The sequence below is a fragment of the Zeugodacus cucurbitae genome, chromosome 4 (genome assembly GCF_028554725.1).
Source record: "Zeugodacus cucurbitae isolate PBARC_wt_2022May chromosome 4, idZeuCucr1.2, whole genome shotgun sequence".
Lineage (NCBI taxonomy): Eukaryota > Metazoa > Arthropoda > Insecta > Diptera > Tephritidae > Zeugodacus > Zeugodacus cucurbitae.
In genome coordinates this window covers 4,475,848-4,620,026 of record NC_071669.1, presented here as the reverse complement: position 1 = coordinate 4,620,026, position 144,179 = coordinate 4,475,848, and the positions used below count along the sequence as shown (strand labels likewise).

Here is a 144,179-nt window from a genome sequence, read left to right as displayed (position 1 = left end):
GTATGTTGCATTGAAGCTCACACATATATAAAAATATAAAAGCATTAACAGCCTCCATCCTGCATTCCATTACAGTTTAAATTAAAAGTTTTTTGGGCATTTTGTTGCGAAAACCTGTGTGTCGCTGGACAAATGCAGTTTTCAAGGATTTATTTTATCTATTTTTTATACAAATATATCTACATAAATACATATAGATGTATATGTGCGTGTAATATTGCGTATAAAATGCTTGTGTACATATGTAAAGTTCAATTTTTTCCGCTATTACATGCGTAATGCTCTCTCGCTCACACTCTTACACACACCTATACATATGCACACACACCATTTTCGCACCTATGGCATGTGTATGGCAAATACATGTACGTATAACATATAATATTGCGGAATATTTAGTTTTTTTGTTTGTTTGTTTTTTATTTTAAAACAGGCATAAATTCTGCTACGAAAAAAATAGTCAAAATAAAAATTATAATCGAGTGATTTTTTTTTTTAAATACAACATTTTCATTTAACTGGCTTTCTACATATGTATATATACATATTTACATGGTATTTATATGTTATATTTATGGGAAAAAATCGGTGGCCAAATAAAATTAAAACTCAATGACAATGCGTACACTTTCATATGTAACTTTTGGGCAGGGCATCATGGAAGAGTTTGGAGATCGCATGAAAGAATATGTAAATATTAAATATATATATATGTACCTTGGCTGTTGTTGAGTGCAAAAGTAACATATGGGACTGTATTTATATACCTATGAATGTATATAATATATAGTATATGTATGTTGAAAGACATTTTTCAACCTAGCTTTGGTTTGACCACTTTATATGAAATCAGTGAATATCTAGAGTATAGATTCTAGACATCTATAAATTTCCAAAATACCCAATTTTAGATTACTTTTCTCAGTTATGACTGTAGTATTCATACTAGTATTCAGTAGAAAATACTGACAAACAACAGTGCTCCACTAAAAGTCCCATATTGTCTAGTGGTTAGGATATCCGGCTCTCACCCGGAAGGCCCGGGTTCGATTCCCGGTATGGGAAGAATTACTTTTAATCGAATTTGAGCTTGAATCTAATAATAAACTTAAAAACTAAACTCTCTTAATATGAAATCGAAGAAATCAACGGAAATTATACTGCGTTAATAAAAATCCTGAATGAAGAGTGTATATTTTACTTTCGTATTTCAATGGTGGGGGGTTCTGAATGAAGACTGTATATTTCACTTTCGTATTTCAATGGTGGGGGATTCTAAATAATCAATATAACATATTTTTTAGACTTTTTTTTAGCAAATATCTATTTTAGTTTTCACTATAGTAGCTATCGAGAATAAAACCTAATTTTTAGCGATTTTCCAAAAATATATGTAAATAATGCTTTCGACAAAATATTTGTAGTATTTTCATCAAAATAATTATTAGTATCGGTGATTATCAAATTACTGTTTCTAAATTTCTTCTCCGTGAAGATTTTATTCAGTTTTGTAAACAAGAAGCAGTCGCTGGGACCAGATTGAAAGGATACAGTGGATGTGGTAGCGATTCGAAGCTATTTTTGCCTTAGTCTTTAAAGACAAATTACTTTTTTGTCGAAAAATTCTAATAAAAAACATCAATTTCAAAATACTCATCAGATGCTCAAGACGACTTTTCAAAATCCCATATTGTCTAGTGGTTAGGATATCCGGCTCTCACCCGGAAGGCCCGGGTTCGATTCCCGGTATGGGAAGATACGCTTTTTAATCAAATCTGAGTTGGAATCTAATGTTCGTTTTTCTGTCTAAATATTAATACGACTGAAAATTATCGGAAAACAAACTGGATGAAATCTTGAATGAATTTGTATTTACTTTGGTAGTACATTGGACCAAAAACGTAAAGTGTTTGAGAATATCTGCTATTTTGTCAGTGAAATTTCAAGCCTTGTTTTTATAGTAGCAGAAATATCCTTAATAATTTCTGAAAATATTGCTGAAGTGTGAATTATTAGACCGTTTACATTTCGGGAACCGTGACGGGACTCCAACTGGTATCGCTAAGGAACATAACTGGTCTATACGCGGCCTGTTGTCCCACCAGACCAACCTAACCTAACCTACATTTCGGTTATGGAGACCCGATTGTCGGAAAACAATCACTGAACTCGCCGTTGGTGTAGTAGTATGATGCTCTGTTAAGAATTCCACCTTAAAGTTGGAACCATCAAATACGTAAATCCGCATCCTTACTAGTTTGAATTTGAATTTAATTCTTATCCTATTAGCTCATATCCGCCTCTTTAATTACTTATGGTGGTCCAATCTTACATCTTTCTTGGGGCTTACAATGTTCCAACTCTCTTTACAGAAATCTAAACCTTACTACTAGACTTTACATAGTCTTGTTCTATTCTGATTCACCATCTTGACGCCCGAACCGAATATACGGTTTTATTCCACGTTTCACTTGTTCTTTTTTTTCAGTTAATCGTATACTTAGTGTCTTTTTGCATAGCTTTCATTGTAGTTCATAATAACTCTTTTCTATTAGTCAGATTTTGAAGAGTGGCGAATAAAACAGACTGGTATAAATGCTATAAACTGGTATAATGTATAATGGAGGTAAACTAACAAGCGATTATACCAGTTTAATGAGATATCCATTATACTAGTTTAATGAGATATCAGTTATACCAGTTTAATGAATTATCTATTATACCAGTTTAATAAAATATCAGTTATACCAGTTTAATGAAATATATATTATACCAGTTTAGTTGTATCCATTATACCAGTTTAATTAAATAACTATTATACCAGTTTAATGAAATGTCTATTATACCAGTTTAATTAGATATCCATTATACCAGTTTAATTAAATATCTATTATACCAGTTTAATGAGATGACTTACATATTGAATAATTCAGAGAAACACCTTTTTTGGTTTTTGTTTTCATAAGTATATTTTTTGATAAAGAAGCTTATGTTTAGCGAGCGGGAATATAGTGAATCGAATATGACTACAACTGTATATACACTGCTTACCAAAAAAGTGTTTATTTACTCGGATTAAAATATTTTCATTATAAAAATATTTGGTATCTTATATACGTATATATTCATATTAACATTTCACCGCAGAATTTATTCAGCTAAATAGCATAAATACATAATGTACCCATTATGCCATTAAATAGTATGTACTTCAAGTGACATATGTACATATACTCACAATTATCCTCATAAATAGAGCTACGCATATAATTATGCCTACTTACATATCCATTTTTTATTTTTTCCATATATCATTGCACTCACAATTCTTTATTTTGTTTTGAAATTTATACCAAATTTTCGCATTTGCACATTTTTTCTCTCATTTGCCATTCGCGTGTTGACTCTGCATCAATAGCCTTTATGTACAGAACCATTATCGGCGAATGCAAACACGATACAGCTACATAAAGGCATATAAATAAATAAATAAATATTTCTGTGCATCCATTTGTACTGGCCATGCATCGAAATATATGCAAGTTTTTGTATTTTATTTTTAATTGAATAGCTTCCTGCCGCACCAATCAGACGTTGCATACTGTTTGGGCGCGTTGCTGGTTTGGGTACTAATTAAAAATCGCTTTGTTGTTAATAATTTCATTTGCCAACCTTTCTCAAATATTAATGAAATTATGCGGCGAATTATTATTTTTTTTTTATCAGAAAGCAAACTAGTCATTAAATATTAATAAGCCATTATGCGGCATAAAAAATTTAATTGAAATATGTTTTTTGCGCAAACTGTACTTTTGGAATATCTGCAAATTTTAGTACAATAATATCATAAATATTGTATGTGCTTTATTGAATAAGTACTTTTCATGTTTAATGTTTTAATGTTTTGCAATTATTAGAGCTAAAAAATATTTTTTTTAACTAGTGACCTTTGACCTGTCGGCGATAATTGTAAGCGCTCAACAAATATTTTTTATTTATGCTCCTTTTTCATTAAAGTTTCCCGTAAAACGATATTTTGCGACATTTTAAACAGAGAGCTAATATGTTTCCAAGTAATAGTGAGAAATTAGTAGATGTTTTCTGAAGAGTCTGGATTTTGTTCGATAATTGCAGGCCTTGAAACATGCTACAGAAATATTAAGCAAAATTTTTAATATCGAAAATGAATCACGAAGAATCGAACACACATTCTGGCCGATGAATGACATGCGCTGAAGAAACCCAAGAAAATTATTTTTGTAAGTTTGAAAACATGGAAGACATACACTCGGTATGAGATCTCCTTGCTGAGAACATTTTACAATGTAGCCTCTAAGTTGTGTAACAATTAAATACCGTTAAAAGATAAATTAGATCCCTCTAGGTCTCTGATCTTTCTATACCGACTACTAATAGCGCTCTAACTTCGTTCGTTACAATTATCAGATCTTTGGGATTCCTTTAAATCTTTCTTATGAGTTTCGTTGTTTATTTTGTACTCTAAACTTATTCAGTCGATATACATGTAATCATATGAACTACCAAACTGCTCAAAAATCTGACTTTCATCGCAAGCAAATCCCTCGGGTAATTGCTTAGAAACGATCTTGTTAACATCAAATCATTCATTATCCCCCGGGAGTACTTAATACTGATCTCTGTGACTGATATCTGTGAAATGTGTAATTAAAAACAAGATATATGAGGGTGTTCTATCATGGGATCGTAAAATATTTTTAAAACAATAATCTAAAATATGGGTTTATAGAGATACATTTGCCGAATACTCTAATTTCTGTGATCGCCATTTATATATAAATGGATTTAGTCTTCCTTTAATTTTCCCCTCGATCTTTGAATGTATGTGTGCTTTTATTCCAATATATTTAACCTAAAAAATGCTTTAAAATTGGTTTATACTGTGGTGTGTTCAAAAAATAACGGTAATTTTCGTTTTTTTGAAACAAATATTTATCCATTCGTTTACATTAACGTTGTCGCCTTCAAAATAGTTCCCATTCGGGAATGCCAGTGGTTTTTTCAATCGTCGAAACATTGCTCAAACTGAATTTTTGGGATTGCCTTTGGTTCTTTCAGAAATTTCTCGAATGAGTTTGAAACTACTGTCCTTTAATGTTCTCTTTTTCATTTGGAAATAGGAAAAAGTCACAGAAAGGCATGCCTGGCTAGTATGCATGGCATGCTAGACTAGTAAGTGTTCAACGAGCGGCTCTCGTAAGTATGAGTGGCGCGCTCCGAACGACACCAACCTTGGCACTTAACGCCTTACTGAATATAGTACCCTTGGATATAGCTGGACGGTGCTTGGCTGCGAAAACGGCTGTTAGACTTGGGGAATCCGAGTTTTCAGACGAGTGCGTGCCTGGGCACTCAAGTATCCTCACACACTTCAGCTTCATTCCGAGGTCTTTGGACCTCCATGCCGCCGAGCTCAGCCCGGGCAACAATTTCACTGCTTTTATTCCCTCAAGGGACGTTTGGGCGGGAAGGAGTAGCTGGAGGCGAGGCGCGGTGAGCTTCTTCACGGATGGGTCGAAGTTGGCGGGAAAGGTTGGCGGGGGAGTTTACTGTCGTGAGCTCCGCATCAACCTTAGTTTCAGGCTTCCCAATTACTGCAGCGTTTTTCAAGCGGAAGTGGCTGCTATTAAAGCAGCGACGGATATATTACTTCGAAGCGCAACAACCTTTAGGGAGGTGGTGATCCACTCGGATAGTAGAGCGGCGATACTAGCTCTGAGTTCATTGAACATGCGCTCAGGGTTGGTTAAGGAATGCCTGTCGGTGGCATCGTTATACTTTCCAATTAGACTAGTCTGGGTTTCTGGCCACTGCGGAATCGCGGGGAATTGTAAGACTGATGAGCTTGCAAGGTCAGGGACGACGGACGCATTATTAGAAGCATGGAAGCATGTAGGAGCACCATTGTCCTACTGCGGTCTGCTATTGGACAGATGGGCTTCGGCTGAGCTTGGTAGGCGCTGGTCAGTTACCAACACATGCTTAGTCGCAAGATCCTTCTGGCCTAAGGTTAACCGCGGTAGGTCTACTGAACTTTTCGCCCTAAGTAAACCTCACCTCTCCTTAGTCGTAGGGGTTCTTACTGGCCATTGCCCCATTGGGATCCACGCTATAAAGTTAAAAATCTTACTGAATGCTAGCTGTAGAAGCTGCATGGAGGAGGATGAGATGGAATCGTCTCATCACTTTCTTCCGGAATATCCCGCCTTTGCGAGATCAAGAAAGAGATTTCTTGGATCTCACTTTTTAGAACAGGCTCGCGAATATAGAGGTTAAGAATCTCTGCAGATTTGTAGTAGGTTCAGGGCGCTTTGTCGACTCCTAATTTATTAATCTAAGGGGGATCCAGGCTTCACAAAGGACTATATTTTAAAGTCTACGTGTGCTTTCCCTTTGGGAAATAGCCTTACAACCTAACCTAACCTAACCTATGTTTTCATATCACTCCTGTTGAGTACTGCAGAAATGAAGTAAGTCTTTTATTATTTTGAAAGAGTTTATTTGAGGGCCAGTAGCTTGCGTCTACCGCCCATTAATGTATATATATATATATATGTATATATATATTTTCATTATGCGCTTCATCAAAGTGATAGCAATAAACATATATAAGTATGTATTTAATTTAAAATGGCGCATTTCTGCCGCTTCATTAGCCACATTTAATTAATAAAATAATGCATTTTTTTAGAGACGATGTAACATTTTCATACTTCAAAGCACATCAACAACAACAACAACAACACCCACAATACGCAATTAAATTTAATAAAAACTGTAGAGAGTCATTTCGTTATCAGTCTGCAATCGAATCAAGGCGTTGACTGCGCGCCACCAATAAGTAGTTATTTAGTATGCAATACTCATTATGGGCAAAAAGTTGAAAGCTATGACAGAGCAGAGCGGCGCGTGTGTGTGTGATATTTGTTAAACAACGACAGCAATTGGCAAACAATAATAATGACAATAATGACAATATTTTCATATGATAATGAGTGGCTCGCGTATTTTCATAAATTTTTTAAAAAGCAAAGCAACCCTTTGCACGGCATGCAACTCCACCTTTTTTGTGTTTTTTTGAGTCTTTTTTTCTGATTTTTGTTCGACTGTGTGTGTGTGATGTGACATTTAATAAAGGCCGGAGTGGCAGCAACAACGCGCTAAGGTGGCGGTAATGTAGAATGACCATAATGAAATATGTGAAAATAATAATAATAATTAAAAAGGCTTCAAGCATACGCATAAATGAGCAGAGCGTCAACCAGATATTGTATATATTGTCACATTGACAGTTGGATAAACACAAAAGGCAGCAAAAAAAATACAACAAAAATGTATATGACTATATATGTGTGTATGTGGGAAAGTGCTGGGCGATAGCTTTTATGCGTACAATCACACATATGGTTGCTGCTGCTGCTGCAGTGAAACACAGAATAAATAAAATAAAATAATGAAATGTATTAATTTGCATTTTTTACAAAATAAAATAAAATAAATGTTAAAAAAAAATTCAAATTTTTTACTCCTTTTTATTGCACACACACATAACAAACAATCACGTATAACGCCTGCTGGTTGGCTGCTCTGCTCTGCTTTTGTGTGTGTGTGTGTTTTTCGCATGCATTTTGTTGTTGTCCTCGCAGCATTCGTTGCTATGGCACATGGTAAAACCATCGTTCGGCCGGTGGGGTTGTTAATGATGATAACAATAATAATAAAAAAGTATGTTTGGCATCCAAAAAAAGAGGTTATTGAAATGCCGCAAATAATTGGCGGCTGTGGCGTTAGCGGCGTATATTAAAAACGTAAGTTTGGTGGTTGGATTTACTATATGTACAGGACATTCGAGTGTTTTGTTGGTGAGTATACATGCTTGATGTGCTGAAGCTGTTGCTTACAGGGTGTTTTAAGGTAAGAAAAATATTTAAAGACCTTCCTTAGAGATGTTATCATCTTTTTTTTAAAGTTCGAACTATTAAAACTTTAATTAGTATTCTAAATTAATTGATTACTCTAAGTACTTAATTTGGTGGAGACTACTCATATACAATTTCTGAGTACTAATGTACTATGAAATAAAAATTCTCTAGTCTATATTTTATCATTACAAAATATTACCTAGAACTGTGCATAAAAACTAAATGACATCAGTATCAATTCAGATCACTCTAAAGTACTCAAAAGTATTGATTTTATTTATTTATTTACAAGAATATTGAAACTATAATTACATTATAGAACAAGCTATGGCATCTGGGGCCTTAAGGTAATATGAATGTGAGGATATACAGTAATACAGTTGATTTAGGTGATATTGAAAATGTTAGAGTGAGTGAAAGATGCAAATGAATAGTATTTCATATTTCATTAAATAGATTACAAAACTTTAAATAATTTATTAGTGTTATAAAGTTATTAGTTGAAGGGTTTTTGAGTAGGTCTGAGGGTGTTAAGTCTGGAAGTGACAGTCTGTGGGTGTCGAAGAATTTGCATGAATCAAAAGTAGTTAAGAGTATTTAAGGGGCTATACCAGTGTGACATTTTCAAAAAAATCGTTTTTTTTTTATTTTTTTTCTTATTTGATAGTTTATACTTTCAAAAATATCTTGTGAAAGCGGTAAGATCGTATCTTGAATAGTTTTTGAATGGCAGCTTTCTAAAGAGTGACCGCTCGCAGTTATAAGCCGTCATAGTCTCGAAACGACTTCTCTCAAAATTGCTGCCATTATAACTCAACGATATATTGACCGATCGACTTCAAATTGAAACTGAGTATTCTTGAATATATTTACTATACAATGACCTACGATCTTTTTGATTGGTTGAAAATTCTCAATTTAGCATTCAAAAAAAATACCATTTTATTACCTAAAAAACCGAAATTTTTTTTTCAGAACTACGCCATTTTGTCAATTTTTGATACTTTTCAAATATCGTAGGCCATTGTATAGGAAATATATTTAACATTAATAGTCTTTTAGTTTTTTTTTTTGTTTCAGCAACTCATTCGGCCGGAATCATGTCAGCAGTTAGGGAACTTTTTTTCGGCACCACCGAATGCAGCATATAACTCCGTTATTTTCCAATATTTTTGTAAAAAAAAATGTTGAAATGTAGCTGAAAATCTACCTTATTATATGTAAAAAACTTCGAAACAATCAAATGAGTACTTTCTTTGAAAAGAATTCACGAAAATCGCCTAATTTTTCATGCGTTACACTGGTATAGCCCCTTAAGATTTAGTATTTAATGTTTAGAGTATTTAATATTTAGTAAAAAGTTCGAATTTCTGCTAATACGTTCACCATTTTACCAGTTTGAAGCATGGCAGTATTCATTCGAAATACTCATTATGATACATAATACTCATAGTAACCATTTAAAGTGAATAAGAGTGAATAAGTAAGTGAGTATATATAATATATGAATTTGAGTATTCATAATTGATTGTAAGTAGTCAAGTCTGTAACAATTTTAATTTAAGTTAATGAGTGTTGGAAGAAATACTCATTATCAATTTTACTTACTCAAAACTATTTAACTACTCAATTGGCTATATAAAGCAAGGTAGTGAATATAAATACTCAGTTTGATTTATTAGTAGTAGTAAGGGAAAATTAAAAAAAAAATAATACAAATATCCATTTAGAGTACTGAGTATGATTCAAAAATACAGTGAAACTTTTCTTACTCGAATCACCGTAATCCAAAAAAAAAAACTATGAGTTAGAGAGACTTCCGAGTTACAGAAGGTAATTTGTATGAATTTTGACTTCTATTGCCAATTTAAAAGTTCGAATTATGGAAGTTCAACTGTACTAAGAAATGATATTTAGTATTAATACATACAAAAAAAAAAAACTCGAAAAGATCAGAGCTAGTATGTGATTCGAAGTTATAGTTCAACTTTCAGTGAGTATTTGTGGTATTGGTTCTACGTGGTGTGTTCAATAAATAACGGGAGATAACAAATTTCCTTGGTTTTGGTTCACACTTTTTGACGTGTTTTTATGAGCTTGGCGATTTTCGTTTGTTAAAATCTCACACTCCCTCGCTTGTTTGTGAATTCTTGGCCAAAAACAATATTGAATCGAAGAAACAAAAACTATCCTAAAAATCGTGTTTGAGAAATGATTCGACGATTTCTAAGAAGTGCTCGCATAAGTGCATAATATCAAATGGTGACTATTTTGAAGGCGACAACATTTATATAGGCGAAAGAATATATATTAAAAAAATCGAAAATTTCCGTTATTTTTGGAAAACACTCTCTACTTACTATAAATCTGAAGTCTCCACTTGAGTTAATATTTTCAAGGAGTATTTATAGCTAGTATTGGTTTTTTACTGTCAGCTTCCACTTTATTAGCAATGTTTTGGAATTAATAAATCTTGAAAAAGCTGACAAAACTGAAAATCCGTAATAAAGGCTACAAATAATGGCATCAGGGAGAACAGAAATTAAAGAAAAAAACCAGAAAAAACGTTAACTTCGGCTGTACCGAAGCTACTATACCCTTCACAGGTGTATTTCTTTTAGTTACTATGTGTTTATGCAAATCTAAAGACGTAAGAAAAAGTAAGTAAAAAAAATGTACTAATTCTTTTTTCCAGGGTTATTTGCTAGAAACATTAAGGTTATATAGTTAACCGATCTGAACAATTTTAAGCAGTAATCCATGCCAAATTTCGTGAAGATACCACGTCAAATGCGAAAATTTTCCATACAAGCAATTGATTCCGATCGTTCAGTTTGTATGGCAGCTATATGCTATAGTGAACCGATCTGAACAAGTTTTTCGGAGATTAAATTATTTCTATGAACAATAACTCACACCAAATTTCGTGAAGATGTGTAGTAAAATGCGGAAGTTTTCCATACAAGCTCTTGATTCCGATCGTTCAGTTTGTATGGCAGCTATGTGCTATAGTGAACCGATCTGAACAATTTTTTCGGAGATTAAATTATTTCTATGAGCAATACCTCACACCAAATTTCGTGAAGATGTGTAGTAAAATGCGGAAGTTTTCCATACAAGCTCTTGATTCCGATCGTTCAGTTTGTATGGCAGCTATATGCTATAGTGGTCCGATATCGGCAGTTCCGACAAATGAGCAGCTTCTTGAAGAGAAAATAACATCTGCAAAATTTTAAAACAATATCTTAAAAACTGAAAGACTAGTTCGTATATATACAGACAGACGGACATGGCTAAATCGACTCAGTTCAACACACTGATCATTTATATATATATAATTTATAGGGCCTCCGACGCTTCCTTCTGGGTGTTACAAACTTCGTGATATATATATATATACCCAGTTCAGGGTATAAAGGGCAGTCTATCAATAAAAGGATTATACACAATTTCAAAGACTGGGCCGCTCAAGTATGTCACAAATACTCAGCTTCCTCACGAAATTGAACTGCACCCTGTATATGCAGCATACGAAGATATATCATATAGGACTTTTATTGCTCTCATTTGCATATGTACCACAGCTCTGTACATAAATATAAAATGTACATTTGAGGCCTAGAATATGTGTGTGCGACCGTTGGGTGACCATGTTGCAACATTGACAGGTCAAGTTATACACATGACTACACACAGGCAGAGTGCAGACACACACATACACAAGTATATATATATATATTTTATATATACTAATTGACGCACGGTATATACTTAGTACGCTTATATACAAGCAGTATCTGTATATAAAAATATATTTTTTTTGTTTGCTCGCCAGCAACTCGGCTCTGCAGCCAATAACTGGTAGATAATGTTGCGGATGGGCGACTGATGCAAAAAAATGCATAATAAAAAGAGTTAACAAAATAATCGAAGTGGAAAAAATTAAACAAACCAAAATGTCGCGACAACAGTGCGAAAAAATAGTAGTAAAATGGCAGCAGCAACAACAACAACAACAATGGCAACAATTATGTGCGAGAGGTGGCGTGGTAGGCGATTGTAGGCTGCAGTGGAGGGTGCTGCGGCGCGGTAATGTGCACGTAAATTGCTTTTTTATTAATGCAGCAGCGGTAGCAACAACAACAACAACGGCAAGTGCAACAAAAAAATCTGAAAAATGCATTGAATGCAACAACAACAATTACAACAACGATTGCATTATCATGCAGCATCATTGGCGAGCAGTGATAGTAGCAGCGTCAGCGTCAGCGGCAGCGACGGCTAATTATGCACTTGCGGCATGAGGCCTGTGGCTCGTGATCTCACGCAATGAGACGCATGTTGCGGTGCATTGTTGAGCGAAGGGAGGGGATGGTTGGTGAAATTTGTGCAGCGAAGCATACACACAGGCGTCGCGGCATTATTGTTGTTGTTGCACGAGAATATTATTGTTGTTGCGTTGCCTTGTTGTTGTTGTTGCGCTCTTTGCGTATGCTGCTCATCTCCGCACTACTTTGCCGCTCAGCGCGCGGGTCCATTGTGGCGCTGGGACACGGCAAACTGACAGTTGGCGGCTGTCACGACCGTTAGCCGCAGGACAATATGTTTTTTTTTTGTTTCAGCATTTTGCCGTTGTTGTTGTTGTCTATTTTACTTTTTTTTCAAGCAATGTTGTAATTTTTATTTTGCCACACGCGCAATAATGCGCGCCACACCTTGACGCCACTCCACGCCGCGCCGCCGCCAACGCCAACCAACGCATACATTTGCTACACATAATGAGCTGTGATGATGATCAGCAAAATTATACTTTGGCGCGTTATGTTTTCATATTGTTGTTGTTGTTGTTGTTGTGATTATTGCAATGCATTAATGCCAACTTGCTGCGCGTTAATATGTATTTGCGCACCAAGTGTTGCATGCGGCATTTTTTATTATTCAGTTTCAAAAATGCAACGCCATCAGCAACACATTTCAAACGATTTTTGCTTTTCGTTCATACATTCCCAATTCACCGCCAATTTGGTTTTTCATTAGGTTCAGCATACAAATTTTCGGGCGAACTTTTTTCTGTTTCGGTTTCGGCTATCTAGTATGCGCTGGCGAAATTTTGTGTTCCAACACTTAGTAGACTTGTGAAGATGTGTTTGTGTGTGTAAGCGCGCGCGCTCGTGTGTTGTTGTTGTCGTGCGTTGCATGCCGCCGTTTTAGATACTCACACACACACACACACACACACATACTCGGATATACTCGGTTTTTCGTGCGTTTTTTGTTTTTGTGCTTTCTATGCGCGTCGACAAATGGTCTGTTTCGGTCAAACTACTACAAAACAAACAAACAAAAAATGAAATAAAAAACGTTAAAAATCACAAGTGCACAATCGAGCCGAAGCGAAAGTTAGCTAAAAAGAAATTTTAGACGCGCCATGGCAGCGCAATTTTGAATGGAAATTTTGCATGGGCGCATAAGGAAAAGTGAGTAACAAGTATGTGATGAATGTGATAAAAGTGAGAATGAATGACAGAAAAAAGGTGAAATCATAATTATAAATATACCAAAATTTGTTTTTCTTAAAGCTCAGCTCAAGGTGCTGCTTTTGAGCGTAGTGTCCTTCATGTATACCTCCCACACTCGAAGCTCCACAAGCTTTACATATAAGTAAACATATAAATTACCATTACATATATATTTCTTAGTGGTGGCGGTTCGTACAGCGTATGGATATCATTGGAGGCCTAAAGTACTTCGCTTGTGCCAACGTTACTGTAGTTGTGCCACTCATATAGAAAAAAACTCAAATGAGTAGTAGGTGTGTGCATCTTCCAAGTTGGATCGTTTTGAATTTCATTATGATATGTGACCTGTTGCTTCTATCGTGTTGAACCCTACTTGATATTGAATCAAAAGCATTGCTCAGAAAACGAAATCCTTTAGGCTATGATATGATCAACAAAATTGTATACATTCTTATATGAAGAGTTTTATATTTTTATGATTTATCTTAAGATTGTTTTGGTGTTGAGGTTTCTTCCTACACTCCTATGAAACGAAAATCAAGAATAATGACATGATTCAAAGATCATTAATAGTCGGGATCGTAAAATTTTGTTTTTGGGATCACTCTTATTTCGAAGATTTTTATTAAGTGATAAGGTCGAGCAATACAGAAGAAAATCTAAAAGAGACTAACAAATCAAAATATTTCACGAAAAATATTTATATTTTGAAGACTGCATGCTTTTCCTTGATTTCTAAACTATCTGAGAGACTTTTTTATAACGAAAGAAACAACGAATGAAGAACAAACGCAATAAAACGAAAGTTAGATGATAGAAAATGCAACAACAAAGCAAACATGAACAAATTGAGCACAAAACTGATTTGAAATATTGAAGGTGATAGGCAGTATGAGGTCTCTAACATGATGTTTATAGAAGGATATCCGAATACAAACTTCGGAAACTCTTTTATTGAATTCTAGTATTGAATTCCATATCGAATATGCTCACGATTTTGTGATTGTATTTTGAGTGTATTTGTGTTGTGGGGTAAATTTTTGATACACATTCCGGCTCAATATCAATTCTAACATTAGATCTTGTACTTTTCTGTATTTTTCATTATCATTATACAGTTGAATTTCCCCAACCAAAACACAAAGAGAGATTTCAAAGTTATGTAGGGTAATTTGTATGAAATTTGACTTCTATTGCCAATTCAAGAGTTGGGGTTATGGAGAACTTCGGTTATTGAAGTTCGAGTTATATAAGTTCAACTGTATTTCCAAACCTATAATTCTCAACCAATTTATTCACTTAGGGCTCCTCATTTAATTCTCAACTCATTGATTCATTAAGGTTCCTTATTATATAGTATCTATCATGCTTAGCTGGTTTCGTGGCCGAAAGGAAGACTACTGTAGTTTAGTAAAGATGTGGCTTTGGAGACTAAAAAAATTTAAAATAAGTAAAAAAATAATTGAAAATATAATCTTCTTAATTCAAAAATATATCTCATATTTTTATATTTTTAATTAGGAATAAGTTCATATCCAGAACTACTTAAGACCGGCTTATACTTAAAACTGATAAAAAATGCTCTAAAATAAAAGTGATACGATACTTTATTAATTTTATAAATTTTTTTATAAAAAAAAATCGTATATTTTTTATTAAAGAATTCAAAATTTTTGTTTAAAAAACTTATTAAAAATAATTAAATTTTTACATTTAATTGCATTAATTAATTTTAATAATAAATTTAATTTAATTTTTAAAATATTTTTATAACAAAATTTGTTTATTAAAAAATTTAAATTAAAAAAAATTAATAAAAACATTGGATAACCATTTGTAACAAAATCTCATAAAATTATTTATTAAAAAATTCATAATTAAAAAATAAATATTTTTTTAATAAAAATCTAACTTACATTAAATTGCTTAAATTAATTTTAATAATTAATTCCGCAATTTTTTTTAATATTTTTAGAACAAAATTTCATAGATTTTTTTTTTATCGAAATTGAAAATTTCGTTGAATAAAACATCTAACGAACATTTGTGTAATTAATTTTGCATATTTTTGAAATATTTTTACAACAAAAGCTCACAATTTTTTTTATTAAAAAATTCGAAATTTTTTTAAACATTTTTTTGAAAATATTTTTATTACCAAATCTCATAAAATGATTTATTAAAAAATTCAAAAATAAAAAATAAATATTTTTTTAATAAAAATCTAACGTAAATGTACTTGAATTAATTTTAATAATTAATTTGCATTTTTTTAAATATTTTTAGAACAAAAGCTCACAAATTGTTTTAAACATTTTTTTGAAAATATTTTTATAATCAAATCACATAAAATTATTTATTAAAAAATTCAAAAATAAAAATAAAATAATAAAAAAAAAATAAATATTCTTTTAATAAAAATCTAACTTACATTTAATTTCATAAATTAATTTTAATAATAAATTTAATTTAAATTTTTAAAATATTTTTACAACAAAAGTTGACAATTTTTTTTATTAAAAAATTCGAATTAAAAAAAAAAAAAATTGTAATATTTTTATAACCAAATTTTATAAAATTATTTATTAAAAAATTCTAAAATAAAAAATAAATATTCTTTTAATAAAAATCTAACTTACATTTAATTTCATAAATTCATTTTAATAATAAATTTATTTTAAATTTTTAAAATATGTTTACAACAAAAGCTCAACTTTTTATTAAAAAATTGGAAATTTTTTTTAAAATTCTTTTGAAATTTTTTTATAATCAAATTTCATAAAATGATTTATTAAAAAATTCAAAAATAAAAAATAAATATATTTTTAATAAATTTAATTAGTATTAACAAAATTTTTTAATTTTTTTAATATTTTTACAACAGTATCTCAAAATTTTTTTTTTTTAAATCAAAAAATAATAATTTTTTTTAATTAATTTAAAAAAAAATTTACTTAAACCTCAAACGTAAATTTAATTGCATAAATTAACTTTTAATTAAATGCAAATTTGTATATTAGAAATCATTTGCAAAGGATAGGCGTGGTTTATTACATTTTTTATTTTCAATGAAAATTTAATTTTCATTTAATTGAAATTATTAGTTGAAATTAATATGAGTGGGACAAAAACTAAGCTTTTCGCTCTAAATAAAAATCTCCTAAATAGCATTTAATTAAATTTTCACCACTAACGCATTTATACGCATTTACACGCCCAACTAACTAAGCAACATTATCAAGCGCATTAAACGCAATGCATTTTTCCTTTTCTAACAATTTCACCAAAAACAATAACAAAAACAACACAAAACACATGCGATTTGCAAAAAACAAGAAGAGCTGCGCTGTTATTTGCTAAAAGCCTGCCTATACACAAGCCAACAACAACTGCTTGTGTTTTTTGTTGTTTTTGCTATTTTCCGCCTTTTTCCGCGTCCTTCCCGCACAGCTTCGTGGTTACATATTTAGCGCGCCTGCAATTTGCCCTAATTGTTTTAGAGCTGTCACTTGCGCGAGTGTGTGTGTGCCTGTGTATTGGTGTTGCTGTTATTTTTGTCGCTACTAATTTCAGCCTTATTTGTTGTTGGTTAGAATGCAAAACAAAAAAAGCTAGAAATGAAATTCAAATAAAAGTGAAACAAAAAATTTGCAAAGCAACAATAATTGCGCTTAATTTCCAGCTATTTACCAGCTATTCATCCTTGTTTATTCAATTGCTGCTTTGAAATTGTTGACCACCAGTTAATTAACAGCAACAATGTAAAACCAATAATACAGCAATACAAAAAAAAAAAAAAATAGTGGACAATCACAAAAACAACAACAACAACACCTAATGCAACAACAACCACAAAGCGCCAACTAAACCCACAAATAAATAGTCTAACCAACGCGAGAGCGGGGGATGAGTATGAGTTTAAGCTGCAACGCAGCGGATTGCGCGTAATTGACAGTTAGGTGGCGGCAACGCAGTTGTTGCAAGCGCCACTGCTGCAGCTTTCACTGTCACACACACATGCGCTCGCTCTTTCGCTCTCTCAAAAGCTGCTATGTTGACTCAACCCACCAACGCTTGACGCGCATCGCCTGCCACCTGCCACCTGCTACCTGCTGAGCTGCCGAACCCGCGAGAGTTTACAATAATTTCGCCATTAACGCTAATTTACTGCAATTTATGCAAATGCGTTTATTGCGTGTGGCTTGCAGTTGCTGTTGTTGTTGTTGTTGATGCTTGGTATCGCCACAGCTGTGACCACAGTACGCCCGCCAACGCTGCAACAGCACAGAACAGCAACAAAAATGTGGAAAAAACTGCAATATTTGCTGATTACAGTGCAGCGCTTGTTGTTGTTGTTGTTGTTATTATTGTATGTGTGCTTGTTGTTGCCTTTAACATTGTTATTGTATTGTGCTGACTTGCCTCTCACTGCTGTGTTGCTGCTATTATCGTTATTTATATTATTAATGCATTATGACACTGTTATTGTTGTTGTTGTTGCTATCGTTGTTGTTGCTATTATTGCTTGGTTTTTGACTGTTTGCACCTACTTAGCCGCATCATTGGCATCCGTTTGATGCAGTTTAGTTTAGAAAACTCCGGCCGTGTTGACACATTCGTTCTCTTTTTTCAAATTGAAACGCTTTCGCATATTCCAAAATCAAAAACTAAAACAGCTAAATAGCAACAACAACCGAACGAAAATTTTTTGAAACAAATAAAACGAACTTTGAGCATAATTTCAAATAATTTACAAACGCCAAATAACAGTGATATCAGCGTATATCGAAATGTGTGTGCACGTGTGTGTGCTTCATTCACCAAAATTGTTCGAGAAATAAAATTAATAAAATTAATTTTTATTAAAAAGTTAAAAAGAAATAAGATGCCTATACTGTTATGGCTTTATGACTTTGTGTTTTTGTTAGTGTGCTGTGAAAATTTGTTATTCGTTTCAAGCGAAAATCACGTGAAGTGCATTTATGCTGCCCACATAGCGGTTCGTGTGTAGCTCTGGGCCCATGGTGCGTATACGTAACATGAAAGGTACTACTTTGCAACTAAGGGTGCATATGTATAAAGTTGATTATTGAAAAAAAGCGCAAAATTAAAGAAAATAGCATTAAGTATATTTAAAATTCAACAAATGTTGAAATTTTATAATTTTTTAATCTGTATATGCAATATGTATTATATATACAAAAAAAATATTTTTTACAGGTAGTCAATAAATATATATTCTAAGTCAAGAAATCATATGTTCAATGTTGGTGATAAACATATTTATATTATGGTCTAGTTCCAAAGTGTGTTTATTGTAAACCTGCGACTGTTAAAATGTTAAAAATTATACAAAAACTCGACTGTCTTATGCTGAAAGTCTTTAAGCTTTATAGTAAAGGTTTTATGGCTGTATTATAAGTATCTAAAGGCTTCATAAGGAGTACGAAAGTATTAAATAGGGACTTTAAAATCACAAATATGAAGGAGTTCGTACTGAAGCATGTACTCAATAATAAAATTTTTAACTCTAAAGTGGGGTTTGGGTTACATTCTGATGTAATGCCTAAGACAGGCATATGGTTTCTGTACTACGATGTATACTACAATAAAAGCTCAAGAAACCATATACCAGCATAGTGACACACATGTAGTAAATTGTACTATTTTTACATCCATCAGCTGATGCAAATAAATTCAAGCAAAATATAATTATGAATAACAGGCAGGAAAATTGATCCTGACTTAATTACAACTCCAAGCAATCTTAAAAAATTATTGTCCATTATAATTATTACATATTACATATGCTTCACATAATTTTTTCAAATTTTGTTTTTTTGATTTCAATTTATTTTCTGTATGTCAAAATGTCAGAAAACATATGATTGTGGCAGAAGAGCTTAAAGCTTTCGGTGTGTTCAATGCAATCCATTGTAGTACATTTCACAACACCACAAAATTTCAATGGTTTCTAGAACTCTATTGTAGTACGGAACACCATTTGCTTTCAAATTCGGAAAACCGGTGATACACATATGGTTTCTGAAGCATACTACAATATGTACTACATGTCTGTCTCAGGTATTAGGGTTACATTCAGAAGCCGTATGCGATAACTCTCTATCATATGAACTCACTAAGGTCACTAACACTACACACTACGAAACCAAGAAAAGTATCGAATTTCACAACACTACTTCCTTTAGCTTGTATATATTGTAGCTTTCTATCATGTTTCCAGCTGTTGTTTTCTAATATGGATAATAGAGCTGATAGGACCTAAATTATTTGGAAGATTAAATTATTGAAGTGTGAAAAATTTCTCGTTGGGTTTCCACAAAAAAAAATATAAAATAATTTAATATAATTATGCGAGTTGGTTTAAAGGAAAAATTATACAAATATTTTCTAAACTTATTTTAATCCGAGTTCCAATTGAAAAATAAAACGTATGTATATAAAAAATATTTTTTTTTTTTTTAATTTTCCAATTTCGGAAAATAATTAGTACTTGAATACACTATATTTTTGATACTAATTAAAATATAATATTAATAAATATTATTCTCACAGTATATAAAAATTAGCAAAATTTAGAAAATATTTTAAAAATATTTTTTTTTATCTTTTATAAATATTTTTATTAAAAAACCAAAACTATACCCCCCTATTGGGACTGGCAGTAGAATAGACTCCAATAGTTAATAATAGTTCTAAAACATATCATTGAGTCTATTATATTTGATATTTCAATTGAGTAACTTGGTTGGAAAAATTCAAATAGTTCTACTGATTGAAAAATTTTTGTCGATAAATGAGCGATAGAAAAGCATTCACAGTCGATGGTTAAGCAAACGACACTTATATTAGAACCTGCAGTCGATAATCGCTCAGTAGTTCGATAATAATAATTATCTACCGCCAGTCGATAATTGCAAGAGGGATGATAATCTCCATCTAAAAATATTTTACTTTGCCTAATTTTAAAAATTATATAAATTTTATGTTTGTATTAAAATTTATATAATATATTTGTTTAAAATTTCTAAAGATCTGCTTAGTTTTTTTTTTTAATTTTTTTGTACATTTTTTTCAGAAATTTTTTTCAAACCCATAATTTTTATTAAAATTTATGAAAATGGAATTTATATGTAAATAACAATTTTTCTTTGTTAAAATATGACCTTTTTATATGATACATTTTTTTATTAAAAAAAGTGTTGCTAAATATTTTTTTATAAAACATATTTTTTTTTTTAAATCTTAAATTTAAATTTTGAGACAGAAATATTGAATAAATATAATTATTTTTTTTTTTTATAAAAATAATGTCGAAAAAATAAAAAAAATTACGGTAAAAAATAGTGTTTCCCAAACAGCATTTTAAAAAATAAAACTTTTTAAAAAAAGTTTGCTTATATTTTTTTTTAATTTTTTCCAAATTTTTTTTTAAGAAAATTTTTCAAACCTATAATTATTTTTAAAATTTGTGAAAATGGAAATTACATGTAAATAATTTGTGAAGTCAAATTTCATATGCCAATTTTTTTTTATTTAATAAAGTTTTACTAAATATTATTTTAATAAATTGTAAATTTTAAAGATAAGATATTTTAAGATAAAAATTTTGAAAGAATATAATAATCTTTTCCGATAAAAATAATGTCGAGAAGAGAAAAAATTTGGGCAAAAAATAGTGTTTTAAAAAATAATATATTCAAACTAGTATAAAAAAAATAATTTCCAAAATTAAAAAAATTTAAAATTGACGTATTTGGTTACAATTTCTAAAGCTTAAATTTTTTTTTATTTTTTTTTTCAGAAAATTTTTTCAAGCTCATAATATTTACTAAAATTTATGAAAATAGAAATTAGATATAATTTTAATAAATTTATAATAAATAACTTTTTTTTTTTTAAATATGGCCTTTTTATATGGCAAAATGTTTTTATTTAAGAAATGTTAATAAATATTATTTTAATAAAATATATATATTTTTTTAAATTTTAATGTTAAATTTGAGACAAAAAATTTGAAAAAATATAATTGTTTTCGATAAAAATAATGTCGAAAAGATAAAAAAATAGCCTAAAAAATAGTATTTTTAAAAAATAGTATTAATAAATAATAATTTAGTAATAATTTCCATAAAAAAAAATTAAAATTTACGTATTTGGTTATAATTTCTAAAGATCTGCTTGGATGTTTTTAAACTTTGTTTTCAGAAAATTTGTTCAAAACTATAATTTTTAGAAAAAAATTATCGTAAACAATAATTTACTTTAAGAATTTATTTACTTTAAAATTCAATTTATTTATTCATTTAAAAAAAAATAGTAATTTTTTTTTCATCAGAAATTAGACCTCAAAACCATTTACAATATAAACAAAATCTATTTTGAGTAAAAAAAAATAATAATAAAAACAAAATAATGATAATAAAAATCGAATTCCAAATAATTTAATATCATTATAAAAAAAAAATATATTTTAAATATATTTCTTGCTTAATTATTACCCTAATCGTCTTGCATAAAAATTTCCCAGCATTTCCTATGCAACACCAATACCTAATACAATTGCAACAAAGTTTCGAGGCTAATGAACTTCTGTTGACTATGTACCGACATAGTTCTACAAACACACACACACATCCATACATAACCATAACCCATTTTTAATTTCCTTATATATGCCAGAAATCTTCCACGTCGAAAGCAGCGACCGCGCCAACTACCATACCATGGCGTACGTACTTTCACAGCATGCGGCGACCTTAACTCGCAGCAGAAAATAAGAAAAAGAAGAAGAAGCGGAAAAGAGGAAGAAAATATATATAGGAAATCACTGTTAGTTTTCATAGTTGCAAATTTCGCTTGCTCTTCGGCTGTTGGCTGTGCGCGCTTTTGGCGGGAAACACCGCCAATGTCTGTGGCGCTGTCTGGATTTTCATTAGAGTAACATGGGCTAGTTGTGCGCCATGCGGAGGTGTAGAGAAGCTCGCAGATTTTATACATGCCTTAGTCGCTAATGCTCAAACACAATTTGACTTTTTTGTGTTTTTCGTTTTGTTGTTGTCGTTGTTGCTCGCCGTCGCCTGCCTTTTCCTTTTTAATTTTCATTTTCTAATATTTAGTTTTATTTTCAATTCACTTTGCTGTGCTTTGTTTTAATTTCTCTTTGATTTTGCGAATTTTCATTGCTTTCTTATTGTCGCTGTCCGCAAGTGCGGCTGTTTGTATGTTTATACTCGGAATCTTCAACTTTTGTGTGAGTGTTGATTATGCAGTCGACGTCGCTGCTGGCGCTAATAGTTGTGTTGCCACTAACCTTATCGCGGCAGAGACAACGTAACTGGCAACGTCGTACGTTGTTGTTATTGTTATTGTTTTTGTTGTATTTATAATGTCGCCTCGTCGTCGTCGCCGCCAACGTCTTCAATGAAAGTCAAAGTAAAATCCTAAAAACGTCAAAACATAATGCGAGCAAATAATAAACGCAAAGCAAGCATGCAATAGCTCTACAAATTACAACAACAACAAAAATATTAGCAACAATTGCAGTCAACGCGCCAGTTATCTATCAATGCGCGCTAGAAGAGACAGCGTTGCTTTGGTTCATTTTCTTCACTTTCCACATTTCTTACCTCTTTGGTGTTGTTATTGTTGTTGGCGGCAAAACAAACTGCGCGAAGCAACAGCAGCAAAACTTTGATAAGCGCTCCTCCTGAAGTCGTCGCGTGTTTATTTTGCGCTTTTCCAATGCGCCTCCAAAGTAGAAGAGCAGTTGTTCGCGGTGTGTGCAGGGGCGCATGAGTAACTTTTTTTTTGTTTTATTCGCATTGCAACCGGCAGTTGGCTGCGGCAGACACAAATTGACTAATAAAAATTGAAAACAGCGAAAGATAAGAAAAACGACCTGCTGGCGTGCAGAAACAAAAGAAATTAAAGAAAATTTGTTTGCGAATACGGCGCGTGTGGTGGGTTGCGTGTGGTGTTGTTACGTTTGTTTGTCGGCTTTTAGCAAGTGTCATTGATTGTAGATGCTATTTAAAGTAAATGGTAAGGCGGAGCTTTGCATTTGCTGAGGTGATGATGTATAAAACGGCGTGGCGACAGCGATAAATGCTTGTGATAGATGTATATGTGTGGGAGGTGTGCCAATGCAACTAGATGTACAGTGGTACGCAGTTTAGGTAAGAGTTTTTAGATTCATACTGGGGTCTTTTTACGATTTGAAGGCCCTCTAATAAATTTAGAAGGGTATAATTGAGAGCTTTGTTCTTTATTATCGAGTTTTCGTATGAAGTTGGAAGAAAATTATAAATTTTATTAACTGATATAGATCCAAATAACACTGGAGCTTGGTTTTATTATGAGAATTAATGTAAGTAAGTAGCCTAGTTGATAAAATTAAGTTATTATTTTCAATATAATTTAAAGAAAATAGTTCCAATAAGTGGGTTCGTTTAAGTTGCTTGATATAAGGTCAGGTTTTAGGTTAGGTTAACTTAGAATAAGTAAGGTTAGGTTAAGTCAGATTAGGTTATGTTAATTTTCTGAGATCTAATCTTCTTTATTTTCAAAAGATGGTTAATTATTGCGAAATTTCATAAACGAAGTCACTTCAATGAGATTTAACTTTTTGAGGTTAGAAAAAATTGTTGGACAAGATTGCTACCATCCTATTTTTGAAGCTTAATTGGTCCAAAAATATAAATATATATATGGTTATATGCGTAAATTACATGCAACTCATGTGTTCCACAGTATGTGCGCACTTCTAATGACCTTTGACCTTGGCATCAAAACCACGACCACAAAGTAGAATAATAGCAAATCTCAGAAGAACGACTATATTCTGACGCAATCCAAAAAATTTCGAAATATAGATCATTGAAACTTCTTCTTCACTTCTAATGACCTTTGACCTTGACATCAAAACCACAACCACGAAGTATTATAGAATAATAGAAAATCTCATAAGAACGACTATATTCAGACGCAATCCAATAAACTTCGAAATATAGATCATTGAAACCCTAAGATTTAGTTCATTGAGTGAAAGAGAGAGAGTAAGAGCGTGCATTTGACCCAAAGAGTGACACTAACCTTATGTAAGCTTGATTATGGATTTTTTAACAGATTCTATAATAGATTATATTTCGTGAAGTTTCGAAGACATTGTAGATTATATATATTATGTTGAGAATTTCTACGATCTAAGAAACTCTTTACGATATAAGGTTAGGTTAGGTTAGGAGGTAGATCTACACGACTGCAGAGAATCTCACTTAGACAGCTTCAACGGTGCTTTATGGCACCGTAACACTCCTAACCGATCGAAAGATCCTCACGATTCAACAATGAGTTTGGACTCTATTAAAAAGTTCTTACGTCGGCCAATGTCGATTCCAGTCACTTCGCTGGATTCGTCGAAGGTGTGCCTACCGAGGTGTTTTAACTTTAGTCTGGCGAATGCTGGACATTGAAGAAGGAAGTACTTCGATTATTTTTCTTATCATTCCTCTAAGCAGCTTTGTGAACTTGCGTCGGGATCGATCTTTAATCTCTCCGCGTGTGTAACTATTAGACATTGAACAGTTAGTACCGATGATTGCGGCGAGATGAACCTTCCTAAGAGACAGCAGCTAGAAGTACCTTTAAGATAGAAGATACATCCTTGATAAAGGACCTTTAAGATGTAGATCGGGTCCAAAACCTCTCGAAATTAAGGCATCATATATTTTATATTGAACATACATTTGTATCGGATCTATCTTATCTTGTCTCGACCGTATTCTGTATAACCGAAATTTCAAATTTATACACCATTTCACTCAAAAAACCCCCGGATTTCGAAAGAACCCACTACAACTTTACGCCCAGCAAATAAATTGAATGGGTTTGGTGCCATTGCTGCCAAAAGTACCTCGTAAAGGTGGTGAGGTGCCATGGGTGAGATTGAGTGGCATGTGCGATAAAATGGAAGTACACACACACACACACACACAAATGCAGCAGCGCAAATACTAAAAATAAAATGAAAATTTGCAATAAAAACAACAAACAATGCTGAGAGTTATGCAGCTGTTGCAATGCGATGGTGATGGCGCTGATGTTGCCACAAACGCCGCTGAGAGGGCTGGCTGACCACATCCGAAGGTGGTGGTGGCCCGGGTGAATGCACTAAACGAACATACGAGCTATACACGAATTGAAACGAATGATAAAGCACGACAGGCAGATAGCGAATGACATGATATATATATATATATATATATACATAACTACATACATATATACATATATAGATACATATGCACATATATTGCGAAATACAGGCAAATTTTCACTTTTATGCATATAACTCTCTATGTGTGAGTGTGTGCAATGAAACTATGAATGTTTGTGAGTGTATATGTGTGCGTTTTGCTGAAAATAACTGAACATTTTTTTTTGGGTGCAACGCGTCGTCCATCGCTCACTGCACATGTCAAGTAGTTCGCTGTTGTTGTTGCTGTTTTATGTGGATGTTTATCTATGGCGGCCATTCCACACACACACACACGAAGTCAGCTCGGCTGCTGCTTTTAACTTTGGCGAAATGTTTCGGCAATGCAAACGACATTGGAGAGACTGAAATGCAAGCTGATAGCACTAGCGATTGAAGATTGAAGGAGAGGGGTAGGTCGGCGGTTTGTAGTGTGGAGCGCAGCAAGTCGGGGAATGAGTGCAATTTTGGGGCGCTGTGACGCTCAGCAAGCGCGTATGCAGGTGCATCAAGGTGAATGCGTATATGGACACATATGTATATATACATATATATATATATAGATATATATATACATACATACATATATACATATATAGAAAAGTTCATATGGGAATATGAGGCGCGCGTTAAATGAAAACCCATTTCCTTTGATCTATCATTTGGTCGTTTTTATGCAATCGTATGAGCTTGCATATAAGTGATATATAGATATATATATATATATATGTAACATGTATAGCTGGATATTTCACACACATATGCATACACATACATTCATATACATATGTGACTGCTTAACTGTGTGCGTATTCATATAAAGATGCGCTTATATTTGTAATCCATTTTGCATATCCATGCTCATACACTCAACTATATTTTTACATACACACATACACACTCATACATATATACATAAATATGTAGATATACATATTCACCATTTTTGCATTCCTCCGACTACTATATCATCCACAACTCCGCGCATACATCGCTGCTCGCCTGCACTGTTATAACTACAAGCAAAAGCGTTCAGCGCAAAACTTTGTAGCGGTACATTTGTTCGTGTTTGATTTGTTTTTAGATTTGCTAGACATGTGTTTGTTTTTATTTTTGTTTTCGATTTTTTATTTTTTTTCTTTATTATTATTTTTTTTTTTGTTAGACTGATTCAAAGACTTCACTTTCTATTTCACTGGTATTTGACATAGAAGTCTAGGCGAGCGAGCGGCAGGTAATTTGTAGAGTGCGCCAAGCAACACTACAGTGCAGAGAGAAGGGGTTACCAGAGGTTTTGGTGGCGTTGCGCGAATATTGCTTGCCATTCTGGGAGAGGGTGTTCAGGGAATGGGTTATTAGAACTAGTATATGTAAAGCGTTTAGAGAGGAAGCATTCAATAGTAACTGTTGAGGAAGCATAAAATGGTATGAATTGAGGTAGGAGTTAAAAATCTAAAGATTTGAAGTTGGCTTAAATTGTAGTTGGATGTACACTATTTTGGGTATTTTAAGTTTGAAATATTTTTCAAGCTTTTAATTTGTATTAGACTTCTTTGGAAGCTTTATTATTATGATTTCTACTGTAGGATTTTATTAATATTCCCAGCAATATTAACCTCCCAAAAGATTTATTTATAAGAAACTAATAATTTCCTAAAGTCTTAAAAATATATACGGTATCAGAAATATCTTTATACTGTCTACGATATGTGTTCAAAAAATAACGGGATTTTTTTTTTCTTTTTTGAAAAGAGAGATTTATAAGAAAATGTTAATTTCAGAAGTTTTAAAAAATTATCGATACGGTATCGGAAACCTCTGCTTATGGTATATAAGGTATGTTCAAAAAATAATGGGAATTTTTGACAAAAAAAAATATTCACTCGTCTACATTAATGTTGTCGCCGGATTTTCGGACTTTTGGAAAATTGGAAACTCCTCGACGAGGAGTTTTTAAGAAATAATATCTCTGTTGTAATTGTAGAGTTGCATACTGAAGCGATATCACCTTTGAGGGGTCATAAATTTTTGATATAGTCAAAATATGTATAGAAGGTCGGGTGGGCGTTAGAGATCAGAGACAGTTATTATTTTAAGGGGTTATATACAGTTAGGATGTCGAAAAAAGGCATTTTTCAAGAATGTTTTCTAAGCAAACTATTTGGTTTATTGATTTGAAACTTGGCAAGTATATTATGACAACCTTAATTATGACAACCTTCACAAATTTTTTATTGCCAAAAATAATTATCGGGAACGTTGATATTGCCAATTTTGCAGAGGTCTGCAAAAAAAAGGCCTCTTGCGGTGAGCACGATATCTCTGTACTGGAGCATCTAAAATGCAAAAACCAAATAAATTTCATTAATATAATAAATAATCTAGTGATTGATAGAATGAATTTGCTACAATTTTGTTTTTTTTTTTTACAAAATGGGGGCTACTCAAAGCAAAGGGTTCGATTTTCGATCAAAATTCGGGTCTTTAATTGTTTATAAAAATAAGAAATTTTCATCGGATGGGGAAATCTTTCGATTAATTACTAAAAAATATAGTTAAGAAGCTTGTGTAAAAATTTTAGACCGATCGGTTCAGCCGTTTCGGAGAAATCTTGCTCACCGACTTTGAAAACACCGTTTCGAGAAAAACGAGTTTAAAGTTTTGAAAGCACTTTACATGTAGTCGGCGCGCCTGCACTAATGTGTCTATAACTTCGAAAATATTCGTCGGATCGACTTGAAATTTTGTGTGTGTATACTCAGATATATATATATATATATTAAGAAAACGCAAAAAAACATCGATTTTTTGAAAATCCTAACTGTATATAACCCCTTAAATAATATTTATTATTATCTTTTTGTTGCACTCAAAGCTTATACCCTAACTTTATTTGCGTCTTCCGATTTTCAAGACATGTTTTAGAGAAAATCTACATAGGTCTGTAATCTTATTGCTATTATCTTACTTATGGTCTTCATTTCGACTAACGAAAATATTATGTTATAATGATGACAGGTCCATTACTTCGAAATCCCTAAATTCGACACTTGGACTACAATTATCCACTCATTTAGACAAAGCATACATACCGGGCCCCTAACTTCGAAATCCCTAAATTCGACACTTGGACTACAATTATCCACTCACAAAGACAAAGCGTACATACCGGGCCCCTAACTTCGAAATCACTAAATTTGACTCTTGGGCTCTAATTATCCACTCACTAAGACAAAGTGTACATACCGTCTCGAAAAAAATAATATTAGCAAATCCATTAGCAAATTGACTTCTTACCTACCTCCATACGAATTGTTAACCATGTAATCTTTACTTCGCCGAGGTCATACAAAAATTCTGTTCTTTGAAACATTTTCTTTCTTGAAATATACGATATTGGGTACGTTCGAAAGCTCAGTATGCAGCTTTGTTCTGGAAAACTGATATCCAAATGCTCAATGCAATATAGTAGATAATATAGTTAGATAACTGGTCACATCTGGCTTCCATTCCGACGCGTTTATTTGGGGAAAGAGTCAAAGAAGTCTCTGATCTGGGCATTCCCTATAATAAAGCTTTACTAAAATAAAAGCTAGAGGCTAGAGAACTGAAATGAAATTTGTTATTAAAGACCAATGGAACTTAATTCCAATAATATATATGGAAAGTAAATGCAATTTTAAGGCAGACGTCCCGCCAAAATATATCCATATGCTTCTTAATGCTACTAGTCAAAAGCTATGGAAAACTCTTCTTTACTCTTCTTAACTGTAAATAGTCTCATCTCAATTGTTTTTCTTACTGGCATGTGGCATGGCAAACAAAATAGACAAAATAGAAATATTTGTTGTAACGTCACGTACTATTGTTGTTCTGCATATATTGTATCTACTTAATTGTACTTTGACATCAGCACTTCGGCACAATTTCAAAAACAATGTGAAAGCGCGAAGCACCTTTCTAACTACATAAGAACCCATATATATTATATATATATATATATGTAGATACGTTTGTTTCTAGCAAAAAGAAGTATGCACTACCTTGAAAATTTCGCAGCAGGAAGAAATCTTCAAACAAAAGCCAAAAGTATAACAATTAAACTAAAAAGTAGCGAAGAAGAACACATGAAAAATAATGAAAGCGCAAATAAATAAAATGCAAGCGCACTGCGAATGCCTGATAGTATACAATTTAGCAGCAATAACAACAACAACAACAGCAACATTAAACTGCTATCGCAAGAGCCCTTTCACCACAACAGAAAAGACACCGCCTCCAACGCGCCTGCCTCCCGTCATGACAACCAACACAAGGCAGCGCGCTTCAAACCAAGCATACACCAACGCGTCGCTCTTTGTTGATGTGCAGGAAATTTGGCAACAATGCGCCCGAAAAAAATATGCCCGCCGCTCTCCCACCGCCAGCGCCGCCAGCGCCGCCATGCAGCAAGATCCCCCAATCCCAGCGCCAGCAAGTGGAGTCGAAAATTCGTGTGAGCACCAATTTGCTCAGCTCGCCGTAAAGACGACAGCAGCAGCAGCGAAGGTATTTTTGGACGTCAGAGAATTCGCAAACTGAAACACGAAATCTAAACAGAAACAGCAGTGAGCGAGATTTTAGTAGAAGCCGGTTGTGTAGAGCCGGCTGAATTTTGCACGAATTGTAGGAAATTTGCGAATTACACGAACACACACACACATATAGCTTCGTTTATAGTCGTACGCTACTCATTTTGGGCGCAGCAATCGCACTCCCACACACACATACATAACGGCACACAGAGCGCACGAAATGTGAGAGCAGTACGCGCCACTAAACACTATAGTATTAGTGAGTTAATACATTTTATTGGCGTTGCGCCGAGGGGAGACCGTCGTGTGACGAACGACTGGCGCTCACTACGGCGCTACAGCTGTTGTTAGTTAGTATTAGTGCTTGCTTTGTTTCTTTTACTATAGTGTTAGTATTTGTGTAATGACTTCGTGGTCGCTTTGAAAAAAAAACTCATTTTAAACACTTCGTGTTCGTTTTGTGACTTCGTGTGCGCACAACAACTCTTTTTTTCGTGAGTACGAACAACAAAAAAAAGCAAAACCGAAGTCGCCATGAACGCGCTCGACTTCGTCATCATCAGCAAATCATCAACAACAAAAGCGCAAATAAAAAACAACAACAACAATTCGTTGTTTGAAAGCGCGCACACGAAAAAGCGAAAATTTTGCAAAGTTTTGCGAATTTTTTGCCTTCGCTTTACTTCATTCGCTTTGCGCTTTGGTTACATACACTTTCGCACTTGGCACAAAACAACAATGGACAGCAACAACAACAACAATACAATCTGAAACTTTGTGTTTAGTGGTCGCGATAACAATCGTGCGTGGTATAGGTTAAGAACTAATTTCCCATTAAGCATTCTATTCATGCCAGCGCGTCGTCGACCGCGCGTCGCTCGCGCCTACTCGTGTGCGCGCTCCATTTGTGCCATGCTATCTATCATGCTATGGCATTGTTTCCTCGGCGTTTTTTCTTGTTGTTGTTTTTGCTTTTTCTTTTGTGTCCGCAAATTTGCGAATTGTTTGCCGCTTACTTACTTACTTACTTACTTATATCGCAATGTCGTATCTTCGCTTTGCGCTTCGTGCGCGTTTCGTATCGCATACAGGCGATAAAGCGCGTCTAATCGCCGCCAATATACTCGATGTGTGCGGTTAAAGCGTATCGCCGGCTTCTTGCTAATCGTATACACTCACATTATCATCATCGCTCGCAGCGGAATTGGCGCTTCTTTTGCTGGGCTTTGGGAGGGGGCGCGTTCGCTTTATTACTGACAAGCGAATTTTGTATGTCTTTCTTCATTTCATATGTATATTCTTCGCGTTTTTTTTGTTGCTCTGCATGCTGTAAATATGATTCGGGACTTCTTTGCATCTTTTTGCGCTCATCTGTTTTCATCTAATTCGTCCATATGCTCCATTATCTTTGCTTTTGTATTCACATTCCGTAAGTCTGTCAGGCTTTTGGTTCGGTTTTAGTCTATTTTCGCATGAATGCCAACTTGCGAAGTTCATTTCGTATGCTGTGCTCTGCTTTAAGGCTTGTAGGCATGCTGGGAGTGTAGTATATAAAACCGTAGGCGATAAATTCTAACCAAATTTAGAGACAGTAGGACAAAGTGAAAAAAATTAAAAATTATAAAATATGGCAGGAATTTAAGTTTAGGTTTTGAGCCCCAGTTCGTTATGTTTAGGTCAGATCTACGAATCTTAAAGTTGGATTAAATATATTTCCCTACAGTAATTTGTTATTATCTGTGACTAACTCCCGATACTTCATAGCACAATTGCGGGTAGGTTCTTGCAAACCTTCGAAATCTCAACCTATTTAAATTTGATCTTGACTTACGTGATAATAGAACCTATTCGGGAAGATGCTAACTACGCTAACCCTAATTGCTCAGAACTACTGTTATAGTAGACTATATTTTAACTTTGCCGAGTTAGCTCTCATTCTAGTTCTGGGTGTTTCTAAACTACCCCTATTGTCCAGAACCAATATATTTTAACCTTGTAAAACTCTCACTCTATATGTCAGTTCAGTAACAAGCTGTTTTGGGCTCTAAATATATTTATTCAAGTAGTCACTTAAAAAACAATAAACATAATAAGAATATCATGCGAAACAATAATGAGAAGGAAAACAAAGACGGGTGTTAATGGAATCTTGAAAGATACTTCTGTACATATATGAACATATGTAAGTATGGAAGAGAGGAATCCGAAATGGATACGTGCTAAATGCGAGTCTGGTGAATAAAACTGTGCTAGGTCTTTTTTGATTAGATTGTATTAGAATTACTTTTACATGTGAAGCAAACAGAAGATGGAGGAATAGACGGAAAGACAAAAGGAATGGGAGGAAATTGAAATATTTCGAAGATTATAAGGATAGTTATGCACAACTTTTAATCGTCACGACATCCGTGGAACATCTACTAACATTCTAAAATCTTATGTCGCTCAATATTTCTAGATTTGAGTTCTGTCGATCATCTATCATCTCGCCAGCATCGTGATATATCCAACTACTGATTTTTTGACTCATACAAATCTCTTTCAATAGCAAGAATTATGCTGTTACAAGACTCACTTAAGTTTGGAGTCGGTTTCTATCTAAAACTGGATGTTAGTAGGTTCAGGTTCCATTAAGAAGTTGGTTAAGTTCGGAGTCGGTCTCTATCTAAAACTGGATGATAGCGGGTTAAGGTTCCATTAAGAAAGTCGGTTAAGTTCGGAGTCGGTCTCTATCTAAAAGTGGATGTTAGTAGGTTCGGGTTCTATTAAGAAAGTCGGTTATGTTCGGTGTCGGTCTCCATCTGAAACTGAATGTTAGTGGGTTCAAGTTCCATTAAGAAAGTCGGTTAAGTTCGGAGTCGGTCTCTATCTAAAAGTGGATGTTAGTAGGTTCGGGTTCTATTAAGAAAGTCGGTTATGTTCGGTGTCGGTCTCCATCTGAAACTGAATGTTAGTAGGTTCAGGTTCCGTTAAGAAAGTCGGTTAAGTTCGGAGTCGGTCTCCATCTAAAACTGGATGTTAGTGGGTTAAGGTTCCATGAAGAAACCATGATTTCCTCGAAAATCATACTAGCTGCCACTCCCACTGAATTAACACAATTTTAGCCTATGAAACCATGATTTTAAGACTGTTCTCGGATCATCGGAGCTTACAAAATTTTCTATCGTGGCAATACTGATATAAAACTTAGAATTTCAAAAGGTGATGTGGTTTCACAAACGATATCTCTTCCAAATTATCGTATTGTGAAGCCCCCCAAATGGTGAAACCGTTGTCTTGACACTGCACGACAAGCACACAAGAGATGTTCCATTGCTTCTCTGCTACCTTGCTCTTGACATTTCCTGGAGACTTCGCGATATGTCAGTCCCATCTTGTAGGCGTGCGCCGCTACTAGACTGTTACCAGTGAGTATGCCGACCATGTTCCTACATTTCCTTCTATCGAGCGTCAGTAGAAACTTCGTATACTTCCGATCTACCGCTTTGCTCATAACTTTTGCGGTTTTGCTTCGTGGAAGATTCCTCCAGCGCGTTTTGAACTTTCTTACCAAGTTTTTGTCTAGATCATCATATAGGAGGTGAATCGGTTTATCTACGCCGATCACGCTTTCTTTTTTATGCCTCTCTTAGCAATCCTTCCACTACCTCGATGGTTTTTTTATTGTTTTGAACCAAAAATATGTCTCAATTGGTATTAAAAGAAGTGCTAAATCAATAATTATTGTAAATTCTACATATGCACTTGGTTCGAAAACCGTTGTAAGAAAGAATTTTGCTCGATGAGTTTGGACCAATATATTGTTAAGAGTTTCAGTAGACTAGGAAGGCCCTACGTTTTTCAGTGAATGAAAGGTGGAAACTATATGTTAAACAATACGATTTTATATTTCTTGCGGGAATAGCTCCGAAATTTAATATCTATCGAATCTATATGATATTTTAGAATGTCTTCTGCTCAACTGTATATATGAATGCGAGTGTATGTTCGGGTCTGTGGGAGTGCGAGCAAACTTTTAAACTCGCAAATTTTTGTACGTCTCTTTGAGCGCTTCGTACTTTGTATTTTTTTCGTATACTACTGTGTTTGGCACTTGAGCATTGTTTAGAGCGCGAACCCAATACAAATGTATACACGAAGCAATACAAATTTTATTAGTACGAGTATATGTAGAATAAAAATTAAATGTGTGTAAATACAAGCGCATAAAAAGCACTTATTTAACGCGCTCCACACAAGCTTAAAGCGATTGTGCACAACTACAAACGAGTATGTACATATGTGTGCGTGTGTATGGCACAAAGCGCTGTTGGCGTGTGTGTGTATTTGTTGTAGTTCGTGTATAATGGAAAAATACTACCCGCATCGCTTAATCAATTTTGTTTTATATATGTAGCGCGTTTGTGTTCTTTTTTTTGCGGATATTTCTTCGATTTTTGTTTGATAGGTACGTTTTTTGCTTTTTCTATTGTTGTTGCTTTTTATTATATTTTTTTTTGGTTTTTTTTATGTCTCCAGTGTATTGCTTTCGCCTCTCCCGCCCACTATTATCGCAAATTTGTTGCAAAACGCCAGCGCAATAAAAACTGTAATAATATATATGCACATACATACAGACACACAAGTGCTGTGCTCTCTAGCATACAAAGTTGTCTGCCAACAACAATAACAACAACAATTTTAGCAATTGCCGAAAAGTGAACTAATTTTTCTTTGCCGTGCAAAAACTGAAATTCGCAAACATTTTGGCAATGTTTTTCGGCTCGGTTTTTGCCGCGTGGCTTTCGCAGCCGCCAACAGTGAGTGGAGCGGGTTAATGGCACAACAAAAGACTTTAAATTTGTCGTTTTTTGCAGTGTTTTTTTGCGTTTTTGCTAACTTCACAACTTTTTGCTGGTTCGAATTTTTTTGTGTGCTTTGTCTCATGATTTGCTCGCATATAGCATCATCACTCCGAACAAAAAAAGCGCCAAACATTGTCGAAGCGAAGTGAAGTGGCGGCAAAGCGAAAGGCGGCAAACTTGGTGGAGTCAGGCACCATTTGGAGATACTAGAAATGTTGAATAGAATTTATTCATATATATATATTTGCTCAGTATATGTATATGTATGTATATTTTGTTGTTACCAGGTGAAGTGATTTCTAATGAATGTTCAAAATTTTGAAGTTCTAAAAGATTTTTGCTTTCAAAGAGCTCCACATCAGTTGAAGGATAGGTCCTGAAGTGAAAACTGCGCTTTAGCCTAAAAGTTTTTTATCATTTTATAGACCAGTGGCTTTTACTAAAAATATTTTTTCTACAATATTCAAATTTTTCTATTATTATTTTTTTAATTTTTCTGATATTTTTAAATATTTTTTTTTTTAATTTTTTTTTTTGAATTTTTCCAATATTTTTAAATATTTTTTTTTTTTTGAATTTTTCTGACTTTTTTTACTTTTTTTTTATAATTTTTTTTTTGATTTTTCTGAATTATAAAATAAATTTTATTAGTTTCTAAAATTTCATATAACCTCTAAAAAATCATACCATTTTCTCTAATATCCACATATACTAAACATCCTAGGCCTATATGCATTCTAACATACCAGTAGTCTATATGCCTAGCTGAATCCGTGTATGCCGGCATTTTGACGTCTCGTCTAAATACCGCGCGCATTCACCCAGCAAACGCTTCTATATTTGCTATTTTTACCGGCAAAATTGTCGCTGGTGGAGGTACATACATATAGCGCGGCTTGCTTAGAGTCAGTAGAGATGACAAACATTTCCAAAACGAACAAACAAAGAGGCACTCAATACTTGTGGAATACTGATATACATATATCGTATATACTCGTATAAGCAAAATTGTGATAACTAGTAGAAGATGAAATAAGAATACGAAAACATATGAAATGAATTAGTAATTGTAAGCAAATTTAAATTGTTTTAAATGCATATATGTATATTTGAGGGACTTATGAGGGTAGAGAGCGAATTATAAAAACATTTTTGAAATAAAAAAAAGTTTTTTAAAATTAAAAAAAAGCTAAAAAAATAAAAAAATAAATAAATTTTATTGAGCAAAACAATAAATATAAAATAAAATAAAATAAAATAAAAAAATAAAATAAAATAAAATAAAATAAAATAAAATAAAATAAAATAAAATAAAATAAAATAAAATAGAATAAAATAAAATAAAATAAAATAAAATAAAATAGAATAAAATAGAATAAAATAAAATAAAATAAAATAGAATAAAATAAAATAAAATAAAATAAAATAAAATAAAATAAAATAAAATAGAATAAAATAAAATAAAATAAAATAAAATAAAATAAAATAAAATAAAATAAAATGAAATGAAATGAAATGAAATGAAATGAAATAAAATAAAATAAAATAAAATAAAGTAAAATAAAATAAAATAAAATAAAATAAAATAAAATAATATAAAATAAAATAAAATAAAATAAAAATAAAATAAAATAAAATAATAAAAAAAAAAAAAAAATAAAATAAAATAAAATAAAATAAAATACAATAAAATCAAATAAAATAAAATATCAAAATTAAAATAAAACTAAAAAATATTTATTAAACAAAAAATAAATAAAAAAAAATAATTAAAATAAATTTTAAAAATTGTAAATTTTATAGAACAAAAAAAGCTAATAAACAAAGTAAAAAAAAAATTATATTATAAATTTTAAAGATCAAAAAAATAAATAAAAAAAATTTATTAAAGAAAAAATAATTTAAAAGAAATTAATATAAAACAAAAATAAAATAAAATTTGAAAAAAATGTAAAGCAAGTTTTATTGAAAAAAAATTAACTAAAACAACAAAAAGTTTCAATTGTTTGGGTTTTTTGTGCTCTTACAAATCACTTTTGAAATTTTTATTAGCGAATACATAATTATTCATTCAAACACACACACACATGCCAGCACAAGTAACTCATAGAGATATTAACATATATACATACATATATATATATAAACATGTATATATGTATATATGCCTGCCTTCTTCGCCTTCTACACATTTCACTTTAGTTAGTTCCACGCCTACTTCTACATACTTCCATACACATCAGATGATTGCCCTGCCATTTTCATTATTTGTGTCTTTTTGTTGCGACTTTCGCTTGTTGTGCTGCGGCGACAACAAAAACAACACAAGTGGCGTATGACGACGACTACGACGATTTTCTTCGTGTATGCCTTCGCTGTGAATTATTAGAAAAGGTCAGTATTTACTTACTAAACTGTATAAACATATGAATATGCCGGGTATTTTGCCGGTAACGCGGCGACACACAAGATTATATACAAATTTACACAATCTCACTTACATATATGTATATCGACATACAGGTGTGTGTGTGTGTGTGAACATATGTTATGTGACTTTGGGTTGTTTTGAAAAAGCGCGCATAAGGCACACACACACACAACGCTTAATAAGTAAATAAATATGTAAGACAACACAATATGTTGCCTCTACGCCGGTTTGCCGCCGTTTTGTCAGGCGCCTGCTCCCGCGACACGTTCTACCCCTCCTCCACTACTAATGGTTATTGCTTGTGCGTTGTTGTTTAGCTTTTGATTAGCTTTTGCTGTGTTGTTGTTGTTGTTGTCTTACGCATAAATATTTGAATAGAGATATTCATACACATATATGTTTGTCTGTAAGTAACTTTACTTTTGTTGTTATTTGCATGACGCACACCTTAAGTATTTACGCGTATTCTCTATTATTATATTAATCAAATTCAATTTCTTCATATTTGGCTTTAGGTGAATGTGACTTACATGATATTGAGAGTCTTCGATTCGCCATTTCTCTTCTCGGTAGGTTAAAGTTCTATTCTCTTGTAACAAAATTTACATTTGATTCCATTCAAAGAGAGTAAATACATTAGACTTTAGATCAATTTATACCAGTTTATACCAATTTATACCGGTTTAGACCAGTTTTATTCATTTATACTAGTTGGTTGTTCAGTTGGTGCATACTTAATTAACGTATACTTAAGAATTTAGACACATCTATACCATTTTAGACCAGTTTTATCCATTTATACCAGTTGCTTAATCGATCCGTTACTCTCCAAAGGTTGGGAAATCTAATTTACTACTTGTTCCTGAAAATTTCATCGAATAGCTCTTTTCGCCTTCGTTTTTTTATGACCTTGAGATTATATTATATACCAAATGATCTGATCTGGAACGAAAATTCAATATCATATGTATATTTTAGACCAGTTGTTCGATTCTCTGCATGTAATTGGGTATTCTGGAAGCTTTGTCACGGTCCTAGATGGCTTTTATCAGCATCGGCTAGCGTCAATGCTTACTGACGTTCTGTCCGATGGCTAAGCTCCCTGTCAAAAGAGGGGTTTCGCGAAGCTTTGTTACCAAATTAGTGTTTAGATCAATTAATACCAGTTTAGACCAGCTTGTTGACTTATTTTATAGACATATTAGATAGTATATTATACGAAATCATCAGTTGTGGAGCGAAAATTCGATATCATATATATAATTTAGACCATTTGTTCGATTCTCTGCCTGCAATTGGGTGTTCTGGACCCGTTTTTTCGCGGTTTGAGATGTCTTTTATCCTAATCGGCTAGCGGCATTGGTTTTTTATGTCCTTTCCTGTGGCTAAGCTTCGTGTCAAATGGGGTATTTCCAAAGCTTTGGTCTTAGAAAGTATTCGGTAACTCACAAGTGGTTAGACCTGCTAGAAAGAAATTTTTAACCTAATTTATAGGGTTCTTAAGTGTCCATATTGTTTTTTTTAGAAATTTCTGTTGTCTTTTAATCTTGGATATATAACTGATTCCTTTCCAACCATATAAGGTACAAAATTTTGACCTTGATTGCACGTCTGGATCTTATTTTCTGAAGATTTTCTTGATTTAATCATAATAAAATGTCACACTATTTTACTTTAGAAGACCAAATTTGGTTGAAGAAGTACTGTTCCCACGATAACCAGTTCTTCGTAAAAAAATGGACCCTGATTCTCATCTGCTCCAAGACTATCAAATCGGCAGCATTCCTCAGAATTATTTGAGGTATGTTTCATGACTTTACATCAAGAAAAACAACAAAGAAATATAGTTCATAACATAAGGTCCTATAAGATCCATACATATATTTTAAATATATCAGATTCCTTACTTATTTATCCATAAATCAGCTTTTCGGTCCACATCCTTAAAGTGCTCAACTGAAATAGAAAGAACCGCATTACACCCACTCAAAAAAAAGTTAACAGTTCTTACCACAACCAACACTAATCTAACCAAGGCACACAGGCTCCCAACTTTTTCTAACCTAACCTAAGAACAATTTCCTTTTTGCACAATGGCCTCAAATTAAGTGCGGCGCTAACTGCAAGAAAACAACAAAAAAAGTAAAGAAGAGAAGTACAGCGCAAAAAAGTGTAAGACAAAAACAGCATACACACAACCTACAACAACACAGCGCATTTTAATTATGGTGACAAAAATAAAATTGACTCGGCTGTTCGGCCACGAAGTGTGAACGCAGAAAGCTCGTTGCAACAAATGAAACGCAATGGCATAAGCGACAGCAACAACAAAATGTGCGTTGATGCGTTGCAATGAGGTGGAAGTGTGAGGCGAGTGTGGCAGATATACAAGTATATATATATTTATATATATATATAATATAAATAGCATGTGTATTGAGTGATTTGCTGGTGTGTGGGGAGTAAGAGGCGTGTTTTTTGTATAAATATAGGCGCAGATGCAGGAGGCGCTTCAACCATATGCAGAAATAAGAAACGCAGGCAGATTTTGTATTTATTCATATATTTATTTTTATTTTATATATAAGTATATATGCAGATGCTGATACGAAATGTAAATGCACGCACACACACAGAAGTCCTATAAGGTTTATATACTTGTCTACTTATTGCTGCAGCGACGCCGCGCGCAGTCTACCTGTGTGCCCCAACATTTGCGCTCTCTCTTGAGATAACCCCCGCGCACACTAACACGTTGTAAGAGAGTTCAATTTTCTATAAGTATCTGCTGCAGCGCGTCGCTCTGAGCAGCAAGCAAGCGGCCTCTCCAGCAGTTTAGCGTTGCGAGTGTATTTGTGTGTGTCCATGTGTATGATGTGGGTGTTGTTGGCGTTTTATTGCGCTCGTATATCCGAAATTTTTATCATCCCGCATTATTTTGTATATGTAAAAAGTGAAAAAGAAAAATTTCATTATTATTTATTTATTTTTAGAGTCTAAAATGGTGAAATAGTTTGAATATTGTTTAATTGCAAGTATATGCTAAGGTTTAGCATGGCTTTGTGTAGCTAAAAAGCGCTCCCGCCAAATTTTTCGATAGTTTCAACTTGGTACACTACAGCTACAGTGTTTAAAATTGCTCAAAAATTTATTAAATTTTATTTGATGAGTTCTCTGGGTTGGTTATGATGCATATTTTATAATTAAATTGAATAAAAACTTAATGGGATCTGGTGTCTGAAGATAATGTTCCTGAAATTATTCTCCATTCACTTTTAAAACAATAAACAATTGGAAGATTAATAAAGTAAAGAAATAAATACTAATGCCCGGTTTCACAGTTCGTACTTAAGTTGTGCCCAAATAAAATCTTAGCTAAGCATTGTTGTTGACTGAGTAGTCATTTGCGTGTCACAGTCGATGCTTATTTTCTATAAAATTCTATTATGATATATGGCAGCACAATGAAAAACATTTGTTTACAAATACCATCTGACAAATTGAAATTGTTGATGAAAAATAACTTTGCGACGAATAAATTTAGAATCTGGGAAATGGATGGAAACAATAAAAGGACACCGAATTTTGCCGCAAGCGAGTGGGGGTACCTATTGCAACTCGAAGGAAAGCATATAACCGTCATTGAATGCAAGAAATTCCAAACATTTTTTCAGCAAATAATTTTTATTTTATTTTTTTGACAAATAAGTCAATATTCGAAACAAAAATCAGCTGTTACTTAAGCATACTTAAGTCTCCCATTTCAGTACTTAAGCAGAACTTAAGTATGAACTGTAAAACACAATATTTCTGTTTTATCTTAAGCACAACCTAAGCACTGACTGTGAAGCCGGGCATCAGAATATGTTTTATTTTTATTTTAATATTTTTATTTATTCCTGTAGTAGTTCTTAAAGGATTAGGGGTAGTCAGGATTTCAAAAAAAATCAGTTTCTTTTTGCACTTTCGTGAAGTGTAATATCTTCAAACTATTCTCTCTATTCTTGAGGTTGATACCATATAGTTGAACTTCCATATTTCGAACTTCTATAAGTCGAAGTTCTCCATAACTCAAACTCTTGAATTGGCAATAGAAGTCAAGTTTCATACAAATTACCTTCCGTAAGTCGAAAGTCTCTCTAACTCGGAAGTTTTTTCTGGATTATGACGATTCAAAGAGCGCTCGGGGGCATGTAGTGTGAAACCTTACATTTGTTTTACTAAAAATTATCATTTTTGAACTGGTGGCAATTGTAAGTCGAAAACCGCTCAGTCGATTATAATGAAATTTATTTAGCTTTTAGAATACATAATAATCCTGGGCCTGATCGAAGCTTTTTTTTAATTTCCGATTTCTTAAGACCAATCAACTGTAGATTTTTCTCGAAAATTAAAAAAAAACTTACTGAGGCCACATTTTTTTTAATTTTTGAAAACAAAAAAGCTTCTATTAGGCCACCTTAATTAAATTTTTAAATAATAATCAATTAATAGATGGTATAAAGAATAGTATATAGAATTAAAAACAAAAAATAGTTTTAATATTTTTATAAAAAATATATATTTTGCATATCTGAATTTAATTTTAAAACAATTATTAATTAAAATATGGTTAAAGTAAAAATATATTCACAATATATTTTTATCAACAGATTTTTGTTTGTAAGTTTTTTTTTATACATTTTGGGTCTGAGAGTAATGTTACTAAATTATTCTCAATGCAGTTTGAAAATAATAATCAATTCATATATGGATAAAGTAAAAAAAAATATTCAAAATATGTTTTCTATGAATGGGTTTTTCACAATATTTTTATTTTAATAGAACTGGGGTCTGAAAATAAAATACCGAAAATATTCCCAATTCAATTTAAATAATATTCAATTAAACGAATGATGAAGTCAACAAAATATATTTTTATAAAAATATTGTTTTTTGTTAAAAACAAATTTGAGGTTTGCACTCTAATAATGAAAGAGAATAATAAAGAAGAAAAATTTCAATTATATATATATATTTAAAAAAAAATATTTTTTTTTATTATTTATATAATATTATATTTTTATTTATATAAAAAAAAAATATATTTTTTTAAGGTCTGCATTCTAACGGAACTCTAATTTATTTAAATTTCTGCCAAGGCCATTTATATGACTAACGGAGTTTTTCATAAAATATAATAATGTAAAAAACAAAATTTTCAAATATATTTTTATGAAAATATTTTTTTATTATTTAAAAAAAAACTTTCACCATGACACCGTGTATATGACTAACGAAGCTTTTCATAAACAAATTTCATTTATAAGCCTTAGAAACTTCAATTACACTCGATTGTTGTCTAAATTCGGAAGTATCCAAATATTTATATGAAAACTTCGAAAAATAATTTAAAAAGAGCTAGGTTCATATATTCAGTCTTCATTTTAAATCTTACAACATTTTTTTATTTTACAAAATTTTCAACTTTTACAATTAAAATTATAATTTTTTTATAAAATATATTTATTAAACATATTAATTACAAAATTGTTCTAATTTCATTTTTCATTCATTAAATCGAAACTAATACCACTGTACACCAGCGAAGTCAAATTTTTCGCAAATAAAGCCGAAAAAATATAAATGCTTAAGGGCACGAACGGGAGAGAAATTAACGAAAATGAGTGCATGCCCCGTTGTAAATGCGCTCACTGCAGCGAATATGCAGCAGTCAATACATTTTTTTTTTCGATTATACATATACCGGCAGCTTGCAATGAGCAACAGCAAATGATATGGAGGTTGTGACGGGAGCGCATTAAATGTAAGTAAAGCAATTGGGGAGCTTACGTGTGGAACGCGCGCGCGCATAAAAAGCAGAGCGGCAGTCAGCGCAAGGGGAAAGCGAGCGCGCATACCCATACCAAAGCGCAAACGAAATTTTTACATTTTTCTGGGCGAGCGCGATACATTTTTTCTACGCGCTAACATGTGTGTGTGTGTGTGTGTACTTTATTGACTCGGCTTTTTCTGTATCTTTTTTACGCACACACAAGTAGTTGCTGTTTTTATTTGTGAGCGCTGCACGCGCGTGTGTAGGTGTGTTGCATTGGCGGTTGCTTGCAGTCAGTGTTGCATGCATATATGCGTTGGGCGGCAGTTGCAAGTGAGAGCGTCTGCATGTCATGTGTGCTGTTGGTGGAGCAATGGAGCGCAAGCAGAAAAACAGCGCGCTACCATAGTAAGTGTCTGTGTGTGTGCGCGCCGAAGAGCAACCGGGAGAGTTCGGGAGCAATCCCACTTCAGCAGCTTTGCATGTGTGTGAATTGTACAAAGCTTAAAAAGCAAATTGCTCGTTTTGCTCTTTGACGACTGCCGACTGTCTCGCTAGCGCTTCCCATCATGCGCTGTACGTGCGCGCGCCCCGCGCTGCCGCACCGCTGCGTTCCCTAATGTGTCCACACTCAACACCAGCGCTCGTGTATTTGTATACATCACATCACACATTTTTATTGTTGTATTGTGTGTGTTTTTTTTTTTTGCTTAGCCATTGCCTGCTGCTCGCCTGCCTGTGTTTTTCGATTTTTGCCGCGCTCGTTCAGCTTCAGTACGTCGTTCACATTTAATCCGTTCGGTAGGGCTGACACGGTTCTCGTCATAGTTTACTGGCCACTGTGCTTTTTTATATATTTATTTTTTGATTTTTTCATTGTTGCTGTTGTTGTTTTTTGGTTTTTTAGCTTTTGCATTTAGCCAGTTTTTGCGTTTGTGCTTGCCTGGTTTTTGGTATATGTGTATCTGCGGCGGCTGCTTATTTTTTAGGGAATTTTTTGACGCGTTCGCGTTTTCGCGCATTCGGTGCGATTTGTTTTTCTTCGTTCGGTGCTCGGTGCTCGATGCTCGCTATTGCATTGACATTTGCGGTGTGCGTGTAGTTGCATTAAGTGTTGGAGGGCGCGCAGTAACGCGGTATTGCCAAATTGTAGTTGCCACCGCCACTAACGCGGTTGGGCGCTCCACTTGCTGCAGCTCATAATGCATATCAAAGTTAGCGCCGGCATTGAAGCGCTAGTTATTTGGTGGTGTATGAAGGCGTTTAATGCATAGTTTTGCTGTGAAATATTTTTTTTATATTTTTTGTGCCGCCTTCATATACTGCTGCGGTCAAGCGGCGGCGCGGTGCTTGTGGCTAGCGCGCGCTGGTTTGGTGGTTCGGCGTAGATAGTATGCAAAAAAGAAACGAAGAAATTATTTAGATTCTTCCCGCCTACTTCGATTGATAGTGACTTGGCGCTTCATCTTAGAAGAAAAAAATTTTGTTGTTGTTTTTAATAATGCTTACAAGGCGCCAGCGGCATGGTTATGAATATGAGTTTTTTTTATTTTTTTGGAACAACCGATGAAAGCTTACAATAATGTGTCTAGAACTTGCCATAATTTGAGCGCGCGTTCTATGTGATCCTTTTTTTATTGGAAAAAATAATCTCATCAACTCTGGCATAAAATTTAGTTAGCGCGTTGAGTTACTAATTCGAGCGCTGGGTTTGATTTGCTGGCCGCTTTTCGTAGGCGGCATATGCCGCGCGGTTTTCCAAATCACTGTAGCCCAACGCGCTTAAAATTTTTACCTAGAACTTGCCGCGCATTTCAAGTGTAACTTTTCTTATTGAAAAAAGAATAATCTCATCAACTCTGGCATAAAATTTAGTTAGCGCGTTTAGTTACTAATTCAAGCGCTTGAATTTGTTTGCCGCTTTGGGTAGGCGGTAAACACCGCGCGCTTTTCCTACTTACTGTGGCCCAACGCGCTCAATATTTCTAACATTACCTCCATAAGTACTGCCACTATTCGACCTCAAACTACTTCCTTTAGAGCGCCACCCATAAGAACCGCCCGCGCCACATCAACGCGCATACATATGCAGCTCAAGCGCTCTATTTTGATATAGTTTATATATAAAAAAAAACCCAGCGCTCCACAATATTAAATGCTACTGTCCCTTAGCAATTGTCATACAAAAACAAAAGCAACAACAACGAATTGGTTATCCCAAAAAACGACACGAAACTCTATATGTAGCCACCAACTTCGCATATCTATATATCTTTTTTGTATCTCCAATACGTCCAAAGCGCCGCTGAGCGCTCTTACCCGCTTGTATCCAACAATTTCTTTTGCATACAAACGCTCAATCCCCCATCACACACACACACTCATACCCAGAGATATAAGCGCGCGCCACGCTCTCACCACTCACACTCAAAAGTGAACAAAAATTCGGGCGCTGTCGTTACTTTTGCACCGCACCGCTGCCATAGTCGCTCCACAACATTGCACAATATTGCTTTGCCGCACCAGCGCCGCTGCCATGGTTGGAGTCTCCCCATTGTACCTACCGACAATGTTAACTTCATGCTTTTTCTACAAATGTTTGTTGTTGTTGTTGCGCTCATGTATTTTTGCTCTTGGTCGTGTTGGTTTCGTTGCCTTTGCCCGTCGCTTTTTCGTTGCTGCTGCTGCTGTGCCGCTGTCGTCGTTGTGGTCGTCATCAACACCAGCACCAGCACCATCGTTCGCTGTCGCTGTTGTCTCTGTCGTCGTTGTCGCTGTTGCCGTCGTCATCATCGACTGCGTCGTCTTTTTGTTGCTCGCAGTTTTTTTGCTGCCTTCTCGCTTGCCTGACTTGCCTTGCCGCGCTTGCTATTGCCCAGTTGCTCGTACGAGTACTTTTTGCAGCGACGTCCGTTTTCGTGTATGCGAATTGCGCTGGAGTTTTCTTTTTCTTTTTTGCTGGCGTTTTTTCTTCAGCGCTTTTTTGTGCCCCAACCAGCGCTGAGCGCACGTCTTTGTTGTTTTGTGTGTTCGGTGTGCTGTTGTTGCCACTTGTAAGTGTGTGGTGCTCGGCGTGCTGCGTTTGCGCCAACCGTCGCATGTCTGCCGCTGCCAGCAAGTAAGCGTCCAATTTCTGTCTGCCGGCGAGCCGTTCGCTGTTCGTCGACGTTGTGGCCGCCGTAGTCGTTGCGGGTTCTTGAGTGTATGCAAAAGATTTTTGCACATATTCATCTTTTTGGCCGTTTTCGGTGCGTTTCGTTGGGCGCGCTTCTTCGCGCAAAAATTTTTATATTTTCCATCTCTCAAGAAAAGATACACTACAAAAGCATACACAAGACATGCTATTTTTTTTCCGTTCTTCTTATGGTGAATTTATTTTCACTTATTTTTTGACTTTGCCAAAAAAGCCACAAAAAATCCGATATTTTCACGACAACGACGACGACGATTACGATGATGGCGGTGTTGTGTTTGTGCGATTTGTTGTTGCAGTCGGCACGATTCTTCCTTGGCGCGTTTCTTTGCGTTGCTCGCGTTAACCGGCAGGCAGTATCTCGACTTTTGTACTGACTTTTGGTTTGGTCCGGAGTAGAATGCGAGACAATTTTCGGTGAACTTAGAAATTTTCAAATTTGTGTTTTGTGTTCGTGGGAAAATCAAAAGCAAAAACAAAACACATACACAACACAAAATATATATAATATATATATGAGAAATCGAAAAATGTGAACGAACGAAAGTGTGGAAGTGATAAGAAATTGAAAACGCAAAGTGCGGTCTAGAAAATGATTAACTAAACAAGTGTGAATCGGTACTTGCCGCTAATTGATTGGATATTTCGTATTCAATGAAATGTGTGATTACAATGAATTTAAGTAAATAAGTGAAATTGAAATGAATTAATGAAATAACTGAAATGGAAGGACTATAATATGCAAAAAAAAATTCAACTAAATAAGATAATATAATTAATATAAAAATAATTAATATAAATTGAAAATATTTCATTAAATGTTGTGAATAACTTAAATTTTAACTTTAACTTTTGTGTAATAGAAGACAATTGTAATTCTTAACTTGTTTTTTTTTTTAATATTAATGATTTGAAATAAAAATAACATTTTTTTTATATTAAATAGTGTGTACTTAAATATTTTTGAATTTTTTAAATATTTTTAATATTTTAAATTTTGATTTAATATTAATGATTTAAAATATATTATAAAAATCAATTTTTTAATATTAAAAATTTTGAGCTTAAATATAAAAAATTTTAATTAAGAAAATATAAAAATTAAAATTAAAAAATTATAGAAGATATAAAAATTTTAATTATAAAAAATATAAAAATTTTGATTTAAAAAAATTTAAAAATTAAAATTAACAAATTATAAAAGATTTATAAATTTTAATTATTAAAAATAAAAAAAATGTAAGACTATTGTAAACTAAATAGTTATACAAATTTAAATACCGCGAAAAAAATAATTTTAAAAATTTAATTCATAATTATAAAATATAATTTAAAGAGTTTCATTTATAAAATAATTATATTTTTTTTTAATAAAAGATGGAAAAAATCATAGAAAGTAATAGACTTAGTAATATTTAGTAAAATGAAAGCACTTAACCGGAATTTATTAAAAATAATCAGTAATTTCATAAAATTTATATAAATGTTAAAAAAATTACATGATATTTTTAATTAAAACCAATAATTGATATTATAAAAAAATATATTGAATTTTACAAAAATATAATACTATGAACCCCAAAAAAAGGAAATAATACATTAAAAACGTTAAAGATTTTCCTAATGAAACACAAATTGTAGAGAAAAAATATGAAAACAAAAACTGATAATTATATAAAAAAATATTACAAAAAAAAATAAAATAATTAATAAAAGAAAAGAAGTAAAAAAGTGCTTATTTTTTTGAAAATTGTGTGTGTGATATTTTCAACAAAAAATGGTCATAATTGTAACAAAAAAATAATATAATAAATAATTCATTGTATTTATAGAATATAATTGAATGGAAATGGAAATAGATAAAATTTAAACAGAATAATATTATTTAATAAAAAATAATAAAAAAAATAAAAAAAATTACACTTTTTCAAATTTTTCATGAACTTAATTTTTTGAATTATTTTTTTTTTAAATAAAAATAATAATAATAATAATTTTTACAAAAAAATTACACTTTTTAAAGTTTTTCAAGAATATGGTTTTTGTGAAAAATTATTATTTTTTACATAAAATTTTTTAATTTACCAAGTTAAAACTTTAAATTAAATATTTTTTTAATTTATATTTTTTTGTCGAAAATTTATTTTAATAACGAGCTTATAAAATTCATTATTCAGTTCATAAAACATTAAAATAACTAATTTTCATATAAAATATAATATTCTATTGAAATTCCTAAAAAGAAATTATTGATTACTTGAACATTAAATATATTTTTTAAATTATCAAATCCAATTTTATGTAAAAAATACTAATTAATATTAAAATTTAATAGAAATATAATTGTCCTTCGCAATAATTAAAATAATCAAAAAAATAAACTAAATAACATCCGCTATCTTTAAAAAAATCACAAAACGAAAAAATTAATAAATTAAAATAAATTAATTCCGCTATCTTAAAGAAAAAATATTACAAATTTCTTTAAGAAAAAATAATAGTAAAAATACTAATTATAAAAAAAAAATTGAATTATTGATTCCACTTTTTTCCTTGCATCTGGATTGATTTTTATAAATTTTAATTTCAACATGCACCTTTAAAATAATAAAAACCATATTATAATAATTTTAAAAGAATTAATATATTGTCTAAAATTTGACTATTTTGAATACTCTAAAAAAATTGTCTGTTCTTAACACTTTAAGATTAAATGTAATATATTTTTTTATAATATATTTTGTGATTAAATTTTATGTAAATATTAAAATAGTCCAAAAATATTAGTATTGCTATCTATCTTTCTATCTATCTTTAATAAAAATTATAATTTTTTTTCTTCTTTTTTTAAAAAAAATTATAAAGAAATAAGACAGATTGAAATAAATATGATTAAACTGACTTTATTTGAAAGAGTGTTTTAAAAGTAAAAATATAAAATACTTTAAATTAAAATCATAAATTTGTTAATAAGACTTGCAATAAATATATAATAATTATAATGTTTTCCATATTCATTTCAAACAAAAACAATTCCGAAATAAAAACATATAAAAAAATAAAAAATAAAATAAAAACAAATAGCCAGAAAAAGTGTTCAATTAAACCCAAACCGAATTCCACATAGAAAAAATTACACGCAAAATGTTTTCAATTTCTCGCGCAATCTTCCACACTTTCGTTACCGGCACAATGCGCGCGTCGCAATGCTTAACGCTACAAAAAAAAATAGTAAAATAATATACTATTTTCCACAATGACTTAGACAGCCATAGAAACACACGTCGGCACACACAAATCGCGAAAACTAAGGCTGGCGGCGGCACAAACCAAAGTCGCACTTTTGTTGCGGTGGCGATGGTGGTGGTTGGTGGTGGAGCTACGCGCGTGATTAGAACTTAGAACGCACACTCCTTTGCTATTGTTTTTGCAGTTTGGCAAATGGTTGGAATATGCAAAACGCCAAAACGCCAAATGTGTGCATATATTCTCTCTGCTTGTGTGTTTATGTTACTAGGTGTGCGCCTGTGAATGAACGGAAGTTTACGTTTGGGAAAATGTAGATTTTTGGCAAAAAAAAAAAATAGACAAACTGAAGGCGAAAGCTTAGAAAAGGAAAATCATGTGTGTTAGATTAAATGTATGTGTGTGTGCGTGTGTGTGTTTGGTGCAAAGTGCAGTGTTTAGAAGCTGCATAGAATGAAAGATGCTAATAAATCAGTTGATGCCACTGCAGTTGAGTATATTATGTACTTAATGGCTGTGTGGTTTTCCACATTTGCCTTCGTGGGAATTTGTTAGTGATTTCATTGTTTCTGGGGTTGAATTAATTTGCATATTTTTGAAAGTTTGTTTATATAATTATTCAATAAAGATTAGCAAATTTGAGGAGAAAAAAAGAAATATAAAAAAAAAATAAAATTTTTTTGCATACGAGTATATTGAATTTTTCCTTCGTTTTTCTTATCGGTAGATTTCTTAAATTATTAAAAGTTAATATTAAAACAAAAAAAATTATTTTTTTGTACAAAAAATTTATAACTCGGAGACTATTTTCTTTAAAATTTGCGCTTTATTGAAAATAAAATGGTAGTTAAAAAATATTTGGAAAATTTGCATCTCAAAATCCGTGAAATTTTACAATTCCCGTTATTTTTTGAACGTACCTCGTATATTTAATATTTAAAAAATCATATTTTTGTTTAAACACTATATTTATTTACAAAAATATATAATAAATTTAAAATAATTTTCAGTACTATTTTGAGTGAAAAAAATAGCTCAAAAATAGCTCTTCGCAAGTTTTTTTATTTCTTTAAAGTTTTGAAACTATTTTAAACTCAGCGAAAATTAACAAGGCTTTGCAAAAAATAGCATATTCTATGAAGAAAAAATATTCGCAAAATTTGAATTGAAAATATTTCAAAAATAACATTTTCGAAATTTTTAATTATTTGTTTTTTAATTTTTTTGCCAAGCTTTTGCTAAGAAATTAAGTTGTTAAATAAAAAAATAATTATTATAAATATTTCAAAATTTATTAATATAGTCTAAAACGAAAAAAAAAATTATAGAACATTTACAAAACGTATTTGAAAAAATCCAATATTTTTTATGGTTTTTTTAAATTTCTACATAATTTTTCAAATAGTGGGTAATTAGAAGTTGATAATAAATTTGGGCTCGATAATGAATATAAGAAATAAAAAAATATAATAATGAAGATATTTTCAGAAATAAAGAAAAGTTACTTTTTCTTTAATAAAACATGAACTTAAATTCTCTCCTTTCAATAATTTTCAAACACTCTAATTCATGAAAAGTTTGTATGGTAACTCTTGAAACTCGGAATGCATGTAGAATCACCTCTTCAAACATACGATTCTCGTTATCATTTTGTTTTCACTGCTCTTCTATTTCTATTTCTAAATCTATTTGCACGCATCAACCCCATCTAACACATACCGTTATCCCCCCCTAACGACTGACAATAAAGTCAACACAGCGGCATTTTGAACTTGAAATTCTATTTGCTCTTACTGTTGTACCCATTCATTTGTTCGGCAATCGAGCGCGTATTCATTCACATTTCACATGCCACCTAAGCGCTCTAAGCCAAACACGAACTGTGTAGACAGGCACCTACAATATAGTCTGCCTAGCGAAAGCACACCCCACAGGGGTGCATGACGCACCCCCCAAATGTCACTCTACCGCCACTACTAAATCAATTGTGGCCCACTAAGCACCGACACCGCGCCACCTCGAGCATTTTCGCTGAATTTATTGTGTTGTTGTTGCGTTTCTCATCGCGTTCAATCGTCGCGGCTTTTATACGTTTTCCGTTTTCCGTTTCCGCTGACTCGAAATGTTTTCTTTTCTTTAGTATTTTTGGTATTTTGTATTTGTATTTAGTCGTTTTTGTTTTTGTTGTAGTGTGCTAGGTTTTCGTGGAAAACATAACGAAATGTTGTTGTTTGTGCATTTCGACGATAAAACTTAATTTTCACGTGGTTTTTTGGGCCGAAGCGCAATATTCTTGGTTTACGGCGCCGCAGTGCAAAGCACTATAAAAATGCATTTTATTGCAGAATTTTATTTATTCTTTTTTGCTTTTTGTTGCTATTTTTTGTTGTTTATTATTACTTTTAAAATTCTTAGTATTATTTATCAGCAATTACTTGAAATTGCTGTGCACTCATGAAATGGATAAAGTTTTAACGCAGAAATTCTTGTTTATGTCACGAAAGGCTGTAGTGTCTTCTTTAGGGGCCATATATTATAGAAAAAGAAATAGAGAGATATTTATTATGAATATATATATAATATATATAAACTCCAAAGTAATCTAGTATAACCGATTTTTAGTCGATATTTGTTATAAAAGCCTTCAAAGAAGTCAGATCCTATCAGTTGGATTTGCAGAATCAAGAGGAAGCTTATAATCTAGTTTGTTTTTGAACTCTCATTCTCAAATTTCTTAAGAGACTCACAGCAAAATTTAATGGAAAATTCTGGAACAGATAAATATGATTACTACCTCGAGTATTTATAAACAGATAAACAGATTTTTATGGATTCCAAAAGTAATCAGGAATAACCGATTTTTGGTCGATATTTGATAAAATGGCCTTGAAAGAAGTCAAATCATATAACTTGGTTTGGAAGAACCTAGAGAAGGTTTAAAAGCACAAGCTCTAGTGTGATTTTCTATTCTTTTTTAAGAGACTCTCAGCAAAAATGAGTGGAAAAACTCTGAAACAGACAAATATGGTTACTACATCAAGGGTATGGGTCTCTCGGGCTTATAAACAGATAAACAGATTTTTAATTTAACAATTTCTCAAAAGTAATCTAGAGTAACCGATTTTTGGTCGATATTTGATAAAATGGTCTTGAAAAAAGGTTAAATCTTATCACTTGATTTGAAAGAACCTAGAAAAAACTTTTGTTTCTATGATCTTGAATGATTTTGTGTACTTATTCTCAAGTTTCTTAAGGGAACCTCAGCAAATTTTAATGGAAAATAGACAAATATGGTTACTACATCGAGGATATGGGTCTCTTGGGTTTAAAAACAGATAAGGTTTTAAAGATGAGAATACCAAAACTTGGATTTTTTGTCAAGTCTTTAATACAATCGCTTAGAAATTAAATTTTAGGATTTCCTAAGATTAAGCGAATTTTTGAGGCCCCCATATGCCACAGTTTTCCACATTATGGTATAAAGCAATACTTTTCAAAGAACACTCGCAGAGATCTCTTAAATAAGTTAACAAAATACTAGAAGGTTTGGTATAAGTTAGGAGAAGTCTAATTTCAAGAATCAAGTGTAGGCTGGTTTGTAAAATTTTCTAGAATTAGGCTCATGGGAACACTTATATATAGATTTTTTACTATATTTTGACTCCAGAACAATGCTTGGAACATAAGTATCTTCAAGAAGAATTTGACTAAACAAGAATTTCAGAAATATTTAATATTTTTTTCAACTTTATGGAATAAACTGTTTAAAAAACAGTTACATTCCCTCTGAAGAACTTGTTTGAACAGTAAACTAATCTTTTTTATATATTTTTCTCTTTCCCAGGTGCTTTTTGACTGTTTGGAACCTTTTTAATAATTACGTTGAAACGTTGTTGATTCTTATTAAATATTGTTTTGTTGAATCTGAGGACGAACAAAAACAAAAACAACTCCCAATCAAAGTCAAGGAACAACCAACATATGGCAAGACAACTCTAGGACAAACAACAAAAAAAAGGAAAACCTTAAAACAAAAAACAACTAAAAAAACAGCAAATCGTGAAAACAACAACAAAAAAAGAACTTATGTGCAATCGTTTTGTTTTTGTATTAACTTAATTAATTAACTAAATAATTTGTAAATAACTAATAATTTAAGTTAATTTTAGTTTGCTTTGGTTTCTTATAAATATACGTTCAAACTAACCAGAGAGAGAGAGAGAGAGAGAGCAAAAAAGCAAAAAAAAAATTAAAAATTTTTCAAATCAAAAAAAAGAACGCTCAGTTTCATTACATTCAGTTACAAATACAACAAAAAAGTGATTTTCTGTTAGTTTCTCAAAATTTAACAAACAAAATTTACAACAAAATTTGGATTACAACTACAACAACTACAACAACAACAACAACTGCAACCACAACAACCCCCAAAAACAAGAAAATAAAATAAAAATACAAAAATAACTAATTGAAAATAACAACAACAGCAATAATAGCAAATAATAATAAACCAACAACAATACAAATAAAAAACTACCGCAACTACAACAACAACTACAGCTACAATCGCAACAACCAATAAAAAGGATAAACAGCAACTCTACAACTACAACTACAACTACAGCAGCAATAAATTAATAACAGTAACAATAATAAAAGCAACAACAAACCAACAACAACTACAATTGAAATAAATATAATACAACAACTAAACAAACAATTAATTAATACAAGTTTTATAAATAATTAAATCAGCAACTAAACAACAATAAACCAAGCCCCCAAAATCCACAACAACAACAACAATATAGTAACCAACGAAACAGAAAAGCAGCAACAACAATAAATCTACGAAACAAAAAAACCTTTTGGCAAAAAAGCAACAATTACAAAATTCAAGCAACAACAACAACAATAACAGTAATAGTAACAGCAACAACAATAGCAACAGTAACAAGAAAAAATCAAACAACAGCAACAACAACCGTAACAAAACCGCAATAGTAAAATAGTAACGAACAAAATAAATGCAATAAAAACAACAACAACAACAACAACAAATCTCTAATAATTAACAATTTAAACTAATTAAAGCAGAATCCATAAAAAATATATCAAAAAATAATACAGCGCAGATACCGTTAAACAAAATCCGTGAAATAGCATACAATACAAGCGAACCCAAAACTGAAAATAATACAAATACAACAACAACAACAAAAAATAGACTCAAAATTTGCAAATAACGGAAACCATTTAATAATAAATCAAATCAAACAACAACAACAACAGTAAGAAAACAAAAAACAAAAACAAAAAAAACTACAACAGCAGCAGCAGCAACAAACAAACAAACCGGTTAACCAGCAAATCAAACAAACAAACAAAATAAAAATAAAAATAAAATAAACAGGAAAAAAAATAGAAAATCGAAATAGCCAAAATTTGTTAAATTTTTCAACAAAATTTCAATTCTGGACGAGAATCGTAAAAATTTGCACATTTTAATGAAAGAAACTTTTAGTTCGGTAATTTTTCGTGTTTAAAATTTTGTTCCGAACTGTTCTGAACACGAGTGTCAAAAAAGCCAAAAAACAACAACAACTAAAAGTGAAAAAAAAACAAAAACAAACATATGTGAAGAACAAAAAAAGAAAATTTCGCTAAAAGCATAGATAAAGAACAAAAAAAAAAGCTTGAAAGCAAAAAAGTTTGAATGCAAAAAAAGAATCGAATTGTGTTGGCCAAAATAAAGAAATAAAAAAATATATATATATTTCTTCCAAGTGTTGAAAATCGGTAAGAAGAAAGTGTGAGTGCGCTTTGATAGTGTTGCAAGTAGTGAGAGAACACAACAAGTACAGATTTTCGAACGGATTTGCGACGAAAACGCGTGAAAAAAAAAAACATTTTTTAAATCCAAAAAAACCGTTTCGAAATTTCACTAAAGACAAAACCGCTATTTCGATAAAGAGTACGGTAACAGTAGTTTAGCGTGGTCGAAAGCGTATTTTTGAAAACAAAAAAACACAGTTGAAGTACCGGCAACAAGCGGTTAAAAAGTGTTTAGATACTGCAAACTGCTGCGTGAAAAATCGTGCAAAGCATTACAGCAACAAAACAACACAGTTGCAAACAAAAAAAACCAATATAAATTGCTTCAAAGCAAAATCAAAAGAAATTTTGAAAAAACCAAAAACAAAAAAAACTTTTTGCAAAAAATTTTGGACACAAATTTTTAGCGTTAGTTTAAAAGTCATGGATTCTCTGTGCGTAAACCAAATGAAAATTACATAAAATACCTACACACACACTCACACCTACAAAAATGTAAAATTATAAAAAAAATATACAAAAAATTTATTAATGTATTGTGGCACAAAATAAATATTAAAAAAAAGAAAATAGTTTCGGAACAAAAAAACCAAAATAAATATTCCATTTGTATGCGTAAACTATTAACGAGATAAATAAATAATGATAATAATTAATAAACTATAAATATGTCAAATAATAATAGCGTCAAGCGTCAAAAGCAAACGTAAATAAGCAGTAGACGAGTTTTACATATAGCATTTTGTGCAACCGACAAAAAAATTTACTATTTCAAAAGTCTAAAACTGTTAAAACACAACAAAAATTAGAATCCTGAAAATTAAAGCTACAAATTGCGGCAACTACTTTTCGTACGGATTTCAAGAGAAAGCAAAATAGGTGAGTTTCAAAATATTTTGCATACAATTTAGATATTTTTTTAAGAATATATTATTCTACTCTTATACGGGGGCTGCTATATATATTTCTGGCCTAATAATGAAAATAGGAATATTTATACTTTCCAATGGAAATGTCAGACTGCACCTGGCAATACTTAGTGTTGCCTAGGCCAGAAATATATATAGCAGCCCTCGTATGTATATTTTTAAAATGTATATGCTTGAAAAGTACAGTAGCAATATGCGCTTCGCAGTGAGGGACTCTCTGTATTCCGTTTCTGGAATATGATAGTGTCAATCTAGAACATATTAACGACGGGTAGTTCATGAAACACGAGCTGATCGATAGATTAGTATGATTTTTAATAAATCTGTGGCCAAATTCGATAGTTTTTTATGCGATGTTATTAATATATATGAGAAGCCATGTTTTAATTGACAGAGTTTCAAGAAAATTTAAATTTGTTTGTAACTTCAAATAGTGTAATGCAAAATCTGAGAGGAATTATCTTTCTGTATCATTATCGATATCAAAAGCATTATATTTTTTGACTATTCTCAATTAATTTTATATTCAGTAAAGCGTTCTTAGACAGCCAAATTAATTGATCAATTAAAATTTTTATTGAGAAACCCTTTTTAGCCATTCCCATTACCGGCTACTCGATAACCGATCAGCTGTTATACATTTTTGTTTTTGCTTCATATAAGAAGTTGGTAAGTTTCATCAGCTGATTAATATTTTTAGCAGCGACATCTACCGTAGCTTTTTTTAATTAAAAAATTCAGCAAATCGCAGACAAAGCACGTATATCGTGTGTCTTTGTTGCATAGTTTCATTTGATTTTCAAGACGATTAAAAATAATTCAAAATGAATGTAGATTTTTATTTTATATAGTAAACCGATATTAATAAGCTTTTTAATAGAGCGGAGTACGGTTAATTGATCAATTAGCTCCTGTCTAAAAACGCTATTAAACTCTATTTACGTACGAGTACGGTAATATATTTTTCAATATTTTTAAGAATATAAATAATGAAATTTAGGTTTTGACATAAAAGGATCTATTCAGTGGGAAATCGTTAAACTTTGTTCGTTATTCTTTCTTTAAAGAATCGTAAAACTTATTCTGATATTTTTTGGACTAAAAATCAGCGTCAAATTTAAGTTTTTCTTTTTTTGTATACTTAATTCTTTCTATTGTACTATAATTTCACGTTTTATTCGATGAATATTCTGAAAATGTCTTTATATTTATCGTTATTTTATTTAATTGTTACAAATCATTGAGAAAATTACTTAATTAAACGATAAAGTGTTTACCAATTGTGAAGACCTTCTCAATTTTACGGCAGATGAACTATAGCAAAGTGCGAAAATGCCTATAAGGTAATTTGCCCACATATCAGTGGTTATGTATGCTGTGAACTCAATAGTTTTAAGCAATAATCAAAAGTTCTTATGTGCTATTTTTCAAAAAAAAATTAAGAGTTCTACAAAAATATAAATGAGCAAGACAGTTCCAAGGACATATTTGGCGATTGGTGAAAAGATCGAAATAAATTTTGAGACTTCAAATAGTGAAACGCGAAATCTAAGAAAATTTTATACAAAATTATTTAAAATCATATTGTGACTATTCTCAATCCATTATATAATCACAATAGTATTGAAATATATTGCGATATAGTTAAGAATCTAATATGAGAAATTAAAATTTTGACATAAAAAGATCTATTTAGGTGGAAATCGATACAATTTGATTGCTAATCCTTTTATAAGGAATCATAAACTTTATTATGTTATGTTTTACTAGAAATCAACTTTAAATTTAAGATATTCTTTTTTTGTATACTTAATTCATTCAATCGTACAATAATTTCCCGTTTTATTCGATGACTATTCTGAAAATGTCTTTATATTTATCGTTATTATTTTTATCTATAACAAATCACTGAGGAAATTACCTTATTACTGGATAAAGCATTTACCAATTGTGAAGACCTTCTCAATTTTACGGCAGATGAACTATAGCAAAGTGCGAAAAATGCCTATAAGGTAGTGTGCTTTCATAACAGTGGTTAAGGAGGCTGTGAACTGGTTTGGTCTAGAGTGCTTTTAGGTTATTTTTCAAAAAAGTGTTCTACAAAAATGCAAATGAACACTATAGTTCCAAAGAGACATCTGGCGATTGGTGAAAAAAATATCTCTATATCATCAGTTCAAATTCTAAAATATTTCGTGTATCTCTATAAGGTATCGGCTTTATTCAGAGGTTACTACCGCCGTCTTCATGAGATGAAGAGATTATTTTTGACAAATATGTGATGATACAGTTGTTTTGGCTATTGTTACAATAGAAAAACAACTTAGTAACAGACGTACAATTTTATCTCATGCGAGTTATTCCGCCATTTTTTAAGGGCTAGCAAGCAAGTGCTGCTCAAACACAGTTATGTTACCAAGACAGAGGTAGTAAAGGTACTGATACAAGCGAACAAAGATTTAGATTCCTTGGGGTATGAAGTGCTTCGTTGCGTGATAGTTAATAAGAAATCTTACGAGAAAAGACTATCACCCCTATTGCGAGAGTAGATAAACGACTACTGAGCGTTTGTCGACTACCGGTGCTATTGTAAGTGCCGATCCATCGCTCAACCAACGCCTGTGAATTAATTTTTATTCATTTTGTAATTTCCTTCTTTCGGCATGAGTATAACTACGGTATGTATCGACAAAGTGTTTGAGAAGACATCGAAAATTGCACTAAAAATATAAAATTCATAAAATTGTGATTTTTTTTTTTGCTTTTTATTTCGTATCAAAATTGATTTTAAGAACTACTTATTAATCTTCTAGTCAGCATACTAAAACTTAAACAGCTTCGGCAGCAAATGCTTAGATGATTATGCTGGCAAGGCACTTTTTTATATCATTATATAATTTTTTGAGCGATTGCAAGCATATTAAGAAACAAGAAAAAACGTTAACTTCGGCTGTACCGAAGCTTATATACCCTTCACAGGTGCATATCTTTTAGTAACTATTTGTTTAAGCAAATCTAAAGACGTAAGAAAAAGTTAGTAAATAAAAAAGAAAACATTTTACTAATTCTTAAGGTTATATAGTTAACCGATTTGAACAATTTCTTCGGAGATTATATTATTACCTTAAGCAGTAATCCATGTCAAATTTCGTGAAGATACCACGTCAAATGCGAAAATTTTCCATACAAGCCATTGATTCCGATCGTTCAGTTTGTATGGCAGCTATATGCTATAGTGAATTGATCTGAACAATTTTTTCGGAGATTAAATTATTTCTATGAACTATAACTCACACCAAAATTCGTGAAGATATGTAGTAAAATGCGGAAGTTTTCCATACAAGCCCTTGGTTCCGATCGTTCAGTTTGTATGGCAGCTATATGCTATAGTGCACCGATCTGAACAATTTTTTCGGAGATTAAATTATTTCTATGAACAATAACTCACACCAAATTTCGTGAAGACATGTAGTAAAATGCGGAAGTTTCCCATACAAGCTCTTGATTCCGATCGTTCAGTTTGTATGGCAGCTATATGCTATAGTGAACCGATCTGAACAATTTTTTCGAAAATTAAATTATTTCTATGAACAATAACTCACACCAAATTTCGTGAAGATATGTAGTAAAATGCGCAAGTTTTCCATACAAGCCCTTCATTCCGATCGTTCAGTTTGTATGGCAGCTCTATGCTATAGTGGTCCGATATCGGCAGTTCCGACAAATAAGCAGCTTCTTGAAGAGAAAATAACATCTGCAAAATTTCAAAACGATATCTTAAAAACTGAAGGACAAGTTCGTATATATACAGACAGACAGACGGACATGGCTAAATCGACTCAGTGCAACATACTGATCGTTTATATATATACTTTATAGGGCCTCCGACGCTTCCTACTGGGTGTTACAAACTTCGTGACAAACTTAATATACCCTGTTCAGGGTATAAAAATCACATAAATATATATATCGACATATAGAACAGGCATGCATTCTCTATATAGTTTAGCATAGTTGTTATATATATTTATTAAAGCATATAAACTTTTTAATAACAACTTTTGATTGCGGCTGTTGTCAGGCAACGCAACTTGCACATGCTTGTATATATATTATATATACATATATGAACGCATAGCAGCATAGCTAGCGCCAAAAGTACAGTTGACGCACCATTTATTTAATGACTGCCATACACATGAGCATAACATGCAGTAAACAGCAGCAGCAACAACAACAAAATATTTAATTACAAAAAAATAGAAAACACAGCATCAACAAGCAAATGCGTTCAGTTCACCCCACCTTCAATGTCTCTACCTCAACTACCATCACTACCGCCACTACCTCTCTACCATCGCCACTACCACTACCTGTATGCGCACCCAAAATATGCCGCTGTCCAGCAACCACTTTAAATATGCGCGCATGTACATATATTTTTTAATCACAAGTGTATGTGAGTGCATGCGATTGCAGCTCATCAGCAGCAGACGCGCCTATTACACGAATGTCCAGGCGAAAGGACATTACACACATGCGGACCTCACACACCCTGCAAGGATATGCGCGCTGTAGTAGTCAGCTTATGCGGACTGAACGCGAAAATATTTTTTCGACAGCATCGTGTGGGTAGCGCTGGAGTAAGGGAGTGCATGTGTGTGCGCGCGACAGGATATGCTAGGCTATTGAGTGCGCGAATTAAAAATGAAATACAATGCAAGAAAAAAAAAAACAAAACAGCATTACAAATGAAATGAAATAAAATAAAATAATTTTAAAATGAAATGCACTGACACGAGATAAAGTGAAAAGCAATGCTACTGTCACCACCACCACACAGACGCCATGACTGCTGACTGCTGGCTGCTGGCTACTGTTTGTATTAAATACATGTGGTGGTGGTCGCAAGGTGGCGCAGGATGTGAGCCGTGTCCACGACAACCGTTTTTGTAAATTGGCAGTTGTTGTCTCGCACGCGCACACACGCACACACGCACACATTTATATCTATAAATATATATCTATATATGCATATTAAATACATACCTTTGCTTGCCCGAACGGCCTCTCACAGCCCAAAAGCATAATTCGGCGCGCTGCTGCTGCATTGTCGAACATGTTGTAGGCTGGCATAAATAATCAATGCATATACTTTTGCATGTTTCGAATTGTGTAAATAAATGAGTTTTGCCGTTGTAGTTGTGTGCAGCAGTCGCCTACTGTACATTTTGGTCACTCATACGCCATGTCGACCACACATACGTGGTTCACATGAATTGTATATACTCTTATATATACTTTATATATATAAAAATGCTACAGCGCACTTTTGTCGATATTTACATATTCTTCCACGCACACACACTCGCACACAATTAAATATTTCATATGCAGCTGCATACTTTCAGGCGTTGGGGCGTGCCCGCAAATACTCGTTATATACTTGACAAAGCCAGTTATTTATTTAACATTTTTTATTTTATTTTTTACATAAAGCCTTTTTTATTTACCTGTAGTTTAATGCATTAATACCTATATATATATATATATATATATATATATATATAATATTTAAATTATTTGAGTTTAAATTCGTTTGTTTTTTGCCAACATTTTTACATACGCCAGCTATAATAAAAGTAAATAAATAAGTGCTTATGACTGTTGTGCGTGGCATTACCGCACATTATTGCATTAACACGCTGTTGTTTGAGTAACTAAATTAAGTAGATAAAGATACTACAACACAAATTCACATTTAAATACGTTTTTTAACATACAACACAATCTCTGCTCAGGCTTAACTATTCACAGACTCATATTTTGCAATATTTTATAATTTTTTTTTGCTCGCTTTCATACTTTTCTACATTTTTTACACCCTGTCCATACCCTCGCCGCCATTTTGTTTTGTCGTCTGTCTCATGTTGCTGCTTAATGCTCATGTTATCACACCGAAATGTCACTAATGACAGCGACAGCACTCATTTAAATTTTTAATTTCCGCCGCTTTCAATGCGCATTCAAGCAGTCAGTTCTTTATACTTCTCTGTCTTTCTGTCTCTCCTCTTCTTTCGTACTTTCTTTTCTACACAGTTTATCACTCATCGCACTAGTTCTGGCTTCAAAAGGTGCTTTTACAAAATTCATAATTTTAATAGGCAAAAAAGCATTTATTATCGCTTATATTTAGAGATACTCCTTTGTAGCAAGATCAAAGGCTGGAGAGTACTAAGAGAATATGCTATAGAAGACAGCGTTAAATGGGGGGAAAATACTAAAATATTAATAATTTTTTAAAAATATTTCTTTTGTTTTCAGATTTCAGACGCCTTTTAAGTCTCTCACATGTAGTCCTTTGAACTATTTTCTTTTATCTCTGTCCATTTGCATCTATTTCGGTTATTAATAGCTGAAAGGTATAAATTAGCCTCAAAACCAGTCTTGGGAAACTCTAAGAAGATCTTAAATTGCAAATAAAAAGTCAACTCGAACAATATTTTCGAAGATATATCTGAATTTGTAAGGTCACGTCGGAGTGTTAGAATGTAGGTAAAGTAAGGACTGAACTAGCTACAGTATGAATGTGATTGGCGTTGCAACCGTTTAGCCGGTTATAGCCGAATCGACGATAGTGCGCCACTTCACTCTCTCCTTCGCAGTACGGCGCCAGTTGGAGATCCCAAGTGTAACCAGGTCGCTCTCCACCTGGTCCCTCCAACGGAGTGAAGGCTTTCCCCTGCACTTTCAGAGCTGGAGTGTTTTCGTCCATTCGGACAACATGACCTAGCCAGCGTAGCCGCTGTTTTTTTATTCGCTGAACTATGTCAATGTCGTCGAACTCATATAAACTCGTACAGCTCATCGTTCTATCGTCTGCGGTATTCGCCGTTGCCAATGTTCTGAGGACCATAAATCTTGCGCAAAATTTTCCTTTCGAAAACTCCTATTGTCGTCTCATCTGATGTTGACATCGTCCAAGCTTCTGCACCGTAAAGCAGGACGGGAATGATAAGCGACTTGTAGAGCTTGATTTTGGTTCGTCGAGAGAGGACTTTACTGTTGAATTGCCTACTCAGTCCAAAGTAGCACCTGTTGGCATGAGTGATTCTGCGTTGGATTTCAAGGCTGACATTGTTGGTGTTGTTAATGCTGGTTCCCAGGTAGACGAAATTATCTACAACTTCAAAGTTATGACTGTCAACAGTGACGTGGGAGCCGAGACGCGAGTGCGCTGACTGTTTGTTTGATTACAAGAGATATTTCGTCTTGTCCTCTTTCTCCTCCATACCCATTCGCTTCACTTCCTTAACCAGAACTAACGGCGCGGTTGTTTTTCCAGTGATATCAATATCTTCGGCATACGCCAGCAACTGTACACTCTTATAGAAGTTGTACCTTCTCTATTTAGCTCTGCAGCTCTTATAATTTTCTCCAGCATCAAGTTAAAGAAGTCGCACGATAGTGATACTTTGTCTAAAACCTCGTTTGGTATCGAACGGCTCGGAGAGGTCCTTCCCAATCATGACGGAGCTTTTGGTGTTGCTCAACGTCAACTTACACAGCCGTATTAGTTTTGCCGGGATACCAAATTCAGACAGCAACAGTACTAATTTTCAATCAATTTTTCTGAAAACTGTATTTTTAAAGCCGGTGAGTACGAGTTCTTAGAAATAGCTCCGCCGGTCGGTCCCAAATTATAACTAAATCTTCTAAGATATATTCCTCAGATATTGAACGAAGGAATAAGATTTTAAAAATTACCAATTTTTGTTCATACGCCTTTCAAATTCTTAACAAAATAGTAATTTTAAGTCTAAATGGGCTGTCTTCCATAGTTTCAAGTTTTCTAATATAACTCCAGTATGTATATTGAAGTTTTCTAGTCTCATATTATTCTTCCGGAATTAATTTAGAACTCTTCAGTAGTAAAATTTCTCTTTATGATTTAATTTTCGGGTAATTCGCACGATAGCCGATTCTGTGGTACTGGAATTTACACAAATTTTACTCGCCCAAGGGCTGTCTTTTTGGCGATCTATCCCTTTTTGGTTTGGTTAGTTACGAATTATAAATTTTCCGGGAAGACTATTTCTTGATTGTTGTGAGTGTGAGAGAGCATTTCAAAAATATTGACTCAAAAACTTTTCGTTGGAAAAGTCGTTGATCGGTATAAGCTAGAACAGCATTCGTCTTTCAGGCATTAGCTTGAGGTTTTTTCATATTTTTTAGAAGCAGCGATCTTTTATATATGTATATAATATATATATATAGTATATATATATACAGTTGAACTTCCATAACTCGAACTACTATAACTCGAAGTTCTCTATAACTCGAACTCATGAATTGGCAATGGAAGTTAAATTTCATACAAATTACCTTCCGTAACTCGGAAGTCTCTCTAACTCGAAATTTTTTATGGATTATGGTGATTCGAGTTAGGGAAGTCCTGCTGTATTCATAAATTTTTCGTTGGAACCGCTTAATTAATATAGCCGAATCCTGATATTTCCCTCAAATCTTTAACCGATATCTGCCGAGCTTAATAGCAATTCATAATACTTGATACTACAACTGATTTAGTCAGACCGTTTTAAGACATATCTATATAAATGTTGATCGGAGAATACCAAAAATATAGCTTTTCACACACACAATATCGGAACTAATATCTATGGAAGATTTTGTATCGTGAACAAATACTCAAAGCTATGCCACGCATTTTTAGCGGCAACTTTGCGACATCACAAAATGTGCTGGCAACAACAGCAAAAACAACACCAAACAAAATTTAGGCAAAAAGTCAAAAACAAGCAGCACAACTGCGCGGCGCGGCCTTTGCGTCTGGGCGAAAGTATGAGTTTGTTACACTCGTGTTACAACAATTGCAACAACAGCAGCAACATTTGTTGTTGGCGACCAGGTGGCGGCTGAGATGAAACACAATAGACGCAACAAAAAACAACACAACTGCTACACACACCCACACGCTTGTCTAGCAACAACAACAAACCATTAATAAAGCAACAACAAAATATTTGCAACAAAAATGAACAACAATTCGCAAAAACAACAAATACTTGATAAATATATAGATTTTTGCAGCTGCGACCAGCAAACAAGCAACAAAAAAAAAACAAAAAAGAGAGTGTGTGCAGCATGAGCAGCCATCACCACCCTTTCACTACATTTCGCTCCCCCGCCTCTTAGCGTTTCACTTGCCGCATCATCAGCAGCAGCGCCAGCAGCGCAAAACGCACAACGGATGGCGTCACACATGGGTTACAGTGTTTCGTTTTCATACTGCTTGTTGTTGTATTTGTTTTTGTTGTTGCTATGTGGCGATAGTCACTTTGTTGGTCTTCTATTTAGTCGTACGCGCCTCCATCGCAATCATCAACAAGTTTAGGTTCATCGAGTGCGTTGGCCTTGGTGTGTTGTCAACAAGCGCCACACTGTGTAGGCGCCAAATGGATTTCGAAAAGGCGATATGAATGGTTGCACATACCTACTTATATATATTTATAGTACTTTTATAAGTACGAATGTGTGTGTCAACTGTCATTGCACTCGCTCACTATACACATACATACAAATGTCTATATTGCCTCGGGAAAGTTTAGCCCACAGTTAGCTATGCTTGCCTTTAGTTATAAGTAAATGTGTGTGTGTGTATGTGTCGATGCTTATTGAAATGTTTGCGTTGCTTAAATTGTTTAATTGCTCAAATTAATTGGTGAACAAAAAATATTTTTTTTTTTATAAAAATCTTTAATTTAGCTTGAGCTGCTGACAAGCTTTGACAAGAAATATTTATATATACATATGGATTTATGATTCAACTAAGCGTTTAAATATCATCTTTCTTTAGTTTAAAGTTACTTATATATAATAATTAACTTAATCTCAATGAGAAAATGACTCACGGAGAAAATATTCAGTTGAACTTCCCTAAGTTGAAGCACCATAATTCACAAAAAAACTACGATTTAGAGAGACTTCCGAGTTACGAAGGTTATTTGTATGAAATTTTACTTCCATTGCCAATTCATGAGTTCGAGTTATAGAAGTTTGAGCTATGGAAGTTCACCTGTATCTTGAAAAAAGTCAACCGCTTAAGGTTGAAACGCTCCTAAGGGTCATTTAGTAGATTCTAGTCCAAGATATTTGTGCTTTTATCCTTCCAGGGTCTTAAAATATTGAATATGAAATAATTCTTCATAACATTTACAGTAAAGCTAATCATATCTGAAAGTGAAATTTTCTAAATTAGTCAGTATTTTCATGGAATTTTGAGAACCCCTAATATTTTCCCGTTCAGCGAAACTCTTCCTAGTGACATAAAGTGGTAAATGCTGTCACTCGCGATAGCTTTAAATCACTCGAAACTGTTCAAAATTTGTTGTTCTCATCAGGATGAGTTCGTTTTGTAGACAAATGTTGTTTGAGATTATGCTTTATAGATAACATATACCTTCCAATATACCTTCTGATCTGACTAACACTTATCAAGTAAATGAATCCATAATATAAACACTTTGGTACTTCCAAGTTGGACTTTGGAAGGTCTGATCTTTAACTTTTTATAAAAAATAACCAAAAATTCCAAGAAACGAAAGACAGATATAAAGAAAAGAGAATAATAATAAATAACCTACTGTTTTCTGCCCCCAAAAGTCGGAATTGTCGTTCGAATATACAAATTTACTATACGAGGTGTGTTCAGAAAATAACGGGAATTTTTAATTTCTAACTGTCCAAACGTCCAATTGTCTTTTTTTATTATGTTGATATACATAATCCTGAAGAACGATACAGTTTTCTGCTTATTCATTGCTTACTTTGTCTGTAGCAGGAGCTAAGGTTAGACTCGTTCTTATAAGCTTGGCGATTTTCGTTTGTTAAAGGTTCACACTTCGTTGCTTGTTCGTGGATTCTTGGCCAAAAACTATACTGTAACGGTGCCTTAGTCTCCGTATTCGGCAGACATGACTCCGTGTGGCTTTTCACTACTTCCAAAAATAAAGAAAACTTCAAAGAGCCATCTTTTTACAAGCATACAAGAAATCATTGAAAGAGTCTAACCCCTAAAATCGAGTTTGAGAAGTGTTTAGTCGATTCAAAGAAGAGCTGATAGAAGCAAATGATATCGGTAAGGATTATTTTGAAGACTGACTTTTTTTTTTTCAAAAAACGTAAATTCCCGTTATTTTTTGAACACTTATATCAATGTCTACTACTATTTTGTAACTGATCAACTCAATCTAATAATAAAATCGATTCAATCTTAATCTCCACGACTATATTTAATACGGTTATAATGAACTTCTGAGCAAAAACCTTCTTTTTCGAAATAATAAAACCACCATCTGAGTAAAATATTTCTGAAACTTTTCTAGTTCATAAAAGTTAAAAATACTATATTTATTTGCATTGAAAGGAGCGCTATCTTTAATCGAAGGAATTTGAGTTGAAAAATGAAACCATTTAAAAAATTGATACTTTATTTTAAACTCAATATATTTCAGAATTTAAGCGAATGCAAATTTTTGTATTTTTCACTCCAAAATATCCATTGAAATCCCACCACAATACACAGTTTTACAATATTTACACAGCTGATAACTCTATCATTACTACACCTTTCGTCTATTGTCCTTGCTGGCTACATTAATCTTACTTACTCGTACCAAAACGAAACAAAGTAAAAACACCAGAAAAAAATTCAGCTTTTGACAACTTTATCACCCACATTAAACACACATATGTATGTATGTATGAATGCACTCCAAACTCATTGTACTACCAAAATTTTTTGGTTTCGAAGCCAGTGTTAAAATTTATGTATGCTAAAAAACCACAAAAAACAACAGAGACCCATCTCAAACTCACACATACATGCATTCAAAAGGCAGCACCCGCATATATACCGCATACAAGAGCGACATATTCATGAAAAAAGCCAGCAAACAAGTTGAACATAGAAAAAAAGCGAAAATTTGTTATACTCGTATGTGGGCGTAGAAGTGTGCCCATATGTCAACATACGGTTGAAAAGTTACCCCATGTCATACAATTTGCGGAATCACACAAAACAAGAAAATTCTTAAAAGTACACACACACAGGCATACACACACACGCGCTGGTGTATTTAGTAATGTATATTCTGGCTTTAAGCGCATAAGTATGTGGTTCCACATACAGAACTGGCTGAAACTTAAGCTTTGGAACGATTAAATATGCGCGCGCCCATTATAGGCTTCAATGCAAACAAAAGCTTCCATCCTCCCCTACTCACTCGAAAACTACTCGCTGTCACACTGCGTTGCATTCACTGACTCGAGCAACGATGCATTGCTCTTTGCTGCTGGTTTTACAATATTTCGTTGGTTGTTGTTGTTGCGTGTTGCTTGCATAAAAAGTAAGTCGAATTCTCCTAGCACCAACTGTCATTTGTAAACAACCTGCCCCTCCGCATTTGAGGCTTCTCTCTGCCACATTTCTATCCATATACTTTACTTTTAATTTCAAGCCCTTGTTTATTCAACATTTCGCTTTGCACACTCGGTGCACCTACGCTTTCAACTAACTACTTCTAGTCCCCTGTCGTTCATTACAAAAAAAAATTTTGAAAACATTTGAATGAGCGCAGGACACAAATTGCAGCGCATTTAAGTGTGGCAAGTTGTAAAAACTATACAAATGTCATAAAAAGGGTTTTGAGAACTTAAATTTGCAATATATAAAATTTATTTTTTGCATTTTTTTTGTGCTAAAGTGAACTGGCAACTTTAGACTATATTTCGGATTTTGAATTTTTGAAATTTTCTGACAAACTCTTCAATGCCCAAACTGGTCCAAAAATCGTCTGGCTGTTCAACTAATTTTTAACTTTTTGGTTATGTTGTTATTAGGGGGCTATACCAGTGTGACATTTTCCAAAAATCGATTTTTTTTATGTTTTGCTTATATATATAGTTTATACTTTCAAAAATATCATGTGAAAGCGGTAAGATCGTATCTTGAATAGTTCGTTCTGAAGAATGACCGTTCGCAGTTATAAGTCGAAACTTGAAACGAGTTTTTCTCGAAACGACATTTCTCAAAATTGCTGACATCATAACTCAATGATACATTGACCGATCGACTTCAAATTTAAACTTAGTATTCTTGAATATGTTTACTATACAATGACCTACCTATCTTTTTGATTGGTTGAAAATTGGCATTAAAGAAACGACAATTTTTTTTATGTAAAAAAGCGAAATTTTTTTCAGAACTACGCTATTTTGTCATTTTTTGGTATTTTTCAAAAATCGTAGGTCATTGTATAGGAAATAAATTTAACTTTAATATCCTTTTTTTAATTTGTTTTTTTGTTGTTTCAACAACTCATTCAGCCGGAATCATGTCAGCACTTTTTTTGGGCACCTCCAAAGATAGCATATAACGCCGTTATTTGTCAATATTTTTGTAAAAAAAAATTTTTTAATGTAGCTGAAAATATACCTTATTATGTGTAAAACTTCGAAACAACTGATCGAGTACTTTCTTTTAAAAAAATCATGAAAATCGCCTAATTTTTCATAGGTTACGCTGGTATAGCCCCTTAAAGTGTTCACCTATGATTTTTTTTAACGAAAAGTTTAAGGTTTTAGAGAAAGAATTACACTTAAAACGAATCGAGTGCGGATAGTCCCTTTATATGAAGAAAATAATTCAATAACCATTTGAGAATTGCATAGTATATGAAATAATTGCTAAAAGAAAATTACTATGTCTTAAACTAATGGTAAACTAAAGGTTAATCCGGAAAAACTAAAGGTCTCCGGAAACTGCTGAAAGAATACTGAAAGAATACTAAATTCAACTTCGAACGATATGATACCATTCAATATAGCATTTGTTCCATCCAGTGTTAACTGCCTGTATAAAATTATTCTAAGGCGCATTTGGACGCATAATATCTGATGAACTATGCTGCTGGGAGAATTTTGTTGTATTGAATGCTTATTGTACACAATTAAGGTTTCCCGAAACCCAAATAAATTAACGTGGATTTAGTGCCAAAAAATCGCTAATACTAGAGATGAACATGAAGTACATATTATAGTATGCTACAGAAACCACATGTGTGTCCCCGGTGTGGGTGCGGGAACATGGTTTCTTGAACTTTTATTGTAGTACGGAAACCATATGTCTATCTATGGCAAAAGGCCTACATATCGGTCGTCAACATGTCATTTACGAGTATTTTTGAACTATATCAAATAATATCGCGAACTCTTGCAAAGGGAACTTGAACTGAGGACACAGAACGTATAAATCGGTTCTCCATATTTTGGGGAGTGTTCTGATTATTTTACTCATTTCTCCATATTTAGAGGAGTGTTCTCATTCTTTTATTCAAAAACCCAGTAAATTGGCGTGAGATACTTATTGATCGACTTAGTACCCAAAATGTATGGAAATGTTGGTATTATTGGATATCTCTTGCATCTTGGGTCTTGAATCGATATGTTTTGGGAGTTTTCTGAAGACAATAATCTATGAATAGTACAATGAACTGATGATTTAGAGTCCAGATCCAAAGTAACTGCAGTTGGATTGTTGTAGCTCAGTTGTCGGTCAATTTAGTAACCATTATGTATGAAAATATTGAGTTTATTGAGTACCGCTTGTCTTGGGACCTGAATTGACTATAATGATGCAGGGAATCGGCATTAACATATTGTTTGGGAGTTCTGAATACAGCAATCTTCGAATATAACTATGAAGTGATAATCTAGATCGTAAAAGTCGGTTTCCATATATTTTAGGGGTTTTCTAATTTTTTGCTACTCGAAAACCAAGTAAATTGACTTCGATGGGATATTGTGGTTCAGATACCGCTCGACATAGTACTCAATATGCATGAAAATATAGAGATTATTATATGTCTTGGAGCTTGAATAGACCATCAAAATGCTGAAACTCGACTTTTTATAGGGTTTTCTGCAGACCTAATTCGTAGTCTCCTCAAACACAAAGTTTTTCGAATTCATAAATACTATATAAAGAGCTGATCCACTATCATTTGATAACTATTCTCGCCATTTTTTTGTTGTTCCATTCTTCAGAACACCCAAAAGATATTGAAACAGTCCAAAATTGCACTTGAAAAGTGAGTTTCCATATCAAATATCTCGATTATATGAACCAAAAACACTATTGCGATAAATACTATGCCATAAATATATGTATTTTTTCCACATACATATCAGTATCTACTCTCAAAACACTATGCCATAGCTCTTGACCTAAGTGGATCTATTGTATGAGATTTCTATGCGACTTTCAGAGCAAAATACCAAATATGAAACAACACAAGTATGTATGTCTATGTATCAACAACATGTGAATGCAGGCTTTAAAAGTATTGCATTGTTGAGGGAAAAAATAATAACAACACAAAAAAAAAGAGTCCAAAAATAACAAAGCACAATATAAATAAAAATGAGATGACAGAAAAAAGAATAAACATGAAAAATTGGAAAAAATTGCATAGCATAGTAACAACAACATAAGCAAGATAAAAAGCATTTAACCAGTAGCGCTAGAGCCGGAGCTGGTTACAACATTGTAGAGCCGCAGCGCAAAGTGGAACTAAAGGGCAGCAGGAAAAAGGAAAAAAACGTGCCATGACTTGACAGAGGATAGATGACATGCTCGTTGATTTTTGCTTGTGTTCCTTGCTGCGAGGCGATATATAAAAACAAATGACACAATAACAACAAATACAAAATTCGTGGAGTTGCACACACATAGAACATAACATAAGCATATCATACATAAGTGCATTATGTTATGCAGCAAGCAATAACAACTATGCAATAATAGCAGCAAAAACTTGCAAAAATAACAAACATGCATTAACCAAAAAATGCAAAACAAAAATTCGCAAGAATAACATCACTACCAAGCGAATGAAATAAAATGGCGAAAAACTGCACGAAACGCTGTCTCCACTAAAATGCCGCCCTCAAACGCGCTTCGGGGAACCTACTTGGCTGCTGCACTTTTTCATTTTTATGTTTATGTGCCACAAAGCTTCTCCAGCATTTTTGAATGGCTTGGCGTACATTAAAATGAAATATTTATAGTCGAGAAAGAAGGTGGCGGTTAAAGCGCTTATGTGTCCCCAAATCTCTTTATTTTTTGGTATGTGTACTTTATATGAAAGCATCACTGAGAAATCCATTTAAAAGTATGCACATTCGCTAGAAGTGGTGCATAAAGTGCTCCTTTCACCCTTATATAGAGCTTTTTGGTAATATCGAATAGTTGCTGACTGTTTTCTTAAGCTTTTGTTGTAAAATTTTAAGACTTTTTATAGTTTTTTAATGGATTACTTTTTTATGTCGCGTTTCAAGTTGTCGCAATCTCACTTAAAGATCGCAATTATTTTTACTTTATTGTGCAGCTTTTAAGCTTTCATTGAGAACTTTCACTCAAACACAAACTTTAACTGCAGAACTTTTTGAAAATGTCAACAAAATATTTGAAACAAAAGCTTTTACGTGAAAGCTTGAACGATTAGTGGCAAGTTATATCAAAAATAATAACAATCGCAAAAATCTGAGAGAATTGAAAAATTTAATTCAAAATAATAAATAAATAAAAATGTAAATCAAAATCATAATATATTAATAATTACCGTAACTATTTATGAAATATTAAATTTGTAGTATATATTTCTAAGTACATACTTTTTTTTATATAGATAAAGCTTTCATGCGCAAATTTTTAAATAAAAATTCGCTAATTTTTTCATGAGTAAAAGCTTGACTTATTTTTTTACAAAATATCGTTTAAACTTTCATAAATTATACAAAGTTTTGTAGATTTTTATGCAAAATATCATTTGAGCTTTCACAAATTGTATAAAGCTTTCACTTTTTATAGCTACTCTCATATTAAATCCGCGCAATTTGTATATGTTTCATAATATTATTTGTGATTTGGGATAGTCGAGCTTTTATAGCGAGCTTTTATAAAGCTTTATAGACTTTTTATAGCTACTCTCATATTAAATCTGCGCAATTTGTATATGTTTCATAATATTATTTGTGATTTGGGATAGTCGAGCTTTTATAGCGAGCTTTTATAAAGCTTTATAGACTTTTTATAGCTACTCTCATATTAAATCCGCGCAATTTGTATATGTTTCATAATGTTATTTGTGATTTGGGATAGCCGAGCTTTTATAGCGAGCTTTTATAAAGCTTTATAGACTTTTTATAGCTACTCTCATATTAAATCCGCGAAATTTGTATATGTTTCATAATGTTATTTGTGATTTGGGATAGTCGAGCTTTTATAGCGAGCTTTTATAAAGCTTTATAGACTTTTTATAGCTACTCTCATATTAAATTCGCGCAATTTGTATATGTTTCATAATGTTATTTGTGATTTGGGATAGTCGAGCTTTCATAGCGAGCTTTTATAAAGCTTTATGTATTTTTATAGCTACTCTCATATTAAATTCTCGCAATTTGTATATGTTTCATAATGTTATTTATGATTTGGCATCGTCGAGCTTTTATATTGAGCTTTTTAAATTTTTTTTTGTATATGAAAGCTCATATTTTCACTAACTATATTGAATATTTCAAAATTTTATAAAAATTCTACGCATAATTGAAAAATTGTACTTTTCGCAGTAAAATATTTTCAATACCTGGTCTTCGCTTTCCCGGAAATCTTCATTATTTTTTTAAAATTTTCACATTTTATAGGTAATTTCAAATAATGCAGCGAAATTTTATGCTCTTAAATGTGATTTTGTATAGTTCTAAATTTTTCCAAATCGAGCTTTTTAAAGCTTTGATGGCTTTAACTATGAAAGCTCATATTTTTACATATTTAAGTTGTATAAGTATTCTACAAACAATTTATGAGTCAACAGTAGAATATTTTGCATATCTATTTTTCGCTTTCTCCATGCATTATGCATTTGTCAAGCGGCACAGCTTGTATTTTCTCTCTTTCCCCGCTGCCACAGCTTAACCATGCTCACCAAGTATGTGTGCATGGAATTCTTTTTGCTGCTCGCTGTCTTTGTCATCATAAGCCGCTTATACAAATAGTAGCATTTTTGCGCATTTTAACTGAATTATTCACGCATTCACCTAAAGACCCTAGACTGCTGCAACAACAAGAATAACAACAAGTAGAATAACAGCAATGCATATGACACATACGTTCGCGTGGTGCCAAAGACTTTGCGCCCTGACTAAATGCAAAGGAAAAAAAAAGAAATGAAAGTGTGTGTGTGTGTATGTCTAAATAGCTTGTCTAAATAAGTTAGAATATGCACGTGATTCGCAATGCATTTGCTGCGTGCTGAACTCTTGCTTTTGCTTCTTGTAGCCTTTCTTGCTTTGCGCCCTTCGCATGCGTATGCTCTTTGCCACTTGGCCAACTTGGCCAGCTTGAGCCAAGTCAACCTGACATTGCGTGAGAATGTGGAAAATGCGTTCACACTTTGCCCTCTTTGGCGCCGGCCATGCGGCACGTGTGCGCTGCTTAAGGGTGGAAAATTTAAAGCTTAACGCGTGCAGGGCACACATACATATATATAGATATCTGTAGTAAAATATATAAAAAATGTCAACAAATCGTCGTCGGTGTGCGTGTGCGTGCCGTCAAGTCGCATTTCGCACGCACGGTTGCATTTGGCACCTACGTTAACATGTGCATTGATAGTGTTTCACTAAATAACAGCGTTTGTTGTTATTGCTGTTGCGACTGCTTTAGGCTAACACTTCGGCGAGAGCGCAAAAAAAAAATAATGCTGACAAATATTTAACTTTGTGAAAAAGCCGACCTTTTCTTTGTGACTTATGACCGCAACAAAGCTTATAAAAAGCTTTTGAAAGCTACATACATACATACATATATAAATATATATATAAGGTACTTAAGTTCGGTATTATTTTACATTTTTGTTGAACTATTTGCTCTCAATCGTCACCTTTTGTTCACTTTGCTCCGTTTAACTGCATGCCATTTGGACCCCGGCATTAGATTTGCCTTACTTTCAGCTGCTCTTTGCTCTCAGGTTTTTATCTCTTATTTCCTTTTTTTTATATTTTAATTATTACTTTTTCTTTATTTTTTCATTTTGTATTTTTTTCATGTTCATATTTTTGCTGGCACTATACACTTTCATGTCGCGGGCGTTTAATAATTTTGCTAAATTGCATTTTGAAACTCATTTAGCGGTAATTGCATTAGTCGCGTTTGACATGATTTGCTTGTAGGGCAAAGATCTCTTAGTTTACTTACTTAGTTAGCGTGATTAACTGGCTGTTTTTTGTTAGGAAAACACAAAAAAGACACATACAAACACGAAAATGTGCAGAGCATTTAGTTGCAATACTTTAAGCTTAAATGTTTACAATGCTCGGCGCTTATTATTACTATTGTTTTTGTTTTTGTAGTGTACTAAATCTGACACTTATGAGCCGAAAGGGAATAAAATGACAACAAAGAAGGATTGTTAGTTAGTTGGGTGTAGCTGTTCGAAAGTGGTTTTGTCACTAAACACTTTTGACGTGATTTATTTTTATTATTTATAAATAGACTTATAGCAAAATATAAAGCGCTAAAATAGATTTAAAACCATGTAAAATGAATGTTTTTTAGTTATTATTAGACAAACAGCAATAATCTAATAAATCCATCAATATTATTTCACAAGTTGCTGACCCAGTTTCTCGATATACTTTTGGGGTGTGTCTGGTGTAAACTAATAGAGAGTCGAATAAATAATGGTTAAAGGTTTCTAGAAAGCTTTGAGTCAAAAATGACTTACAGATTTTATCAGAAGCTTTTCTTATAATTTTTAAATCAATAAAATACTCAAAGACCTACCATTTCATGTGGAGGGATTATTGATTTCGAAAAAATCGTGTTAGTGATTGTTTGGAAGCTTGTCTTCGGGCCTTAAAAACGACTCGCAACTCTAATCAGTACAATGCGATTTTTTCTATAGTATATGAAGACTAATTTCAGAGTTATATTAAATGTTAATATTATGTGGCAACCCTGCGTGTACTTGCGACTCAATTGAAATTTTTATTTTAGGGTTAGTACGCCTATAAATAAAACAATACAATGTAAAATAACTTTTATTTTAAATCGGCTTATAAAAATATTTTGTAAGTGCGTTGGCAACCCTATGCAATATTGTAACACTAAAGCTTGAATTAAAGAAAAATAAATAGAAAAAAGGATTTATTTCTTTTATCTTATTTTTAATTATTCAAATAAATATACAGTGGAACTTCTATAACTCGAATTTCTATAACTCGAAGTTCTCCATAACTCGAACTCTTAAAGAGGCAATATAAGGTAACTTTCATACAAATTTCCTTCCAGAAGTCGAACTTTATTTTATAGCTCTTTGAAAAATTTATGTTTTAATGAAAATTTCTATAACTCGAAGTCTCTCTAACTCGCAGTTTTTTTGTGGATTATGGTGATTCGAGTTAGAGAAGTTCCACTGTATTTTTATTTTGGTTGTTGTATATTGATGTATATATTTCATTCTTCTATATGATTTAATATTTTTGGATTTTTTTTTTAATCAAAAGCATTAAAATAAATAGATGGCAACACTGTAAAAAATACCGCCTTACTTAAGTATGTTAAAACATATGAGAATATATATATATTTTTCGCATTAAAATTAGTTGGCAACCCTTTCATTTTTCATTTTACATTCAGTCAACTAAGTAATCGGAAGTTCTCATTTTGAATTTTCACGCTGAGAATATTTCAAACATTTTTTTCCCAGGTTGACACAACTGTCAGCCTTTATTGCTATGCGTCATTTTGTTTGTTTACGGCGTCATTAGTAACAAGTCAACCTTTTGTGTGCGTTACGATTTTTATAAGCCCCTCCTTGAACGATTTATACCAATCGTAAACTTGAGTTTTTCGAATCACCAAATTTTTTTTTTTCACAAAATTTCCCAAGTTTTGGCACAAGAAATTTCGTTTGAAATACAAAATTTCACACAAACTCTTTGTTCAATGTTTTTATCCATTTAATTTGAAAATCATAGAATCATATTTTCATAGTTAAAAAAGCTTTAAATACGATTTTGTGATAAACAATAAGCAGACATAATTTAAATGTTGTGCCGAGGAAATATGAAAAAATCACAATAAATTGATATCTTCATATTGAAAGCTTCATATCTTAATGTTGTAAAGGCTTAGTATGGCATTTTCTTCCTATACAGACCACATAAGAATATAATAGCCTTTTCACACAGTAGCTAATTGCTCAATTAACCGGCCTCTACTCGATTAAAACGCTGATCAAGATCGATTTACCATACAAAATAAAAATCCACATTTATTTCTAATTGAATTTTAATTGACTTGAAAATGAAATGCAACTCTGCGACAAAGACGTATGATATACGTACTTTGTCTGTGAATAGCTGAATTTTTTTGTGATAAAAAAAAGCTACGGTAGATGTCGCTGCTGAAAATTATCAATCAGCTGATGAAACTTACCTACTTCTTATGCAAAGCAGAAACAAAAATGTATAACAGCTGATCGGTTATCGAGTAGCCAGCAGTGTGAAGGGCAAAAACTGGTTTCTCATTCAAAATTTTAATTGATCAATTAATTTGTCTGTGTGAAAAGGCTATAAAATATACTTGAAATTAAGTGAAAATTAATTTTGTTGCTTAAATGCAACCCTTCATTTTTAAGCGTTTTTTTTCATTATACTTTCAATAGTTGCTGTTAATTTTTTTTACGATTATAAATTCTTTTCTTTTTATTATTTTTATTTTTATTAACTTACTTTAAGTTGGCGTCTGCGAGAGTACAAAAAAAAACACACAAAAATAATCAAGCCTCAATTTTATGCATGCCAAAATCAAGAAAAAATTCAAAAAATAACAAATTGACTTGCATTTGCCACAGCAAGCAGCGACAAGCCTCTATAAGCCGCCACCTTACGCGCTGCTGATAAGATACTAAGGCACACTCGTGCGGTCTACAAAACACACAGGCATGCAGGAAGCACACATATAAACACATACTCATATAATAAATACAGCACAACCAATTATCAAACTAACAATTTCGCGTTTCTACATTTGCTATTTTCTTGTTTTAGTATTCACTAGCATTTATACATTTGGTTTGCTCATCCATCACTTTTATTGCATATGGTTGCTAGATGTCTTTAGCACAACTATATTTTCAAGCACATATATATCTATATATAGTTGTATATATTTGCAATAAATGCCCGCGCTGAGCCAGTTTGTCTGCCAGCCACACCGTCAGTCAGCCATTCGGTGTGTTACTACAACTATATACATACATACATACACTCATCCATATGTATGAGCTTCTTATCTATGCGCCTGCAATGCGAAATGCTTTCAACTTCTTATCAAATGGCAGTAAATAAACGTCAATAACAATAACAACTGCTAGTCGGTGGAAAAATAAAAATCAACAGCAAAAAAAACGTAAATGTGTATATATACTTATTTGTTGTATTTATATTTGTGTGAGCGAAGGCATAGCAAGTTATAACTACAATAACAACAAGACGGATTTGATGTAGAATGAGTAAATACTTATGCGAGTGTGAATTCTTGCTCAATATACACACATATTATTTTGTTCCTGTCAATCGATTTAATTTTACTTTTTTATTTTTATTTTTATTTTTATTTTTTTATTTTTATTTTCTTTTTTTGAAATTTCTTTTTAATTGGTTTTTTATTTTATTTTTATTTATTTTTATAATTTCTTATTTTTTTTTATTTCTTATATTTTTTTCTTTTCCTTCTTTTCTTTTATTTTTTTAGTTTTAATTTTTTTCTTATTCTTATTTTATTTTTTTAATTTGTTATTTATTTTCCTTTTTATTTTTATTTTTAAATTTTTTTATTTCTTATATTTTTTCTTTTCCTTCTTTTCATTCTGCCGTATTTATTTATAACTTGTTGTTTGTATTTTATTGCTCGCCAGCGTTCTACAGCTGATAAGCGTAAAGAAAGTTCAATTACGAGCAAATAATTGAAATATTTTTAGTTGTTTATTATGCTTTCATTTCTTGTTTGCACGAAGCAAGATTTGCATTTTATGTCATTTCAATGGGACGCCAAGCGAATCTTTTTGTTTTTTTCTTTTTTTTTGTAATTTCTTCATTTACAATTTGTCTGCTTTGTGTTAAATTAAATTTGCTTTTATTGTTTTTATTGTAATTCTTGCTATTTTAAGCGTCTACATGCAGAATATTTAGCAGAAGGAAACGTTGACACGGCGTTTTTGTTGTTATAATGTGCTGAGGAAATGAATACAATGCTTTTGATTTTATAAAGAAATACTTTTAAATATTTTCTACTCTTTAGTCTTTCTTGAACTATTTTTTGAAACCTTGTCTCAAAAATTTTTCTATAGACTGGCTGGTTCTAACCTTTTTTCTAGTATCAAAAGACGATTTATGTATAAAAAGGTATTTCAAAATAGTAGAATTTCAGTTAAAAATTATTTTTTGACCTTTACATCCTAAAAATGAAGTATTTATTCGATATAAATTGTTGAAAAAAAAACATATTTTTATAAATAATATTATAAATGTAATATGTAAATATCGTGCAGAATTCGTACATTATCTATTATTATGACTTTTTTCACTGGTTGATATGAAAAATTCTATAAATTGTTAATTTTGGGATACCACACCTGAATGTATGCAACATTTCACTTTTTGTTGCCTACATTTAGGATGCTACAAAAAATATTTAATATATTTTAAGATGAAAAATCGAAAATTTATGCTCTGCTATTAGATATATTTAATTTAGCTATAGAACCGTTAATTTCATGTGTCTATTAATATGACTTTTTTCACTGGTTGCATTAAAAAATTTAATAAATTGTTAATTTTGGGATACTACGCCTGAATGTAGGCAACATTTCACTTTTTGTTGCCTACATTTAGGATGATACAAATGCTTAAAAAATTTATTAATTAATAGAAAATCTTTCGAAAGTCTTGTAAGAAATAAATATTAAAAAAAAAATCAGCTCACCTATAAATTTGGAGGGTATACAGAACCCGCAAATAAGATTAAATATCTCGTAGAACATCTCAAAACAACAGCACACTATTTAAAAGCAAGGAAAAATTGTATATTGTTGTTGTACTAAATGTTTTTACTTTCAAAATATTTACTATTTATAAATAAAAAATATATTTACAACTACAAGTATCACAGAATTGCAACGAGTGCAATAAAAATAAAAGAAAATTAATAAAAATCAAAAATAAATAATACAATTTCTCTCAATTATTTGCTCTCCTGTCTCAGTAAAATGCATACGTAATGCCCTGTTGCTTAGTTTTATTTTCTATTTGTGCTTCTGTGGTTTTTGTTTTTGTACTCGGTATGTCTTTATTTTAGCATAGCATTTATTTTCTTAGCGTTTCATTTTTAAATACTCTATTTTCACTGCTGATAGGGTTGTTTACATACATACGTATTTTCGTGTTTTTGTTATTGTCAATTTTTTATTTATTTTTCTTTACTTTTGTTGCAATAAAGGGTAAAAATTAGCGATTTATTTCTATTTAATGCGCTCAAAAATGAATAATATAGATTTCTTTAATTTCCAGTAATTCTATTGCAACATATGCAGGGAATAGGCATGCTGCCAGAAATATGGTCAAAAGTAGTAGCTAGCGACGGCCAATATTTTGAATAACATTTTTGTAACATTTTTTATACAAAAAAAATACTTAAATTTACAAACAAACAAAAAATGGCGGAAGCAAAGTTATAGACCTAATATTTAATAATTCAGATCCAAAAGTATATTTATTTTCAAAACAGAATCTTTAATAATATAGTTGTGTGATTCTCGGTCGCGAAGATATCAAAATTGTCGGAATGTACTCTGATATTTCATCATCTTCGATAGTATATGTATCTGGCTTTTGTCTAAAAACTAAAAAAAGTATCTGATATCAAAGTAATATATGAAGAACTATATCTTATATATATTTGTGTTTCATTTGATACCGAAGGGTTCTGAAATCTGCCGTACGGGGTTGTATAGATATAGATATGTATATTGGTATTATTTTTTGGTTAAAAAAAATAACTTATGGACTGCAGTTTTAGATCACAAATAAGCCATACTTAAAGCTTTCTGTTTAACTATTCTTAGCAATATTTGAACGGTTTCATCCAAATAACTTCAATCTCAATCGTTCCACCACTGCTTGTAAATTCCCTTTAAGTATTTTCTAGTGATTTATATTTACCCAGTTGTATATACATATATATAACTCTATATAACTCATTACAAGGCCAAACCAAAATTTCAACAGCCACTTCGCTTTCAAGCCTCCTCGCGTACTACGTAACTCATTAACCCACCGCATTTCACGGTAATATTCTCAACATTGTTGCAAAGTATTTGCTATTTTTGTATTTTGCATTTTTTCCACACAGAGTCTCACGGAGTCTCACTTCCACAGGAGCACCACGTTTAGCGTAGCAATTGCGCTACGCCTATTGTTGTTAATGAACTTTTCCGCCGCCGCCTCCGCGCGCGCTGCAACACTGACATGAAAGTGAAAATGAAAACTAACCGGCAAGCGAGAACAAGAACTTCCGACGAAGTGGTAAAAATGACAACAACAGCAAAATCAGTTACGCTTTTGCTACTAAGTCACTAGTCACAGTGGCGTAGTTAGTTGCTTCATTATTTCTTATATTTTTCGCTTTTGCGCCATTCCTGCCATTTCTTCATATTCTACTCTTAGCGATTCGTTGCTCCTTGTTTGTCAGCATCGCAAACGGCAGCCAGCCATAAATATTTTGTAGCTTATACACTGGCATAACCTAGTAGTTAGCTAGCATGCTTGCTTGTTGGCCACCCCTCGCGCCACAGGAGGCCACGTATAGCCAGCCCACCAATTCGGCAGACTCCTAGCAGCAATAGTCCTCGCCTCGCACCCCACATCTCGTCAATAATCTCAGCATCTGTGCTACGCGCCATGCAAAACTAGTTTTGTTACGGTTTATTATTACTATTTTGTGACTTTCTTGTTGTTGTAGACGGTTGTTGTTGTTGTTTTATTTTTGAAAATTTTCGTTTTGGTTTTCGTTACGGTTTTCGCTTGGTTAGTTAGCGCTGACAACACAGAAGTTGGTTGTTGGTTGTGTGTCTAGATGTTGTTGTTGTTGTTGTGTTGCTGGCAGACAGCGACGAGACGAGCAGGATTAAAAAGGATAGCTGAGTAGCTAAATAGACAAAACAAAGTTGGTTGTTCTTGTTGTTGTTGCCGGTGCTTTTGGCAGTGGTAAATATTGCTGCTGACACAACAACAACAACAAACATAGTTTTGGCATGGCGGCAACTAGCAGCAGCTAACCCCACACACATATATCAAAACACACGCCAATAATAAAAGCAAACAGAGCGGCTGTTGTGGTTGTTGTTGTATGTGCGTGTGTGCGTTGTTTGCCGGAAATGCTGAAAAGCTGTTGCCTATTTCATTTTCCACTTTCCTCTCCGCCGCCATCCAACAACACACATGCATATTTCATAGAACTCTGCGCATTTCTCTGATATCACTCACCTCTCTACATATACTCGTATGTGTGTGTGTGTACCGGCATTCTGTGTCGTGTTGTTCTTACAAATTTCCATTGCACTGTTTCACTTTTACACCGCCGTGTTGCCGCATTCTTGTTGTTAATTTGCGTTTGCAGCAACAAGATTCGTTTTCATTTGACGGCTTTTGGTTTTAGAAAAGCCGCCAGTTATGCCAAGCGATTTTTTGCTTCTTTCTTTCATCCGCTCGCTAGTTTTGCATACTCGCAGCAAATTTGGGTTAAGTTGTCAGCACTGTTGGCGTCGTGTTTTGAAGTGACAGTTTTGGGTTTTTATTTCGAATTTGATGGAGTGCAGCGCAGCGGGAGTCATGTTTACTGCACTCGTATGTAGGTGAAGTGAATTCGCATTGAATATGCATATTTCTTTTGAATACGGCGGAAGAGTGGTGCCCTGTTTAGTTTCGGAAAAGTAGGGGTTCTAAAGTGGGGTTGCGTTTTTTTACTACTTTCACTGTCACTTTCACTATCTCTATATTGCTTCTTTTTATTTAATCTGCAACGTTTACCTCAATTTGAGTTTAGAAAATGGTACCCTCAATTTTTATAAAATTTTAGGTATTGTGAGAGATAACTCTCGATTATATTTTACATTATAAATCGTAGAGAAACAATTGTCCAAAATATATTAATAGAACCCCAGGCGACACTTTTGACTTAAGTCAGTTTTAGGATTATTGGACTTTGGATCAATTTCTTTCCAAACTATTTCCATAAAGATCTGTGTGATATTGTTATAAGCTTCAAGATCGGTAGCCTTATATACTACTTTAATCTATCTCAGCGCCACAGTTGAACTTCCGTAACTCGAATCACCATAATCCACAAAAAAAACGTCTTGTTAGAGTGACTTCGAGTTATAGAAGGTAACTTGTATGGAATTTCACTTCTATTGTCAATTCAAGAATTCCAGTTATAGAAGTTCGAGTTATGGAATTTCAACTGTTGCTGGTTACGACCCAAAGATATTTCTACTCAATCGTCGAAAAATTGATAATACTTTGATATTGCTTTATATCTTTAACTTCAAACTTCTTCATCATTATCATCATCGTCGTCTTTTGGCGTTACAGTTCCTTGTAGGCTTCGACCTGCTGCACATCTGACCTCCAAACCACTCGGTCCATTGCGGTTTCTTTCCAATTTTTTATGTCAAGTTTTTCATGTCTTCCTCGAGTTCATCAAACCATCTCGGTCATGGTATTCCCCTTTGCTTTAGTAGTGAATACAGTGGCCTCTATAATTTACTTTTGCTTTCTCTTGTTAACCATTCTACATTATATGGCCGTGCCATCTTATTTAGTTGCTGGGCTGGGATCTAGTTATTTGATCTAGCTCATTGTTCCATCTTATACGACACTTGCCATTGCCATCATTTTCATTAACTGCTCCAAAGACTTTTCTTAGTGTCTTTATTTCGAATATTTCCTTCTTCATACCTATCATTCATATTTGTCTGGTTCCAGGAATTCCTAAAGTAATTTTGTGGCTAAACCTATGCTGATAAGTTGTTTTAAGACCCTAGCTCCTTCCATAAGCACCAAAATGATATGAGGGGATTCTCAGACTTTTTTCGCGATCTTTTAGGTACTTACTTTACAGTGTCACCGAATATTGTTCGCTTTCGCTTGAAACTCTATCCGTTGTTTCTTTGCATTTAGAATTCATGATAAAAGCCAACAAACATTTTCAGTAACTTTATTAATGACCTTTTGATCACTAATGACCTTTTCTTTAACCATTTTATCTTATTCAAAGCTATAGTATGAAGAGATCTCTTAGAATACATTAGATTTTGTTAAAGGAACGCACTGCACCCTACGGTCTATTGTGCCTTCTCCTATTCATCAAAGAATACCGTCCAGTTATGTAGCTCCAAGAAAACAGAGTAACGCTGCAGGGCTGGTGGTCGCGATACTTTCCCTTTGTGGATATAGAGACCCCTTTGCCTGCCTCCTTAATCCCGCAATCGCGTGACATTCCAGGAGTAGGTGTTCAGGTGTTTCCGCTTCCAAAGGTCACCGAATCTGCACAGGTCCGCAGAGCGTAGATCCCGAGTTTGTTCAGCTGACGCCTTAGACTGCAGTGGCCAGTGTAAAGTGCCACTAGTTTTGTTTCTTGGGAGCGCAATAAGAAAAGAAGAAGAATAGATCTCTTAACTCTCTTTATAATATATATAAGATCTTCTTGAATGACAGTTTTGCTCGATAGTTTCGTATGAATATACCTTCTAATTGCGATTAGTAACAGCGGAATTGCGATCCAGAGTCTCTATATGATCCAACATTTATTTCTATGAAAAGGAAGCATGAAAAGAATAATTCCTTTCCCCAAAATAATTGTGCTAAATACTGAGATGTATCTAGTCTGGAAGATTATATACATACATATGTTCGTCCAAGCTTGAAATCACCGGACCTCTACCTATTAAAAGAGTATCGGCTCAAACAAATTAAAAAAAGACAATTAGAAATCCACATGCATTGTTTACTTGTAAACTAAAATTTAATGAGTTCTACACACGAAAATATAAAATTCTTTGAAAGAGCTGATGCCAGAGCACCAAAGTGCTATCGAAAGTTGATAATTGATGAGCTTGAAGCACGAATGTTTTATTATAATAAGAACCGATAAAATACATTTATTTTTATTTGAAAATTAAATTTCATTCAAATGTTGTTGTATTACTTTATATATATATCTTGTTGTATTTGTTTGTGCGTGTTCATTTATTTGTTGCAAAAACCTCAATTGAACTTACATTCAAAGGAATCGCACACTCTTCGCACACAAAAAGGTACTTCATCAACTAAAGTATGGCTTGTTAAGCAAATAAAACTCAGAACACAGCAGCAAATAGCGAACAACCAAGCAAAGTAAAAAATGAAAAGCAAAAGAGAATGAAAAAACAATCAATCAAAAACGAAAAAGCACGATGTGACCGCAGTTCAACAGCATAAAAGCACACAAGCGGCACTGGCAAACATGAATTCCGCAAAATCGCAAAAAAGTAGACTCGTATAACTTTAAAGTTCCACACACAGGCATATACATGCTCATATACATATATAGTTTTTGGGCAGATGTGCCGAAGTTTGTCTTTAAAGGTCTGTTTTGCCGATTCTTCTTTTTTTGTTGCCGATTTTTGATTGTGTTTAACTTTGTTTGGCAGAATTGATGAAGCTATAAAGCATCTGTACGTATGTTCGATTGACTGTCGGTAGTTAAGCGAATACTTCACAAACAGAATTTTGGTTATGTGAAAGAGAATTTACTTGCGAATTCCCGGACAATAAGCCATGAGCGGTTCACTTACACACTACCCCCTTTGGCGAAGTAAGTGCTTGAAACACAAAGCCATGCATAGGAATTAAGCGCTGTCGTGACTTCACTGCGCGCACGATGTGACAGACAATGCAGGTGAGAATGTTTAGCTTCGAGAGCAGCAGAGCGGCATGAGCGCTTAGAGAGTAGGCTATTTAGTGATAGTATGAGTGTATTAGAGCGCTTTATTTAGTAGGTGTTTATTAACTTGGGGAAAATAAATCAATGATGAGCGTGAGTAATTTTGATTTAGAGAGAGCGCGCGAGTGTTTTGAGTTAGAGAGAACGCGATTGTGTTGGGTTAGTGAGCGCGCGAGTGTTTTGAGTTAGAGCGCGCTACCAATTATTGTAGAAGCGAGAGCGCACTCACACTACCGTCGTGTGGAGCGCGCTACACACGATGTTAGTGTATAGAATTAGATAATTTTTAGCCGGTGCGGTTGTAGTATGGGTGAGCGCAATGCTCAGGCACTAACACCAATAAAGAAAGGGGAGCGCGCTGCTAATGAGAGTGTGTGCGTGGGTATCTGTGTGACTCTTTCGTATCTGTTTCTGTGTGTTCGTGTGCTTTATCTATCACACAATGACAAGTGTGGCGAATTTATTTTATTGTTGTTGTTTTTGTTTTATCACTTTTTGCAACAAACAAAATAACAAAAAATGTTTCGCAAAAACGAGCGCTGAGTTGTTGTATGCAAGTACGGTTGTCTGTGATTGTTGTTTTTGTTGTTGCTACACTCGTAGTTGTATGTCTGTTTGTCTCTAGTACTTTTTAGAGATTTGTATCAATCGCTGCTGCTTGCTCGTGAGTGTATTTGCGCCCAGCTGTTGGTGTTGTTGTTGTTATTCGTATTGTTGTTGTATGTGAGCGTGTGTTTTTTTATATTTGTATTCCATCTGTTATTGTATTGAACATTCATTCGTTTGTTGGTCGAATTATATTCGTCGTAGTCTCCATCCAACGACGTCGTCATCGCTTGGTCGCTTGGTCGTTTTTTGTGCGCTCAGCACAAACACAAACAGCCGCTCTATTCAGCGCGCCGTTTCGCCGCATTTCGCAGCAATACAAAAGTTTCGGTGGGTCGTTCGGCGGCTCGTTGATTTTTTTGGATTTATTACTCTTTGTGGTCTCAGCCGACGGCTGCGAATTGCAATCTAAGCGAAAGTCAGAACCGTTTTTTTTTTTTGCAAAAAGAAAAATCCACCCAAAAAAAAAAAGAACAGAAAAAATCAAATTTTCAGCAACCAAAAAAGCTAAAAATTGATACGCGAATGAAATGAAACAAACTGAAACATTTTCGAAAACAAAAAAGTGAAAAACGAAAAATACAAAAAAAATCAAAAAAAACGAGTGAAAATTTCGCAACGGTATTTTTATTAAAAAAAAGTTTTTTTTTTATTGTTGTTGTTTTTCTAAAAAATCAGTGCGTTCTGTGTCTCAAATTAATACGCGTTTAGTTAAATAGTACCCGTTAGGTCGAGGCAAGCGGTGTGACTTACGTCTAAAATCTATACATACATACATGCGAAATGTATTTGTAGCACATTGCGACGGCATAGCGATGGACGAGACGCAGTGCTTTAGCACTACAAAAAAAACCTACAAAAACAACACTGCGACCCCGCGGTTCGGTGGGGTTAAGGCAGTAAACGTGAAAATTCAAAACAACAGCGCGGACCGGAAAAAAGACTAAAACCCACAGTCAACTAAACGAGACAGTCACAGCCAACTAAACAAGCGGGCAACAACTACAACACAACACAGTGCGCATACATACATACATATATACTATATGCAAATACAAACGCACATCGCTACATACATATAATATGCATATGAATAATCGGGCACATCGTTTTTCGCTGAAAAATAGTTAAAAAACAAAAATTGAAATTGTTTTGCCGGTGCGAAAATTAAAATAAAATTAAATAGGTAACACAATAACAATGTGATGTGTATAGCGTCTGGCGGCGGTCTTGTGCTGTATGTATGTGTACCAAACGCTTTATTGGCTTGGCGGTAGTAAAAGTGTTATGCGGAGTGTTGTGTATTTTGGTGCAGGAGTTGCCAATGAAGCTGATGTGTGTGTTTTGCATGCGTCTTCTAGTGCCTCTGGTTGTATGCAAGGATGCAGTTGGGCAGAATGTATGCGTTTAAGCACTTAAATGTGTAATTCCAACTAAATGGGTAATTAAAACTTAAGTTTACATACATATAATTATAGAAAAAAGTAATAAAAAAATAAATAATTTTAGAAAAATGTGTAGTACACAGAATTTTTCAATAAAATTTATTTTTCAATTTTTTTTTAATTAATTTTTTTTTTTTTTAATTTTAAAAACAAATTTTTTTTTTAATTTTATTTTTAATTTGAAATTTTTTTTTTTAATATTTGTGATTTATAAGCTAAACTGAAAATAGAAATTTTCAAAAAAATTACTGCTTCCTAATTTCACTAATAGATATTGAAACAAGAAAAAACGTTAATTTCGGCTTTACCGAAGCTAATATACCCTTCACAGGTGCATTTCTTTTAGTAACTATGTGTTTAAGCAAATCTAAAGACGTAAGAAAAAGTAGTAGTAAAAAAAAAAGAAAACATTTTACTAATTCCTTTTATCCGGGTTATTTGCTAGAAACATTAAGGTTATATAGTTAACCGATCTGAACAATTTCTTCGGAGATTATATTATTACCTTAAGCAGTAATCCATGTCAAATTTCTTGAAGATACCATGTCAAATGCGAAAATTTTTCATACAAGCCATTGATTCCGCTCGTTCTGTTTGTATGGCAGCTATATGCTATAGTAAACCGATCTGAACAATTTTCGCGGAGATTAAATTATTTCTATGAGGAATAACTCACACCAAATTTCGTTAAGATATGTAGTAAAATGCGGAAGTTTTCCATACAAGTCCTTGATTCCGATCGTTCAGTTTGTATGGCAGCTATATGATATAGTGGTCCGATATCGGCAGTTCCGACAAATGAGCAGCTTCTTGAAGAGAAAATAACAACTGCAAAATTTCAAAACGATATCTTAAAAACTGAAGGATTAGTTCGTATATATACAAACGGACAGACAGACGCACATGGCTAAATCGACTCAGTTCAACATAATAATCATTTATTATATACTTTATGGGGTCTCCGACGCTTCCTTCTGGGTGTTACAAACTTCGTGACAAACATAATATACCCTGTTCAGCGTATAAAAATAAAATAGTGTGAAAATGAAGTTTTTAAGCGGTTATATACAGTTAGGAGTTCAAAAAAAAGGCATTTTCCAAGAATTTTTTCTAAGCAAACTATTTGATTTATTGATTTGAAACTTGGCAGGTATATTATGACAACCTTAAACTATATTCACATAATTTTTATTGCCAAAAATAACAATTGAGAACGTTGATATTGCCAATTATGCAGGGGTCCGCAATAAAAAGGGCACTTGCGGTGAGCACGATATCTCTGGACTGGATCATTTAAAATGCAAAAACCAAATAAATTTCATTAACATAATGAATAATCTAGTGATTGATCGAAGGAATTTGCAAAAAAAAAAAAAAATTTAGACAAAATGGCGGCTACTTAAAACGAAAGGTACGATTTTCGATCAAAATTCGGGTCTTTAATTGTTTATAAAAATAAGAAATATTCATCGGATGGGGAAATCCTTCGATTAATTACTAAAAAAATATAGTTAAGAAGCTTGTGTAAAAATTTCAGACCGATCGGTTCAGCCGTTTCGGAGAAATCTTGCTCTCCGACTTTGAAAACACCGTTTCGAGAAAAACGAGTTTAAAGTTTTGAAAGCACTTTACATGTATGTAGTCGACGCGCCTTCACTAATGTGTCTATAACATCGAAAATATTCGTCGGATCGACTTGAAATTTTGTGTGTGTATACTCAGATATATATATATTAAGAAAACGCGAAAATTTTTTTTTGAAAATCCTAACTGTATATAACCCCTTAATAGCGTTTTCTTTTCTTGATGAAAATGCTGCCTCTTTATATTTCAAAATTATACACATGCTGCATTACCAATTTGTATGTGTTCCAATTTTTACTTGATAAAAGAACAAAAATATGGCTTCGTAGTATGCTGGTCAATTTTCACTCACAATTTGAAAACCCAAGTACAAGGCAGAATAAATGTTACATATTTTTGAGAAAAGAAAAACGATATACACAACTTATTTTTTGTATCGACTATTATTAATATTTTATTTTTTTTTTCTAATTTTTTTTGAAATTTTTTTTTTTTTATTTTTTTTTATTTTTCAGTTTTGAATTATTTTTCGTAATTCAATTTATTCAAGTAGTACTCTTTTCTCAGTTTTTTTTTATGAAAATAGCAATTAGTTTAGATCCTTGGCACATTTCGTTAAAGTCAACATAAAATTTAGAACAAAAATAAGCTCATTACCTATTCCTAAGCCTTCGATTTATACTTTTTCAATAAATCACAAGTCATAAATATAAATACATATCTCAACCACCAAATTTCATGACAATGCAAAACTCAATTTACTCCACTCACACACACATTCACACAAACAACCTGTGCCCATAAAAATTCCTTTTTATCCTTCTTTACTTTACACACCTCTCTTTTTTGCGCTTTTCTGCTTTATGTTTCATTGATTGCTTTAAGTACTCATTCGGCTGCTTAGTGGCACTTTTTCGGATTTGCCTCGTATACATACACGTTGCTGTTTTTGCACAGCGCTTAGGTGTGTTGATGTGTTGTTGTTGTAAAAGCTGCACAGGAATGCAAGGAGTCGCAGCTCCTTTCGGCACAAAGGGACTTAATTTTAAAGCGTACGCAGCAGTTTGTGTGTGTATGCATATTAGAAGCGCATTGGATGGGGTGTGGTAATGTGGCTCTCTTTCTTGGTTGCCTTTTTTCGTAATTTTTCTACTCAGGAAAATACAGCTAAGTAATGTGAGCAGATAATTTTATATCCTTAGAAAAGTGTAAGAAATTATAGAAAAGAAATTGTAACTTTTCATTTTAGTGGGTGGGGTCTGGTAGATTTTTGTTTTTTTATAAATGTGGGTAAAATGTACAAGAAGGCATTAGAATTTTGAGAAAAATGTTTCAGCTTCAACAGTAGAGTACTGATGGATCTCCTTATTTTCAAGTTATTTGCTGATAGGAAAAAGCAGAAGTGGTAAAATTTATTGCTAATCTACTGATGTGATGCAGACATTCTTAAACTATGGTCATCACTATTTTTTTTAATAATTAAATATTTTCCTAAAATAATTATCAAAAAACAAAAAATAATGCAAATTTTTTTCAATATTCTTCTTCTTCTTCTTAACTGGCGTAGAAACCGCTTACGCGGTTATAGCCGAGTCCACAACAGTGCGCCACGCATCTCTCCTTTTGGCGGTTTGGCGCCAATTGGTAATACCAAGTGAAGACAGGTCCTTCTCCACCTGGTCCTTCCACCGGAGTGGAGGTCTCCCTCTTTCTCGGCTTCCACCAGCGGGTACTGCATCGAAAACTTTCAGAGCTGGGGCACTTTCATCCATTCGAACAACATGACCCAGCCAGCGTAGCCGCTGTTTTTTTATTCGCTGGACTATGTCTATGTCGTCGAACAACACATACAGCTCATCATTCCATCTTCTGCGGTATTCGCCGTTGCCAATGTTTAAGGGACCGTAAATCTTCCGCAAAACCTTTCTCTCGAAAACTCCTAGTGCCGTCTCATCGGATGTTGACACCGTCCACGCTTCTGCACCATAAAGTAGGACGGGAATGATGAGGGACTTGTAGAGTTTAGTTTTTGTTCGTCGAGAGAGGACTTTACTTTTCAATTGCCTACTCAGTCCATAGTAGCACCTGTTGGCAAGAGTGATTCTGCGTTGGATTTCAAGGCTGACATTATTATCGGTGTTAATGTTGGTTCCTAGGTATACGAAATTATCTACAACTTCAAAGTTATGACTGTCAACAGTGACGTGGGAGCCAAGACGCGAATGCGCTGACTGTTTGTTTGATGACAGGAGATATTTCGTCTTGTCCTCGTTCACCACCAGACCCATTCGCTTCGCTTCCTTATCCAGGCGGGAAAAAGCAGAACTAACGGCGCGGGTGTTGTTTCCGATGATATCAATATCATCGGCGAACGCCAGGAGCTGTACACTCTTGTAGAAGATTGTACCATCTCTATTTAGCTCTGCAGCTCTTATAATTTTCTCCAGCATCAAGTTAAAGAAGTCGCACGATAGCGAGTCACCTTGTCTGAAACCTCGTTTGGTATCGAACGGCTCGGAGAGGTCCTTCCCGATCCTGACGAAGCTTTTGGTGTTGCTCAACGTCAACTTACACAGCCGTATTAGTTTTGCGGGGATACCAAATTCAGACATCGCGGCATAAAGGCAGCTCCTTTTCGTGCTGTCGAAAGCAGCTTTAAAGTCGACAAATAGATGGTGTGTGTCGATCCTTTTTTCACGGGTCTTCTCCAAGATTTGGCGCATGGTGAATATCTGGTCAGTTGTTGATTTTCCAGGTCTAAAGCCACACTGATAAGGTCCAATCAGTTTGTTGACGGTGGGCTTTAGTCTTTCACACAGTACGCTCGATAGAACCTTATAAGCGATGTTAAGGAGGCTTATCCCACGATAGTTGGCGCAGATTGTGGGGTCTCCCTTTTTGTGGATTGGGCAGAGTACACTGAGATTCCAATCGTCGGGCATGCTTTCTTCCGACCATATTTCGCAAAGAAGCTGATGCATGCACCTTATCAGCTCTTCGCCGCCGTATTTGAATAGCTCGGCCGGCAATCCATCGGCCCCCGCCGCCTTGTTGTTCTTCAAGCGGGTAATTGCTATTCTAATTTCTTCACGGTCGGGCAATGGAACATCTGTTCCATCATCGTCGATTGGGGAATCGGGTTCGCCATCTCCTGGTGTTGTACTTTCACTGCCATTCAGCAGGCTGGAGAAGTGTTCCCTCCACAAACACAGTATACTCTGGTCATCAACCACTAGATCACCGCTGGGGGTCCTACAGGAGTGTGCTCCGGTCTTGAAACCTTCAGTTAGTCGCCGGATCTTTTCGTAAAATTTTCGAGCATTACCCCTGTCGGCCAGCTTGTCAAGCTCTTCATACTCACGCATTTCTGCCTCTTTCTTTCTTTTTCTGCAAATGCGTCTCGCTTCCCTCTTCAGCTCTCGGTATCTTTCCCATCCCGCTCGTGTTGCGGTCGATCGCAACATTGCGAGGTAGGCAGTCTGTTTTCTCTCCACTGCGAGACGACAATCCTCATCATACCAGCTGTTTTTTTGGCTTTTCCGAAAGCCAATGGTTTCGGTTGCAGCTGTACGTAAGGAGTTTGATATGCCGTCCCACAGCTCCCTTATACCGAGATGCTGATGAGTACTCTCAGAGAGCAGGAGTGCAAGTCGAGTAGAAAATCGTTCGGCTGTCGGTTGTGATTGCAGCTTCTCGATGTCGAACCTTCCTTGTGTTTGTTGACGTGTGCGCTTTTCTACACAGAGGCGGGTGCGTATCTTAGCTGCTACAAGATAGTGGTCCGAGTCGATGTTGGGACCACGAAGCGTACGCACATCAAAAACACTGGAGACATGTCGTCCATCTATCACAACATGATCGATCTGGTTGCGAGTGATTCGATCCGGGGACAGCCAAGTAGCTTGATGGATTTTCTTATGCTGGAATCTAGTGCTACAGATGACCATATTTCGGGCCCCGGCGAAGTCGATCAGCCTCAGACCGTTTGGTGATGTTTCGTCATGGAGGCTGAATTTTCCGACTGTTGTGCCAAAGACACCTTCTTTACCCACCCTAGCGTTGAAATCGCCAAGCACGATTTTGACATCGTGGCGGGGGCAGCGCTCATAGGTACGTTCTAGGCGCTCATAGAAGGTATCTTTGGTCACATCGTCCTTCTCTTCCGTCGGGGCGTGGGCGCAAATCAGCGATATGTTGAAGAACCTCGCTTTGATGCGGATTGTGGCTAGACGTTCATCCACCGGAGTGAATGCCAGGACTCGACGACGGAGTCTCTCTCCCACCACGAATCCCACACCGAATTTGCGCTCCTTTATATGGCCGCTGTAGTAGATGTCACAAGGACCCACCTTCTTCCGTCCTTGTCCCGTCCATCGCATTTCTTGGATTGCGGTGATGTCAGCCTTTACTCTTACGAGGACATCAACCAGCTGGGCAGAGGCACCTTCCCAATTAAGGGTCCGGACATTCCAGGTGCATGCCCTTAAATCATAGTCCTTTATACGTTTGCCGTGGTCGTCATCAAAAGGGGGGTTTCTCATCCGAGGCCTGTGTTTCTTATTCACTGGTTATTCGTTTTTATGTGGTGGGTCCCAAGCCCTACGCACAACCGCATAAGCGGGATTCGCCTTCTCACTTTAGCTCGCTTCCAGACGGATGTCTGTTGGCTACCCAGAGGATACTTGGTCTAAGACCGGAAGTTGTGAGCTGCTTGAGCCACATGTAAAAGAATCGTTCCTGGCCACTCCCAACTGAATGGCAGTCAGAAACTTTCCTCACTTACGTGAACTTCTACATATGACTCCATCCTTTCAATCACAATACGAAATTCAAGTTATCAAGATTAACTTTTGAAGAAAAATATCGGATAAAGGCATGTTTTTTTTAATAAAGGCTTACAAAGGTTCTAAAAATAGAGATACTGCATTCTTTCCACACATCCGGAAACATAGGTTAGATTATATTTTTCGGCTCAACCCCTAGAAAAGAAGGATTATCCCACTTCAACTTTCATATATTGCTTTGTGAAGCCATAAAAACTCCTAAAGTTGGATCTCATGCCTCCACAGAGCATCTTGAACCGGCGATAAACAATTTTGCTTAATTTTTCTTGAGCTTTCTGTATATAAAATTGGGGAAAAAATGTTTCCACAAGAAGAAATTGATTTGGAAAGAATTTATTATGACCACAGAGCCTGCAAATAACAGCAGAACTATAGTCAATCAACGGGACTCAGGAAAAATAAAGGGTGATTTTTTAAGAGCTTGATAACTTTTTTAAAAAAAAAAACGCATAAAACGCGGCTGCGTCTTAGGTGGTCCATTCGGAAAGTCCAATTTTGGGCAACTTTTTCGAGCATTTCGGCCGGAATAGCCCGAATTTCTTCGGAAATGTTGTCTTCCAAAGCTGGAATAGTTGCTGGCTTATTTCTGTAGACTTTAGACTTGACGTAGCCCCACAAAAAATAGTCTAAAGGCGTTAAATCGCATGATCTTGGTGGCCAACTTACGGGTCCATTTCTTGAGATGAATTGTTCTCCGAAGTTTTCCCTCAAAATGGCCATAGAATCGCGAGCTGTGTGGCATGTAGCGCCATCTTGTTGAAACCACATGTCAACCAAGTTCAGTTCTTCCATTTTTGGCAACAAAAAGTTTGTTAGCATCGAACGATAGCGATCGCCATTCACCGTAACGTTGCGTCCAACAGCATCTTTGAAAAAATACGGTCCAATGATTCCACCAGCGTACAAACCACACCAAACAGTGCATTTTTCGGGATGCATGGGCAGTTCTTGAACGGCTTCTGGTTGCTCTTCACCCCAAATGCGGCAATTTTGCTTATTTACGTAGCCATTCAACCAGAAATGAGCCTCATCGCTGAACAAAATTTGTCGATAAAAAAGCGGATTTTCTGCCAACTTTTCTAGGGCCCATTCACTGAAAATTCGACGTTGTGGCAGATCGTTCGGCTTCAGTTCTTGCACGAGCTGTATTTTATACGGTTTTACACTAAGATCTTTGCGTAAAATCTTCCATGTGGTCGAATAACACAAACCCAATTGCTGCGAACGGCGACGAATCGACATTTCACGGTCTTCAGCCACACTCTCAGAAACAGACGCAATATTCTCTTCTGTACGCACTGTACGCATTCGTGTGGTTGGTTTAATGTCCAATAAAGTAAACTGAGTGCGAAACTTGGTCACAATCGCATTAATTGTTTGCTCACTTGGTCGATTATGTAGACCATAAATCGGACGTAAAGCGCGAAACACATTTCGAACCGAACACTGATTTTGGTAATAAAATTCAATGATTTGCAAGCGTTGCTCGTTAGTAAGTCTATTCATGATGAAATGTCAAAGCATACTGAGCATCTTTCTCTTTGACACCATGTCTGAAATCCCACGTGATCTGTCAAATACTAATGCATGAAAATCCTAACCTCAAAAAAATCACCCGTTATAATGAAAGAGATATCAAGGTTCCCTTAAAATGACTTATCTGTTGATCATTGCTTCTTGGATTTTTTTTTTTTAATTTTTCAACACTCTAGTGTAGGGTAAACGCTTAATTAAAGGACTATCTGAAAAACCTTTTAATTCTAAATTTCCGAATTTCTATACTTTTATCTAATAAATTACAAAATATTTTTTATTTCTTTATTAAAAAAAAATATGTATTAATTAACACTAACAATTTTCCACTCTTTTTCACTTTCAGTTCACATTTTGCACATACAAAAAATATACAAAAAAAAATATTTTGGCAACAAAACTATATCAAATCAATATCAATTGCAACTGAGAAGTCAACGGAATCAAACGAACAACGGCAGCACCTTCCACACAAGTGGTGAGTATGAATATGTGACAACAAGTGCATATATCAATATATAATATATATAAACATATGTTAAACAACAAGTATTAGCAACAACAAGCTGTCTTAGCAGACGCGAAGCTAAGACCTACACGCCACTATGTTTGTGTTTAATTAAAAATAAATGAAACTGTCAAAAAGCCGGCAAACGATGCATGTGGGCATATATTTACAAACACAAACACACACATGTATGTGTGTATGTATATATGTTGAGGGGGATATGGAAAAAATTACAACACATAAATCAGTGTGACACTAATGAGGCGAAATACTACGCGAGACATTCAAATGAGTAGAAGCCTACATTAACATATGTATATAGTTATTTATATATGTATATGTATATGTATGAGTAGTTGTTGTTTGTGTTTGTGCTAATGAGCACTCGCATAGTCAAAACATATGGATAAATGTTAAAGTGCAATTAAAAAAATGTGATTTGCGAAAAAATTCGCAGAAAATTAAATAAATAAACATATGTTCAGAGACTTAAATTACTACATCGTGAAAATATATACATATATGCTTAGAAAAAATTTAAAAAAAAGTTCAACAATATTAGTTTTATGGCGTCCTCAGTCTTTTTCTAAGCCCAACCTAGTTCATAATCGAAGTGAGAGTCTCCAAAAAATATTGATTTTAATTTATTTTAAAGCAAATTTTCACAAAAAAATCATTAAATTCTTGCTGAAAAGATAATTTTAGGCAAAAATTGAGTATAGCGCCATCTAGCGGATTAATTTATTTGCTCAATGCTTCTAATTGATTCTGCAATAATTTTAAAACTGAATTTTAACAATAAAAAAATCATAAAATTCTTGTAGAACAGGTAATTTAAAGAAAACCTTGACAGAAGCGCCATCTAGCGGATTCATTTATTTTTTAAATATGTATAAATTAGTCTTCATTGATCATAAAACAAATTTTCCAAAAAAATAAATCAATAAATCCCTCCAGAAAAGACAATTTATAATAGAACTGGAGTCTAGCGCCATCTAGCGGATTTATTTATTTTTCCAAAAAAAATTTAATTGTTTACTATTGGTCTACAACTTTGCTTCCGCCGTTTTTTTTTTTTTTTTGTAAATTTAAGGCATTTTTTATATAAAAACGGTTACAAAAATGTTATTCAAAACATTGGCCGCTAGCTACTACTTTTAACCATCTTTCTGGCAGAATTTCGAGAATTCGGCTCAAAAAGTGAAATTTTTTCAGTTGAGAATAAGTTTGGGATGCAAACAGATCTCTATAAATATTTAGTTGTGTTAATGTTGACACAAATGTCCAAGATCGATATAAAACGATTTAATCGTTTTCATCGACCAGTGCTTGACCTTAGAGACATCTATTGGAAAACGGCGGAATCAAAGTTGTAGATAATATAATTTTGCCGTTAAAAATGCTAAAAATAATTGCAAAATCCGCATGAAATAATTAACGTAGATTTAGCAATCCACAACAACAACAACTACTACTTTACAACAAAAATAAGTACAAATATAATGATATTGAAAACAATATTAAAATTATGCGAAAAAGTGTCTGTCAATTTCGTTAATTATACGCAAAAAAAAACTCAAAAAAAATTCGACACGCTGAATGACAACCAAAAACCGAGCGTCGATTGAATGGGTGATGATGCGCACAAGCGGTGGGGTGCGGTAGGGGCACACAAGTTGCAGAAAGACACTTTAGGCGCGCGGGGCAAGCCAGTGGCAAAAAAAAACACAGAAAAGAACGACGAGTGCAAATGCGAAAACGAATTGTATCTTGTAGATACATTAAAGCAAGCGCAATTTGCTATGTACATTTGTATACATATATATGTATATATATGTATGTCTGTATATGTATTTGTGAGTTTGTGTAAATTATAACCGACAAGTACGTACAATTCGGATGAGAAGAGATATTTATATGCATGAAGAAAAAAAATTGCGATTGTATGTGCCATCAATATACATATGCACATATATACTATAGCTATGTATGTGCGTGTGTATGTTAGTGTAATCATTTTCATTGGTGTTGGTGCGCTAGTTTAATGTGCAGATATTGTCTATAAATAAGAGTACTTAACGAAATTGTATATAAATGACGTGCATATAGGGGCTTCAGAGGCCTACACGATGGGAAGCAAATAGAAAAATTACAAAATTATAAAAAAATTTCAGAGACTTCAAAAATATTTTTTTGTGTAAAAAAATTTCAAAATTTAAATTAATATTTGTATAAATTAAAAAACTAAATATTTAAAAAAAGTTTCAAAATTAAAAAAAACATGCAAAATAATTTAAAAAGCAAATAAAAATATTAAAAAAAAAAATTAAAATTAAACCAAAAATTAAAAAAAAAATTGAAAACATAAAATATTTTGATTTACAAAAAATATCAAAAGTTAAATAAATATTTGCATATAATGTTATAGAAAATTTAAAATAATAAAAAAAATTTTTAAAATTTTCAAAATTAAAATAAAACTAAAAATAATTTGAAAACTTAAACAAAATTTCATTTCCACAAAAATAGTAAAATTTTAAGTATTATTTGCATATAATGTAAAAAAATTATTAATTTTTAAATAAAAAAAAAATTCAAAATAATTTTAAGACATAAATTTTGAAAAAAGAGAAAACGAATTATAGAACTATAGATATTTTTTCGGATATTCATAACTTTTTTTCCTTTATGCCTTATTTAGTATTTGGCAGCTTTTTCTGATTCAGCAAGATACTAAATTTTAAGGTTAGGTTAAGTGTTATATTATTTATTATTTAAATTCAGAGTCCTATACGGTTGGGAGGACTTCAAATTTGAAAAAAATAATTTGATAACATATTTTTTGACTTAAAAATAATTTTTTGCAAAAAAAATGTTAAAATTTAAATATTTTATTGTATGAAATAAAAAAAAATAATTTTAAAAATTTCAAAATTAAAATTAAAACTAAAAAAAAAATACCGAAATATAAAAATATTTTTTTTTTGCCAAAAAAATTTAAAATTTTATATAAATGTTTGTATGTCCATATATTAAATAAATAATTTTAAAAATTTCATAATTAAATACAAACTTTCTAAATAATTTTAAAACAGAAATGTTGAAAAAAAGGAAGCCAAAACGAATTATAGAACTATAATATTTTTCTTGATTTCTCATTAAGTTTTTGACAGCCTTTTCTGATTCAGCAAGATAATAAATTTTATGGTTAGGTTCAGTATTATATTTATTATTTATATTCAGAGGCCTATATGGTGGGAAGAAAATTTCAAATTTGGAAAAAAATGTGTTATTTCTTTTACATCAAATATATTTATTTTGGAAAAAAAAATTCGAAATTTAAATCATTATTATAAAATTAAAAAAAAAAATAATAATTTTGAAATGTAACATTTTTTGTTTGCAAAAAAAAATTTAAAATTTTATAAAAAATTTTGTATATACACAAATTAAAAAATAACTTGAAAACCTAAATTTTGAAAAAAAAGAAAGACAAAACGAATTATAGAACTATAAATATTTTTTGCTGGATATTCATTACTATTTTTCTTGATTTCTTATTAAGTTTTTGACAGCCTTTTCTGATTCAACAAGATAATAAATTTTAAGGTTAGGTTCAGTAATATATTTATTATTTATTTATAATTTAAATTCAGAGGCCTATACTGTTGGAAGGATTTCAAAATTGAAAAACTGTGTTATTATATTTTTTGACCTCATAAATATTTATTTTGGAAAAAAATCGAAATTTTAATTAGACCATTAAAAAAAATTACAAATTAATAAAAAAAATTGCAAAATTAAGCCAAAAGCTTTAAAAATAATTTTTAAACATAAAAATATATTCTTTTGTAAACAAAATTTCAAATTTAATTTATTGTTTGTATATAATGTTAAAAAAATGTATAACATTTCAAAAATTTCAAAATTATTTAAAAAAAAACTTTCAAAATTCAAAAAAAAAAGATAAAAAAAAATAATTTTGAAACATAAATTTTGAAAAAAGAAAGTAGGTTTATTGCACCATAAATACGTTTTTCCTGTTGTTCATTACTGTTTACTTTACCTCATAAAGTTTTTGGCAGATTCTTCTTAATAGGCTCAAGAGCATAGAGAAGAAATTTTAAGATTTTAAGGTTAGGTTGAGTTTCGTATCATATTATTTACTATATAAATCTCTTAAAATTGAAAGCAAAATGTATCTTGATTTGATGTAAGCAGTAAGTTTCTTACTAGGTACATATTTATAGCAAGTTTTGGACTTGGTGGGTACTTACTAAGAATTGTTGAATATCATATATGTAATTTTATATAAATTTTTTATAAAAAAAAGCTCACATTGCCATTGCCATACGAGCTCTCTCCATCCTCTTTACTTTTTAACCATCAACAGCTGTTTCCCAACATACTTAGTATCATCAGAACACTATTTCTTCATAAATACTATATAATAATCTCTGTAAGCTGTTGGGCAATGAAAATTAATTACTTCTTTCCTCAAAAGCAAAAAAATGAAGCCGCTCATACATAGCAAATAATCATATTCGCATTAGACAATAGCTGACGCGCTAACAGCTGCTGGTAACAGTAGAAAATAATATAAATGGAATGAACAAAAAATAAAGAAAAAAAAAACAAAACTAATTAAGCAACCGAATAAAAAGAAGAGATACATATAAAAAAGCAGCAAAAGCAAACACGACGACAAAAAAAAATTGCAAATTTTCTTTTCTTGAAAAAGTTTGCGAATTTCGCCTGCGCACATCTACCCAGCAAACAACTCTACTATATGAACGCTAAAGCGCTGGAGCGGCACTGGAGCGTCGGCTGCCACCAACACAATCACACACACATACAGCCACAAACAAATTGTTAACAATAAATGTTGTTGCTGTGTGTGTTGCTTGCGCGTTTGGCCGCTTACCGCCAATTGCCGGTCGACAGTCGCTTTGACGGCGTCGGCGCTGACGTCGCGTTCGCACTTCGCCTTTTGTTGAAGAGTTCATGACTCATTTCATTTTTATGGCGAAAATTATTGTGTACACAAACACATACACACACACGAGCTTTGTCATCTATGTAAATGTGTGTGTGTGTATCTCTGTATATTTGTGTTGTTGTTGCGATTTTGCTTATTTTCATTTTTGCGCTCATTGTTGTTGTTGTGTTTGTTGTAATTCGCCAGTTGTTTGCGCGCATTCATTAGCGCAACTAACACATACGAGCTGGCATAACAATTCTGTTTTTTAGAAAAAAAAAACGCTTTTTTCATAGCTGACGAGATATATGTATGTATGTATGTGAGCCTATGTGATACACATCTATATATATATACATATATTCTTCTCACATACATATATACATATATTTGACTTGTTGTTGTTGTACATATGTTCGCCAACTACAAATGCCTATTTGTCAAATTCAGCTTGCAGCAACTCTTCCACGACGCACCAACACATATACACTCGCATACAAGCATCCTTTATCATACATACACATATATATGTATGCCTCTGTGTGTGTGTGTATATTCTATTCTTTTTGGCTTTTGCAAAAGCAAACTTCATTTCGTCAATATATAATCTATACAGTGTTTGCGCTGTATTTCTTTCATAATTATTGCTATTGTTGTTGTTGCGCTGTTGCTCCATGTTTCCCTTCAAGCTCGACTGCTCCACAGCGGCAATTCTTTTTTGCTGTTTATTCTATGTGAATCTTCGTTCTTTATTGTTAATATTTTTTTCAAGTTTTTGTGGTTTTTATTTTTCAATGTTGTTGTTTTTTTAATTTTTTTTTTTCAATTGTGTTGTTTTTTTAAATTTTTTGTTGTTATTTTTTTATGATTTCTTCGCATTTTTTTCTATGAATTTTTTTTTGTTATTTTTTTCAAGTTTTTGTTGCTTTTTTATTTATTGTTGTTATTTTTTTTTAATTGATTCTTGTTATTTTTTTTTCAAGTTTTTGTTGTTATTTTTTCAATTTTGTTGTTGTTTTTTTTATTGTTATTTTTTCAATTTTGTTGTTGTTTTTTTATTTTTTTATTATTTTTTTCAATGTTGTTGTTGTTCTTTTTAAGAATTTTTTTCTATTATTTTATCTATACAATACTTGAAGTTCTGTGCGCTTCTCAGCAATAATTTATTCGTGCTAATTTTTTTGGTTTTTTTTTGGCTTTTAGCAGCCGATTTTGTTGCTTGATTTTTTTACTTCGCTTTAACCTTGAATGTGCCACTAGTTTCGTGTGTTTGTTCTTACATTCACATTTCGCAGCACTTCGATGCTCACGTTAGAATTTCGCTAATTGTTTGGAAGTATATAGGATATACTTATATATATTTATAATGCGGGGAATTCCTATGAACTCAGACGTTTTAGTTTTTATTCTATTTGTGCACTTAAGTTCATAATTTATTATTTAAATATGTATTTTTAGGCAAAAAAATTCATTTTGTGTTGGACGCTTTCTATTTTTAGTTGGTTCATAAATATTACAAAATTAAACAAATAGTAAAATGTATCACAATTTTAGGTAAAAAACTATATTTAAAGTTTGGATTTGCTAAGCTGATTTTTAAAAGAAAAATATTTTATTAACAATTTTTTAGGAAGAAAGATTATTCTTTGTTAAGAATCATAATTGAATATATTTGAAAATACAGTGGAACTTCCATAACTCGAACTTCTATAAGTCGAAGATCTCCGTAACTCGAACTTTTGAATTGGCAATAGCGTTTAGAAATCAAATTTCATACAAATTTGCTACCATAGCTCAAACTTCTATAACTCGAAGTTCTCCATAACTCGAACTCTTGGAAATAGAGGTAAAATTCCATAAATCGAACTTTTCGACCAGGGCATAATAGAAAATTTAAAATATTACTATCAAGGAGCAATTTTAAAGGAGTCCCTAAATTCGTATGGAGGCGAACAAAAAATATTATATTACACTTATAGATTCCCAGCAGTTCCACTGTACTTAATTTTCAGCATGCTAATTTGTAAATCTAAAACTCAAAAAATAGCTCAAAATAATAAGCGAAACTTAATTATTTTCTTAGATTTCTCGGCAGATAGCCTGTGGTCAGAACTCTGACTCTATTTCATGTGGAGTTGGCTTATAAGAAGCTAGTTAGATTAGATTATGTTAAGAGAGGAATGTAGCAGCAGCTCCCACTTGTCCCAGTCCTTTGTGTTGCCGCAAATTCCTCAAAATGGTTGCCCGCGACCCTGATGTGACGATAAAACATTTTGAGCCTTTTACGAATTCGTTGAGGTCACTAATTTGTATTCGGAACAGTTCAACTGGTTATCCGAAATTCGAGCTGCCAAAGTGTTCCAGCCGTAGTCTAGCGAAAGACGTACAATGAAGGAGAATGTGTCTGGATGTTTCAATTTCACCTACTTCCATGTAGCTTTGGCAATTTGCATTCGACAGGTTATCTAGCCTCATGGCATGCAGCCCCATCGGGAAGTGTGTAGTAAGGACTCCTACCATTATTGCAAGAACCCAAGAGCAACCTCAGCTCAGTAGATGTCCTGCGATCTACCTTAGGCCAACATGATCTCGCAGTCCCACGGATACTGATCGTTGTTCAACGCCTACCGTGTGCATTCGACGACTTCTGAACCAACGCCGAAGCTGTTGCTGTGATCTAAATAAATAGCAAGCTTTGAATTTCTTCAATTTTACAAATTTTAGCTTTTCTTATAATATCTTGAAATTTTGCCCGCATTTTTCTGGACCTTAGCAATATATTCTACTACTTTTTGAAATATGAACTGTATTTTTTGACATATGAGTCATCCTACACGCACTAAGCCAGCTCAAAAAAGCTGTTAGATCCTTAGCAGAGGCTTCATTTAGTCAAAAATATGTTTTAATTAATCATTTGCTACCCAAAAACAATGGCTGCCAGAAAATACCTTTTTTTTTATAGAACCCTAAAGATGTGAGCTGTTTTGAATTTCAAAAAAGTGGCAACACTGGCAGCTTTTTCATTTCATATAATTTTTTACTTAAAAAATTTCACCAACAGCATCCAGTCAGTGATCAAAGATACCGCATATGTATTGCTACACCTTTTCGAATTCACGATCGTTGATTAACAGCAGTGAAATCTTGTCGCATTGCAGTAAAAAATTCGAAAGCTTTTGGCGCGCCCTGTACTTGGTAAGCCTAGTTGCTACTAATACCTATGGGTTTCGGTCTCTTCGACTAAACAGCTCAACACTAACGTTGATATGTTTAGCTAATTAATCAGTTACTCCGATTTGACGATTCGTACAACAATTTCCACATAAAGACTTCAACACTTATAAGTCATATGTGCTACTTATATATAACTCTACTAATTTATTTACAGTTATAAAATAATTTAACCAACGAAAATCGAGCCCGAGTTGATGGCGCGAAATTTTCCAAATTGAAAAACCGTAGCTCCACCCATATTTTTCCAGCCCAAGTGGCAGCCAACTAAGCCGCAATTTTCCACGCTCAACACACACACTTATGGATATACAATACACTAAGCAACAAAAACAACAATTGCTTGTATTAAATGTACATTTGAGCACAGTTGTTGTAAGAAACACAATGGTGTGGCTTAGCGTTTAGTTCGTCTGGCAATTCGTCTAGAAAATCCAAGCTTTTGCTGCCGCGCTGTTGGCTTAACATACATAGAGTTGGGGAGTTGCTTGAAAGTTGCCAGCGAACGAGCGAGTGAATGAATGAATAAATGAATACAAAAGATATATATGTATATGTGGTTGTTGTATGTTGTTGCTGTTGTTTGTTGTTGTTGTTATTTGTAACCAACAGTTTATTGGTGTTGCGGGAAATGTTGTAAGTTTTTGCTTTTAATGGCTAACTAAATTACAAGAATACTTACAACAAATATTAAACACTTACAATGGCAACAACAACAACAATTACAACAAATTACAAGCCAGCGTTTCAACTACAATTTCACTGTGTTGCGATTTGATTGGTTGGCTGCGCATTTTGTTGTTTGGCCGCTTTGACTGCCAGTTGGTTGAGTTAAGTTGAGGCACCTTATGTGTTGTTGTTGCACTGCTGGCCAACTCACTGGCAAGCCATAGTCATAAAAGCTACGCTTGTGACCACAATCAAAGAAGTGCTGAAGTTGAAAAAAGAAAGCAAGAAAGTAAGACAGACGGACGCACAGACAAGCTCAAAGCGCGCGCACACAGAAAGTGGCGGGAAACGAGTAGATTTCGGTTTTGGCTGGTGAAAATGCAGCAAAGTAGGCGGTTATTTATATTTGTTGTTGTTGTTGTTATTGCGTTTACTTTTGGTGACGCAGACGCTGGCGATACTTAGGCGCATGCTAATAGACGCCGCCGTTATTGTTGCTGTTGTTGTAGCTACCGCTGGTACTGCTGCCTCGATGATAATGATGATGATGATGTTGATGTTGTTGACATTAATGTTGTTCCAACAACTCCACTTGGCTTTATCAACAGCGTCAACAGTGACTCTGCCGCCGCCTCCCTGTTGTAGTTCGTTATTTGTACCCGCGCATGTATTTAGTTTCTCCCTGCGGCTGTCAGCGTCATGCAAGTTTAATTAAAGCAATGAATACCTAATAAACATTTGTTGTATGTGCAGAGGTGTGTTGTTGTTGTTGTCGTGTGCTGGTCGGCTCCTCGGCGGCTGCAGCGCACTTTCACCGCCAATTCTTTCTTTTATTGTCCGCCCCTTTCGGCACTCACATTTCTGGTTGCTGCTCTTGTATGCTTGCAAAATTTATGCTAAAAAGCTGTCAAAGTTCAATGGCATCGCGCGAAATCTTTTCTTCTTTCTCTGCTTCTTGCTTTACTCATCGTGCGATGCGCAAATATTAGTGTCAAAGTTGTTGTGGAGTTCGTCACCCGAATTAATTTTGACTTTTTATTTTGGCGGATGAAAAGTTTCGCCAATGATTTGTAGGTTTTATTTTAAGTGATAAAAATGGCAGTAATTAAATATTTACTTTAATTGTGCGATTTCTGGTATTTCATATATTTTTGAGTCATGTTTTGTTATTTTTTTTTATTATAATCATTTTTATAATTTTTGTATAGTTTTAATGGTTTTTGTTTCCTATATATTTCATTTTACAAAAAGATCCAAGAATGCTTTCATAAATATTTATTGATATTTTTTTTTACCTTGCCAAGGAATTTTTTTAATTTTTTTTTTGTTATGATTTTTGGTTTATAATTTTATTTATAATATTTTTTTCACATTGCTCGAGCTTTTCCTTTCATTTATGTAGTATCTTGGTATACTAAACATCCAATAAAAGGTCCTACAAGCTTTCCTGAGCCAATTTAAAGTAGCTAATGGGTTTTATGAGCAACTTTGTCAAAGCAAAAGTACATTGTTGTATACTTCTATATTTCGAAATTCTCCATATTTTGAACTCTTGAATTGGTAATAAATGTTAAATTTCATACAAATTACATTCCGTAACTCGAAAGTCTCTCTAACTCGAAGTTTTTTTGAGGATTATTGTGATTCTAGTTAGGGAAGTTCAACTGTATATAATTTTTATATTTCTAGTAACCAGGGTTGCCATTAACTATTTGCTTCTGTAAAAGAAGTATGCTGTGGAATTTTTATTTAAAAAATCCGAAAAGTCAGCTGGGAGTACATTGACGTCTCAAAACATAATACTCTTGCCGTGGACAGCATAACTCATTAGTGGTTAAGGGGTTAGGGGTAGTCAGAGTCACGAAAAAAATGAGAATTTTCAGTAACTTTCTTTTTGCTATTAAATCATGTTATTTTACGAAAGTAATAATACGGAATTAGTACACAATGTTTTGACTTGCAGTCACGATAATTCGAAAAAAAAATTATAATTCCCAAAGTTATAGCTATCTACCCAGTTTCAAAAAAAGGTCCTTGCGGTGACAATTATAATTCCTTGGAGATTCATCTAAAATCAATCAGATAAATAAAATTAGTTTTAAAAATAGATAATCCTGGGCCTGATCGAAGCTTTTTTTTCAAAAATTAACAAAATGGCGGCCTCAGGAATTTTTTTCTAAATTTTCGGAAATAAATCAACAGTTAATTGGTCTTAAAAATCGAAATTTTTGAAAAAACAAATCCTGCGATCAGGCCTAAGTTTATTATGTATTCTAAAAGCTGTATGAATTTCATTAAAATCTACCGAGCGGTTATCGAGTTACAGTTGCCACCAGTTCAAAAAACATAATTTTGAGATAAACGCATTCAAAGTTTTTCCTGAGCGTGTTGAAGTGCCCAAACGCTCTTTGTTATTTGTCGAATAACTCGAAATGTAATTATCTTATCAACTTAAAAATTTCAGAGAATATTTTGAAGATATTACACTAAACGAAAATGCAAAAAAAATGATTTTTTGGAAACCCTGACTACCCCTAAGCCCTTAAGGAGTTATATATATTGAAGTCGGTCAAAAAATTGAAATTTTTTTTTCTGAAGTATACGTTCTTAAGAATGTTATCTCAACTTTTTATAGAGATTTAAGCAGTAGAAGCGAAGTTATTGAGTTTGGCTTGAAACTTTAAACACGATTATCGCGAAATCTTGTTTTTTCCGAAAAGTTCGGTTGGATTAACGAAAGAGCTTTCGGCTGATTTAAATTTTTTTTTTTTAATTTTCGTAATTTATTTTTCCATGATCTTGAACAATTCCATTTTTTCGTTTAAATTTTCATATCAATATTATGAATTTTTCAATACATTTCATCAGATGAAAAAATTAGCCTTTTTTGAGAAAATTATCACATCAAAATGTATATATAATATAAGCCCTTTCATAATCAAAATCAAAATTAAAAAAAAAAAAAATGTTGGTACATACATGAATAAATCTCGTTATTGAACGAAACAAATATAAAAATTAAAATTTGAATCTTTGACAGATTTTCAAAAAAAAAAAAAAAAACAAACAAAAAGCAAATTTGAAGATAATATTTTAAACAAATTATATTATTTAATAAAAAAATCGATTTTTTTTTAATTTTCAAACCCACCTAACACCTTAAAACTCTTCATGAGATTTACTACTATGAAGCCAAAACAACGGCAACCGAGCGTTTTTGGAACCTTCACTTGTCTTTCATAATCTACCAGTTCCAATATATTGTTATCAGAGCAATACTTAACTTGGGGTAAGAATATTCGAAATATTTGCCGATTCCTTTCAAAAATCAGTGTTCGAAAATCAGCAAATTATGCCCGCACAACAAAATATATTACCAAATGCTGAGGGTGAAATCGAAATTTTGCTTCAACTAAAATTTATTTACAACAACACCAATAATTTCAACGCATTTCAATCAGCACATAAAAATATCAACATACATAGATATATTCATACATAAATGTCTTCATACTACAACACCGTCTGCCTAGAATGCATTACATATATTGACGTCGGTCGGTCGGTTTGGCCGAATGCATTAATGCAGCCCCAATCGCCGTTGACGCCACAGCCACACACGCGCTCCACAGCACTCGCGCCCGCAGCGAGCTTAGCGCTATTTTGTTGCCATTCGCACTGCATGCGTTTAATGCGTTCATTTTTTGGGTTCAAGGTAGTTTACGCGCGTATCGCCGGCGATATTTCTATGCATTTGTATGTATATAGTATACAATATGTGAGAGCATATGGCGCGCTGGCTCGTTCGATTGCTGTCAACGCACCGCCGCCGCTTGGCATTCATTGTCAGCAATAACCATCAGCTCGCTACGCTGGTAGGCTGGCAGCAGCCACAAGCATGGCAAGCGCTGTGGAGTGCTGTGCGCCTAAAACGCGCATTCGCCTTCTCTTCTTCAAGCAGACTGTCAGTTAGTCACAGCTTTGTGCTAACATACATATATATGCAGTTATCTTATTGTGTGTTCCAGCCACCTCCACCTCCACCTCCTCCATCGCCGCTGCTGACATTTGCCACTTTGTTGCAAGCAAGCAAACTTAAATAATCGCACAGTCAGTCAGAGAAGTATTTAGCCAATTTGTAGTGAAAATGCACACAATACAATATATATCTGAGTGTGTGTGTGACTCAGTCTGCCCTATCCACTTTGCGGCGTTTTGTCAGCGCAGTCAGGCGTTGCCAATGCAAAGCAATTCATTACCCCAAGCACAGACGGCAATCAACGCTGCAATTGCAATAACAATAAGCGCAATAAAAAATGTACAACAACAACACACACACACATAACTATAGTATAGCATAGCTCGGCAAGCGGACGGACATACAGTCGCATGGTTGGATAATCATTTATTTAGTTTGTAGTTGTGGCAGTCGTGCAATCAGCCAATGTAAACACAGTTCAATTGCTGTTTTAGTCAGCGGCAGCGTTTACGACTTTTACAAGTTGTGACTATTTTTTGCTTGTTTTATTGTTGTTGTTACTTTTGAATTTTACATATAATTGTAAAAAATACTCACGAGCACTTTATTGTTTACTTTTTCATATATGTAAATAACGAGAAGTCAGCCAGAAACGCATAAGTGATTAACTAAAATTCGTCGGAGTGCTTAGTAAGCTCATGAAAAGCTTCTGGGGGCTTTCATTAATTATCAGTCGTATATCAGAATGTGATGCACTTTGTGTTGTTGTAAAATGCTGGGCATATTTCATTTATTTTTTCACAATATTTCAAAGGTTGAGTGGCTTTGTATTAACCGGGATTGAAAAGCTCTGAAAGTTTGAGTGAAAAAGCTTCTAGAACTTGATTACTTTATGCACTGAACTCTCTATACTCTAAGTAGCCCTGAGAAGTCCAATAATACCTATACTTGAGAGCTTGTAAAAAGCTCTGAAAGCTACTATTCGACAAAGCGAAGTGGAAGCTTCCAAACTAATGTACTCAAAAACTTTGCCGACAGATTTTAAGTGCGTTTATAAGACTAATTCACTAAGAGAAGTATCTCTATGATACCAATAGCTTTCAACAATTAGATCTACAACTTTGCTTTCGCCGTTCTTATGTAAATTTAAGGCTTTTTTTCACTTAAGCTTTTTTTCGTACAGCCTCACCGTACGTATCCGAAAGCATTCGTTGAGCCTCAGCCGCACTTTTCTTGGAATTAAAAAAGAAAAGCAAAAAAAAGTGACATTTTCAGTTGAGAATAAGTTTGGGATGCAAACAGATCTCTACAAATATTTTGTTGGCTTAATGTTAACACAAATGTTCAAGATCGATATAAAACGATTTAATCGATTTAATCGACCAGTGCTTAAACCTAGAAACATCTAGACCTAATATTTTAAAAGTTTGCCGTTTAAAAAGCATGTCTTATTTCCCTACGGATTCTATGATTCAACAAATTTTAACAGAAATTGATTGGAGTGACACTAAATTCTACAACAATGTGATTCAGATTCTAGTGATAAATTCTACTTTAGACTTTCGAGCCCTCAAAATTAAAGAAAAAAAATACTTGGACCCTTTTCCGTGCCACCCTAATGCAAATAAGTTCTCACTTATATGCGAACTTATCTCTACCAATTACTTTTGCATTGATTATACAGCTGGCTGCGCTCGTTAGATTCTACTCTAATCGGCACATCGCTCTGTAACTGACCTTGCCCAGGGTGATTGCACCGCGCTGCAGCAGCGGAGAATATATGTATATATGGATGCCTATAGATATTTATAAATATATTTGTCATACATTTCTCACTTTATGTTTAATTATTATTTAAAATAAAGAAATATTTATTATATATTGGTCATTTAAGTTAGGTTAGGCTAGGTTGGAAAACGATTATTTAGATTGTTTTGTTGGGTTAGGTTATGAAAGCTTACAGTATTCTTTATGAACGTAAAGATAAATTATATTTTGTCAAGTTGTTGGTTGAGTTAGGTCATGTAAGGTGACAAAACAATGGGTTCTGAATGATATGTTCGTGGAGGGATTGTACTAGATTGAGTTAAGTTAGATCAGCTTAGTTTAGAATGCCTAAGGTTATATTAAGTTAGATCGAACCTGTTTTGAAGTGGGATATAAAGATAGATTGGCTTATTTAGGACCCATGTATACTTTTTCGAGGAATAAGAAGACTTTTTTTCTGAAAAATAAATGACTGTGAAAATTTTGAGAGTGTAACCATTCTTAAATATTAATCATAGAGTTAAACGAGTTATATATCGAGACCCTAAGTTCCATCTAGGAACTATGGAAAAATATTTAAGTGACTAAGTCGGTAATCTCTTCCGCAAGCGATTTCGATCTCCAATATCCGTTTAGAATCACAAATTCACTAAAAAAGTATAAGTAAAGCTGAAGTTGAAGTGATTATTTCCGAATTTGCATTATCCACTCATTCCTTATTCCTCATTATCTTTAAAAATAACTCCGTAAGCGCACTGCTTCGCGAATTCTTAATATGCAAAGCCACAAGCGCTGCGAATGCGACATGGCTTAATTAAAATTCTGCGCTGAAAGTTATTTAAAATTTTTGTACGCGACACAGGAACCAATAAAAGGAAATCGCAGTTAATAAAGAAAGACGCACAACAACAAGCGATAAAACAAAGAAAGCAGCAAAAATAAAAAAAAAAAATCAGCTGAGTTCCCAATGAAGAACTGAAACACGTCTGCTCTTTCGACTGCTTTTTATGTTAAATAGCTCAAAATATTGAACGGATTGCAGTGATAATGGCATGGCATGAAATGGGTTGGGTTGGGCCACCAACGCCAACGGAGTAAGAGTCGGAGTCGCAGTCAAAGCATTTGCAACAACTCGAAATGGGTTGGGTAACAACAGCAGTGTCTGAAGAAACAAGGAGCGGCGGCTAAGTACGAGTAGCGCGGGGCGGACGCATGCAACCGAACACGCAGGGTATTTTGCTTTGTCAGAAGTCAAGATCAGCAGCTACTGATTGTGAGAGAGCTTACACTGCCTGTGTCTTATATGCATATACCATGTAGTTGCTGAGTTAGGGAGTGGCCGCGCCTTAGCCATATGGACGACCGTGGAATGAGCGTCTCTGCAGGCTGACTGCTTACTTTGCTTGACTGACTGTCGGCGACTATCAGCATACTTCGCTTGCCAGCTTGTCTGCCTGCTTGCCTGCATTTCTTAAAGCACAAAGCACGTTCCTCTTTGGGCCAATGCCAATGTGCGCTACCAATAAGTTTCCCATTTAATGCGGGATCAAGGTCTTGGCGTGCTCGCGTGGAAGTATTTTACTACATATATTTATACTTTAAAGATATGCATTCTTATATACAGGCATATGACAGCCGAGCTCTGGCACAGTAGAACAAGCGTTGTTAATTACATTTGAAAAGTTTGCCAAAGGCGTGTGGGTTTCGTGTTAGCTGAGGTTAATTGAAGGCATACAAGCGAGAAAAGGTTGAACTAGCAGTTATAGTGGCGATCAATCTTCACAGCCACCTTATCCTGCTTAGTCTTTCCACACATACATAGACCTCATAAACCTCAATGTCACACTTTTGTAGCAACACCCACCGCAACTATACAATTTTTGTGTGTAGTATTCACCGAAATTTTTGAAATATCGCGCATCACAGATATGTATATCGCCAGTATCTTGCGGTTTCACATTTTGTCGATCGCAATTTTATTGCCGCATAACCAGCTCGTGTTTCTACTTATTATAGTATATATATAGGTACATATGCCAACTGCGATCGCTTTACAGCTCAGCGCTTTAAAGCGTTTTGCGGTTTTGTTCGACACAGCGTTCATTGTCTCCGGTGGTTGTGGCACGCTGCGGCGCCGTTCGATCGTTCGGGTTGCCGCGTGATGTCATACACGCTTGTGAAGTGAGCATGAAAATGTGAGCACATGTGCCCAATATGCGCTTAGGTATATATGGAAGAGATCGTGTGTATTTCTTTGTTGTAAGGTTAACCGCAAAAAGTGGTCTTAAAATACTTTAAAATTTTGATATTTTAAATGGAATTCTGCATATTTAAGGCAATTTATTGAGCGTGCCAATAAGGTTCACATTGTTGGGAATTAAGCTGTTTAAGCGCTTAAGTTAAAAAAATATCTCTGAAAATCTCTGAAAATATCTCAAATTTATCTAAGATTGGAAATCGAAATTTTTTTTTCGAAATTTTATTTTCGAAATTTATATTTTATAGCTCTTCTGAAAATATCTCAAATTTATTATTCGAATATTATTTTTTGAAGTTTTATTTTCGAAATTTTATTTTATTTAAAGGAAGTCTCATATTCTTTGTATTTAGTTTTAGTTTTTAGTATTTAGTTTTTCTAAAAAATATCTCAAATTTAATACTCGAAATTCGAAAATTTTTTTTTCAATTTTTTATTTTTGAAATTTAATTTTATTTAAAGGAAGTTTCATTATTTTTGCATTTTATAGCTCTTCCAAAAATTCTGAAAATACTTCAAATTTAATATTCGAAAATTATTTTCAAAATTACATTTTCGAAATTTGCAAAAAAAAGTTTCTCTGAAATAAATCAAATTTTATTTTCGAAATTGAAAATATTTTCGAAATGTTATTTTATTTAAAGGAAGTTTCATTATTTTCGTATTTTATAGCTCTTCTGAAAATATCTCATATTTAATATTGGAAATTCGAAAATTTTTTTCAAAACTTTATTTTCGAAATATGTATTTTATAGCTCTTCCGAAATTTTCTCAAATTTAATATTCGAAATTCATTTTTTTTTAATTTTTATTTTCCAATTTAATTTTATTTAAAGGAAGTTTCATTATTTTTGCATTTAATTTAGTTCTTCTAAAAATTTCTCAAATTTAATATTCAAAATTCGAAATATTTTCGAAATTTAATTTTATTTAGAGGAAGTTTAATAGTTTTTGTCTTCTGAAAATTTCTCAAATTTAATATTCGAAAATTATTTTCGAAATTTGCACAAAAAAGTGTATCTGGAAATAAATCAAATTTTAGTTTTGAAATTCAAAATATTTTCGAAATGTTATTTTATTTAAAAGAAGTTTCATTATTTTTGTATTTGACACCTCTTCTGAAAATATCTCGTATTTAGCATTCAAAATTCGAGTTTTTTTTTTCGTTTTTTATTTTCGAAATTTAATTTCATTTAAAGGAAAATATTCGAAATTTAAAATTTCTTTTCGAAGTTTAATTTTCGAAATTTAATTTTATTTAGAGGAAGTTTCATTATTTTTGTATTTTATAGCTTTTCTGAAAATTTCTCAAATATAATATTCCAAATTCGAATTTTTTTTTCGAAGTTTTATTTTTCAAATGTTATTTCATATAAAGAGAGCTTCAATATTTGTGTAAGAAAATATCTGAAATTTAATTTTCGAAATTCGAATTTAAACAGATAAAATATAAAGGTTTGATATTACAATAAGCTCTATAAAACTAGTTATAGAACACTAATTCTGTTATTATTATCTCAAGTAGTATATAAAACTATTTCGAAAATGACTACTTGTTTAAAAAAAAAATATTTAAATGTGTATCATAATATTTACACATGTTTCTCCAAAAATGTTTAATATTTGTTAACATTATTGTCTCCACCAATATCTACTCCGGACTCTGCTATATAAAAAAATATCCTACCCTCCCTAACCTCACTTGTCTGCCATATAAAACTATCCGCATCAATTAAAACATGTCCATTTTACCATTTGCGAGCCCCCTAGTTATTGTCATGACATTTATTTTATTTTATATAAAATATTTTCTATACATCACACATATCGTGACTATGTTATGTCTGTCTGTATGTGGATACAGTTGTAGCATGCAAAAATCTGCGATTACATTTGTGGCATACTGTGTGTGGCGCGCAATCGTGATTTATTGCTTGGAAAGTTGTGTTGTTTCATAATGATTAATTGACTAAAATATGCACCGGACAGACAGACATACAAATGGCGTTGGGTGGCGAAAAAAATTGAGTGGTTGTTGTTGTTGTTAGTACCTATTAATATTATACAATGCAATGCAATAAATTTCTGGTTTAGAGGATTATCTTGTTGAGATTGGTTTGAATTTATACAATGTAGATCCTGTTCAAATAAATAAAAAGACATTTAATTTAAGCACTTAGAATATATTGATTTTGGTGTAATTAAAATATTTGTTTGATTTTAAGGCTTACGGAAAAAGATTAGAAGAAATCACTGCAAATAATTTCACTGAGACTATATAATATTTTTGGGTATGTATGTATGTATGTATGTGATTGGCGTTGCAACCGTTTAGCCGGTTATAGCCGAATCGACGATAGTGCGCCACCTGTCTCTCTCCTTCGCAGTTCGGCGCCAGTTGGAGATCCCAAGTGTAACCAGGTCGCTCTCCACCTGGTCCCTCCAACGGAGTGGAGGCCTTCCCCTTCCTCGGCTTCCTCCGGCGGGTACTGCATCGAACACTTTCAGGGCTGGAGTGTTTTCGTCCATTCGGACAACATGACCTAGCCAGCGTAGCCGCTGTCTTTTTATTCGCTGAACTATGTCAATGTCGTCGTATAACTCGTACAGCTCATCGTTCCATCGTCTGCGGTATTCGCCGTTGCCAATGTTCTGAGGACCATAAATCTTGCGCAAAATTTTCCTCTCGAAAACTCCTAGTGTCGTCTCATCTGATGTTGACATCGTCCAAGCTTCTGCACCGTAAAGCAGGACGGGAATGATAAGCGACTTGTAGAGCTTGATTTTGGTTCGTCGAGAGAGGACTTTACTGTTCAATTGCCTACTCAGTCCAAAGTAGCACCTGTTGGCAAGAGTTATTCTGCGCTGGATTTCGAGGCTGACATTGTTCGTGTTGTTGATGCTGGTTCCCAGGTATACGAAATTATCTACGACCTCGAAGTTATGACTGTCAACAGTGACGTGGGAGCCAAGACGCGAATGCGCCGACTGTTTGTTTGATGACAGGAGATATTTCGTCTTGTCCTCATTCACCTCCAGACCCATTCGCTTCGCCTCCTTATCCATGCGGGAAAAAGCAGAACAAACGGCGCGGTTGTTGCTTCCGATGATATCAATATCATCGGCGTACGCCAGGAGCTGTACACTCTTGTAGAAGATTGTACCTTCTCGGTTTAGCTCTGCAGCTCTTATAATTTTTTCCAGCATCAGGTTAAAGAAGTCGCACGATAGTGAGTCACCTTGTCTGAAACCTCGTTTGGTATCGAACGGCTCGGAGAGGTCCTTCCCAATCATGACGGAGCTTTTGGTGTTGCTCAACGTCAATTTACACAGCCGTATTAGTTTTGCGGGGATACCAAATTCAGACATCGCGGCGTAAAGGCAGCTCCTTTTCGTGCTGTCGAAAGCAGCTTTAAAATCGACAAAAAGGTGGTGTGTGTCGATCCTCTTTTCTCGGGTCTTTTCCAAGATTTGGCGCATGGTGAATATCTGGTCAGTTGTCGATTTTCCAGGTCTAAAGCCACACTGATAAGGTCCAATCAGTTTGTTGACGGTGGGCTTTAGTCTTTCACACAATACGCTCGATAGAACCTTGTATGCGATATTTAGGAGGCTGATCCCACGGTAATTGGCGCAGATTGTGGGATCTCCCTTTTTATGGATTGGGCAGAGCACACTGAGATTCCAATCGTCAGGCATGCTTTCTTCCGACCATATTCTGCAAAGAAGCTGATGCATGCACCTTATCAGTTCTTCGCCGCCGTATTTGAATAGTTCTGCCGGTAATCTATCGGCCCCCGCTGCTTTGTTGTTCTTCAATCGGGTAATTGCTATTCGAATTTCTTCATGGTCGGGTAATGGAACATCTGTTCCATTGTCATCGATTGGGGGATCGGGTTCGCCATCTCCTGGTGTTGTACTCTCACTGCCATTCAGCAGGTCGGAGAAGTGTTCCCTCCATAATCCCAGTATGCCCTGGACATCGGTTACCAGATTACCACCTTGGTCTCTACATGAGGATGCTCCGGTCTTGAAACCTTCGTTAAGTCGCTTCATTTTTTCATAAAATTTTCGAGCATTCCCTCTGTCTGCCAGCTTCTCAAGCTCTTCGTACTCACGCATTTCGGCCTCTTTCTTTTTTTGTCTGCAAATGCGTCTCGCTTCCCTCTTCAGCTCTCGGTATCTATCCCATCCCGCACGTGTTGTGGTCGTTTGCAATGTTGCGAGGTAGGCAGTCTGTTTTCTCTCCGCTGCGAGACGGCACTCCTCATCGTACCAGCTTGTTTTTTGTCGTTGCCGAAAACCAATTGTTTCGGCTGCAGCGGTACGCAGTGAGTTTGAGATGCCGTTCCACAGTTCCCTTATACCGAGATGCTGATGAGTGCTCTCAGAGAGCAGGAGTGCAAGTCGAGTAGAGTATTTCGTGGCTGTCTGTTGCGATTGCAGCTTTTCGACGTCGAACCTTCCGTGTGTTTGTTGACGGGCATTCTTTGCTGCACAGAGGCGGGTGCGTATCTTCGCTGCGACCAGATAATGGTCCGAGTCTATATTTGGTCCTCGGAGCGTACGCACGTCTAAAACACAGGAGACATGTCTTCCGTCTATCACAACGTGATCGATTTGGTTCCGCGTGTTTCGATCAGGAGACAGCCAAGTAGCTTGATGTATTTTCTTATGCTGGAATCTGGTACTACAGACGACCATATTTCGGGCCCCAGCGAAGTCGATCAGCCTCAGGCCGTTTGGCGATGTTTCGTCATGGAGGCTGAATTTTCCGACTGTTGTGCCAAAGACACCTTCTTTACCCACCCTGGCGTTAAAATCACCAAGCACGACTTTTACATCGTGGCGGGGGCAGCGCTCATAGGTGCGTTCTAGGCGCTCATAGAAAGCATCTTTGGTCACATCGTCCTTCTCTTCCGTTGGGGCGTGGGCGCAAATCAGCGATATGTTGAAGAACCTCGCTTTGATGCGGATTGTGGCTAGACGTTCATCCACCGGGGTGAATGCCAGGACTCTGCGACGGAGTCTCTCTCCCACCACAAATCCAACACCAAATTTGCGCTCCTTTATATGGCCGCTGTAGTAGATGTCACAAGGACCCACCTTCTTCCGTCCTTGTCCCGTCCATCGCACTTCTTGGATGGCGGTGATGTCAGCCTTAAGTCGTATGAGGACATCAACCAGCTGGGCAGAGGCACCTTCCCAATTAAGGGTCCGGACATTCCAGGTGCATGCCCTTATATCATTATCCTTAAAACGTTTGCAGGGGTCGTCATCAAAAGGGGGGTGTCTCATCCGAGGCTTTCGTAGATTTTTCATTGGGGGGTGTTTTTATGTGGTGGGTCCCAAACCCTACGCACAACCGCATAAGCGGGCTTCGCCTTCTCACTTTAGCTCGCCTTCAAACGGATGTCTGTTGGCTACCCAGAGGATACTTGGTCTAAAACCGGAAGTCGTGAGCTGCTTGAACCATGTGGAAAAGAATCGTTTCTGGCCACTCCCAAGTGAGTGACAATCAAAAACTTTCCTCACTTGCGTGAACTTCTACACATGATCCCATCCTCCAATATAAATGGGTATAACATAAAAAAATTAAAGAATTTATCTGGTTCTACCCAGAAGTCAGGAAGCAGACGCAATTTTAAGTGTAATAAATTTTACGTATTCGCCATATAGGATTTTTATTTACGAAATATTGAAATAAAAAGGAAGAGATAAACCAGGGGTTAAAGTAGATACTTAAAACGCTCCTAACATTCCCATTTTCTTCTAAAAATGTTTTTGCAATTATTTTTTTACATCAGCAAAGCACAATTTTAGGCGTATTAGCTTATTCATTCAACCAAAAGTCTGGAGTTCTCAAATAATTTATGGAACACTAGGTCATTGTAGAGAGTAACAAACAGACACCGAATATGACGATAGACTCTCCATTTCACACTGATATTTTTCAACAATTTCAGTCACGAATATAATATGGTCTTAGAAGAAGTATTAAACATCTTCAAAGACTATATTAAATTGGCTTTTCCTGAATCGCAACAGCAGAGTGGCAATACTGGCCTTCGACAGTACGCTCTGAGCTAGTTAAGGAGTGTCTAACATCGTTATCTGAACTACTTTGCAATCCGGCTTGCTGAGAACTGCAAAGTGAACCAGCTTGCAAATGAGGGTACCCTAGTAATAGTAGCGCCGGAGTGTATGCGTGTGGGTAGACCGTGGCCTACTTGTACTAGAGCTCTGGACACACTGACTTCGAGTGAGCTCGCCAAACGCTGTGCGGACCAGCTTTCAAGAGATACGTTGACGCCGGAGTGAAAACGGTGGGTAAACCTTGGTCCACTTGTACTAGAGCTCTGGACACACTGATTTCGAGTGAGCTCGCCTCACGCTCTTCTTTCTGGCCCACGGTGTATTGCAGATGGTCCTTCCAGCTGCTGTCGCTTAGGAAGGTTCATCTCACCGCAAAGATTGGTGTACTTACTGGTCACTGTCCAATAAGCACACCTGCGGTGAGGTTGGGGAAGCGAAGAGGAATCATTCAAGCACTTCCTTCTTCAATGTCCAGCATTCGCCAGACTTGGATAAAAACATTTTCGGCGAACCCAGCGAACTGGAATAGACATAAGCCGGCTTAAGAACTTTATAATAGAGTTCAAGCGCTTTTTCGAATAGATAGCGATGTCTTAGCGATCCGTCAGGAGTATGTGTGTGTCACAAAGGGCAGTCGAAGCTGTCTAAGTGAGGCTTTCTACTGTTGCTGAAATAGTTTTTTTGCTTCGTTATTATATATTCATTATGAAGTTATATTACAGAAAATGTTTTTCTTATTAAATTAATACAAAAAACATGTAGTATCTTCTTTAGAAATATTGATATTAAAAATCCATTGTTTCCACAAAATTCCTCGAAAACTAAATCTTTAACATTTTCATATTTTTTCTATATTTTCAGAAACAATATTGTCAATCACGTAAGAGGGACACAGTCAGCGGACAACAACTACAAACTGGCCAGCTGTTTTGAAATTCCAAAAACAAGAAAGCAAATTTAGAAAACATTTCATGAAAAGCGAAAGATTTTAACTTTAGATACAAAAACACAACAATTTTGGACTAAAAGTAAAGATTTTAGCGCGAATATAAGAGAATAACAATTAGAGTGTAAAGTCAAATAAAAAAATAAAATAATAAAATCACATAAAAATCATTTAACACAGATGTGAAAAAAAATAATAAAACAAAAACAACAGAGCATAAAATTAAAAAACAACACCAGGTTTGAGGAGAAAGTCAATAAAGCACGATAATAAAATAATAAAAACCTTGCAATCAAAGCAGAAACACCAACAAAATATGAGTAACCCCTTGAAAACAACAAATACAACAACAACAGTAATAAGTAAGCACTTGAAACAGGAGTTGTGAACAGAACAACAACAAGTGTTTCAAAGCGAGTACTAAGCGCATCAATAAGCCAATGAAGCGCATTATATGAAACAAGAAATACAACAACAGGCAAATCAGTTAAAGAAAGAGCAGCTGAGCAGTTAAAGCATATTGCATGTACACGTTGAAAATGGGCTTTGCCGAGCAATAACAACAGACAGTGTAATTGCAACACTGAAATTTACCGTTAAATTAACGTAAATAACGCCAAAGGAGTTGAGCACTCCACGCAAATAGGAAAATATACGCTCCCAGCAGCTTTACAAATCCAAAACGCTTGAATTGTTTACACCACAGAGGGAGCAGCAACAATCACAATACACACACACTCACACACACCTTCCTCCAGCGACATGGCGATCAATTTCTCCGCATCGTTTGCGGCTTGCATCGCCGCTGGATTGAAGGTACCGCGACAAATAATGTATTGCATCACGCAAGACACGGGCCAGCCCTATGTGCTGTACAAGGACTCACAGGATGGCGAACGCAATCCGGCCGCGATTGGCGGTTCGGCCGCACAGTGGGGCAGCGAAATGTATCCGGGCATACAGCAGCAGGCGCAGCAACATTTGCAACAACAACAGAATGGACAAAATCCAGCCGCACAGATAGCGAGTGCCGCGCAAGCAGCCGCTGCGGCGGTGGCGCAACAACAGCAGCAACAACAACAGGGCCAACAGCCGCAAAGTCCCACGGGCGATCCGAATGTGCGCGAGAACGGCGATGGCGTGGGGCGGCAGCAGGGCTCGCCCTCAACGAGTCCATATCCGCCGCAACAGCGCGTCAATGGCGGCGGACCACCCGACGATGATGTCACCATGAATCAGGTGGGTAAATACTGCAGAGTAGCGGCGTAGTAGCTGTAAAGCTTACATAATTTATTTCATTAATAATTTGCATGCTTGCATTTACTTGCAGGTCGCCAATCTGCAGGCCAACCAACAGAACTCGGCGCAATCCAATCCAAACCAAAGCAACAATGACCCGCAACAACATCAGAGCTCGGGCCGCGACGGCGGCACGGGGAATCCACAGCAGCAACACGTACAGAATGGTGGTCCCTCGCAACCGGGTCAACCTAACGATAACTTCCAAACGCCGCAGGGCGGTGAACTCGGCGGCTACTATGCGCCACGTCATCCAGCGCCACAAGGCGCTATGCTGCCGCCACCCGGCTTTCCGGCCTTGCACTATCTCAACAAACCGGTGTTGCCGGGCATGGCGAACGCCATGGAACAGAATGGCGGTCTCGAGGGCTATGCCATGCCCGAACTGCTGCCCGGCGCTGGTGGCGGTGGTGATCAACAAGGCAATAATGGTCAGCAGAATGGCGGCGCTGGCGGTAATGGCGGCAATGCACACAACGGCGGTGCGAATGGCAATGGCGCCGGCGGAGATGGTGCAGTCGGCGCTACCGGTGGCACCGGCAACGGCAATGGCACTGGCACTGGCACAGGTGGTGGTGGTACTGGCACAGGTACCGGCACCGGCAGCGGACGTGGACGTCATCCGAATCCCAATAAACCGCCAAAACCGCACAGCGATTTGCGCCTGTTCAAGTGTTTGACCTGCGGCAAAGATTTCAAACAGAAGAGCACACTACTGCAGCACGATCGCATCCATACCGACGCGCGTCCCTATCCATGTTCGGAGTGTGGCAAACGTTTCCGTCAGCAATCGCATCTCACACAACATTTACGCATACATGCCAATGAGAAGCCGTTCACGTGCGGCTATTGTTCGCGCAGCTTCCGTCAGCGGGCGATACTCAACCAACATATACGCATCCATTCGGGTGAGAAGCCCTACGCATGCCCAGAGTGCGGCAAGCACTTTCGCCAGAAGGCCATCCTCAATCAACATGTGCGCACCCACCAAGGCGAGCGACAGTTATTGAAACAATTGAACAAATTGCAAATTTGCAGAATTTGATTATTTAGGCAGTGGCAGTGATAAAGTTATAGCTAGCGATACAGTTACAGTCACACACACAGTTATATGCATATTCATGTGTAGTTACATACAGACAGTTAGTTAGTCAGCTAGTTGAGGCTCTTACTTGCATTTACTGTAGTAGAGTTGCTAAGAGAGACAGTGAGAGAGATATATATAGCGAATGCTAGTCTAGCGTCAGCTCTGAGACACAACAAGAATCCTGCTAATGTCCCTGCAAAATTCAAAATTTCAAAAATGACAAGCAAACGTCCTCTATGCACTTTTGATAGAGGGTTATGGCTGCCTTTTCAGAATGGTGTTGGTTTTTTATTGATATCTTATGAAAAATAGAGAGAGAGAGACAGAGAGAGATAGTTTGTTAGTGTATGATCAGTGTGAAGAAAGAATTGAGATGATGATTTCTAGTTAGAAAGTGATTCGAAATTACTAGTATTCACTGTTAGATAACCTCCAAAAAAATGTATCTCACCTTGAATTTTTTTTTAAATAATTTTAGAAAAATTGATTTTTATCAAAGAAAATTTTTGTTTTTTAATATACATCTAATTAATTATGTGTAGATTTTCTGTTTTTATTAATTATTTACTATTTCAAACTCTAAAAAAAAAAAAATTATTTTAAAAAATTTAATTTTATTTTGAAAATTTTTTTTTTGAAATTTCAAATTAACATTTTTGAATTAATATTTTATTGAAACAGTTGATGTAGTCAAAATTCTGGAAAATTTAAAGGCCGATCTAGATTGAAGTTCAAGAATTTTGTACTATTTTAAGTTCTGTTTCGTAAATCCTTTAACTTACGATTTCCGATTTTTAACTTTTTTCATATACATTTTTCAAAAATCCGTTATGTTTCAAAATTTTGAGTTTAGAATCTCATAGACAAAACTAATTTCTCGTTAGAACACTATAAAAACTTAATAAATTATTTAGGAAGAAGTAAGAACTTACTTTCAAAGTTTCAAGAACCAAAACTAACCTCAAAACACCATTTTGAAAAGGCGAAAAAAAATCTGGCAAAAACTTTTCGGCATATTTTTAACAAATTTTATATAAGAAAAACTAAATTTTATTTAACACACACACGTTTAGAGAACACCTACTCAAAAGTAGTTGAAAGACACATTAAAAAGACACTACACAATACTAAGGAAGCCCCCAAAAGTGCTGAAGCACAACGCCTGCTCCAATTAAATTAATAATTATTTTTCGTTTAACTTTAATTTTATCATTTAAAACCATTTTATGTATTGTAGTTTAGCTTAGCAAATGTTAACGAGTCATTTATGCAGCAATTTATTACCATACAAAATGGGGTATTTAGCCCAAATTCGTCACGTACTAACAAGACAATTTTCTATTTTTACTTTTCGTTTCAACTGTGCACGCACGTCACAACAACAACAACAACAACAACAACAAAAAACGCTTTGTCACGTACGCCGTCTACACGTACCGTTAAACAGATGTCTCACCGAATCTTATCTTCAAGAATGGTCCACATCCGACACTGTGGCCACAGGATGTACCATATCCGGGTGATGAGACTGACACGAAGAATGATATAGCCGGTGGTAGTGGTTATCATGATGAGGATTCACAGGGTACGCCAGATGGCAGCGGCGGTATACATTATCCGTCATACTTTAAGGACAGCAAAGGTAATAAGAACTGTACGTATACCGAGTCGTTTTTTTACTTTTCTTTTACAATTTTACTATTATGTTAAGTATGTATGTATGTATATTTATTTAATTATTTATTTTATTGATATTTATATAACTTCATTAGGCTTAACGATTTACCCTTTGAAGTAGAAAACTTTATAATTTATATTAATATTTTTCTTGAAAAGTTCTGAGTTTATGAAAATATTTCGAGAAACCTTTACTTTCTGCTCCTCGATATTAAGGTACGACCTCACTGTTACAATCAATTTCGGTATCATCCTAAATGTATACTATGTTTTGTTTCAAAATTTAAATATAGCCTACATTCAGGCGCTTTATCGAAAAAATATTGAAATCATCTATTCAAGCAGTTAGAAAAATTTCTAATTTTCGTCCTGTGTATATGTGCTTACTCTCTTGGACATATTTATCTAAAAATGTTTGAAGCTACACATAAAGCAACAACTAAGTGAAAACCATTTATTCAGAGAAATATATTGCAAAAAATCATCCTAAAAGTATACTATATTTGTTTTAAAAAGTTGAATATAGCCTACATTCAGGTGCTTTATCGAAAAAATATTGAATTCGTCGAATCAACCAGTTGGGAAAATTTCTAATGTTCGTCCTAAATCCTTCTAATGTGCTCACTAAACATGAAACAACAGCTGAGTGAAAACCTTTTCTACGTCTTCAAAGAAATATATTACAAAAAATCATCCTAAATGTATACTATGTTTGTTTTCAAAATATAGATATTGCCTACTTTCAGGCACTTTATCGGAAAAATATTAAATTGATCGAATCAACCAGCGATAGTAAAACAATAAATTATGAAGAAAATTTCAAAATTAAATAAATTTCTTCATAATGATTGTATGTATGTGATTGGCGTTCAACCGTTTAGCCGGTTTTAGCCGAATCGATGAGAGCGCGCCACTCCTCTCTTTCCTTCGCTGTTCGGCGCCAGTTGGAGATTCCAAGTGTAACCAGGTCGCTCTCCACCTGGTCCCTCCAACGGAGTGGAGGCCTTCCCCTTCCTCGGCTTCCTCCGGCGGGTACTGCATCGAACACTTTCAGAGCTGGAGTGTTTTCGTCCATTCGGACAACATGACCTAGCCAGCGTAGCCGCTGTCTTTTTATTCGCTGAACTATGTCAATGTCGTCGTATAACTCGTACAGCTCATCGTTCCATCGTCTGCGGTATTCGCCGTTGCCAATGTTCTGAGGACCATAAATCTTGTGCAAAATTTTCCTCTCGAAAACTCCTAGTGTCGTCTCATCTGATGTTGACATCGTCCAAGCTTCTGCACCGTAAAGCAGGACGGGAATGATAAGCGACTTGTAGAGTTTGATTTCATAATGATTACTGAAGTTAAAACAGAAATAAACAACTGAGGTGAAAATCCTTTTCTACTTTTTGGAAAAATTATAAAAAAAAAATCAGTGTACCTTCAACCAGTGGTGACGCAACTAATCAAAAAAAAAAAAACGAAAACAAAAAAATAAAATAAAAATATTTTTTTTTCGTAAAAATTTCCTAAAAATAGTTTTTCGAGCAAAACTTCTTGATTACAATATAAAAGCAATAAAAGTACAGTTACATATAATATATTTCAAACTATATCACTATTCAAGCTACAACCGTTAATGCTGAGTAAGTATTGCCGGTAAAACCTCGAGGTCTAATGGACTGAATGAGCGAACTTCCAAGAACAATACAATCCAAATGGATTCAAATTCACCACAATTGGTCTCCTGCAGATCTTTTTTCCAAATTTTTTACGATTTTTATTAATTTATTACGATTATTTATTTAGCTCACAATATTATAATTGTTTGTCATACACACAACTCAAGCACATTGATTCATATGGATTTTTTTCTGGTGATTTCTCTCTTTTCATATACCACATGCAACACAAACAAAATATGTGTGCACATATGCGCAGGGCAAAAGATCTTACCAGATGTGCTGCAGCATATCGGCGTACGGCCAGCCAACATGCCACTCTACGTGCGTTGTCCCATCTGTGACAAGGAGTTCAAGCAGAAGACCACACTACTGCAACACGGTTGCATACACATCGAGTCGCGACCGTATCCATGCCCCGAGTGCGGCAAGCGCTTCCGACAACAGTCGCACCTAACGCAACATTTGCGAATACACACGAATGAGAAGCCGTTCGGCTGTTTGTACTGTCCGCGGTTCTTCCGACAGCGCACCATATTGAATCAGGTGGGTGGTTCGAGGGATGATGATGAGATTTGTGATTGTTCTTCATTTTTTAATATAAAATCTTCTTTTTCTTACAGCATATTCGTATTCACACCGGCGAGAAGCCATATAAGTGCGCGCAATGCGGCAAAGATTTCCGTCAGAAGGCCATACTGGATCAGCATACACGCACGCACCAGGTAGTTGTAAACTTGTAGATTTGACACAAGCAGGGAAACTAGACTACAGTGGGTCCATTATATACAGCTAGAAGCCTTCAAAATCACTTAGGCCTAGAATAAATAACTTAAAATGTCAAAAAAGGTTGAGCTCTGGAGCCAATAGCTCAAAACAGACCTTTGCTTCTAAAGTTCATTTAAATCAGCTTAAAAAGCTCTAACTCTTCATATCTGTTATTCAGTTCTTATTTAACAAAAATGTTGTATCATTCTTTTCCATCATATTAAGAAAATATATAGCCAACTCTATATATCGATCCTACTTAGTCCTAATTAATTCCTCCATTCGCTCTTCCCAACCACAGGGCGATCGTCCATTCTGCTGCCCAATGCCAAATTGCCGACGTCGCTTCGCCACCGAGAACGAGGTGACCAAACACATCGACAACCACATGAATCCGAACACGACCAAACGGCCACGTCAAAGCAATCCGAATAACCAGAATGCGGCCAATGCCAACAATCCGAATGCCAACAGTCATGCTGCTGCCGCCGCCGCCGCTGCAGCGGCCAATCATCTGATGAACGAGACCAAGAATGCGGCACAACAATTCCTCAACAACAATAATCCGGCAGCGGCTGGTGGCGACAACAAAGCGAATATATTGCCACGCGCCATGGCGGCCGTACAGAATGCGGCTGTGCAACAGTCGGTGGTGAAGAATGAATTGTACTTCCCGCAGTGTTATGGACCGCCGTTCCAGCAGACGTTTCAAACGCAGGGACAGCCCACAGCGGCGCATAGCGGTGGCGCCGCCTCACAGGCGCCGGTGAATGTGACGGTGCCGAATTCGGTGGCGCCGGGTGTGGTGGTGCAACAGAATACACCGACATCGGTGGTGGCTCAGTGACATCCCACCACAGCGACAGCAGCCGCAGCTGCAGCGGCGGCAGTGGCGGCAGCAGCAGCTGCAAATAATGGTGGCGCGCAGCAAGTTGGTGGTGGAGGAGGAGTGGTGGTGCCAACGTCAGCACAAAGTGCCACAAACAACAACGCTGCAGCGCAGCAGCAGCAACAACAGCAACAGCAGCAACAACAACAGCAGCAGCTGCAGCAACACCAACACGCGCAACATGGTCTCTCACCGCCACAAACCGTTACACTCTCCATCACATTGCCACCGGTGGCGCCCTTGCCGAGCGCCGCCGCCGCAGCAGCAGCAGCCGCAGCCGCCGCGGTGGCACATCACCCAGTGCAGGCGCATCAAGCGTCGCATGTGGGTGGTGGCGCAAGCCTTTGCGGACCGCCCACACACCTGCCGCCCGCGCATAGCGGCGGAGGAGGTGGTGGCGCGCTGGGTGTGCAACCACCACCGCCACCGCCACCACACACACTGTCACACGCTATTCCTATACATCCCCATATACACTCAATATTCGGATCTCTATGATGTCATCAAGCAGCAGCCTAATTATATGAAGAATACGATTAGAATTGAGCAGCCAACAGTAAATAAGCAAAAAAAATATTTTAAAAATTTTTTGAAAAAAAAATTAAACAAATGAAAGAGCGCGTAAAAATAACAGTAACAACAAACAATAACGGTACATTTACTAAACTACTCAAAACACCAGCGAAAAAGTGCACTCAAACCAACAGCTACTCAAATATATACACTCAATTTCTGTTTGCTGCAACGTTGTGCGCTCGCTACAGTTTTACGCGTTGAATATAAGTGCGACGTGCGCATGCGTTACAGTCTCAATATATAGGCCTGAAAGATACTAGGTACTAAATTGTTTAAAAAAATTACAACAACAACATTTAGTTGGGCCCTACTGCATATGCATACATACAATTAATTTACTGTTCTCAATTATGTGTTACATTTTTATATAACAAGTTGAAAAATAGTAATGCAAGCAGTGTAGTTTAGCATTGAAAATTCGTTAAAATAAATTTGAAAAAAATTCAAAAAAAAAAATTAACCGTTATATGATAGGCACTCAATTCTTGTGTGTATTAGGCGCAACTACTACCACACTACCAATACAACTTTTTTTTATATACTTATAACTCCCGTTATACGTTGCAATACAAACTTAAGTACGCCCGTACAGTGTGTGCGAGAAGCGCGCTCGGACAGACATACTTACATATATACATACTACGGTTATATAACTGCATTATTAGCGCCACAATTTGCTTTAAACTACGCCGTAATTATGATTATAAATTTTTTAATTTTTTTTTATTTAAAAATTTTTTTTTTTAATTTTTTTTTATTTAAAACAAAAAAAAAAATTATTTTATTTTTAACTTTTTTCGTTTAACAGCAAGAAATGTGAAAGGAAATTGCAAATGTATGCAAGAAAAAAAATTATTTTATAATTAAATTGTTAAGTATTTTGTTTTCTCTACTAAATAGGCCTGCTTATAACAACAGACATACATATATATACATATATATATATATCTACTACATATATATATATATCTACTACATATATACATACATACATATATATATATATAAATATTAACTGTAATTTCAATATAATTTCTTACACACACTTAATTTTATAAGCGAGTACTGTACTAAGTTTTAAACGTGTTGCAAGCAAGGCAGAAAAAAATTTGCGCAAAAAAAGTTGAAAAAAGCAAAGAAAAAAATTTTAAATGTAGCTCTTAATTTTAATACATAAAAAACTCTAACCTTACTATACTTACATATATATAAATATTATTTTTTCAACTACACTTACATATGTATACGCTCAACACTGTCAACTCACACACACACACACACACACAACACAAACACACATTTGAATATTACTTATGTGTTTAAAGCGTTTCATCCATACATACATACCTAAATATATACATACATACAAACATACGAGTGCATGTATAAATATGTAGCTTTTAGCGCGTAACCACAACAAAGTCTTTTCGAAAAGGACTCTAAACTTTGATTATACTTAGATGCGAAAAAAAAAGTTTAAAAAACATTTTTTTTAACAATTGTTAGCAAGATACACAAAAAAATACTGACTTAATCAAACAATAGCCCAACCAGAATGCAATAGTAGATATAAATAAGGAAAAGGATAAGCCGAAATGTGTTTGATTGAAATTTAGTGCTGTGCAGTTCTTAATGAGCTTTTGAGTGTTAAGAAAGTTGCTCAAAAATGTTTACTTAGATGAAGAATTGCTTCAATTTGAGCTTTATATTTCAGTTTCAATAAAGTTTGAGAAATTTCAACTTCAAAAGCTTTTAAGCTTCGAAAAAGCTTTCAAAAACTTGTTAAAAAAGCAAAAGCTCTTGATTTTTAATGATTTTCACAAGAATTTGTTGGTAAAAATTGTTAAAATAATTGACCAAATACACCATTCAAGCTTTTAAGCTTCAAATAAGCTTTTAAGAACTAAAAACAAAAAAAAAGCTATCGATTTTTAATAATTTTTACGAGAATTCGTCTGTAAAAATATGTTAAAATAATTCAAACACTTCATTTTAGTCACTTAAGCTTTTAAGCTTCGCTAAAGCTGTTAAAAGCTTTATTAGAAAAAGAAAAACTTTGGATTTGTAATGATTTTCATGAGAATTCTTCTGTAAAAATTGAAAAATAATTAACCATATATACAATTTAAGTTTTTAAGCTTCAAAAAAGCTTTTTAAAACTTAAAAAAAAACAAAAGCTTTTGATTTGTAATCATTTTGACGAGAATTCGTCTGTAAAAATTTGTTAAAATAATTCAAACACTTCATTTTAGTCACTTAAGCTTTTAAGCTTCGCTAAAGCTGTTAAAAGCTTTATTGAAAAAAGAAAAGCTTTTGATTTGTAATGATTTTCACGAGAAATTGTAAAAATATTTAACCAAATACACAATTTAAGCTTTTAAGCTTCGAAAAAGCTTTTAAGAACTTAAAAAAAAACAAAAGCTTTCGATTTTCACTGATTTTTACCAAATTTTGTCTGTAGAAAATGTAAAAATATTTAAAATAATGTACCAAGTATGCAGCTTCAGCATGTCAATTGCAAAAAAATATATTTCTCCTGAAAAGCTTTTAGCTCAAAAGTTCTTACATCAGTGACCAAAGAAAAAATCCGGAAAAAATTTACTAGCGGTTTTATTTGGCGGAGAAATAAGCGGAAAATTTTCCGTAAAGCTTATTTTAAACTTTGAAAAGCTATAATAAGTTTGGAAAAAGCTCTTTTTTAAAAGCTTATTATTCAGAAAACTCGGATTTCTCAACAACTATAATGCTACTGGTTCCAATAAGCATTCTGAGGCTTAAAGTGGAAGCCAGTTGAGCAATTTTCAGCGTAAATTCACGCAAATTACAAAAAAAAAATCAAATTTCACATTTCGGTTATACCTTACAACAAACAGCCATAATTTAGCAATAAATAAGAATATTTTTTTTTTTAATATTTTTTTAATAAATATCAATACACACTCTCACAACACAACAATAAACACTTATACACACATAAGTATGTAGCATATGACTTCAACTAATTACACTATGTACTAAGCAACACTTACTTCTATGAAATGAAATTGAAGCAAAAAAAAAAAAAAAACGAATAAACTCGTAAATTTAGTTTAGTTTTTTCGCTTAAGTGATATGAAAATGAAATCTTTTAATATTAAAAAAATTTATGATTTAACAATATTAGCGACAAGCAAGCAAATATGCTTGAATGAATGCCTTGAGGGGGTTGCGTTGGCGTATGAGTAACAGCTGAGTTATGTACTAGTAGTAGCTGCGTGATGAGCATGAAGCAAGTGTCAAGCGTATGACTTTTACTTTATGCGAACATTTTACTTTTAAGTTCAACTTGATACTATATATATTTTGTATAATATATATAAATTCCTTATATATATAAATTGCAGCAAATTTATAAAAAAATATGATTTGTTTATTTTATTTTAAAAAGAATTTTTTATAATGAAGCAAAAAAAAATAGTTTGTCACAAATAATTGTTTTTTTATTAATTAATTATTATTTTCAACTTTAATATATATTTTAAGAATTTATTTTAACCAAACAAACTTATACTAAAATGTAATATTTTTTCACAGCAAATTGTGATTTAATTATTTTTTTCCATGCCTTATTTTAATAAATTTCCTACAACTCTTATTTATTAACAAAAATATTTTTGAAAAAAGAAAATTATAAAAAAACACTTTCAAAGCGTGTATAAAAAACAATTTAAGCCTACGCATATGTCTTCCCAATTGTAAATTATTGAAAAATATTTTTTTTTTCATTCATTGAGATATAAGTTTTGTAATTTTATGCTGTGGTTTTTTTCTACTTGTAAACTACTTTAAGCGCGTAACCACAACAACAACAAGTGTTAAGTTAAAAAAAAAAATATAAATTAGAGACGCATAAATAAATTAGTTAAAAAGTGCGAGGCATGCTTATGTGTGATCTAAGATTATTGAAATGCAAAAAAAAAAATTAATTCTAAATACAACAACATTTACAAAAAACAACTCGTTAGGTGCCATAAAAAAGCAGCAAACATACATACATACAGGCATATATATGTAAATAAATAATGCAAAGCGTTGCAGTGATGATGTGCGGCATTACCTGGTAATGTCACGTGATACGAGTTGAAAAAAAGTAAATAAAAATTTTCAATAATAAAAAAAATTTTAAATAATTTTAAAAAAATTTTAACTCATTAAAAAAAAACTTTTGAATATTTAAAAAAAAATTTAAATAATTAAAAGAAAAAAATTTAAATAATTTAAAAAAATTTAAAAATTTAAATTTGATTGAATTTTTCAGATTGAAATTTAAAAAAAAAATTTTAAATAATTTTAAAAAATTTTTAAATTTTTTAAACAACACACAAGCCGCACATAAGCATGCTTCAGCAGCTATTTAATAAATTTATACTAAAATTATGCGCAATTTCCTGGCAGCAAGCGCATTAGTTCTCAAAATCTTATTGTAAAAAATATTAAAATTCCTTTGCGCGTGTGGTTAGTTGTTTATATGCCTTATTTTTATGTATTAAAAGTAAAAAAAAGAAATTAATTAATTTTAATAATTTCACATTTGTTTAATTATTATTATAAATATAAATATTTTTTTAATTTTACTTTTTTTGTATTGTGAAAGCATTTATAATTGTTAAATTATTTAAAAAAACAAACGAAAGGCAGTAGCATGTTTCCTATTGAAAGAAAAGCAACAAAATATAATTTCTTGCAAAAAAGTAAATATTTATATAATTTAAAGCAGTATAATGAGTATGAGCGCAGCAACAACAGCACACACACACACAAACACACATATATATACACAGACACACACAAAGTACGTATGAAACGTACATATAAATTATATATATACATACATAAAGTAAATGGATTATATAACTGCATACATATGTTTATATGTATCTGCCGTGTAACGTGTGCATAAGTTGTACTTTTAATTTCACTTGTTTTATTTTTTTCTAATATTAGTTAAGTTTTAAACAGCATCAACTTGCATATATATATAAAATACACTAATGTGCGCTGATGAGAAGAAAATTATTATACTTTTAAATAAAATTATATATATATATATACATTTTTTGACATATTTGTTTTTGTTATTTGCGAACGGTTTTGGTTTGTAGCAATTTATTTTAATTTTATTGTATTTTAAAAATATATATAATTTTTTTATTATTTTAAAATTATACATTTTCTGCGAAAGCTTTATCCAAGCTTTTATTTAAATATTTTAATAAACATTATTTTGTTCAATTATTTGTAACTTCCTATGATCTCTTTTTTTCAAAAAAGCTTGCACTAAAGCTTTCATTTGTGTGAAAGCTCTTCAAAAGTCAAATCAATCTTAGTGTAATTAGTCCACAATATTCTTGAGTTACTTAAAAATATACTCAAATGTTTTTTTAAATACTTCAAAACTTTGTATTTTCCTCCAAAGCTTTCTCTAAGCTTTCATTTAATAATTTTCACTAAAAAAAATTTCGTTCATTTGTGTTTTTCTGAGTTTATGCAACTTACTAAGACTTTTTTTTCAAAAAAGCTTTCACGAAAGCTCTCATTTACATGAAAGCTCTTCAAAATATCAAATCATCTTAGCGTAATTAGTGCAGAATATTCCGGAGTGTTTTACTTAAAAAAAAAATGATCAAAATTTTTTTTAAATTTTTCAAAACTGCCTATTTTCCTCGAAAGCTCTTTCTGATATTTTCTTGAATTTTTTTTACTGAAAAATTATTTCATTAAATTTTTTCAAAGATTACGCAACTTACTAAGATATTTTTTTTTATAAAATAGCTGTCATGAAAGCTTTCATTTGCGTGAAAGCTCTTCAAATTTTCAAATCATTCTTAGTATAATTAATCCATTATTTTCATTCGTATTTTCTTTAAAACTATACTTAAAAAAATTTTTATTATATTTTTATTTTTATATATATTTTGACTAAAAATTATTTCGTTCAATTGTATTCTTTCAAAAATTATGCAACTTACTAAGATCATTTTTACAAAAGAGCTTTCACGAAGGCTTTCATTTATGTGAAAGCTCTTCAAAATTTCAAATCATTTTTAGTGTAATTAGTCCACAATATTCGTGTGAGCTTTACTTTAATATATACTTAACATTTTTTTTCACTATATTGTTAATCTATTAACTAATTTTTAATGTCTATATTCCTCGAAAGCTTTCTAAAAGAATATTTTTATTTATTTTGACTAAAAATTATTTTATTAAATTGTATTTTCTTTAAGCTTATGCAATTTACTAAGGTATGTTTGTACAAAAGAGCTTTCGTGAAAGCTTTCATTTATGTGAAATCTCTTCAAAAAGCTTTTCTTTACACGTTTTAAAGAAAAAAATTTATATTTTCTTTCTTGTATTGCTAATTTACTATCGTTTGTTTCATAACAGAGCTTTCATGAAAGCTTTCATTTATGTGAAAGCTCTTCAAAAAGCTTTTTACACGTTTTTAAGAGAAAAAATTACATTTTAATCATTATAACGGCATCTATATGTAGTATAAATAAGAATCGCATTAATACTTTTAAATTTCTTGCCCAACTGCTGTTTTCTTACCATTTCATTTTAAAGGAGCATACATTTGCGGCTAAATACTTAAGTAAAGTAACTTGAAATATTAACAAAAACATTTTCGGTAAAAAAAATAGAAGCGTCTGTTTATATTAGGCATCGATTGATAGCGAGTAGCGCCCAAATATACAAAATATATGTTGGGTTGGCGACAGTCGGTTAAAGCTTGCGTGGAACGACAAAAATTTTGGCACGAAATGAAATTATAAAACTTTTGGCGAAACAACAAATTTGTAAATAATTAAAAATAAAATATTACATGTGTATACTTATAAGCTATAGAAATTTGGGAACGTGTTGAAATTAGGTATTTGAATGAATCTCGAAAGGAGCAAAAACAAAATTATATGCAAAAGTTTTATAGTTAAAGCTGATGTGAGGATTAAGCGTTGAGACAGTATGAATAAGTGGGAAGTGAAAAGTGTAAATTGTTTTGGATTTTAAGGTTTTATAACGGTAAAGGTAACGACATAAATCTAGACAAAATTTTGATTATTTTTAGGCGCAAAATTATTTAAAAAAAATTAAGAAAACAAAATTAACGTGAAATGAAAAACAAATACTATTAACTGCTATAACTTTCGGCTTAGAACTATTTTGGCGACAAATAAATAAATTATTAATAAAAAAAACTACTATTTGGCGTTTAGTGTTGAAACAAAAAAAAAATTGTAAAGAAAAAACCTAAAAACCAAAAACAATGCTTTCATTGGAATTATAAAGTCAGAAGCATGATTTGCTATATGTTTGAGGTGTAATAAAAAAATTATAGTGAAGTGGAAAAGTAGTGTAAAAGAAATTGAGAAAAAAAAAGTTTGGCAAAAACGCAAAAATATTTTAGGCCTTAATTAAAGTTGACGGTATTAGTGAAATTTTGTTCAAAAACTATGCTTAGATATAAAGTAAATTATGAAATTATGAAAAATGCGCAAAAAAACACTGTTTCGGCTTACTGAACTACTAGCTACTAACTAACTAAATTAAAATGTTAATTGAAGAAAAAAAAACCTTTGGCTTTAAATTTATAAATAAATTGTTTGAAATTGTTGTTTTAAAGAAAGAAAAAAAATTATAGCGAGAGAAATAAATTGTGAAGAGCGGCGGTTGAGTGAAGTTATGGTATAGCACTTCATGCTATAATTCTAATGAAAGCAAAACTTAGACTGAATGTCACTGTGATAATGAAAAAGAAATTTAAGTAAACAACAAACAAGCAAAAATTTAAAAACAAAAAATTCCAAAAAAAAAATTAACGAAAAAGTAACGGTTGAATGTAGCAACAACAACAGAAGCTGTAAAATTAAGCTATAAAACTTTTGTAAATGTCTTTAGAAGAAAAAAAATGCTAACAAAATTATAAGTGAATAAGGAAATACAAGTTACACAAACAAAATCAACAAAAACAACACAAAATTATGGTATCAAAATTAACGAAATTAGCTGGAGAGTAGAGCAAGCGAAACTATCAATTAAATTTAGGCGCTAAAAACAAAATTAAAAAATTAATCAAAATTTTTGTAGCACAACAACAACAACAAAAATAACGCATTTAAGCATTATTATAGAAAACGAAAACAAAGAAAATTTGAAAATTTAAAAATTTTGGTGTGTTAGGCAACTACAGTAGGCAATAATATGCAAAATTATACACAAAAAAAATGCTCCGAAAGAGAAAAAAAATTCTAAGAATTTTCGAAATTTTCGAAATTTTTACTTTAACCATTTATAATTTATTTTTAAATAACAAAATTATTATTTAAAGTTTTCTTTTCATTTTCTTAAATAAATTTTATATGTACTAAACACAATTAACTGACAAAATATCACCAACCAGACAAGCGAAACACATTTCGCTACCGAAACTTGACTGTACATATTAGTAGTTATCACAACAAATGCACAACACTAGCCACTGTGGGACTACAGTGTGCTTGAGCAGTAAAAGACACAAGCAAATTTTATTATTGAAATAATTTTTGCTCAATCAAATCATACAGTGCATACGAGAATTATACGATTTTGTAAGTAGAACTTGTAAAAAACAAAACGGTACTTAGCAATTTTCACATTTATTAGACAGTAAAATCAAAAAAGTGTATATGAATATAAGACCACAACAATTACAGTTATACGAAAGCTCCAAAAATTTAAATAATTTTCACCCAAACGTGACAAAGCAAAAAAAAAAAGCATAACAGACAAAAGTAAAAAAAATGAAATATTTCGACGAAATTTGAAATGAAAAATAACAGTTGGACAAAAAAATACGTAGACTTAATAAAAACTATGAATTTTCTACAGAACACTACAAGAACAATACTTAAATGACATGAGTGAAAGTTTAGAACTTTTTGTCAAAAACATCTAAATATGAAGTAACGGCTTAAAGAGCTTTTGAGGAGCTTTTGACGAACTACACAACTAAACTTGGACTTATGGTATTAAATAACATCACGAATACCATTACAAATATAGCTTACATTCAAACAATATGTAGCTACATTTAAAACGGTAATAAAAAAGCTTTCATGTGCCTAAAAGCTTAGTGAAAGCGCTAACGAACTTTACAAATATTACACAGCCTTAACTAAAGCGCTGAGTGTGCAAAAAATCACGCTTTAACGTGTAAAATTATAGCACACTTTATAGAAAAATCAAAGCGCAAAAAGCACCAGACTCGACACCAAAAAAAATCTGATAAAACATAAAATCAACATTTAGAGGGTTTTTCACTCGAATTAAATAAGAAAGTTAAATGCTAATATGCGTAAAATGATAAATGATAATGAAAAAAGTAACTAAGGAATAATAATAATATGAAAGGTTTGAATATACATTCTGGCGGCTTCTTCAAAGACAGTAAAAAACCAACAGCAAAATTCAAAATCTCAATGAAAAAAAATTGTAATAGCGCAATATTAATTTTTGGACACTTACATTTTCATTTCCAACGCAATAAACCAACAATTGTAGCAACACAAATGATAACAAAGCAGATATGCCAAAAAGCTTTTGAAAGCTCTGTTTGACAAAGGTGTGAAAAACTTTTGTGGTGCTTTCACGAAAACAGCAATTTAAGTGAGAAAATAGCTAAGCTTTCATCGAAATGATAAAGAAAAGCGCCAAAAAAGCTTTGAATTAATACTTTCTACAAAAATTTCAAAAATTTTAAATCAGAAATTCTTAAACACTTGTCGAACAGCGCTTTCAACACAGCGAAAACTCACACAATATGTAGACATGAAAGCATACACTCGAGAATTGTTTAAAATAGCAAAGCTTTCACAAGCTCCCAAACTATTTTAAACAATTCGTTATGCAGCAATAAAATCACAAAATCAATGCCACAACAACAAATACAAATTAAATATTGTAACTAAATAAATTATAATTAAATAGCTACAACAACAATATAAGAAATCAATCAATTATATACATAAATTAAAGAGAAATGCAACAAAAGTAATAAAAATCAAGCAAACAAACAGTAATGAACAACAACAACAATAGCCCAATTTACAAACCAAGAGTACAAATAATTTATAAATAAATAGCAACAATTTTTCGTTCTTACTTACAAACATACAATAAATAAATAATTAATTGCAGTCTGTAAAATGAATGAAATAGAAGAAGAGGAAGAAGTTGAAGCAATTGAGCTGTAGCATAAGCGCCGATTATAGAATGTACGCCCATGAATAAATAATGAATATAATACTATAAAATGATAGAAATACAATTTCATAAAGAAAATCATAACAAAAATTTACTTATAGAAATGGCTTTATGAAGCAGAAGAAGAGGTAGAAGAAAGCGAAGCAGCGGGTTGCTTCAAACCTATAAAAAAAGAGAGTAAGAGAGTATAATATGTGTATACCTTAGCCACCAGTGTAAAGTGTAATTACACAAAAAATAAAGCAGAGGCAAAACCTGACTTAATGCATAAACATAATATAAACTTAAATAATAACAATGCTAATTAAGCTCCAAACTGGCCATGCAAAATTTGAAAAAAAAAAACCTAAAACATACTTGTACTAAAAACAAAGCTGATGTTAAAATTTGTGTGACATAAAAGCGCTTTTTTGTGATTTTTAAGGCTTTGAGAATTTTGAGCTTTCACAAATTTAGAGGTTTCACAAATTGTGAGCTTTCACACATTTTGTGCTTTTATAGAACTTTCAACTGAACTAACCGTTTTTTTTTTTTATAAATTTGAGGTTTCATATTGTAAAAAATATTGCTTTCGCCGATTATCACTCAAAAGCTTTCCAAGAAGTTTTCAAAAATTCGCGTACTCTTTCAAATATATATATATATATGGCGTAGAAACCGCTTTAAGCGATTATAGCCGAATCCACCAGAGCGCGCCATTCGATCCTCCTTTTTGCTTTTTGGCGCCAACTGGAAACACTAGTGAAGCCAGGTCACTTTGCACTTGGAGTGGTGGTCTTCCTCTTCCGCGGCTTCCTCCAGCGGGTACTGCATCGAACACTTTCAGAGCTGGAGTGTGTTCATCCATTCGTACAACATGACCTAGCCAGCGTAGCCACTGTCTTTTCAAATACACTTAAAAATGCGCATTGAAATCTCTTAAACATTATTTAAGAATAGAAATAAATATTTCTAAAACTTTAAGAAAAAAAAACTGCAATGAAAGCTCTAGAATTTCACTTAATATCAATTACACATCAGAAAAAGTTAAAGTGAAAGCTTTTAACAAATTTCACAAAATTGCAATAAATACCTTTAAAGTTTAAAGAGATAAAATCTGCGGTGAAAGCTCTAAAATTTCACTTAATAACAATTACACATCAAAAAAAGTTAAAGTGAAAGCTTTTAAAAAATTTTACAAAGTTTCAATAAGCTTCGGTGAAAGCTCTAAAATTTCACTTAATAACAATTACACTTCAGAAAAAGTTAAAGTTAAAGCTTTTAACAAATTTCACAAAATTGCAATAAATATTTCCAAATCTTTAAGAAATGAAAGCTTCAGTGAAAGCTCTAAAAATTCACTTAATTTCAAGTACACAGCAAAAAGTTACAGTGAAAGCTTTTAAATTATTTTACAAAATTTCGATAAATATCTCTAAAGCTTTAAGAAATGAAAGCTGCGGTGAAAGCTCTAAAAATTCACTTAATAGCAATTACACATCAGAAAGAGTTACAGTGAAAGCTTTGAAATTATTTTACAAAATTTCAATAAATACCTTTAAAGTTTAAAGAGATAAAAGCTGCGGTGAAAGCTCTAAAAATTCACTTAATTTCAAGTACACAGCAAAAAAAAGTTACAGTGAAAGATGCTAAATTGTCTTACAAAACTTCAATGAATACCTAGAAAGCTTTAAAAGATGAAAGCTGCGGTGAAAGCTCTAAAATTTCACATAATTTTCATAAACTTCCCGAACTGCAACACAAAAGAGCGCAAATACACCAGATCCCAGTTTGAAAATTAAAGCGAAATCTATCACTTCTTATTCTATATAAAATAAATGCTAACTATAAAAATTTAAGGTAAAGCATTTCAAAAAATTTGCACAAGTATATAATCAACTACTTTTGGAAAGATAATGAAAAAAAGTATTAAATAACTGTATTTTTTTGTTCAAAGTAAATTTCAATTCATTTTAGACTGATGCAACAAAAACAATAGCAATGCTAAATTCTTTGATTTTCTCGACACAAAAACGCCACAAAATAAAAACAGAGAATTCTAAATGAATAAATAAATTAATTTCAAACAATCATACCAAACAACAACAACAACAAACAAACAGCCGAATTCTGCAATAGTGATAATAGTTATTAAGTCTATTTAAATTTATGAAAAAAAGCGTATATATATACATACATATATATAGAAAGTATTATAAAAGCAGCAACAACAACTATATTTAAAAGAGTACACAACAACAATAGACAGTAATGAAAGCAAGTGAACAAAAAAAAAAAAATAGCAACAAAACTTAAACTTATACTTTGCTGTTAACAATAACAAAAAAAAATATTTTAAAATTAATTGAAAACAAAAATATTTTAAATATTGTAAATTAAATTAAAAATAATAAAAAATCAATTTATTTTAGATTTTTGTAATTTTAGTTGAATTTCATTGAAAAATAATTAAAAAAATGCAAATTTGCTATAAAAAATCATATTTTAAAAGTAAGTGAAATAAATGAAAAATAATTAAAACTATACAAGCTACATATACATATGCATATATTAAATGGTGTATAATATTTTTTATTGCAAAAAAAAAACAAAAGTTTGTAACTAATTCCACTCATTTAAACCGACACACTCATGAAGTAAGCATTTGAAATCCCCAATTAGACTGTTAGCACAGCGCAAAGTGTAAGGTGAATGGAAGGTAAGAAATGTGAAGAAGATGACCACAGACAGACAGGTCCAGGGTGACTTGTGTAATAATTTAATTACAAAAAAAAATAATTATAAATACATACACATACATACTTTGCTTGTAATCGATGTTAAGATAAACTAAACTAAACTAAACTATACATATATATATATGATGTTTAAGTACTTAAGCAGATGTGCAATAATTACAACAACATAAATTATAAAAAAATGAAAATGAAAATAATAATAATGTTTTATGGTAAGTTCATCGCAAAATCAAAGTAGACAAGCAGGTAAAATATACTTATAATTAAATTTAAAACCAAAAAAAAAATAGCATAGTGAAATAATACAGCATACAAATAGAATTGCAGCAAAAGCAAAAAAAAACAATAGCAACAACCAAAATATGCTACAACAAACAAACAAACAGTATCAGCTATGAATGACTGAAACATAGTAACAAGATATAGACATACATGATGTATGTATTATTAACAATATATTATATAAATATGTGCAAATTTCAATATTTATTTTTACAATTACAACTACAATACAACAACAGCAAATGCCTCAATAAGCAATGAAACCCATAAAATAAAAAAAATAAAATAAAATAAACAAATAGAGAGAAAGTCCAGCTGAGCTTTTATGTGGAGTGAAAGCTTTTTGGGAGGACTTTGTTGTGAGAGAATTTTTGGTATCGATTTTTTTGATGAAAGCTTTCGTAATAATTTTAAAATAATTTTTAAATATTACTAATGGTAAAAGGAATATTGATTTTTTGAGCTTTCGAAATTTTTGATTTTTTTACATCTTGAATTGTTTACAACTTAGTAAGCTTTCACGAATTTTTATTATTTTTTGATAAACCAGAATGTATAAGAGAGAGTATGAGAAAACGTTCGAAAAAAAAGGAAAAGTGAAGTTACAGAAGCTTTAAAGAAACTGTCATGAGCTTTGTTAAGTCACTGATAATCCAGAATATGTGAAGAGAATAAGAAAACGTTAGAAAATAAAAAAAAAACGTGAAGTTAAACACACTTTAAAGAAACATTCATGAGCTTTTTTATGTCTCTTTGATATTCAGAATTCAGAAAATGTGGAGAGTATAAGAAAACGTTCGAAAATAAAAGAAGCGTGAAGTTACAAAAGCTTTAAGCAAGCTTTCACGAGCTTTTTTATGTCTCTTTGATATTCAGAATTCAGAAAATGTGGAGAGTATAAGAAAACGTTCGAAAATAAAAGAAACGTGAAGTTACAGAAGCTTTAAGCACGCTTTCACGAGATTTTTTATGTCTCTTTGATATTTAGAATTCAGAAAATGTCGAGAGTATAAGAAAACGTTCGAAAATAAAAGAAGCGTGAAGTTACAAAAGCTTTAAGCAAGCTTTCACGAGCTTTTTTATGTCTCTTTGATATTCAGAATTCAGAAAATGTGGAGAGTATAAGAAAACGTTCGAAAATAAAAGAAACGTGAAGTTACAGAAGCTTTAAGCACGCTTTCACGAGATTTTTTATGTCTCTTTGATATTTAGAATTCAGAAAATGTCGAGAGTATAAGAAAACGTTCGAAAATAAAAGAAACGTGAAGTTACAGAAGCTTTCACGAGCTTTTTTATATCTCTTTGATATTCAGAATTCAGAAAATGTAGAGAGTATAAGAAAACGTTCGAAAATAAAAGAAACGTGAAGTTACAGAAGCTTTCACGAGCTTTTTTATATCTCTTTGATATTCAGAATTCAGAAAATGTAGAGAGTATAAGAAAACGTTCGAAAATAAAAGATGCGTGAAGTTGCCGAAACTTTAAACAAGCTTTCACGAGCTTTTTTAAGTCACTTCGATATTCAGAATTCAGAATATACGGAGAGTATAGTAAAGCGTTGTTGAAATCGAAACGCATTGAGTGAAAGCTTTAAATAAGCTTGTAAAGAGTATAAGAAAACGGCTTTTTTAAGCCGTTTTTCATTTCAATACGCTAACTCA

The 144,179-nt window shown here is 33.4% G+C and overlaps 1 protein-coding gene, 1 long non-coding RNA gene and 2 other non-coding genes across 8 annotated transcripts; 3 read left to right on the top strand and 1 right to left on the bottom strand.

Annotated features, from left to right (window-relative positions):
- Positions 1-993: 993 nt before the first annotated feature.
- Trnae-cuc (transfer RNA glutamic acid (anticodon CUC)) lies at positions 994-1,065 on the top strand. The gene has a single exon. It is a non-coding gene; the product is annotated as a tRNA-Glu (tRNA).
- A 618-nt stretch (positions 1,066-1,683) lies between these two features.
- On the top strand, positions 1,684-1,755 carry Trnae-cuc (transfer RNA glutamic acid (anticodon CUC)). The gene has a single exon. It is a non-coding gene; the product is annotated as a tRNA-Glu (tRNA).
- A 45,051-nt stretch (positions 1,756-46,806) lies between these two features.
- Positions 46,807-134,319, top strand: LOC105220955 (myeloid zinc finger 1). 5 transcript variants are annotated; one of them, XM_054230282.1, is made up of 9 exons: positions 46,807-47,031; positions 53,705-56,574; positions 97,170-97,301; positions 121,170-122,493; positions 122,585-123,461; positions 125,088-125,282; positions 127,244-127,530; positions 127,608-127,709; positions 128,054-134,319. In XM_054230282.1, the coding sequence occupies exons 4-9, from the start codon at positions 122,017-122,019 to the stop codon at positions 128,597-128,599; spliced, it is 2,484 nt and encodes an 827-aa protein (XP_054086257.1). In that variant the 5' UTR covers positions 46,807-47,031; positions 53,705-56,574; positions 97,170-97,301; positions 121,170-122,016; the 3' UTR covers positions 128,600-134,319. The 5 variants fall into 5 exon arrangements, with proteins under 5 accessions (XP_054086257.1, XP_054086256.1, XP_054086255.1 ...); XM_054230281.1 differs by having other exon boundaries at positions 46,808-47,031; positions 127,608-127,712; XM_054230280.1 differs by having other exon boundaries at positions 46,808-47,031; positions 125,088-125,294; positions 127,608-127,712.
- Positions 85,029-86,918, bottom strand: LOC128921821 (uncharacterized). The gene is made up of 2 exons (XR_008471133.1): positions 85,574-86,918; positions 85,029-85,463 (listed from the first exon to the last, which is right to left on the bottom strand). It is a non-coding gene; the product is annotated as an uncharacterized LOC128921821 (long non-coding RNA).
- Positions 134,320-144,179: the final 9,860 nt, after the last annotated feature.

Coding starts and splice junctions, on each gene's coding strand:
- LOC105220955 (XM_054230278.1), top strand. CDS start 122,017: ATGGCGATCAATTTCTCCGCATCGTTTGCGGCTTGCATCGCCGCTGGA. Junction 123,546..125,087: donor ACATGTGCGCACCCACCAAG/GCGAGCGACAGT, acceptor ACCGTTAAACAG/ATGTCTCACCGAATCTTATC. Junction 125,295..127,243: donor CAGCAAAGGTAATAAGAACT/GTACGTATACCG, acceptor ACATATGCGCAG/GGCAAAAGATCTTACCAGAT.